General features: G+C 37.5%; 5 protein-coding genes and 1 long non-coding RNA gene across 9 annotated transcripts; 2 read left to right on the top strand and 4 right to left on the bottom strand.

Annotated features, from left to right (window-relative positions):
* The first annotated feature begins 18,470 nt into the window (after nucleotides 1-18,470).
* Nucleotides 18,471-36,340, top strand: RAB4A (RAB4A, member RAS oncogene family). The gene is made up of 8 exons (XM_039332871.1): nucleotides 18,471-18,683; nucleotides 23,090-23,170; nucleotides 24,551-24,665; nucleotides 25,168-25,230; nucleotides 26,242-26,396; nucleotides 28,310-28,405; nucleotides 29,426-29,582; nucleotides 34,233-36,340. The coding sequence occupies exons 1-7, from the start codon at nucleotides 18,653-18,655 to the stop codon at nucleotides 29,539-29,541; spliced, it is 657 nt and encodes a 218-aa protein (XP_039188805.1). The 5' UTR covers nucleotides 18,471-18,652; the 3' UTR covers nucleotides 29,542-29,582; nucleotides 34,233-36,340.
* A 3,872-nt stretch (nucleotides 36,341-40,212) lies between these two features.
* Nucleotides 40,213-54,453, bottom strand: LOC120303388 (centriole, cilia and spindle associated protein). Of its 4 annotated transcripts, none has more exons than XR_005555440.1 (4): nucleotides 53,929-54,453; nucleotides 50,003-50,292; nucleotides 48,064-48,264; nucleotides 43,677-43,816 (listed from the first exon to the last, which is right to left on the bottom strand). XR_005555440.1 is itself a non-coding variant. In XM_039332870.1 (3 exons), the coding sequence occupies exons 1-3, from the start codon at nucleotides 54,302-54,304 to the stop codon at nucleotides 43,623-43,625; spliced, it is 873 nt and encodes a 290-aa protein (XP_039188804.1). In that variant the 5' UTR covers nucleotides 54,305-54,453; the 3' UTR covers nucleotides 40,213-43,622. The 4 variants fall into 4 exon arrangements, 2 of the variants coding, with proteins under 2 accessions (XP_039188804.1, XP_039188802.1); XR_005555441.1 differs by having other exon boundaries at nucleotides 48,064-48,251; XM_039332870.1 differs by lacking the exon at nucleotides 48,064-48,264 and having other exon boundaries at nucleotides 40,213-43,816; nucleotides 49,990-50,292.
* A 17,791-nt stretch (nucleotides 54,454-72,244) lies between these two features.
* On the bottom strand, nucleotides 72,245-78,726 carry ACTA1 (actin alpha 1, skeletal muscle). The gene is made up of 7 exons (XM_039332876.1): nucleotides 78,569-78,726; nucleotides 76,620-76,760; nucleotides 75,650-75,974; nucleotides 74,747-74,908; nucleotides 73,706-73,897; nucleotides 73,411-73,592; nucleotides 72,245-72,693 (listed from the first exon to the last, which is right to left on the bottom strand). Exons 2-7 carry the CDS (start codon nucleotides 76,746-76,748, stop codon nucleotides 72,550-72,552), a joined length of 1,134 nt encoding a protein of 377 aa, XP_039188810.1. The 5' UTR covers nucleotides 76,749-76,760; nucleotides 78,569-78,726; the 3' UTR covers nucleotides 72,245-72,549.
* A 6,829-nt stretch (nucleotides 78,727-85,555) lies between these two features.
* On the bottom strand, nucleotides 85,556-114,292 carry NUP133 (nucleoporin 133). Its single transcript, XM_039332866.1, has 26 exons — nucleotides 113,601-114,292; nucleotides 110,188-110,306; nucleotides 109,180-109,283; nucleotides 108,062-108,169; nucleotides 106,716-106,847; nucleotides 106,382-106,552; nucleotides 104,895-105,050; nucleotides 104,744-104,814; nucleotides 103,894-104,041; nucleotides 103,109-103,253; nucleotides 101,805-101,962; nucleotides 101,544-101,635; nucleotides 99,425-99,588; nucleotides 97,334-97,428; nucleotides 97,030-97,254; nucleotides 96,634-96,756; nucleotides 95,644-95,743; nucleotides 94,480-94,722; nucleotides 93,369-93,502; nucleotides 93,025-93,183; nucleotides 92,014-92,149; nucleotides 91,766-91,884; nucleotides 90,176-90,256; nucleotides 88,655-88,719; nucleotides 86,071-86,159; nucleotides 85,556-85,773 (listed from the first exon to the last, which is right to left on the bottom strand). The coding sequence occupies exons 1-26, from the start codon at nucleotides 113,780-113,782 to the stop codon at nucleotides 85,637-85,639; spliced, it is 3,456 nt and encodes a 1,151-aa protein (XP_039188800.1). The 5' UTR covers nucleotides 113,783-114,292; the 3' UTR covers nucleotides 85,556-85,636.
* On the top strand, nucleotides 113,625-116,633 carry LOC120303387. Its single transcript, XR_005555439.1, has 2 exons — nucleotides 113,625-113,762; nucleotides 115,995-116,633. It is a non-coding gene; the product is annotated as an uncharacterized LOC120303387 (long non-coding RNA).
* Nucleotides 116,634-117,000: 367 nt separating this feature from the next.
* On the bottom strand, nucleotides 117,001-141,259 carry ABCB10 (ATP binding cassette subfamily B member 10). The gene is made up of 13 exons (XM_039332867.1): nucleotides 138,913-141,259; nucleotides 135,535-135,735; nucleotides 133,504-133,706; nucleotides 130,973-131,107; nucleotides 130,232-130,378; nucleotides 127,220-127,355; nucleotides 126,434-126,529; nucleotides 124,708-124,917; nucleotides 124,132-124,211; nucleotides 123,692-123,872; nucleotides 121,927-121,970; nucleotides 121,091-121,125; nucleotides 117,001-119,386 (listed from the first exon to the last, which is right to left on the bottom strand). The coding sequence occupies exons 1-13, from the start codon at nucleotides 139,259-139,261 to the stop codon at nucleotides 119,134-119,136; spliced, it is 2,070 nt and encodes a 689-aa protein (XP_039188801.1). The 5' UTR covers nucleotides 139,262-141,259; the 3' UTR covers nucleotides 117,001-119,133.
* Between the last annotated feature and the right edge of the window lie 2,920 nt (nucleotides 141,260-144,179).

Here is a 144,179-nt window from a genome sequence, read left to right as displayed (position 1 = left end):
TACAATGCCAGCAAACAATACACAGGGCAAACGAAGAAATATTCAATGAAAATCTGACTATCAGTTGACAGTTGGACTTCTTTTAGGCATTGGTTTAGCATTAAACTCTTGCTTAAAAGGAACCGATTGCAGGTTTAGTGTTATTTCAGAAAAAATTTTAAGCTTCCATTCAGACTGACAAGTGTAGGGCAAGTTTCTCTATACAGCAGCAGAGACCCACCTTTCTTCTGCTTCTTCACGTTGGTCAACTACTGTTCAAGATTCAGGCAGCTCAGAGTCCATATTGGAACAAGGGGAGAATCCAGTAAGAAAGAATCATAATTTCCTGCTGTCCAGAGTAGAAAGATTTTGGAAGATGGTACCCAAGGACTGGAAAGCTGGGATATGCCCATACCAACCTAAAGAGGCAAATGGATGCCAAGCTGATTGTGCATCATATTAAGCCATAATATGTTTGTATGTAATTGGTTTAACATGATGTAAACCCAGTCCAAGAAAAAAGATAGCTTACAACTGCAACAAATGGATTTGTATATCACATAAATCAAAACCCTAACCAATCAACTACATTGTGATTTCCAATTATATGTGAACCAGGCCTCTTGAAGCCCAGAGATGCGTTAGCTTTTAGCATTACCTCACTTGCAGTACTCACAGCACAAAGATGTCCCAGTTACATCTTTCTTTGCAATGTGCCCATAGCATTACCTTCATCTCATCCCCACCTGCAAAGCCATCTTAGCTATTTCAGTATCACAGTAGTATTTACTCGCTTGTTCCAACCCATCCAAAGATGGCTTCAAAGTGTAAAAAGGAGATTACTGGAGAATGTCCCTCCTTACTGGGTGCGTGCGTGCATTTATGTGTGTATATGCGTAAGTGTGTGTGTGTGTGTGTGTGTGTTTAAACATATTCAAACTGCAGTGGCAGTTAATTTTTTAATATAAATATTTATTATTTATATCCAATCTTCTTCCTGGATTTGCTGTCACAAAACCCACTCTACAATATTACTAAAATTCATAGATAACACAATGGTCAGCAGCTGTAAATTGAGCTAATTTTGTAGGTCTGATGTGGGACTCCAGATGGAATGTTTTTATGTGTCTGCTATACCAGTCCAGTTTAGGGAACACTGGCAAATCTTAGGGACGCTGTTCTTAATCTCCTTTATTTATACTATACTAAAGTCAAATGGTAGCATGTCAAATGGTAGGCGAGCAGTATATGGATATGGATGGGTACCTCAGAAAAGAACCTGATTTGTCTGCAGAAGATCTTAGTTTTCCTTTTCTTTAGAAAAACAGAAACCTGATGATGGGGAAGGATGTTACTTGCCTGAAACCCTGCAGAGCAAGGAGCAATTAGCTGGGTTGGTATGAGATAGCTTCGTATATGAATAAACTAATTTCCCTTAAGCAGGAAAATCTATAATCTCTAAAAGAAATTCCAGACATCTGTGAAGTTCATTCCCCCCACCCCTTTTAGAATACAGTTCAAACCTGAAGAACAATATCTGTGTGGTCACTGTTTTTATTTAACGTTCAGTGATTTCCCCTACTGGTTTCCTCCCTTCCTCATCCCCCTCTCTCCCCCACACACAGCCTTGTGTGATGAAGTCATCGCAAACCAGAGCTTTCCACTGCCTGATACCGGCTAAAACAGGATGATGTATCTGAGAAAAGAAACATCTAAATGCAGCAAATGTGGATAAAAAGTGCAAGCTGGCTACAAATAGATTATACTATCCCCATTCCACTGTCTTAAAATTAATTATATAAGTTTCACTTGAATTTGGGTTATTCTTATGTTGTTTGAGCACAACAAGGAAAATATTACAGCTGTTGCTTATAACTATGCTGAAGAATAGCAGGGTATTAAACTTACACCCATTCCCAGCACTAACCTTGTCCTCCTTCCCAACTCCGGAGGCTTTGCCCTCCACTCCCAAGTGAAGGCAGTATGGCACTTTGCCAACATATCCCACTCCCCTACCTGCCCACCCTCATTGCTTTCTGGGTGCTGCAGAAGTGACTTAGTTTACATTTCCATCTAGTGGCTGGTTGGTTTGCTGTTTAAGAATTTTTCTTTTCGGTCATCAGAAAAAAATAATTATTCATGATGAGAAAATAACAAAGAATGGATCAGGCTAGCTACCACTTCTACTACCCTCTCAAGCTGGATGGAGAACAGGGGAGCTCAGGGGCCTAAACATGAGAACATTCAAAAAGAAGGGCTCAGTGGCCCAAAAAGTTTTTCGAAAGCTGAGCCTGAAGTTTAATTTAGTTGGGAAGAAATTCCTATGGATACTTCCAGGCTCTAAGATATCACAGGCAGCAAGTAGAGGAACGACATTTGATGTGGATGTACCAGAACTAGTTTCAGGTAGTGGTTAAAGCATCAAATGAAAAAACCAAGAGGCTAAGACTTCTAGTCCTGCCTTAAGCACAAAATCAGTTGGGTGATCTTGACCCAGACCCTCTATCAGCTCTAGGAAAAAGGAATTGATAAGCCATTTTCAAAATAAGCCAGCAAGAAAAATGCAGGAGCTGTCACCAGGAGTTAAAACTGTTTGAAGACCACATTTTCATGGGACTTTATTCCAGATACACCACTCACTTTCCAAGAAACTTCATTCCCCCACTCTCAAAGAGCAGTAAGCTCATTATCTGCAGTTAGAATAATATTTTTAAAAATGTACAAATATGTTACATCACTATTAGGGCAAAAATAAACTGCAGAAATTACCTTAGAAACAATTTTTTTTAAAAATCCCATAAATAAAAAAAATCTAAACCCAGCAAAGTTCATAGCAGAAAACAGAGAAAACTTTGCCAAATAGCTTAAGTTATTCTTTAAGCCATTTTTTTAAAAAATCTCATCCTTCCTTTTGCAAATCAACCCAGAGCCACAACCAATTTATCTTTCATTTCAAGTTTCAGATCAATCTATAAGATGTAGTAATCCATTCAGTCTATACCCATTTTTGTCTTGAGGGAATGTAATTCATCTATCTTATCTTCAAAGGGGGAGGAGAGGACTAGACTTTCTACATGCAATCATGCCCTGTTAGATTTTGCCACTTAGTGGCAAGATAGAGGAACTTCCTTCCTACTTCCTCTATGTATGCTCATCTTTATATTCATACAACTACTTTAGCAGCTTGAGGAGAAACTAAGCACATCTGTTTTGCGATCCTTCAGTGGTTGTGACTGTTACAGAGGATCTAAGATGGTTAGGCTAAAATGCTAGGCTGTGTCAGACAATGCTTCTCTTGCTCTTAAGGAAACCAAAGACCTCAGCTGTCAACAGCAGATTCAGGCACTATCCTGAAAGCAGAGCTAGATATACCAATGTATATATATGATGATGGAGGAGGAGGAGGAGGAGGAGGAGGAGGAGGAGGAGGAGGAGGAGGAGGTGGAGGAGGAGGAGGGGGAGGAAAAAATATTAATGTAAGAGATACATTTTTACAAAACAATGCTTCCTGGGTTCTTATAACATTAAAACCATAACCATGTTGACAAGCAATTGTGACTGGATTCATAGAGATCGCTAAGCTAAAGCCAAACAAGCCACATTAAGGTTAAGTGCAATGTATCAATCAGTGCATGTCATATGTTAAATATATATAGCTCTACTCTTCGGCTTTCAGTGTAGGACAGTGGTGGTGAACCTATGGCACGGGTGCCAGAGGCGGCACACAGAGCCCTCTCTGTGGACATGCGCGACGTTGCCCCAGTCCTAGGCCTTCAGCTAGGTTTTATAAAACCTTTTTGCTTTAGTCCTCCACCGCCATGTGGAAAACAAAAAGGGTTATTTATTTATTTATTTTATGAGACTTATATACCGCTTTAAGTGCAAGCACTCTCTAAGCAGTGTACACCAGTAAGCAATGTATATATATATTTACATTGCCCCCAACAATCTGGGTCCTCATTTTACCTACCTCGGAAGGATGGAAGGCTGAGTCAACCTTGAGCCGGTGAGATTTGAACCGCTGACCTGCTGAACACAGTCAGCTAAAGTGGCCTGCAGTACTGCACTCTAACTGCTGTGGCACCTCGTCTCTTAATTAAGGTTCAATCAATTTCAACTTCTCGCGGGAAAAAAAAGATCTTGCAAAGTTGGAATTGATTAATTGAACTTTTTAGTCCCACCCAGTCTGCTGTTACCACCACAGCCATGCCCAGCCCACCTGGCACTCGACGATGCATCAGTGGGTTTTGGGTTGCAGTTTGGGCACTTAATCTCTAAAAGGTCCACCATCACTGGTGTAGGAAATGGAAAAACAAGCTCTTTCCTCAAATCCATGGTAATATTTCCATTGAGAGCATAATGGTCTATATCACTGAAACAAAATGATGTTAATCAGATGTGTGGTACTTTGATTGAAAAATATTTGAAATTTTGGAGAACAGAAATCATATAAGTTTTAACTATAGAAAAAGGCTATGTTGGAAACAAACTGCTGAGTAATGTGAAGGATATATACTGTACATAATTGTCAAGAGCCTTGGGGTTTAATACTCAGTCCCCACAACATTTTTCCAAACCAACAAGCTAAATGGATTTTTGTTCTCTTAAAACTGTTATATTGAGTCAGCTTAATTTAGAAGCTAGACTAGGAGTGCAGAAACCTGGGTTCTAGTCCTACCTTAAGCCCAGACATCACTCAGTGACCCTAGGCCAGCCACTCTCTCAACTGTACAAGATGGCAACAACAAACCACTTTCAAAAGCATTCCCAAGAAAGCTGCATGGAGTTGTCCAGGCAGTTACAAGGAGATATCTTGAAAAAAAAAACCAAGTTTGCTTGGATTTCCATTTGTGCTAAGGCACAGCAAATGAAACTCACATAGCAACTGTCTTCCCTTAAACCAGCAGAAAGCCAGAATGATAGACATTCGTGAATGAGTTAATATTTTAACTAACTTGATTATAGACAGTTTTCATTTAGCAACAGTTGGGTCTGGCTACTCAGTCATTAAATGAAGTGTCACTACGTGAAACCATGACTGTATTTACGATCTTCACCCTTCCTTTGCTTTACAGATCTGCAAAGGTCGTAAATGTAAGGATTGATTATAAAATTACTTTTTCATTATTTTTATAACTGTGAATGATCGCTAAGTGAGACAGTGAGTAAACAAGTACTGTCTGTATTTAAATACAGGATCTCTTGATTCATTTACTGAGATTTTGATTGGCAGCTTTAAGAAATCATAGAGGAAATTAAAAGCTGCCTAATATCATTAAGGGATGTAGACATTTTCTATGGCTTTTGTGAACCATCCTCTCATTATTTTGGTATCATATCTATATTAGGATATTTTATATCACAATTTGAAACTTATTTTAAAACAATCAGAATATTATTTCTTGAACCAAAAGCAATTTGTACAAGTAGCAATACTTCTGGAAATTGAGCTGATACTTGTTCAACATTCTCAAGAGCCTCTGATTACATCAGCATACAACTATCATAAAATGAGCATATAAATACTTTTAATTGGGTAGTTGCATGCAAAGATTCAGAGCATTCTTTTATGGCTAGGTTTAAAGCAAAGATTTAAACAGAAAGCCATATGCTTCACCTCAATGATAAAGCACCCAAAGCGGTACATATGTTTTCTGAAGAACTGCAGGGAATCTTGATAAATGATTACTCCCTAATTATTAAATGATGAAAAACAATGTCTGACATTATCTTGGAATTGTTACTATCTTGGGATTGCTATCCTAAATCAGTCTCCTCAAACATCCTATTCTACTTTCAAATCAATAGGCACATTTACCCTCCGAATATAAATCATGCTCATTTTCCAGGTTTCTCAAACAGAAGTTGGTTTATCATCCTGGCCTGTTCTATTTTTGTTTGTTCTTTGAAATAATTCATAAATGCTCCTTTTCCTCCCATCCTGACCATTACTTCAAAGCTTTGCCACAAATCAATCCACCTTGTTCATTATGTTCCTGCTTGAACACTTGAACATGGTCTTCATACTGAACCACACTGTAATTTAAGTCTTCACACATGCTCATCCCAAATGTTTGTCTGAGGGTTGATCCACACGACCAGTTTGGTTCCCCATAGGTACGGGCCTCTGATCATTTCTCAAAGGTAGGAATGCAAATCTTGGACCTCAGCTCACTGGGAAGGCAACCCACTTTTTCTGCTACCGTATGCTGTTGGGGTTACCTGATGCATTTCATTTTGCTTTACCCAAACATCTCCATTCTGTTTGATGATGGAACGCCCCAACTGCAGGAATGCCATCTTCTCATTCGTCGTTGCCCTTCTAGCACTTCTAAACCTTTCTCTCTCCTTTTTTTACGAATTCACCCAATGAATGCTTAAAAAAAACTTTTTTAAAAATTCACTGAGGAAATAATAGCGTGATGGGCTTGTATCTTGTGTTTTACATTCTCTAATGAAGCGATGGCAGCAAAACCCTATTTTTAATTTTTGTTCTTCTTTACCCGGGTTAAAGAGACTAGTTTTTTGTCGCTTTCCTCTTAATCTATTACAGAATAATCATTAAAACTGTGATGTCTTCTCCTCCTCCTTCTCCTCCTACCCCTTTCCCTCCCCCCTCCTCCTTCTTCTCCTCCCAAAAAATCAGAAGAATCCATTAATCAGGGTTCACAAATGCACTTGGGCAGAACATCAGGCCACTATGACCAAAGCAGAAGAAAGAGCTAAACTGGCCAAGCTATTTCTCAACTAGCTTCATTTCCAGCCAAATTATTCATTGAAATCCAGCAGTTTAAGGCTGCTGTGCAGAAAATCTAAAGACCTCTGCAATTTCTAATTTTTCTCCAGACATCTTTAACATTGCTCTAAGTGTAACATTGCTCTCTGTGATACTTCTGATAGCTAAAATTTGGTACTATATAGAATCCTCTAAATATATGATTTATTAATGTAAGATTATTATGACTAATTGGCAATCTTCATTTCCTTCTTAGAGGCCAGAAAGTACCCTTGGATATATATAGATAGATAGATCCTTTCCTCCTCCTCTTGGGTATTAAATTTGCCTAAACTTTTCCATTACTAAACTTAAAAAAAAATAGAAGCACTTAATGATTTCAACGAGCTCTACTTCTTCCAGCGTCCTAGCTTTTAGTCTGGCAGTTCCAGTGATTAGTTCCTATGGGTATTATTTGGCATAGATTTTCCAGCAGAATCAGGAAGACCATTAAAAGTAATTCTATGAATACACACTCAGTTATTAATCCCTTTGGATCAATGTCACTTATTGTTCTGCATGTGTATATAGTTTTCATCCTAAATAACTATCTGCTGACAACCAGTTCTTTCCAGACCATTTTGTTTTTAAATATACATTGTAAGAAACAAACATTAAAAATGTATGCTTTCTAGGCTCCATTAAGTCCAGAATATGCTACACTACAACATACTACTAAACTATTAACCCCTGTTTAAATAAGCCTTACTCTTAAGATGCATGCTTAGATTAGAAAGCTGACCAAAATGCAAATGTTGGATAATAACACACAGGTTAGCCAATTAGCACAAGAGATCATATAAAAATATTACACTGTGTATAGCAATAGCAATAGCACTTACTTATATACTGCCCCATAGTGCTTTACTTTGCAAGGAGGGAAGGCTGAGTCAACCTTGAGCCTCATCAGGATTGAACTCCTGGCTGTGGGCAGAGTTAGTCTGCAATACTGTATTCTAAGCATTACACCACCACGGCTCCTCAATTATACTACCGAAGTTTGGCGGGGGATGAGGGAATTGCGCTAAAATTCAGCTGAGACGCCTTTATACATTTTTCAACCTTCCTGTAAATAATAAATTAGCAGCTTTGCTTATGGTGTTTGATACAGGAAAAGATTTTTTACAATGTGCCATTTATTTTACAGTACAAAATCTAAAATAGCGCAGTTGCTGAAGTTGATCGTTTCCCATATTTTTTCTTAGGTGGTCACATGTGTTGGCAAAACCTGAAACGGTTGTCTTTCCTTCCGTTTCCAATTTGTTTGGCTTCACTGAAGGGAAGAAAAATAGCTGTGTATAGGAGGGTCTTGGAATTGAACCTTTGCTATATAGATGATGCCCCATTTCTTTCTAATGCAATTTCTATTCAGGGATTTATCTCATATTGGTTTTTGAAATGTACCTAAAGCCGCACTTTTAACAGAGCTGGTGAAAACATGTCATTCCTCTGCCTACTAGTACAAAAGAAAGAAAAGTCAGGAAAGTGTCTCTTGGTGCCACTGAACTTCCTTTGGCTGTCTACTTGTATTTGGATGTTGTACGTTGTTGAAATTTTGTGATATCTTTTGTTCATATTATACTAGTTAGTTCATTAGTAAACCACTGACTATGGATAAGTGTAAAATATAAGGTATTTTTTTCTTTTTTCTACTTAGTGTGTATTTTGTTTGTATTTTTACTTTATTTTATTTTATTGTTTTTTCTTTAACATTAATGATCGATTTGTTAATTGTGCATGTATAAACTAAATACACACACACACACACACACACACTCATACATAGAGTGCAGGTGCATCAGACATCCACTCTCATAAATTCCCTGTGTATCTATATTAAGAGGCTTTTCCTATACAATTGGAAGCTTGCAAAAAAAAACCAAAAACGTTCATATCCTGTTTGCTTGATTATAAAACCACTCAGTTACTCAAGCTGTTCAAATACATTTGAACATTCATTTGTTGCATTCTCCTTTTCAGATACTGAATGCCCACATTATAATTATTTTTTGGGGGAAAAAAAAGAACCTAAATGCATTACATAAAATAATGAAAGGGAAAAAAAGAGTTGCACCTAAGCTGTTTAGCAGTAATAACAGGCCTTAGTTTGAGCTATTAATTTTTGTTGTCTTGTTTTGTTTTGCACCAAAGACACATAGTCTTTTAGTTACGTGAAACACCTTCAATTTTCTAAAACCCTATTTGCATATCTAATAATAAAGCCATTTGCAGATAGATCCATATCAAAACAGGATTTAAAACGGTGTGAACATTTATTCATATACACACACACAGACAAAGAGACAAATCAAAACCAGACAAGCTATATTTTTTTATTGGGCCAGTGAGCACAGCAATGAAAGGCAATAGCTCCATCTGTATTTCAGCAACTACAGAAAATCTATGAATGGAGATTTACAAAGTGATAATCTTCCTTTAACTGGGATTCTTGGCAACCATTTATCACAGTACTGATCAAGGAAACATCACCCAGCTGTCCATTGTCATATTCCTCCCCTCTCCTGCATGCAAAAGCCATGTGTCCCTTGTTCTAGATTAAATTCTAAAGCTGAGATGTGCAAGCATAAACCCCAGAGGTATATTCAAAATTGCATTTGCCATCTCAAGAGGTACAACAATTATGAAACAGACTGTGGAGATCAAATACTGCAGGTCACTTTGCTCCAGAAATTCTACAAGCCATCTGTTATGGGCACTGCATATCAAAACATACTCAATTTGCAATTCTACACAGTCTATTTCACCAAAACAGATGCATAATCACAAATGTAAGAGTAATGACACAACTGAAGCATTTTGCAAAAAAAAAAAAAAAAAAGTGCCATTTCCAAAAGAGAAAAAGTTGACACTATTATGCCCAGGGGGGAGAGTGACCACCTCTGACCTGGGTGTTGTTCTTAAAACATTGATTTTATTTGGATCTCATTCCCAGAAGTGATCAGCTACTATCTTTCTCTGGCTTATTCATTATCCTACCACAATTATACGACAATTTCCTTCATTATCAAAGTTTCTTTGTCTCTCACTGCTACGCTAGACAAGATACATGTAAAAGATAAGAATTTTAAAAATACTTAGAATATATATTTTTGTTTCATAATAACTCCTTTTCAAAGAATTAATTAAGAATCATACAGTATTTAAAATAATTGCTTATTAAAACTTCAGAAAAATACCTTGTGGATTTATTGAAGGAGATATATGATACTTAATAATTTTAAAAATAAAAATAAATATTACTTTATATACTTTCATACAAGCCCATCTGCGAATAAGTTGACCTTTGAAATATCATGAAAAATGTGCCATCCATAAATAAGACAATCTGCATTTTTCCTGGTATTCTGATAAAAAAATTATGAGTATCTGCTGATGGGTTTCTATAAAAAATATAGATCCTTTTAAAAAGTATTACCATATATATTCATGCATAAGCCCATCTGCAAATAAACCAAACCTGATTTTTGGAGTGCAATATGTCAACTAAAATTCTCAGGTTATCTGTATATGGTAACAGCCAAGGTTCTGAATACCCACCTATACTTTCCCATCCCTGCCCCAAAACACATTAAGGAGACCAAATGGTAGCCATTTTTCTGGTTGGGAATAGGAAATAAAACCCACCAACTGAATCCGCAAGTTACTTTAACTGTTTAGCCAACAAGGCACCATTCACTGACTTTACAGGTGAGACAAAACAGGGAATAGCAGTAATGGCATCAGAACCTATTCCAGCATAGTTTCCAGCTACTCTATGATCTGAAGGAAAGGACTTTACTGCAGCCACCTGTCTGTGACCTACATCTATTTGCTTGAAAAAGTTTTCTAGACTGAAAGCTGTTCCAAAGTTGTGGCAGGGCCAAATACCTTATGCACCTCGAAAGAGTGAGATCAGTATCTTGGATTCCACATTAAACAAGCAGCCTATAAGGACCCTTACATAAAAGCAATATATTTCATGTTCAATCAGAACTCAAATATTACATAGAGTATGGCCTTTATCTGAAGAAAACAGTACAAATGAGAACTGCATATGTGGATCTGATTGGGTTAACCCAGGGGTCTTCAAACATGGCCCTTTTATGACTTGTGGACTTCAATTCCCAGAATTCCTCAGCCAGGAATTCTGGAAGTTGAAGTCCACAAGTCATAAAAGGGCCAAGTTTGAAGACCCTTGGGCTAAACTGTAGGAGTATAATGCTAGGGGGGAATGACCTTGGAAGACAGGGGACAGAGATGCTAACTAGGGAACAATCAGATAAGAGAGAGTGTAGCCCCCAGCTGCACAATGGGTGGAGAAAGAAACTCAGAAAGAAACCACCCTAACTCCTCTGGCTGTAAAAGAGACAGTGATTGTACTATCAGTCCTGGAAGATTGGATATCAGCCTTTTCAAGTAGACCAGACAGGAGACATAACCAGATGAGCTAATTCTACCTTATTATAAAGTTACATTAACAGAATATTTTAATAAAATGTATTGACTTAAATGCTATAGGAGTCCTTTGGGAGCTGCATCTGGCTCACCAGAAATAATCTGTGCCATAATTTGTATCACTGCCTCTCCCAGAAAGTCACTCCCTGTCATTGCCAGTTTGGGCAGGTTTTATAATCGAACCACTTTTATTTATTGCCCTCGCTGTCCTCTCTTTGTTCTATAGGGTAGATAATGATCTGGCCATTCATTCATACTTTAGGTTTAGAATATGTTATCAGTGCTCAGCTGTCAAACACACTCCTTAATGTAAATAAGCCATTAAGACAGAATTTGGCTCAAACTGAAGAAGATATATACATGCAATATGTATGAGGAAAAGAAAATAGATCATCCACCAAAGCATCCCCAAAGCCGAGACCTTCTCCTTCCTTCCCATAAAACAAAGCAGTGTTTGATGTTTACAAAACTGATAATAGCCTGAAGTCTGTCAAGGTTGAAATTTAGCCAACAACTTGCACTCTGTTTCTCTAGCCTGGATAAACAAGTTGATGTCAGTGTAAAGGTCAGTAGAATGTTTTATCTAAATCTACAAAAGAGTCTTGGGACACCTTAAAGACTAACACATTTATTACAGCAGAAGTTTGGATGGGCTACAGTCCACTTCATTTGATGCATGGAGTGTTATTCTGAAACAGCATGTTACTATATACAAGCATGATTGCTAGGAAAGGAAGGAAAAGGGAGAACAGTAAAAATAAAGATCAGGAAAAAAAATGACCATACCTTTTACATTTCATTTTCATCTTGCTTACTCTTTTACTATTTCCCTTTCCCCACCTACCTTCCAACTAGGGCATTTTTCCTTTTGTTATTCCCTTACAATATCCAATGCCTCTGCAGATTTTTCTAAAAGCACATCATCCAACAATGCAGATATTACTTAATAAAAGCCATATCTGTGATGGGTTCTCTTTACAAGAATCTGGATTGCCTCTGAAGGATTGTCCAGTCCATATTTAGTTTAGATAAAGAATCATTCATAGGGAGAGGGACATTTTAAACATGCTCCTTAGTAATTACGATTTGAAAAACATTTATTCATTCATTCATTCATTCAGTTAGTTAGTGTATGGCAACAGACTGATGAATAGGCATATCCATTACCTGATCACAATCTGATAGTTACAGAAAAATATAGTTTCTTTCTACTAAGATATTACAGTATTATTATTTATAACCTCATTCCTATGGAAATTTCATACAAATCTGTTTCCATTTAGTCTTTTTTTTCTCCTCAGCAATTCATTTATTCTTTTTTGATCATATAAAAGTGGTCACTCCAATCCCTGCTATGCACACTAGAGCTATGTAGTTCTAGTTGCACAAACCATTACTTTATGAATAGGGGAAACATAGGCTGAGGCAAACTGTATGGAAAACAGCCTCATTCTGTCAAAGTGTCATATCAGATATCCTTTAGGTCTACAAGCAGAATGGCCTACCTATCGATAATTTCCATACTATAAAAGATTTCCTGTGTATCTTCCTCTCCTCATATTTTCCAAATGATGAGCAGCTAGATTTTTCTTTTAAATTTATTTGGAAGTAGTCTTTGTATTATGGTAGGGATTGTTCACCAGTTCTTCTTCTCACCCTCTATCTCAGATTAAGGTGAAGAAGCACAGGTATAGAATAGGTGATACCTGGCTCAACAGTAGCAAATATGAGAGGGATCTACAGTAGGTGTCCTAGTGGACCACCACTTAAGCATGAGCCAGCAGTGTGCTGCAGCTGCCAAAAAAGCCAATGCAGTCCTGGGCTGCATCAACCAGAGGGATAGCATCAAAATCATGAGAAGTGCTAGTACTGCTTTATACTGCACTAGCAAGGCCACACTTGGAATACTGCATCCAATTCTGATCACCATGTAAGTAAGATGCTGAAACCTTAGAAAGAGTGCTCTTCTCTGCACTCTGCAAGATAAATCATAAGAAGTATGGTTAAAGGGACTAGGGATGTCTAGCCTAAAAACAGAAGAATTGGGGGGAACATAATAGCTGACTTCCAGCACCTGCTACAGAGAGGTGGGGGTCACTTCAATCCCTATAAGCATCTGTAGTCAATCTCCTCTTTCCCCTTTCCCTTCAAGAAATTTAGCATCTCTTTCATTCAAGAAGCGCTAGCCGAACGGCATATGCAATCCACCTCAGAACAGAGAGACACACATGTTATATATTATGTCATGGCCACATATATGACTTCCACCCTTTATTTTCAAACAATGTGAAATTTATTTCCTATCTCTTTTCAGTTACAATAACCACCAGGAGGTAACACATTACCAGTTTCATCTTTACTGGCAATTGTCAGCCAGACATTATTCTTTGGAGTTCAAATTCTCTAGTGGGAATTGAATTCATGGAATCTCACACTTTAGGTAAATATATATATACAGTACATTAGCTATGGAAGCTATCCAGCTTCTGGTCTCAGAAATTGTACTTCTCTTTGAAGGTTTCAACCTCAAAGAATAACATCTGGCTACCAAATCGACAATTACCAATAAAGATGCAATTGGTAGCATAAATGCAGCTAAAAATAATCATAATCTTAAAAGCAATTTCTGCATCATTGGCAGCCATATGCAATGAGAGGAGAAAATTAATTTTTGACATCAATAACACATTACATGTATTGAATAATTTTAGAGCATTTATAATCATCACCAAAATACTACACTATGTAAAACAGATCATTGTAAATTTTAAGAAGAGGAATTATGATCAAATGGTAGCAAAGAATAGTCAAAGGCTCAGATTTGAAACAGGGATTTTCCAGATCATGCACTTAATTTAAATCTATACCATTATTTTGTGTATTTAGAGAACACTTCATGAACAATAACAAGTAATAAGATAACAAGTTTAACAAGTCAGCAAATACACTATCCCGACAATAAAGCGTAGCTAAAGGAAAAATCAGTGAAAAATGAAGATGGGGTTGTTTCTTTTGACTTCAAGGATTCTTCTCAGCAAATGCAGAAAACAGCTCCTATTTAACAGATCTTTTTCCTTGCAAATAATGCCTCAGTATAAAGATAAATTAAAAAATAGTATTCACAATCTTCATTTACTTTTGTGACTTCTAGTTTACCCTGATACCTTATACAAATTTCATTTGAGCAACTTTCAGCAGAAGCCCTGTGGCGCCACCTGCAGGATAGTTCAAAATTTTGTTCTTAGTTGCGAAGTCGTGTCCAACCCATTGCGACCCCATGGACAACGTTCCTCCAGGTCTTCCTGTCCTCTACCATCTTCTGGAGTCCATTTAAGCTCATGCCTACTGCTTCAGTGACTTCATCCAGCCACTTCATTCTCTGTCGTCCCATTCTTCTATTACCCTCAATCTTTCCCAGCATTAGGCCCTTCTCCAGTGAGTCTTTCCTTCTCATTAGGTAGCCAAAGTATTTGAGTTTCAGGATCTGGCCTTCTAAAGAGCAGTTGGGGCTGATCTCTTCTAGGACTGACCGGTTTGAACGCCTTGCAGTCCAAGGGATTTGCAGGAGTCTTCTCCAGCACCATAGTTCAAAGGCCTCAATTCTTTGGCGCTCAGCCTTTCTTATGGTCCAACTTTCACATCCATACATTGCAACTGGGAAAACCATGACCTTGACTATATGCACTTTTGTTGGCAGAGTGATGTCTCTGCTTTTTAGTATGCTGTCTAGATTTGCCATAGCTTTCCTCCCCAGGAGCAAGAGTCTTTTAATTTCTTGGCTGCAGTCCCCATTTACGATGATCTTGGAGCCCAGGAAAATAAAATCTGTCACTACCTCCATTTCTTCCCCATCTATTTGCCAGGAATTGAGAGGGCTGGATGCCATGATTTTGGTTTTCTTAATGTTGAGTTTCAAGCCAACCTTGTACTAGTTCAAAATAGGGTTCTGTAAAGCAGAGGTCCCCAACCTTTTGGGCACCAGGGACTTAGAGAAAGGTTTTTTCATGGACCGGAGAGTGCATGGTTTTATGTGCTGCCTGCATGCCACGGATGGGGCTTTGCTTGTTTGTGTGGACCGGGTGCTGGCATGTTGTGGCCCAGTACCGGTGCACGGACCAGGGGTTGGGGACCCCTGCTATAAAGTACAGTATATGATTTTTCTTGAGAAATATTCTCCTACTGAGAAAATGTATAAAACATGTTAGAAATATGGAATCAAATGTAATTACACAATGTCTGAAACCATTATAACTCAGGCTAGAGATACTGTGTGTTGCAAGCAATTTTTGAGGAGGATTAAGTGTTGGAGTTGTTTGAAACTGTATTTTTCCTTCTAAAATAATATACAATCCTGTTTGGCCATTCACTAGCAGCAAAATTACTAAATGAGTTCTTACTATATGGGTAATATATTTCTTTCATACTCACTAAAATAATTTGACATAAACTATATATATATATATATATATATATATATATATATATATATATATATATATATATATATATATATATATATATATATATATGTAGGTCTTTGGTTGTTCGGGTTTTCTCCCGCGTAAAATTGGAAGTGTCTTGGCAACGTTTCGACGAAGTCACATTCGTCATCTTCAGGCTGGTGTTTTTAGCTTCTTGCTTTGAGCAGCAATGTGTGGTTTTAGCTGTTTCTTCCTTTTAACTGCCAGTGAGGGTATGAACTGATTGGATGGGAGCTTGGCTGTGTTCTGATTGGGTGGAGGTGTGTTCTGAATGGTTAGGGGCTTGGCTGTGCTCTGATTGGCTGGGGGAGTGTTCTGTTTGGTTGTGCTCAGGTTAGTCTGAGTTGCAGAGGGGTTTAAGATTTTGGGGTTAGGGAGTCGTTTGTCAATAAGGTCCAACACCTTAAAGCCACAGGACACGAAATTGACTTTAAAAATACCAGAACCATTGCCAAAAGTGAACATTTTAATAACAGAATAATCAGAGAAGCCATCAAGATAGAAAAACGCCCACACAACATGAACAAGCGAGATGATACCTCCCGCCTACCAGCCATTTGGAAACCCGCCCTTATTGACAAACGACTCCCTAACCCCAAAATCTTAAACCCCTCTGCAACTCAGACTTACTTGAGCACAACCAAACAGAACACTCCCCCAGCCAATCAGAGCACAGCCAAGCCCCTAACCATTCAGAACACACCTCCACCCAATCAGAACACAGCCAAGCTCCCATCCAATCAGTTCATACCCTCACTGGCAGTTAAAAGGAAGAAAAAGCTAAAACCACACATTGCTGCTCAAAGCAAGAAGCTAAAAACACCAGCCTGAAGATGACGAATGTGACTTCGTCGAAACGTTGCCAAGACACTTCCAATTTTACGCGGGAGAAAACCCGAACAACCAAAGACCTATAGACAAATACCCGCGAAAACCTCAGAAAACATATATATATATATATATATATATATATATATATATATATATATATATATATATATATATATATATTTATGGATATGGATATGAAGGCCCCATAACTTAAAATTACAATTGTTTTCAAATTATGATAAAAGTGCAACCAAACAATGCAATACTGGATAATTTTTTTTAACTTAGGAAAAAATAGCCTTTAGGCCTATCATTTTGGACTAGGGACATATTTGAAATTTTGAAATCATGTAATAAGCAGACTCACAGCATTACTACCTAAGACCTGCCTGCTTACAGAACAGCTGCCGTCATCCATAGTAAGCATTATCACTTACAAAACACCAGACTAAACTTCAGAATAGAAAAAAACAATAGAATGCTAAAAGATGCTAATAGAGCCATCACAATAATTTCTACTACCCTGATAACTCAAACCAATAAACTGATATATGCTACAGCTTTTGTAATCAGATGCAATATACAGATAATCCTTCACTCACAACCACAATTGAGCCCAGAATTTCCACTGCTAAGCAAGACAGTTGTTATGTTTTGCCCCAATTTACAACCTTTCTTGCCACAGTTGTTAAGTGAAAAACTGCAGTTGTTAAGTTAGTAACACAGTTGTTAAGTGAATTGGGCTTCCCCACTGGCTTTGTCAAAAGGTCGCAAAAGGTGATTATATGACCCCAGGACCTTGCAACTGTCATAAATATATTCTAGTTGCCAGGAGTCCAAATTTTGATCATGTGACCATGGGAATGTTGAAACAGTTGTAAATCTGAAAAGTCATAAGTCATTTTTTTCAATGCCATTGTAACTTTGAACATCACTAAACTACACTTAGTATCTAGTGTAGGTATATACATATATATAGCATGTTTATATGTGTGTTACGTATGTGCAGTGCTTTTTTTCTAAAAAAAAAAAGTGTCGGAACTCACACGTCATACAACCCGCTTTGCCTACCCTACAAGTTTCCATCCAAAAAAGGTGCCAGAACTCCGTTCTGGGCGTTCTATGAGAAAAAAAGCCTTGTGTATGTGTACACTTTTGAGAACAAGCAACAGAATTTCATTTTTAATGTGTGCCAGTGTGCCCACAGTTAAAAATGACAATAAAGATGATCTTATTTTACCTCCTCTCCATCCTTGTCCCATACAGTACATTTGTTCCTACAAGAAATTTGCCTGTCAGATTATATGGATGGGAAAAAGTTCACAAGTCAAACACCCCAGTGATCTTATTTAAGCAGTGTATTGTCCAACCTTGGCAATGCTGGGGGAATTGAGGGAACTGAAAAACCACACATCTTAAAAGTGCCAAGGTTGAAAACCGCCCTTCTAACTTATCAAAGAGCACTTCTGTTTTTCCAAAGACAAACTGACAAACTCAGCCGCTCCATCCTTTTCCCTCTAAGTGTTTCTCAACCTTGACAATTTTAAGGCATGTGGACTTCAATTCCCAGAATTCCACAGCCAGCAATTGAAGGAATTGTGGGAATTGAAGTCCACATGCCTTAAAATTGTCAAGGTTGAGAAACACTGCTAAGTCTAACTCCATTCCCGCCGCCAAAGAAGCAGATCGACATCTGCCGGTCGCAGTCCCAGAAAAGATGCGCGCGCAATCCTCCTGGGTCGAACTGCTCCTCCTTTCCAACAGCGGCGCTCTCCGATTTCAACGTCTCCGTGCACGTGCGCTTTGTTTTGATGACCGCAAGAGATCGAGAGACAGAGACCAAAAAAAAAAAAAAAAAAAACAGCCGTTCGTGAGGCAGCGCGACTGCGCATACGGGCAGGCCGCACCCCCTCCCCCCGATGAGTGGAGCGAAAAGAGGAGGAGCTACGTGCGCAGGCGTAGAGAGCACGTTTCCGTGCGGGAGTTGGAGGTCCTTTCCCCTGTCCTCTCTCCTGGGCGCTTAGGTAGTTAGAGGGGAGGGAAGGGCCAGAGGTGGAGCCTCGGGCTGGGAACTGACTGAGACGCGGGCGGCCTCTGTTTCCTGGGCGGTGGCGGCGGCGGCGCTCCCGAAATGTCGCAGACGGCCATGTCCGAGACCTACGGTAAGGAGCGGTGGCCTGGGGTTGAGCTGGGAGGGAGGGAGGGAAGGAGAGGGCTTTGCGGAGGGTCTTGCCTTCTTTGCTACCCAGAGAGCTGCGGCAAGAAAGCAGCCTGAGAAAAACGGGGCTCCAAGCACTACGTCCAGCGGAAGAAGCTTTCCATTGGCTTTGCCGGGGATGTTCTTTGCGTAATAAAGCCGCCCTTCTGTTTTCTAACGAGCGTAAGGAGCACTTCCTCCCCGTGATAGGATCGCGCTGGGAGACATGAAAGCCTCGCGCATCTCTTCCCGTGTTTCTCCCCTTTGGAGCAGGATGGGGAAGGGTGTCAGCTCTTCGCTGGTCAGCAAGCAAGGTGGGGGGGGGGGGTTGCGTTGCTGGTGGAGACCTTGACCGCTTACTTGAAGCTGGGTTTTACAAATACAGGTAGTCCTTGACTTAACGACCACAGTTGAGCCCAAAATTTCTGTTGTGAAGTGAGACATTTGTTAAGTGAATTTGCCCCGTTTTACGATCTTTCTTGCCACAGTGGATAAGTGAATCACTGCAGGTGATAAGTTAATAACATGGTTGTTAAGTGAATCCAGCCTCCCCATTGATTTTGCTTTGTCAAAAGGTGATCTCAGGACCCCTCAGACACAGCAATGGTCATAAGTATCAACCAGTTGCCAAGCATCTGAATTTTGATCACATGATCATGAGGATGCTACAAAGGTTGTAAGTGTGAAAAATGGTCATAAGTCACTTTTCAGGGTCGTCATAACTTTGAATGGTCACTAAATGAATTGCTGTAAGTTGAGAACTACCTGTGTGCTTCCTTACATTTTGACCTGTCAGATTTATTCTATCCCCATAGGTTAGTTGCTTTTCTAATAACCCATGATCCAGTTTCAACCAAGCATGCATTTCGAAATGAAGTTTACCTGTTGTGGTGTTTTGCTTGCAATCTATCTTGGGTTAGAGAAAAACTGTGAGCCAATAGTATATCTCACCCAGTAGTTGATACTATCACTACTACTTTAAATGAAAATTGCCACAGTATTGTGGTGGTTTGGGCTTTGCAAAAATTAAGATTGTGAAATATATTTTGTATTTCTGGATGAAGTAGAAGTTTCCAGCTAATATAATTTAGACTTCCTTTTGCATGTGGCTCCTTAAAAATGCTTAATCCTGTATGTACAGTAATTGTAGCAATGTAATAAGCTCTGTATTTATAAAGGAATTTAGAGCTGACCTTGTGGAAGATAAGAGAAAGCTATTAAGGGGGAAAGGAAAAAGCCGGCCATTAATGAAGCTTGAAGAAGAAATCAAACAGTTCTGAGGTCGAGGGAGGCTTGAAAAAGCAATTTAAAATAGTTTAGTATAAGATGGAGCACAACAAAATTGGGCAGACTTTCAAGGTATTGTTATGCTGTCTTGCTACAATAAAGAACATTCCTTGAAGCCCTGCCATATTTTTTGTTGACTCAAAGAACTGTCTCAAAGAATTCACAATATTGTAAACTTTTATTCAGTGTCAGTTTATCTATTCAAGGAAGCCAAAGTACCCCATCCCATCCCAAAGATTTACAGTTGTTTTGTGTTGTGATACGATACAGATCTGACCATTGTATAAGCCCAAATTGTTACATTTGTAAAGGAGTAATTTCTATACCTCATACAAATGGAAAAATGGTTAAATAATATAACAATAGTTTTTTTTAAAATGCAGTGTATGAGATGTACTCACAGCATAACAAGCTCAAAATGAAAGAATACTATGTATAATGAAGAGAATGTGAAAACAAGAATAGGAATTGAATATTGTTCAACTTTATCAGGATACAAAAGCCCAACTGTCTGCATAAAATAAATGCCACGTGTTTCAAGTTTACTTCATTCACTTTCCTGAACAAAGTAGTATTGTAGTTTCATTGCTAAGTGCCAGATATTGCCATAGCTCAATCCTCTTGGCAGTTAAAATAAATTGCTTCTTTTTCAATCTTCCAAATATTATGTAAAGGTTTGATGGCTATATTTTACTGACCGTGTTTCTAAAATATATTTATCATGAACATTTGAGCTCTTGGGAAATGAAAATACATTCAGCACACAAAATTGTTCTTGTGGATTTTTCCCCAAGTTAACAATGTCTTGAAACTCAAAGCGCATTGGTCACTGAGGAGAAAAAATGCCTTTTAGAGCTTTGCCCCCCATCTGGTTGAACCATTTAAGCAACTGAGGCAATAAGTTCTGTGAATTGTTTTCTTTGTCAAGAAACCTTATCTATTTTGAAAGGGTATTAGTGAATCCAGTAATTTGTGGAAAATAGTATTTGGTCGTGTAGGCCAAATGACATGCAAGAAGGCTTCTGGCAAGAGTGGCAACAAACATGACAGAAAGAAAGCACACATTCCTTTGCTTGATCTCTGGTGATTCCATGACAGTGAACCCAAGAAAGATCATAAATTATGGTGCCAAAGTAACTAACTCTGTTTGTTTTTAAGATAACTGAATAAAGTCATAAAAAGAATATAAAATAAAGCACAGACTTCAAAATTTAGGGCTGTTATTTTACCTATATTAATTTGCCTTTTTAAAAAAATGTGATATAGTCTTTCAGGATGATTCTGCATTAATAAGTAAAGCTAAATTAAGGATTCATTTTAAAAACAATGCACAGATGCATTCCATTAAATAGTCCAATAATAATTCATTTGAAATGTTCACACGTTCTGTAGGATGTTTCTTTTAATGCTGCCAGTTCTGTTTTTTACTTTTTTGAGCAAATTTTGTCAGAGAATTTTTCAAGCAGATCTAGTGATCAAATCTTACTAAATAAGTTTTCTAGTAAAAGTTATCTGAGTATTTCCATTGGTGAACATTTTCATTAAAAGCAGGAAACAATAGTTTTGTGTTTCATAACTTTATTCCTTCCATCAAATATATATATGTGTGTTGTATACCTAAACTTGGTGAGAATTTGATTAGTTATTGATTAGTTATTACTATCATGTTAATGACCTCCCTCTGAAATTTTGAAACTATCCCATACCTGCTAAAAATGGAAGAACATTCTAATTTGAGGAGAACCTTCCAGTACCTTGCAGACTATATAATATTTGTGAGATTCTTGTAAGGGCTAAATGCCAATGATCTAAAATAGATCTAAATTGATCTAAAGTTCTTGCGTTGATGCACATAAGAATTCTCCAGATTTCCAAAGGGAAATAGCATCATTCAATTGCCTGCTTTCATTCAGGCTTTCAGACTTCTTTCATTCCTGGTGTTGGATTAATTATAATTATATCTGACAAAACTGAATAAATTTTTAAGACTGTTCCTTTGAGATGCATGAAATAGTTGGTAATTTTTGTAAAAATTAGATAGCGAGCAGTTAAAAATTTCCAGCCCCTTCTTAATTCACAAAAATAAATTTGTTTGAGACCAGAATAACTATGGCAAGTCTTGATTTTTTTTTAAAAAAAGCTCTCATTCTGTATAAACCAAAAATGCAACAAATGAAAAACAACTTTCTCCATCTTTATACAATTCATATGAACCAATGACATGTTTCAACATTTCAGTGGTTTTAATAGAGGAAGTTCACTGTAGACAACATTGTTATCTAAATAAGGCAACAACTGATTTTTACAATAACTTAATATATTAGCTCTTTAAAATAAGAAATAGCCCAGTAAGTTTATAATCAGTATGGGAGAATATATTTTTTTTTTTAAAAAAAAAACCCTCTACCTCCATTAATTTTTAGACCCGTACAAATATAATTTTATACCAAGCTTTTGATTAATAAGAATAACAATAACAACAACGACAATAATAATAATAATAAAAAGTTGGAAGGGACCTTGGAGGTCATCTAGTCCAACCCCTTGCTCAGGCAGGAAACCCTATACCATTTTGGACAAATGGCTGTTCAGTCTCTTCTTAAAAACTTCCAGTGTTGGAGCATTCACCGCTTCTGGAGGCAGGTTGTTCCACTGGTTACTTGTTCTAACTGTCAGGAAGTTTCTCCTTAGTTCTAAGTTGCTTCTCTCCTTGATTAGTTTCCATCTGTTGCTTAATTGATTATATGCCATCAGCTGTCGACTCTTAGTGACTAGATAAATTTTATTCATGAGGATCTTTTCCTAACCTAGTCCTTAGGTCTTCCAACAATCCACTGAACACCTCTGTAATTGAGTCCATTTTGCTGCTGTTTGTCCTTTTGTTAAAATATGTACTTGAATGGTGTAATATCTGTTGAATATAAATATTAATTATTTCTGTTAACAATGTCTTGTGAATGAACTACTGAATTACAACTCAGCAGTTTTTTTATTCTTGTGATATTCTTTTAAGACAAAAGAAAGCAACAGTTATAGTATGTCTCTATAGTTAAAGATACTAATATGGATACTTCTTGTTTACAGATTTCCTGTTTAAGTTTTTGGTCATTGGAAATGCTGGAACTGGCAAATCCTGTTTGCTTCATCAGTTTATTGAGAAGAAATGTAAGTAAAATCGTACTTTTGCAGCCAAATCCTATCCACTTAGGAATGTGTAGGTGATAACATTTTATTAATCATCACATGATGATATTTCTTAAAAGTATTAATAAAGTATGCCAGGAATCTATGAGCATGGATGTAGGAGGGTATGATTTATTCCAGTTAGTTTCTTTTTTATTATGTGAGGTCATCCAGAACTGCTTTCCTGTATTCATTATGAGAGTACGATGAATGACCTTACAAGTCAACACAGTCTATGGATGTATATCCAGAGGAATGTAGGATAATACACACATTTCATTTGATATCATTGTGACTTGAATGAAAGCATGATAGAGGTGGTTTTTAGGTTGATTAAATTCAGAAACTTTAAAAACATCTTAAGACAGGAAAGCCTTAGGCAAGGAAAAGCAGGTGGCAGAAACATGAAGAAGATAGTTGTGTTTTGCTGGAGTTTGTGGTGATAAGAGAAACTAAAACAGTATGTAATGCTCATGACTTGGACTTGAAGAAAGAAAGTAGGTCAGGCAGAGAGAGACAATGCTTTTTTTCTAAAAAAAAAAAAAAAAGTGCTGGAATTCACATATGTCATACAACCCGCCTTGCCTACCCTACAAGGTTCCATCCCAAAAAGGTGTCGGAACTCTGTTCTGGGCGTTTTATGACAAAAAAAGCCCTAGAGAGAGATATCAACTACTAGTATGGATCTTTATGGCTAATGGCAAACTTGAATTTGGCCTGTTGGATCACATCTTAATACTACAAAATATCAGCTTATTTCTGTTTTCAAAACTTGTTAATCTAAGTAAGTTTTAAAAATTCAGCATGATTAAAAAAAGATAATAAATAGCAGAAATGATTGTTAGCAAATGTGATAGCTCAGAAAACTCATCAGTGTTTGTTTCTTGTAATAAAAACATTTTTCATTTAATAGCCCAAAATTAAAAACACTATTCTATTATGATTGATTACTCAGATTTATACTCTGTCCAGAATGCTTATAAATTTAATGTCTTAGTATTTATGTTTTCTTCTGATTTTTAGTTTTTAATATACTGGCAAAAAAAAGATGTTCTGTTTTTTTATAAATTAATAATGGCTTCTGGTTTAAGTTTAATTCTGTTTCCAAGCATCTAATTACTATATAAATCAACAATTTGTAATAGTGACTTTATTAGCATTCCAATCTTTATGTATTTTATATTCTGATAATAGCACAATTTTCATTCATATAGGTTTTTTTTCAATTTTCCATTTATTTCTTTTTCCTGGCTTCAAAAGTTCCATAATGTTTGCATCTGTATACTGACAGTGACATAATTTGTTATAACCCTTGCCTTTTAACCAGAGTTGAGTACTAATTAAGATTTTTTTCTGTTATAGTCAAAGATGACTCAAATCACACTATAGGAGTGGAGTTTGGTTCAAAGATAATAAATGTTGGAGGCAAATATGTAAAACTGCAGATATGGGATACAGCTGGACAAGAACGGTTCAGGTATAATTTCCTGTTAAATAAGGAAAAGCAATTCCAAGATATAGGTGTTTTCAGTATTTTTATTAAAGTGAAGGCTATTTTTTTCTTGTAACTTTATTATATTTTTATAGCCAACCAAGCATTAGTTGTATTGATAGAACAGTAATGAGCATAGCTTTATGTCACCTCAGCATGGCTGAATAACACTACAAGATGCTATAACTAGCAAATGGGGTTTGTAATTTTGTTGCTATTATCTGAGAAATTCTGACCCAGTCCAGCTAAAAGGAAACACATCTGGGAAGTTAATAATGTTCTCATTATCCAGAGGTCAGTATAAGATGGTTGGCCCTCTAAGTGTTTTAAATAAATACATAAATTTAAATGGTGGAGTCCATAAATGTTTAACTCTAGTTTTGTCTTGCAAGTGCAAACCTAAACAAGCACTGTAGTTTGTGTTTGTAATTTTAGCATTGCTAAAATTTCTCTCCTTTTAAATACTGTGGGGATTTTTTCTTTACAGATCAGTAACACGAAGCTATTACAGAGGTGCTGCGGGTGCCTTGCTTGTTTATGACATCACCAGGTAAAAGCAAAATAATAGAGAAATCTTTTTCCTTCTGTTCAATCATGTCTAATTCTCAGAGACTGCCTGGGCAAGTCCTTGCAGGTTTTTTTCACAAGGTTTTTCAGAAGTGGCTTGTCACTGCCTCCTTCCTAAGGCTGAAAGTGACTATCCCAAGGTCACCCAGTTGGCTTCATAACCAAGATGGGACTAGAATTCCCAGTTTCCCAGTTTCTAGCCTGATGCCTTAACCATTACACCAAACTGGTTGTTTTCAGAAAAATCTTAGTCACAGCTAAAATCTGCGTGATCCTTTCATATTCTTCAGGGGATATGGAATTTTTTTATAGCTAAAATGTATTCAGCACATAAACTGAAGGGAGCAGACACTGCCTCCCTACCTTCTCTCTAAGTTATTTTCACAAATTTCCATAAAATAACTTCACTCAAATCTTCTCCTTGCTCCAATGCTTATAACAATCAGTGATACAGGCCCTGGGGTCTATAATAAGGAAGACTGTTTAAAATCTCCTATGTATATGTATCGATTTGGACAGTTTAGTGAAATAGATAAAACTTCTATAGATTGTGTTTTATTTGTTTCTGAGAACTTTTATTTGATGTGACTTCTCATCAGAAACTTCTTCAGCTGGGTGATCCTAGTTTTACTACAGATGCATCTCAGGATGTTGACTTCCTCCTGGGAACTGAATAGAAAATATACAATCAGGAATCATAGCTGAAAGTATTGGATCAACATTCCGTTACTTGCTTTCTGATCTAGCTCTTCTGGCTATTTTGCTGTTGTCATAGTTTCACTTCCCATAGTGCATTATACCAGGTCTCAGTGTAAGAATGAATATTTTTCTGACACTGCAGTCTGTCCTCAGTCATAACTGGAAATACTTTTCAGATATATTGTTATTGTACAATAGCTTCTTTGCAGACTTCTAATCAAGTACAGCAAAATACTTCTGTAAGGGTGTTGTGGGTTATAAATATTAATACAAAGTACTTTATTGTTTGATTTAGTCGAGAAACCTACAACGCGCTTACCAACTGGCTGACAGATGCAAGGATGTTAGCAAGTCAGAATATTGTAATAATATTATGTGGGAACAAGAAAGATCTTGATGGAGATAGGGAAGTCACTTTCCTAGAAGCATCCAGATTTGCTCAAGAAAATGGTAAGTAGTTTTCATGACATCTTATGTTTTGCGAATAACTTGTAGTGAAAATTTCATCCCACAAAAATGTGCGGCGTGAAATGGAGGCTTTAGGAAAGAAATTTTATAAGCCTTTCTTGTTTACTTCTTCCACACCTTGCCTGTTTTCAATACTGTTTTCCAGTCTGCTTGAATGTCTTTTGTGTTTAAAACAACACGAGCAGTCTGAATCATCTTATAGGAACATGTTCTTATATGAATAATTAGATTTGATTACATTATGACATTGTAAGAATAGTCATTTTTGTCCTATTGTTGGATTCCCTTAATGATCAAAGTCAGGGAGGAGGGGATAAGAGAAAGATCTTAATAAACAACCCTGGATTTCGTCTGCATATACTATACTAACCGATTAGTCATATCCTGATTATATTATATGCTAGTTACCCTATAATTGGACTCTTGATTCAAAGCTATAGCTGAAAGTTCAGGATTAAGAATAGAAATTAAATCTAGTTAGCAGGAGGGTTCTGCAAAGAGAACCACATGACTTGAGAACATTTGTATTCATTGTACTGTTGCTCCCCAACTCTTCACATTGGAAATTTGGAATCAGAGTTGTTTCTGCTGTGCTCCAGTTGATGTTTAGCAAATTCAGTTCTATTTTGATTAGTCATGCCTTCCCAGGTACTAAAAAGAGCCATATTAAGCCAAAGCCACCCTTGAAAGGACTGTAGCTGCTTCATGCAATTTCTTCTCAGTGAGGAAGGAGGAAGCATAGCGTAGCATAATCTGACATTCTTAGAATTTTCATAACTATTAATTTTAGTACAATTAATCCTAAAACTTGAGATAATAATTGGGCCTGGAATTATAGTTATAAAGCATTGTAGTCATTAAGCTAGTCATCACAGGCTGGCACCCGATCTTCTGACCTTTTTTTGTGGTGGTCGTTAAGCAAGCACAGCGGTCATTAAGCAAATCTGTATTATTCAATGAACATTTTTTGCCAGAAACTGGAAGCAGTGCCAAAACCAGCAAAAAACACCGAAAAACTTCAAAACACAGGGTCATATGACCATGGAACACTGCAGACAGCCCTAAAGATGAGCTGGTTGCCAAGCACCCAACATGTAATCATGTGACTAGGGGTGGGTACAGCCAGCAGAACTTTAAAAATCAGGTCATTCAGTTCCTTTTGGGAAGGGGTCCTACACGGTCATTAAGTGAGGACTACCTGTTTATCAATCTATCAGTCAATTTGTTATGAAGCACATAGTCATGTCACATAAGATGAGTAATCTTACATAGCAAAGCAGAGCTGCATTTGAATGTTCTCCAGATAGAATGCAAACAAATGCAGCTATTGGCAATGTTGTTATATTTTCTCTGGGGGAAATGTTGTGCTTGCAAGCAGTCCATGCTGGGTATGTGTAAACATGGTTGTCTGTCCTCATGGCTCTATACTGTCTTCCTCATTTTGATACACAGTATTGTTTCACTTGAAGGTATATTATGTAGTTTAGAATATTGGAACTTCCAGTACATGTGAATCTTGCTGGAAGCAATAAAGAGACAATTTTGGATGGGAGGAGAGCTTTAGAGAGAGGTTCTTGCTCAAGATCTAGCAACTAAATTTTCCCAATCTGTGTTCTAGGATCCTCTTATTTGAGAGATGGGAGATATTTTACTTAGAATTTTCTCCTAATTGTTTTCTCCCATATAAGCTGCAGTATTGGATGCTCAATGGGGTTTACTGATAAGTAGATATAGACAGAATTGACTTAGGAATGTATAATAAGAGGAATTGGTAAATCTTCTATGGGAAGAATATGATGACATATATAAATGTGTTGCATTTAAAGCTGAAATATCTTTATTGGGTCATTTTGAACACTGATCAAACACTGATTATTTCATTTTTACTGTTACAGAGCTGATGTTTTTGGAGACAAGTGCATTGACAGGGGAGAATGTTGAAGAAGCCTTTGTACAGTGTGCAAGAAAGATACTTAATAAGATTGAGTCAGGTAATCATAATCTAAGTTTCAGTTATTAAAATATTTTTATCTAGGATTAAATGACATTTCTGAAATGATAAAGTACTCCTGGATTAAATATGTTTTTTCTTTGTTATAAAATTCTGTGTTTTATCAAAGAAGTTAAAGAAGATAAGTTTATCCAGCTAATACCTAAACTGTCAAATTTAATGCTTTCTGACCAAGCCATTTATTTATTTTCTAATGCAAAAAGTACAGTATATTTTTATTTATTAGCTTTGTTATTTTTACAAATAATTCAAGACAGCAAACATATTCAGCACACCTCCCTTCTCCTATTTTCCCCACAACAAACCTGTGAGATAGGTTGGGCTGAGAGAGGGTGTGACTAGCCCAAAGTCACTCAACTGGTTATCATGGCTAAGGCAGGACTTGAACTCACAGTCTCTTGCTTTCTAGCTTGCTGCCTTAACCACTAGACCAAATTAGCTTTCCTTATATATAGACTCATTATGTAATCTTGTATAAACGGATTTGTCATAAGAAAGAAAAATCCTTTAGTCAGGATAAATATATATTTTTTATATATTGCTGGCACGTTTTCTATGTTATATCTGAAAACATTTAAAACAAGTATTTCTGAATTAACTGTTGTAGAAAACATTAAAATCTCACAAACTAAGGCAAACAATCTCAGATTGTGATCTCCAGCTTTCATTATCATGTGCTATCTCTTTTGATATATCTCTGAACTAAGAGGAAGGAAATCGCTTTTGGTTTGTGTGACAGATCAGGCCAGTGAATATTATTAAAAAATAGTTAACCCCCCAAAAAAATCCCAATCTCACTAACATAAACTACAATTATAGAGAAAAATGTATAAGTTTTTGTTTTTAAAGTACAAGATTTGTGTGTCATTGCTATGGACATTCTCAATCCTCAAGTGTGTTGGATGTCTTCTTATAGTTTAAATTACATTCAAAATGTTTTCTAATATTGTGTGCAGTTTATGATCATATAAGAAAAATAAATTGTATTTTGTTTTATCAGGTGAACTGGATCCTGAAAGAATGGGATCAGGAATTCAATATGGAGATGCTGCTTTGAGACAGCTAAGATCTCCACGGAGAGCACAGGCCCAGAGTGTTCAAGAATGTGGCTGTTAAATGCAAGCAACAAAGACGCTTCTTGTTTTATGAAACAAAAGGTATGTATTACAAAAGTTAGTATGACCTTTGTTTCAGTTTAGTACAATAAAAATAGCTTTTCCAAGGTTTTTAGTATAAATTATAAGCATTCACATACATTTGTTTGCAATGTAGAAATTAATTTCAGTGACACTTTTGTAGTTGATACTTCATTGGCACTTTCATATTTCTCTGTATAATTAACTAAAAACAGAAAAGTCATCCTTAGCTTAAAAGAGTTGAGATTGAAGTTTTTATTTGGTATGAGTGTAGATTCCAAAGTTGAGAATAGTCAATTCATAAAAGCTTTGCGCTTACCATTTTAATCTGATTGAGATATAAAGTTGGTGATATTTCAAGTTTATTTTTAGTCTCTCTTACATATATATATATGTATGCCCTAGCTTGATTTTGGGTGGTGGGCCTAACATAAGCCCTACCCTGAAAATAAGCCCTAGTTTTGGGGCAAGGCATACCTAAAAGCTAGGAGGGGGTGTGGATCTGCCCTTTGCACCCCACACCCACTTACCGTGCAACCAGGCCTCCCCTCACTGGCCCACTTCTTCTGAGGCATCTTTTGCAGCCAGGCCTGCATTTCTCAGTCACAGCCCTTTCCTGAAGGCCTGTGCAACCAAGAACTGAGATATAGATTCAATCCATAGCTTGGTTCTGCAAGATATCTGCAGCCGAGGACCGAGCTAAATTCAATCCATAGCTCAGTACTCAGCTGCATAAGCCTTCCGGAAAGGCCTGACTACATAATGAAGGCTGATATGTAGCTGCTCCTTCAGCCCCAGAAGAGGTGGGCCTGCTGGGCTGGGCTGTTGGTGCCAGAGGTGAGTAAGACACTCTCCCCCCCCCCCAAAAAAATAAGACGTACCTCTTTTGGAGGCAAAAAAAAAAAAAAGACCCGGTCTTATTTTCAGAGAAACACAGATATGTATGTATGTAGGTAGGTATATATGTGTATGCATATATGTATGTGTATGCATATATGTATGTATTCAATTTCTATGACAGCTATCTTAAGTGATTTTGGGTGGCAAATAATCATAAATCCATTAAAACCATGCACACAAACATACATACATATATACATACGTGAATACATACATCTTCGGGCATGAAGAGCTGAGGAAGGATGCCACACGGGACAGGATGGTGGATATTTTTCTGTTTGTGCAGAATGCTGTTTTGATCAGAACACACCTCCACCCAAACAGAACACAGCCAAGCTCCCACCCAATCAGTTCATACCCCCACTGGCAGTTAAAAGGAAGAAACAGCTAAGACCACACATTGCTCCTCGAAGCACGAAGCTGAAAACACCAGCCTGAAGATGACGAATGGGACTTCGTCGAAACGTCGCCAAGACACTTTCAATTTTACGCGGGAGAAAACCCGAATAATCAAAGACCTACATACAAACATACATACATACATACATACATATATATTTTCTGAGATTTTCGCGGGTGTTTGTATGTAGGTCTTTGGTTATTTGGGTTTTCTCCTGCGTAAAATTGGAAGTGTCTTGGCGACGTTTCGACGAAGTCCCATTCGTCATCTTCAGGCTGGTGTTTTCAGCTTCGTGCTTCGAGGAGCAATGTGTGGTCTTAGCTGTTTCTTTCTTTTAGCTGCCAGTGGGGGTATGAACTGATTGGGAGCTTGGCTGTGTTCTGATTGGGTGGGGGTGTGTTCTGATTGGTTAGGGGCTTGGCTGTGCTCTGATTGGCTGGGGGGTTGGCTGTACTCTGATTGGCTGGAGGGTTGTCTGTGCTCTGATTGGCTGGGGGAGTTTTCTGTTTGGGTGGGGGCTTTGTTGTGCTCAGGTTAGTCTGAGTTGCAGGGGGGTTTAAGACGGTGGGCTGCCTTGCTATTTTTTGGCTTCCCGTTTGTGGTGGGTGTCAGTTTGCTTCATGTATGGATTGGAGGGGTTTAAAGTGGCTAATGATGCAGCTGAAGATCAAGGAGTATATGAAATCCCATGCACTGCTTGTCCCAACACATACATCGGACAAACCAACAGAAGAATAAGTGCACGCATTGAAGAACATAAGAACTCAGTCAAAAAAGAGGAACCAACATCTTCCCTGGTCCAACACCTTAAAGCCACAGCACATGAAATTGACTTTAAAAATACCAGAACTATCGCCAAAACTGAACATTTTAATAACAGAATAATCAGAGAAGCCATCGAGATACAAAAACGCCCACACAGCATGAACAAACGAGATGATACCTCCCGCCTACCAGCCATTTGGAAACCCGCCCTTATTGACAAACAACTCCCTAACAAAAAATGACACCAGACCCACAATTACAAAAACCACACAGGATGTCACAACCACACATCCACGCAAAAAGCAAACCCAAAGCCACACCGATGATGAGGCACGACCACAAACCAGAAGCCAGACCAAAGCTGCATCATTAGCCACTTTAAACCCCTCCAATCCATACATGAAGCAAACTGACACCCACCATGAAGATGAGTCACGACCACAAACACGAAGCCAAAAAATAGCAAGGCAGCCCACCATCTTAAACCCCCCTGCAACTCAGACTAACCTGAGCACAACAAAGCCCCCACCCAAACAGAAAACTCCCCCAGCCAATCAGAGCACAGCCAACCCCCCAGCCAGTCAGAGCACAGCCAAGCCCCTAACCAATCAGAACACACCTCCACCCAATCAGAACACAGCCAAGCTCCCACCCAATCAGTTCATACCCCCACTGGCAGCTAAAAGGAAGAAACAGCTAAGACCACACATTGCTCCTCGAAGCACGAAGCTGAAAACACCAGCCTGAAGATGACGAATGGGACTTCGTCGAAACGTCGCCAAGACACTTCCAATTTTACGCGGGAGAAAACCCGAATAACCAAAGACCTACATATACATATACATACATACATACATACATACATACATACATACATACATACATAGAGTAAGTATACATGTAGTGTGTCTTTATACAAACATACAACTACAAAATCTCTGTTATACTATTAATTAAAAATCCTGTAATTTTATTCAATTTACCTGACTGCTGGCCTACTCAATTTGGACATTCTGAATATAGTCTTAATATGAAAATAGAATGTAGTAAAAGTGCTTTGTTTTTGTGTTTAAAAAAAACTTCAGTATTGCAGTTATTATCTGCATTGAAGTATTACTATAGACTTCTTAATTGAGCAGCTTAGCTTTGTAAAATGTTTATTACCATTTTTCAAAGAATATATCCAAATGGTTGGAAACAATATAACAAATATTTACATAAAATACACTATAATTTAAAAACAGTGATTAATCAACATAAAAAATTTAGTAAGACCACAGTACACATTGTTTCACACAAGGAAGGGTACATGCTTTGTCCCTTGTAGTATTTATTAGATTTTGCTGTCACCTTTTCCTTATCATAATTTCTTCCTGAAAATCTATTTTGATGGGTTGGGTATTAAGTGAAGAAATAATGTCCAAAATCATTCAGTGAAATTCATTTACTGTCTTTTGAATTTTTCTTTTTTGATTAATGAGCTACACGGCTTATATAATTCAAACATATTTTCAGTAATGCTAAAAGATTATTACCTTGATTTAAAATGTGCTGTTCTTGAAATAATTATTCTTCTCAGAATATTTACATAATCACCTACAGTGATTTTAGGTACACCTACACATAATATATACATACACATATAAACATTTGACAGTGACTCACATGGAGAATGGCTTATTGTCAAAACAAAGCACATAGCACCACCTCCATTTTTTTCTAATTTTAAAGATAAATCTTATTGCAACAATAAGAGAGCGTCACACTTCTTAATATATTTTCAACTGCTGGAAGTGTGGGATAAGGAGAGGCAAGGCTCACATTTTTCAGGGTTTAAGCATAAATATTTGGTTTTATGAGCTCTGTTCCTTCTAGCCTCCTTCCCCAGCTGACCATTATCTTCACTGGCCTCCCCTCTGCTGAGCTCATCATCGCAGCCATGCAAAGGGAAGGGCTGCAACTCGGGGGCTTGTTGCACCTTTTTGAATCCTCCCCACCTAGCAGCAGCCACCCCCAGACCCACTGTACCTCACACACCCTCCCCCACGCAGCAGCAACTACTTACCTGACTGCCAGCCTGCTTGCAAGGTACCTGGGACTTGCATCTTCCTGTTAGCTTCCCCACCTACTGGTTATTGGAAGCTGGCAGGAAGTAGCAACCTGGCCAGCAATCTTTTCTCTAATAATGGCAAAGGGGACTGTAAGGATTGACATGATAAAGCAATGTGGTCATGTGACATTCAGCTTTACAATAACATTGCTTAGCAATGGAAATTCTGATCCCAATTTCATTGTTAACCGAGGACTATCTGTACTCGGATTTGTCCATGTAGTTACCAGGAGTTAAAGGGGAAAAAAAAGAAAAAGACCCCCCCCCCAAAAATGCAATTTACTGCTTAATTTTAGTAGTATAATTTATAGAATCTTTGGGCATTGCAAAAATATGGATTGGAGAATCACATGAGGCTCCAGCTTGCCCACTTAATTTTAATGGCAAATGCATACATTAAGATCTCTTAACCTTGATTGTACCTGCCAGCTTTCCCCCTTTTTTAAGTATATCTAAATTTAAATCTATTAACATGGAAATGCTATTTATTTTTCAGCTCTCCTTTCAAATAATTCATGGAAAAACTGCCGTTGGTGCAAGAATTTGCATTTTTAGAACTCCTTTTTGATTCAACAAAATGGAACATATGGCATTTTTTAAAAAAAAAAGTACAGTGGAATGGCAGAGCAACATCACAAAAAAGAACATTTGGTAATACAGTGGACAATATTCAGATATAAAATACTTGTACGTAAATACTTTCTGTTACATATTTGTGTTTCTTATTGTTACTTAAAAACACTGGTGTATCACATGTATATACAACATTGTCATTAAATTTCCAAAGCATGATATACTGACATGATATTGCACTAACACTGTTTTTTTTAATTAACTAAAATTTCAACTCTGGTAGACATTATCATGTTTCAGGGTTATTTTTGTTTTTTGTTTTTTTTACAAAGGCTTTTATTTATGAGTTGACATCGAAAGCTACTGGCATTGACTGCCAGTTTTTTATTTGCCACTTTCTACAGGGGCTTACATAAACTATTTTTTGAAAACTGTTAGGTCATATGTTTACTAATCTGCATACTGAAAATAACTTTTTTTTTTTACTGAAGCGTGATTGTTTTTGTTTCTTGAAATGCTTAAATGTATTCCAGTTTGTCAAATGTAAGCTATAAATACAGTTGTAAATTCAGAGTTTGCTGCTTGTCTGAAGTTGACCGGGGATTTATTTTATTTTTTTTTACATTTTAGACTGCAACTAAGAATTGTAGTTTCAGGTAAAAAGATAATGCCATCTTTTTTTCCCTCCAGAGAAGTGTTTGAAGTTGTCAATCACCATATCTGATTTTTTAAAAAAAAAATTAAAATAATTTCTACATATAAGTTTGTTTAGATTATACTCAGTTAAAAATAATTTTAATGAAAAGTAGGATAGTTCCATCTGAAAGAGAATTGCTTTAATATCTATTCCTCTTATAAACTGCAAGTTTGTGGAAGCTTAATCTAGAAATGCAACTGGACTAGACAAAGTTATATATTTCTATGGTAAACCTGCGCAAAGCTCCATCTTCTCATGAAAATATTTCTGTGCCGCTGAAAGAAAACCATTTTGCTTTCATAGTAGACTAATGGACATCACTTGGGAATATGAATTTTTGACTTTGCTGAAGAGAATATAAAAGTGACCTTTTTGAATATTCCTTTTGGTTTTGGAAACTGAGACAGCATATGAGAATTCTGGATAATTGAAAGCTTTTATGTGGACAAGCAAGGGGGGAAAAATCTATTGTTTCCATATCCATTAAAAAAGCAGCTTTTCAGCTGCTTTATACCTGAAAAAGTATAAATATTAGTATTAATATCAGTTAAACTTACTGCCTTAGAGCCAAAATAGATGAATCGACATGAACATTCTTTGTATATTTGAAGTGCAGCCACAATAAGGTGATGAGTGTAATTAAAGCTACAGGTCATTTTCAGTGGTCACTGGTTAGCCAACAAGGAAAGACTTAAGCACTTTTCTCTTATCAGCTGTTTTGTTTTAAATTTGTTTAATTGAAATACGGGCATGCCTCATCCTAATATCATCCAGGGCATTTTTGTAACAAAAAATAACTTTGGAGGAAAAAACCCTTAGTGAAAGTTCTAACAGCCCATGCAATATGAAATATTTCAAGAGTTGCAAACGAAGTCTAGTAGCCAGACGTTAAGACTAAAGTTCATATTAAATAGTTTACTAATCATTATTATTGTTACAAAACAGTACAGGAAAATTAAACCGAGTACCAAAAGGAATGTGTAGTCACATTTTGCCTGGTACCTAAAATAAAAGATAGCATAAATTGATCATTGTTAGGGATGCGTTCCATCATTCATATGCATAGATTACCCATTTGTAAAGAAATTTCTACCTGTCCACCAAATTTATAATCCCTTTGTGATAAAACATGGGTCACATTTTTTTAATGGACATCTGGGTGAAATTGGTTTTGGTCTTTCTTTATGGTCATGGTGAATTGATTATACGGGTTATACAAGTTAATGTTAAGAATATAAAATGATTTGAGATAAATGGGAATCTTCACTTGTAGCAATTTGTTTTTAAAAAGTTAAAGTCAACAAGAATAAAGTGTACTGATGTTGGCAAATAAATCACATTGCAAGAGTATGTTGCTCTAGAACAAAAACTGACTTCTGATACTTAACAATTGAAAGAAATGGAAAAAAAATTTTTACTAGCATGAATATCTATATTGATGTGTATTGAGTTTATAGCATGAGTATAAACAGCATGGATGTTTTGAATGGCTTTCGAGAAACACTTTTGCCTCTTTTATTGTGGATTTGCTAATGCTTTCTTAAGATGAAAAAGAATCCAAAGAAGCTTGGAGATACTTTCCACGTAAGTGGATCTCCTGGATCCATCTATTATGTATCATTGGCAGTCCTTTCTCTCCCCCCCCCCCCTTTAGAACTATTGTAAAGTAACCTTGGGTTTTAAATTTCAGGAAAGAGCAATACCAGGTCTTGGCCATTCTGAAGCTGTTATTGACATTCTTGTAGTCTTCCTACACATTGCTATTATAGTTTTTCCTCTGAACTTTCATGTACTTTCATATTTGCTTTAAAACATGTGGAATAAATACAATAAATGTTTTGCTTTGGTTTTAACACCTGGGTAGCCTAGGAAATGAAGAGTAGAGGAAGATAGTGAAAAAAGGACAAAAAAGCATTGAGGGTTCCTATCATTACTATGCAGAAATGAATGTCTTTCCTATTGCTAGCAGTGTTTGTCATGGAGACCTTGCAGCATCACAATTTGTGCTTATATGCAAGTATGCTATGGGAGGATTTCTCTTTCCTTTTGTTTCTCCCCTCACCCACTTGTGAATCTAAAAGGAGTCATAATTTATGATGGCATTTCACAAACTCTAACTTTGCTTGCTCAGATAAGAACTGTTTCTTTGGAGCTAAAGTTAGCTTCATACCATTAACTGGATACTCTAGCTGCAATTCTTAAAACACTGGGTTTTTTAGTATTGATATGCTACAGACCTGCTTATATCAAAATCAGCTGTGCACTGTGCGTTAATCTAAATGTAGAATTGAAAGGAATCTCTAGGGCAAGATAAGATGCGATCCATTCTTTTTCACATCCACAAATTTTCCCTAAATCTTTCTCATTTTTTTTTCTTATAGGTAGAATTTTTAGAGAAAAGTACTAGCTGGATAAGTATTAAAACTCTCAGGCACTGGCTTTCCATTGCATTTGTTTTTCTTTCTTCCTTTACAAAGTTTATATAGCTGCTTATCTTGAACCATTACAAAGCTAAACTTTGTAATGCAGCCCACAACAAATTCATTCCAACAATCTCTCCCTATCCCGGTGCTTGAGGGAAAACTCACATCTTAAGTGCTTTTCAGAAGGTTAAAAGGGTGGTGGCCTGCTGGACCTCACGGGGAAGGGTATTCCATTAAACAAGAGCTGACATGAAAAAGGTGCACTTCCTAGATCCTATGGCAATATTTAAAGGAAGGGACCGGGAATGTGCCTACCCTATCTGATCTAGTAAGACAGGAAGAGGTGGTCCTGGAAATAACCCTGGTTTCCTGCCGTATAGGGCTTTAAAGGGAATAATCAGCACCTTGAATTGAACCCAGAAGAAAACTGAGAGCCAACCAATAATACAAGGCATTGAAAATCCTGTGCTTTCCTTGTAATATGAAATTCGCCACTCAAAGAGTTTTAAAAAGGCAGTTTAATTCAGCATCAGCTTTCACATACAGATAGTCCTTGACTTATGACTGTCTATTCAATGATCATTCAAAATTACAACAGCACTAAACAAAGGGAATTATGTCCTGTAGTCAAAATTACAGTCAGCACAGCGCCTTTATGGTCACTGAACAAAATGTGGGTGTTTGGCTATCTGCTCACCCTTACGATTGACCGCAGGGATGCTGTAGCAGCCCCACACCACCGATCAACCTTGGGCCTTCCCCCTATCACTCTTCACTTTACTTATCTTTTCTGAAGATGGCCTTCAGAGAGGAGAACTGCCAAGCCACTACACAGCCTTCCTATGTAGAGGCCATGAGGTGCCATCCTGGAAGCCGGGGCCATTTTGGATCCCAGAATTTTGTCCTCTTCCAAATGGCACCCGCTTCTGGAACGGGAATACTGCAAGTTTTTATTGTGATTCAAGGATGGTGAATTGCTATCTCTGTTAGCTTAATTCTGGAAGTAAGAACTCCAGGCGTTTCAGCATTATTACATTTATGCTCAAGGCAGAATGTAATCGGCATTTGTGTCTAAAAACAAAAGCACATTTTATAGTATACATAAAAATACATGGTTTCTAAACTATGAAGATTTTACTGTTCTGCTTAATTTTACAGAAATGTACAGTAACATCTCCCTTGTGTGACATATGCATTCACTTCCTACAATTGTACACCCAATTCAATTTTTCTACATTTAATTCCTGTGAAGAATACATAATACATAAGGCTTTACTATATTTATTGAACAACCCCATGCTGCAAATGCAGATTTCAAACCACAATTTAAGTACAAGAGCTTTGGCAAACCTGTCAGGTTAAGAAGACAAGTGCAATATTGTACATAATATCTGTATGTCATTTGCTGTAATTACAGGCAGTCCTTGACTTAAAACGTGCATTTATTCAATGACCATTTAAAGTTACAACAGCACTGGAAAAAGTGACTTAACAACTGGTCCTCACGTTTACAACTGTTGCAGCATCCCATAGTCACGTAATCAAAATTCAGGCATTGGCAACCAACATAGATTTAGTGATTGTAGCATCCAGGAATTGAGTGATCACCATTTATAATTTTCCCAGACAGCTTCTGCAAGCAAAGTTAATAGGAGTAGCCAGATTTGCTTAACAGCCACATTGTTCATTTAACAACAGTGATTCAGTTAACCATATCAAAAAAAGGCGGTAAAATTGGGCAGAATTCACTGAACAAGTGCCTTGCTTAGCTACAGAAATTATGGCACCAATCATGGTTGTTGAGGACTACCTGTACACAGAATGGATCTGTTTTACCAAAGGTTGTCCTTACTAATGTAATTTCTATACTAATTTCAGCTTCTTCTTTGTTAATTCAGAATCTAATCTTGAAGAGTTTTTGTTTTCTTGGTAAAGTCACATCATTTCCCTTGGGCAATGCAAGAAAAAGTAAGTCTTTGGAACCATTGCATGTTCCTGAAAACTAAATAGGGCAGTTTTGTTTAAATACTTTCATATGACTGTATGACTTATGGGTCAACCCTACCATGAAAATCAGGTGACAATGAATAAATAGAGCTTTAAAGGACTTTTTTCTGTTATTTTAAGAAAAACAATGCTAAATAAAAATAGTACATTCCTGGTTTATTTTAGAAGTTAAAAAAGATGAGAAGAATGTGGTACAAACACTGAATTCTAACCAATATTTTCTCTTGGCAATTTTGATACATTGCGTATATTAAGCATAAACTTTCTGAATATTAGGTAACTATTAAACTCAGCATATGATGAAAACTCAATTTAATGGGCTTTGCATGCAATGGACCTCATTTCCTTGGCAATTTGTATAATGTCTTCATGAAAATGATGCAATATTCATCATTTGCATGTTATGCAAATGGTGTCATTTGCATTGTGACAGTTGATGCAATATAACAAATACTGCAGTGATATACTTTCTGGAACAAGCTAACATCTTGAATCTGCTAACATCTTGAATCATGCATGCAGCCTATTGTCATTTGGATGCGGATCATTGTTCCTAGTCTGGAAATAAACATGGAACCATTTGATGAAGGTTTATCTGGTCTATTTTATCTCTTAATAGTAGAATAACTTTTCTCATTAAAGTGAAATGAACCTACTAGTTAAAGGAGAACTGGGTGAAAAAAGAGAGCTGTCTAATCTCTAAAATTTCTGAAACTTCACATTTTTTTCTCAAACATAGTTGACTTCTTACATATAATTTAAATACAGCCATGTGATTTGTCTGAATTTTTCAAATCATTTTTATTCCCATGTTCAAAATCATGTGAGTACAGTTACATTTAAAGTCCACAAAAGTATGAGAAACACATACCATTTAGAAACATTCCAAGTCACATACTGCTCCAAGCTTTTAATTTTTTCAGGCTTTAAAGTGATTTCAGTGCTCCCAATAATTGAGAAAATATATATGGTACCTCTGATTTCTAACCTTTTTACCCCTTCATTCTTTTTAAATTGATTGTATATAGGAACAGTGACTGTCAAATTTATGGCTTTCGGTGAAAATGCCTTCCCTTTGATCAGCAAGTCCTAGGGCTCAGTAATCCCACCCAGCTACAAACTGTAGTTTGATTTTGAGCTATGCTTCTTGAAGAACTATGTTATTATCCCCGTTAACCCTGAAGTCATAAACTGATAAAGCCCCATATAAGATTCCTCCCAAAGTTGATGGGAAAGAAGTAATGCCAGTACAATGTATGCACTACTTCCACGAGCCAATACAGAACATTTTATCTCTAGCATGGTTACTCTAGGTGCACTTAAGAAAAAAAAAACGTACAGCTCATCTTTAATGCCATTCTGGAATAAAGATTTCAGTAGATGTCTATAGTTCACTTTAAATGCATTTACTGTTTAAGATTAGTGATTTCTATGTGAAACAGGCACCACGACTAGGGGTGGGGAGAATGCACCTAGCAAGGATTTTGTAGCAGTTTTTAGGGAAATGGCTATATTTCAAGCAGCAGGGATATTGTGATACATCCCGTTATTTTTCTGCTGGTATTAAAGTTGACACAAGAGGAAACTTCTCAACACCTAAAATCTACTTAATTTATACTGTATTTTAACCAATACTAATGTTGGCTTACCAGAGCATAAGTGATAAATATAGATTTCACATGAGAAGCTTGAGGGAAAAAGCCACTTTAATTTATTAAAGACATTCACTTGTTACTATAGTAAAGAGAGAGAAAGAAAAAGAAGCATTCATTAGTGATCATTTGTTCCAGTTAGGAAGACCTCTTTCTTCAAAAGTGAGTAAGAAATGCATTAAATAAAAGAATAATTGTTCAACTGAGATATGGGAAAATATTTGAACAAAGGTACATACAGAGGCAAATATCTACAGTGCACATTATGTTAAAGTACACATCAGTTGGAATAGTTGATCTATACACTAAAGTGCCATTTGCAAGTTCATGCATTTGTCAACTGAAAGCTGCACAGACCCACTGGAAGAACCACAATTGCATAAATCAGCATTTAGATAAAGAGACTTACACACTTTATTTTATGACTGTTCTCATACTGAAACTTATTAAACAAAAATAATCCATCTAATCAGCAGATTGAAACCGTGTTCAGCCAGGCGCTTGTTCTATTTCTCCAAATATTTTTTTCCCTTCTGTTCTAACTGCTTCCTAATCAGGAGTGTATCGTTACAGTACATATTCTATTCTCAAAAAGCTGGTATTGAAAGTGCCCTTTAGGGTGTGAGTTTTGTACATTTTTCAAGCCCTAGGATTTTCTTGACATTTTCTAGCCCCCCTCTGGTGCATACGAGTGATAGTCATTTTATGCTGAAGCCACGTATTGTTCAAATTCATTAATTTGATACACTGAAGATTGAGGAAACAAACCACCATTCAAAAAAAAGTTCAATTACATATATCTATAGATGGAAATAAAGCCACATGCAACTATAGAAGAGGTAAAATAACACTTGTAATACAGTAGTTGAATTGTTGGAGTGGAAATCAGTTTCGCTTTCCACAACACTGGAAGCTCACTAGATAACTTTGGATCTGTTAGGGGGGAGGCTCAGCCCCTCATCCATAGGATAATTTGCAGGAAAAATGGAAAGTCAATGCAATGAATACAGGATTTTCTTGGTTCCTGGAAAGATAGTATCTAAATGTAATGAATATATCCTATTCTTCAGAATGAACAGTTTGTTCTGCACAAAAATGAGTTGAAAAATGAGTTAGTTACGGTCTTACTGTTGGTAACTAATGACAGGTTTTACAAAGATCTGTACTTGATGTATCTTTAAATCCAATTTTTTTTCAAGATCTGAAGAAACAATTACTGAGACTGAAAAATCTTTTATTTCAAAGTTAAAAATCACAAGTAGTTTCATTCTGCGGTACAATCTTTCAAGTATGTTGCACTTTCATGATTGCCAATGGCTTCTTCCTGTATAGAAAAATCACTTTAAAAAAACCAGAAATGTGTGATACATTGGAGTACAGTAAAATTTGCAATGTCACCTGAGCCTTGACACAGAATATACCCCAGCTTGATTAAACAGGCAAATGAAACAAATCCAGAATTTTAATGTTATAAAAGTCACTGTGCAAAAGCCTTATCTAGCAAAACTGTTCACTGAATGTATTTAAGTCCACTCAAATTGAAATATTTTACTACAAAAAAAGTTTAAAACCATTTACTTTCTACCAACTACTCAGTAGCCCATCACAATTAATGATTGTCTTTATCTGTCATTTGGTACAATGGGTTCATGATAGCAAATGTTCAAAACCACAGTCACAGGATATTACTAATCTACTGCACCAAAATGTTCAATTTTGTATTGTCACAACATCTACAGCAGGAATGCAAACCTCAAAAGTCACTATACATTTATGAAAAGGAGTCATTTTTCTGTGTTCTAAAAACACTCCTAACATTTCCAGGTATAGGTTTTCCACAGATAGCTCTGCAAAAACTCATGTCTTTTAGTCCTCTTTGTGATTTTATTAAGCTGGATAAACGACAACCTCATTTTGGCAACTCCAGGGAGGAAACCAGTGAGTTGTCTAAGGAATCCAATGGTCAGCCTCCACAAAACATTCTTTACTTGCTAGTTTGTAAAGTGTGCAGTCCTTTTATAAATTATTGCCAATCAGCTCATATCATAATTTAATGGGACCTTCATTTGTTCAGAAAGAATCTTTACAAATCAGTTGCTGTCAAGTTTTCATGATTATTTTTACAATAAATTGCACTGAAAGTTGGATGCTTTCAATGTAACTCAGGTGCAACCACTTTTCTATTGGCACAGGATTGGTATATTCAATAACTATAGAGAAGAAAGACATTTCAAGAAAATATTGAGTTGCTTTATTTAAAAAATTATTACTCAATTTTAGTTTTTTTGGATGAAGGTCAATTCTTGACATTTTCCTTTAAAAATAAGTAAATAAATCTAGTAAGGGACCTATATTGGTAAACAGTTCTCATCAATATGGATCCCCTTCTGCTGCAAAGGTTAAGTAGTCAAAATATAAATAAATGTAACAAACTGCTGGAAAAAAAACCCGTTTGTAAAAAATGGAAAACCCTTGCATAATAGTCTGGAGTTTTCTACTGGTGTCCTGGTCATTTTCAAAGCACTCTGAATTTTTTAAAAAAGTAGAAGTCCCATCACCGAGCTCGTGCTGAGTAACACCTCATGTATTCTGTCATCCATGGATTGTCTGGACCTGAAGGCTTGGTTCTCCATGTTCTTTCTACTTCTGCTGTGTGTATCCGTCTTTGTGGTAGTTTCCTTTTTTCCACTTGTCTTCTGTTCTTTGCTCTTAATGCAGATTCGTGTATCTGCAGAGACAATTTAAAAGTTGGGGAGAATGGAGGGGGGGGGGTTGTAGAAAATACAGCTTTGAAATCACTTGATGAAAGTCACCCTAAAACAGCCTTCTAAATATACTAATTTGGAATTTCAATATATCTGTGTTTTTTAAACCTGACAATTTTAAAATGTGTGGAGTTCAGCTCCCAGAATTCCCAAGCCAGCAATTTCACACATCTTAAAGTTGCCATGTTTGAAAAATACTGCATTATATAGATTCCTTTTATTTTATTTATAACATTTCAGTCATAAGAGGTTGCTTATTAAATTCAACTGTTAGTCCAACCTCATATCATTTGCACAAAATTTGGAAAGTACAATGTATTCTGCTTTTGAATTTTGTGAATGATTATCCCTGGAGTTACCAATCAATAGATATTCTATGCTAGGATTTCTTTTAGTATTTACTAGTACTGCCTGGTTGCTTTATTTTTTATTCATTTTAAACATTTATATAGCCATCTATCTTTCAACCAACTTTGAATAGTTCCCATCAAAATAATATGCAAGTCTTAATAATATTAAGACTACAGTATCATAAATAATAATTTTAGCTACATTATAAGAGGACCTAAAGAGAAAAAAAAACTATTTATTCCAGAAGTCCAGAAATCACAGAAATAAACATGCTGAATAGATACATTCCTAAGATAAAGATAAAATTAAAAACCACGATATTAATAGGTGAACTGTGCCTATAAATTAGCATTGGACATACAGACATCTGGATAAAAGCACATAAAATTTAAATACATACTGTATATTATGAAATAATAGTATCATTCCATTAAAAAAATACTGTAGGCTAGGGTACTTGTTTTAGTGCCCTTTTCCTTAAGAAAAACAATGTTCCTTTACTTTAAAAAAAAAATAGTCTAGGAGGAGATCTTTGCTGCTAAACCCAGTATTAACTATTTCTATTTTAAAAAACTCTGCAGAAAATAATGCTGTATTCCAAAGTACTCAGAACTTCATCTCATTACTTTGTGCATGTTCCAACTACTCTTTTCATACACTAGATTCTATTTGTATTATACAATAAATTTTACTAGTTACAGTGAGGGAAAAAATTATTTGATCCCCTGCTGATTTTGTACATTTGCCCACTGACAAAGAAATTATCAATCTATAATTTTAATGATAGGTTTATTTTAACAGAGAGACAGAATAACAATAAAAAAATCCAAGAAAACCACATTTCAAAAAATTTATAAATTGGTTTGCATTTTAATGAGTGAAATAAGTATTTGATCCCCTGTCAATCAGCAAGATTTCTGGCTCCCAGATGTCTTTTATACAGGTAACGAGCTGAGATTAGGAGCATTCTATTAAAGGGAGTGCTCCTAATCTCAGCTTGTTACCTGTATAAAAGACACCTGTCCACAGAAGCTATCAATCAATCAGATCCCAAACTGTCCACCATGGCCAAGACCAAAGAGCTGTCCAAGGATGTCAGAGACAAGATTGTAGACCTATATAAGACTGGAATGGGTTACGAGACTATTACCAAGCAGCTTGGTGAGAAGGTGACAACAATTGGTACGATTATTCGCAAATGGAAGAAACACAAAATAACTGTCAATCTCCCCAACTGAAGTTTGCCAATGAACAGCTGAATGATTCAGAGGAGAACTGATGAAAGTGTTGTGGTCAGATAAGACCAAAATCAAACTCTTTGTCATAAACTCAACTCACTGTGTTTTGAGGAAGAGGAATGTTGCCTATGACCACAAGAACACTATCCTCACCGTCAAACATCGAGGTGGAAACATTATGCTTTGGGGGTGTTTTTCTGCTAAGGAGACAGGACAACTTCACCATATCAAAGCGGCAATGGAATTTAGTGCTTGGTGGCAAAACCCTTGTTGGCAATCACAGAGGTCAGACGTTTCTTATAGTTGGCCACCGTCAAATCTTGGGTGAGAATCTCCTTCCCTCAGCCAGGGCATTGGAAATGGGTTGTGGATGGATATTTCAGCATAACAATGACCCAAAACACATGGCCAAGGCAACAAAGGAGTGGCTCAAGAAAACGCACGTTAAGATCCTGGAGTGGCCTAGCCAATCTCCAGACCTTAATCTGATAGAAAATCTGTGGAAGAAGCTGAAGGTTCGAGCTGCCAAATGTCAGCTTCAAAACCTTAATGACTTGAAGAGGATCTGCAAAGAGGAATGGGACAAAATCCCTCCTGAGAAGTGTGTAAACCTGGTGGCCAACTACAAGAAAAATCTGACCTCTGTGATTGACAACAAGGGTTTTGCCACCAAGTACTAAGTCATGTTTTGTGAAGGGGTCAAATACTTACTTCATTAAAATGCAAATCAATTTATAACTATTTTGAAATGCGTTTTTCTGGATTTTTTTGCTATTCTGTCTCTTACTATTAAAATAAGCCTACCATTAAAATTATAGACTGATCATTTCTTTGTCAGTGGGCAAATGTACAAAATCAGCAGGGGATCAAATAATTTTTCCCCTCATTGTAGTCCCAAAGGTGCTTTTTCAAAAGGCAACTGGACTGTCCAGTTGCCTTTTGAAAAAGCACCTTTGGGACAACTCTGACCTGCATGACTGAGAATCTCCATAAACATATACTAATTAGTATCTTAACACGGAAGATGCTGAAGTACTTCACTAGAATTCCAGGGCTAATTCTGGGTCTACATAAAAGCAAGGAATATAATTTTCACAGTGATCAATACTTTTATATGGCCAAAACTGATTCCTAAATTCCCGATCTATCTAAAACTAGTAACAAATTTGCTGGATTCGTTTTATCAATATGAACTGACTTTTCACCAGTCTGGATTTCAGTCACCTGTTGATAAATTAAACCAAGAGTTGCAACATTCATGACAACAGAAAGCATGTAAGTCATCTAGGTGTAAAAAAGAAATAGGGGGAGCAGTGATCAACTGGGATCCATGTTCACAAATTGTCTATACATTTTAATCCTTAAAGTTGCAGAACTCTGCAGGAGAACAGCTTGCTGTCTGAATCCACCCTGAAGTTCAGATATTATTATCTAGGTGCTTGGCTTTCACAGATCAGGAATTGAGGAAGAGGCTTTCCTGCCTTGTATTCAACTTACAACTTCCTTGATAGACTAGTTCCCTTGTATAGTATTTACTCTTATTTAAGATTGTCCCTGGATCAAAAACACATACAATGCTTGTTTGTTAAGCTTTTCACATAGTTATGAACATATGGCATGGACATTACTTAAATAAGATCAACTGATATTTTAAGGGTGGGCAAAAGATCTTAGTTATGGATACCTCTGCTTTTATTCAGTCAGTAAGATATTTTAGGGAATATTGTGCATGCTTGGATAATCATATTTCAGCTTAATAAGTCAAAATATGAATTTCTTCATCCATGTATCTGCTTCTTGGTCTAAGCCAACTACAACCAAGAAGCTCTTCTGTTAAGAGCACTTATTGGCCTATTATTTTCCAAACCAGAAAGCTGTGGTTAATAGCTAAAGAACAAGATAATACAATCAACTCACTTCAATTTCATTTTACATTCCCTTTTCTTTCCAAGCTATTAAGTTTCCTAATTTGGATGAACATAAAAAAATATTAGAAGATGTCCTAGCTAGCAGGCTAACTCATAGGAAAGAGCAGAAACAATAAGCTACAGCAGAGGTCCTCAACCTTGGCAACTTTAAACTTGTGGACTTCAACTCCCAGAATTCCTTAGCCAGCAAACCTTTGCTGGCTAAGGAATTCTGGGAGTTGAAGTCCACAAGTCTTAAAGTTGCCAAGGTTGAGGACTCCTGACCTACAGTATTTAATAATTGAACCTATAAAGTTGAAATAGGTTGGCTGAATTCCCACTGTCTTTTACAAATATCTTCTTATCTGTTCAAAAATACTATATGAGAGTACTCCTCTGTCAAACTCCACAGTCTCTCACATTTTCAGAGCAAAAATAGATACCTTTTGATCAGTCCTTACTGTAGTACCACTAAATTTACTTCAGCAGAAATTGCCATTACATCACATGGATTTGGGGAAATTTGCTCAAGTTATACCTAATCTTTACCTAACATGCTGTTATTAATTTTAGTTGATTAAGCTAGCATAGAGGTTTAATTGATATATAGTTGTTAGGTGTATTTTTTTCTGTTTCCTTTTCTCCACAATGCTGTCAGAAGTACAGTAACAAACTTAACATTTCACAGATGAGCATTATTTTGCAAGAACTTACAGCTTCTCAATGGTACTCAAGTTCCTATCATGGAGGTGTCATCAGTACTTCAATGTTTTGTGCCATTCCTAAACTTGCGCTCATCCTGTCTCATCCTCATCCTGACTGCTGTTTTACATATATCTTACGCTGATTTTGATAGGGGCTAAGTCATAATTCTAGCATCGAGAGTTCCTTCCACAGCAGAACTGAAATTGCAGCCAAAAAATAAAAACAAAACAAACAAGTTTGCATTAAACCAGAATCAACAAGAAACAAGAATTTAGACCTATTTTGTAACCACAGTGTTATGATTAAGCCAGAAATGTTAACAGCCCAAGGAAACAGTCACATCTACAGTGTGACCCTTTTGGGGCAAGACAATGCCTCCCTTATCAAGCACATTAACAGGCTTCCAGATACTGCTTGCAAGTTTCCCATGGGGACTGGCTTGCCACCGGGGGAAGTGGAATTAGATAGGCTTGGACATGACCCAGAAAGGCTGTTATTTCCAAACTACCCTGGGGAAGCTCTTTTAAAAGGCATCATCATCTAAAAATAAATACAGATTTAGATGAAGAAAACCTTTTAGCTCCAAAAACATTGGAGGTATACCACCATCATATCATCCTCTTTAAAAATCTATCCTACCACTTTGAAGGAAAGCAAGCTTGGCACAGGAAATTCTTGCCCCATAACCAAGGCAACAGTTTCTCCGTCCTCTATACCCAATTCAGTACATTGCTAGGGGTCAGGGAAGCAAAGGACTTAATTTTAAGTTGTGGACACTTCAAAAATGGCAGCAGTCTTAACAACAAAAAATCCAGGCAATCTGATGTTACAAGAATTTCCAGGTCCCTTTTCTGAGCCTGGATATTGCAAGCAAACCGGACACAAGACACGCTGCTGGTGGAAAGGTGGTGATCCATTTATTCCAAAAGCCAAGAGAAAATAGGATACAGAGTGTTTGTTTTATAGGGGGACTGGTCCTTGGTGTGACCTTGGGGGGGGAGGTGTGTACATGTGCTGGTTCTAATGTGTGACTCTGTCAAAAGGTCAATTTTAATTGTCCTTCCTGGTGTCTGTTGGCTTGCCTTGTGTTGTGTAGACAGTGTCTGGATAGCCTGTTTGTGGGTGTGAGGAAGTGTGACTGATAAGTTCTTTGGTTAATTAGTCTTGTCCAGGTACCGTATTTGATTTTGGTATTTGGTTTTGCTATTGTCAGTTGATAGCTTAGCAGAGTTGCCATCTAGCAATCTACTGGTATAACTTCCCATAGTTTTAGTTACAGTGGATCATAGATTTGTGTCAATGAATAAGGGATAGCAGAGACAGTGAAAAATAAATTTGGAATGAAGAATCTCCTAGGATTATTATTGATTATTAAAATAAAATTATTTTCATACTGGAATAATGGGCCAGCAGAAAGGCAACATAGGCCTTGCTACACTAGACAAGTGCATAGGCAGCAAACAAGCAGCTGCATCTAGGTCAAAAGGGCAGGCAAAAACCACATCCCAAAGAGTTTTCCATATCCCATGAATATATTTGACAAAGGTGGCCCTGCTCTTATAAAACAGGTGTACAAAAGTAGTTTCGGACATAGAGACCTCAATATGAGGGGCACAATCCAAAATTGAGAGCACAGCATCCTAGATATCTTATCCAATAAGTAACACAACAAAAAATTAAAAAATTAAAAATAAAAGCCAACTTTACTTCCGACTTCAGCATCCCATAACACAAAGGCAGGGAAGCAGCAAAATGCTAGTTCATCTAGGACCGCAAATACTCTACCTAACACAGGGCTAGCATAATGCCAAATATCTAGACCAGTGTTTTTCAAACTTGACACCTTTAAGATGTGTGGACTTCAATTCCCAGAGTTCCCACAGCCAGTGTCTTAAAGTTTTAGATTTAGGCAAAACACTTCCTAAAAAGACATACTTCTTTCGCTTACTTCATTTACTGAAGCAGATGCCCGTACGTTGTGTGTCTTCTGACTGCCTGTGTCAGTCTGCTTTTCACCCCAGCCATATAAAGCAAATGGGTGTTTTATTTCCAATGTTGTTTCTGTCCTTTGTGGGCTTTTTGCTCCGCTTCGGTCACCTTGCCTGCCAGAAGCACTCTTCTGACTCAAAGGCTGCTTTTGCGGACAACTTATTGAACTGCCGATTCCTTTTCTTGCAGTTTTCCTTTCATCTTTCTTGACAACAGCCTTCTCTTTGGATTGTTTTTGATCATCAATCTCTGGGGAAAAAATGAGAAGTGAATTTTAGCCTGTTCAAACTGCACTCAAGAAATCCCATCTACTTTTGCAGCATAGCTCTTTTGATTGATTTGGAATTGAAGGAAACGACTCCCTCTTTATAATCATTGCGGACTTAGGATACAAGGTGGACCATTTTAACTCTCTCTTTTGCCACATTTGCACCTTGGGAGAACTAGCTGTTTGTATCCTATTTATTCATTTAATTTCCCTTTCCCAAGGAGACAACAACTTGGTCATCCCTCCCATTTTCTTTAATTCCCAACATCCCTGTGAGATAGGTTAGTCTGAGAGATATTACTGCCCCCAACCTCATGGGTGAATGGAGATGTGAACCAGAGCTAGATCTGATTCTAAATCAGCGGTTCTCAACCTATGGGTCGCGACCCCATTTGGGGTCGATCGACCATTTCTCGGGGGTCGCCAAACAAGGCAATCCGCCATTTTTCCCCCTCAGGGGGCGGCGCCACGCATGTGCGCCACGCATGGGGGCCACATCGCACATGCGCACCGCGCATGGGGGCCGCGTCGTGCATGCACGGCACGTTTGTGTGACGGGGGTCGCCGTCACACAAACGTTGAGAACCACTGTTCTAAATCAAACAGTAAGGCTGTAGCAGCAAAGAAAAGACATCCAGAAATGGCTATACAGTATTCCAGTACTTTCCCCAAGCAGGCAGAAGATCAGGTGGGGTCACAGATTGTCCTGTGTGAGAAAAAAAAAGTGTCTTCCATCTTGACTGCTGCCACTTGGAGCTGTTGCACAATTCCTACAAAAAAGTCTGCAAATCCTGCTTATTTTTGGCTGGCATCTAAAAGCTTATGCAATTTTTAGAATGCATGCTACCATGGCAATGACTTACATAAGCAGCAAGCTGTTTTTCAGTTCGAAAGTCACCAATCTTATCTGAGAACCCACTACACTTGTTGAGTATATGTTGTATAAATGATTCTTATTACTGAAAGACTATGAGGAAGGATACATTCTAAGCTAATATCATATAACATCATCCTTAAATAATTAGCACAACTATATTGAAATTTGCCCACTGATTAAGTTATTTTGTCTGTCATTTATAACCCTATATGTCATGCGGGTCACATGAAAAGAGAACTGTACTTCAGATCATTAGCATTTTAGTGCCTATTTGTAAAATTGATTTCTATCTGCCAGCAAAATTTGTGTTAGTCTCTCCAATATATTTCCCAAATGGACTGAAGCTAAACTTTATGTGGACCTATTGCAATAGCTGTAAGTCCGAGTGACTCCAAAAATATACCAAATCAGTGGGGTGGGATTTCTGTTTATAAGACCAATGAAAGATGTGTTTGAGAACATGGTGAACAATATTAAAGTAGCAGGAGGGAAAATTGAATTATTTTAGGGGAAAGAGCCAAGGCATGCATGACACAAAATTGGGATTTCTTAGGGTTTCTTTCCCCTGGGTTTTGAGAGGTTGGTTGAGGGATATTTATGTATCCAAATTATGTTAAACAAATTTAAGGGCTACAGTTCACTATGTTTCCCATCTTAAAAGTAGGAAATTGTGCTGCTAATTTTGCAAACCAAGAAAATGGTTTCAAAAGCAATGAATTCCTTAATCAAAGGCAGCCTGTCATAGTCTGGCATTGTCAGATGCATGAGGTACATAAATTAATGAATACTCAGCTTTTCTACTAACTTCCTTGAAGTTGTCTATTTCTGTATATGAAGTAGATCCTTGGATAGTCGTTTGGCCAAGTTTGAAAATAAGATACTTTATTACTATTACTAGTTATTACTATTATTTTCATGATACTAGTATGCTGTATCAGTTTCAAATAGCTGTTAGATGTTCTGATGAAGCATCTTAGGTTAAAATATATTTCAGGTTAATTGCAGGTGATTATGAAATATGTGGTTTCACATTATGATGTATAATTCCAACTATGGGTGTATTAATTGCATTTGTTGTAAGCTGCCCTGAGAAGATTTGTCCTGAAATGGCATTGTAAAACATATAAATGACAGTTCCATCTTCTTTTAAGATTGTCAAATTCTGGAGACTGGAAGTGAACCAAGCTAAGAGTTAGGCACAAGTAAGCCTATTGATCCCAGTACCAATTGCTTTCAAAACCTGCACCCAGCTTAGATCCAGAGCAGTCAATCGTTGTGTTAGTATGGTCAGTTTTGTGGCTTAGAGAAAGCAAGGGGCTTACCTTTTATTTTCCTTTAAAGGAAGCTTGTTTTACCACTCATATAAGGCCATTTGACAGTGTTTAATCTACAAAGCACAGAGTAGTTATGCTGAAGAAAGATCTTTAAATTCAGGGAGATGCTGAAATACATAGCAACAAATACAAGGAGAGAGAGAGAGAGGGAGGGAGGGAGGGAGAGGGAGGGGGGGTTGAAGCTCAAAAAATGAAAGGAGGGGGAAGGAAATAAAGTTTAGCAGTTCATCCTTTGGGTGATCAGATCTTTAAACCAGCCGGCTGCCACCTTGCAATAAGGTCACCCAAGTCATATGGATGAAGCTTTCCCACACAACCTGACTGGAAGGCAAGCAAGCGCAACTTTCTCTTTCTGCTCCTCCCAGCAGTCGGGTTTCTGCATGCAGGTGGGATGTTGAAGCAACATCCTGCGAAAAGAAAGGCAGATCCGCCTTCGCCTGTTCCCTGACAGATGGATTCATTGGGGACACTCGGCCATAATCCGTGCTCAGTGACAACGTCAAGTTCGCAGGAGCGCCCGCTGGGTCCTTACGCCTACCGGTTTCCTATCAACAGCCGTGCACGCAAGGGTTAAAGCAGTAAATCAAGGCCAAACCTCCGTGCTCCTCGCAATTCGGTTGATTTAAAAAGTCAACTCCCCCTTCAGAAACAGACGTCCAGTTCCGCTGCACGAAGGAGACCCCTAAAAGCGAGTCCTCGGGCCGTCTGGCTCCCAGCCCACCCATCCTCCCTCCCTCCCATTCACAGCCAAACCGATTGCTGCCGCCGCCGCCTGTCTTCCCGAAGCAAACGGCCTAGCGATCCGCTCAAGGTCATTTAATAGTCCTAAGGAAGACTCTCTCGCCCCCCCCCCCATCCCCACCCGTTACATCTGAGGAAGCGGAGCTGCTCTGGTGCCCGGTCTATGCACACACAAGCAGGTCTCAGGGAGGAGGGGTAACGGCGACGAATCGGATACTTTCCAGGGGCGCAGGAGGCGGCATCAGAGCTGTCAAATATCCGGACAAATTGCGTCCGGAAATGTATCTCTTTGCCTATCACATAGACTAGACTAGAGCATTGCACTTGTTTTCTATGTTAGCTCGCGCCCAGCCTGTCTGCAGCTCGCTTCCACCTGCCGCTGCGCTCGGATCCACCGCGTTGGTTGCCTAGGCAAGTGCCGAGTTCCTCCAGGGACACCGATCGATTCTGCCGCGGATCACGCTTTGTTTTTTCTGTTCTGCTTCAGTTAATGACTGAAGGCCTGGCAGAGAGCCCTGAGCTGCGGAGCCCAAGGTTCAGCCCCACCGCCTCGACTCTATTAACGCCACTGAGTCACTCCACGAAACTGTTAACTCTACCACCACCACCACCACCACCCCCCCATCCCGGCCCGCCCTTCATTCCCCAGGCACTGGAGCACATACCGGGTCCGCCGGGGGGCTCCGCCGGCGCCGGCCTGGAAGCCTCATCCTCTCCAGGCGCGCCGATCCTGTCGAGACCCAGATCTCCGCCGGGGACTTCGGTTTCTCCTGCAGGACGCGCCGCTTCCTCCTCTGGCTGGCGGACAACTGGAGGGCTGGAAGTGCCCTGGGACGATGGGGAACTGCCGCTGCCGCCGCTTCCGTTCAGGCTGCCGTCCTGTTCCCAATCATCCCAAAACCAAGGCCGATGCGCCTGTTCTAAGAGGCGTCGACTCAGGCGGTAGCGCAGTAACTCTTGGTAGCAGGGGCCGCACGCCTCCCATTTCGGTTCTTTAAAGCACTTCATGTACTCGCTTTTCACGCACCGCGACGGCACCATCGCGAATCGCTTTTCAATCCAAGCTGCTCCGCGGGGTCGCCCTCCAATCGGGGAATTGATCACCGCCGGGGGGAGAAAAAACACTCTTATTTCACGCTCTTCACCCCATCCTCCCGCTGGAACGTTTAAACACAAACAGCAACGTCCTGTATCCGCCTCCGCTCCCTTCAGCCAATCGACGTACGAGTTGGAGGTTCTCTGCTACGTCACAATCAGGCTTTTGGGGTCTTCGAAAACATCAAAGGTGGTAACATGCTGGCTGCTTCTTGGCAGTTTGATGGAGTGGGGTGGGGGCAGAGACGACCTATTTAAAGAGGAACAGCAGTTCTCTTCGACTTCGTTCCGGAAACAGAACATACTCTCTTCGTAATCCCCAGATTTGAACCACTTACCAGTGCAGCTGCTACTATAAAAAGTGTTTCTGGTATCTATCGCACGTGATCCAGGCTATAATGCAGTTTAGCTGTTAGGGCCATTTTCACACTACGTACAGTAGTGGCTTAAAGCGTCATCGTCGTAGTGTTAGCTCCAAAATATTGTTGTTATATGTGGTTGTCTAAGGTATTTGATCGCGCCCTAGTATTTTAGCGGGTTTGTGCTTAATTCTGAAATTTTTAATCTGGGATGCTAATATATATGTCTCTAGTAGAGTATTTCCCTCCCTCCCCCACTGTAAACAGGCACCTGCTGAGCAGTAACAAATCAGGGTGTCACAAGTAATAGTAGGGCTGCTGTTTACCTGGGCACCATTTCACCAGATTTGGTTTGTGCAAATATATTTTCTGTTCATAATGTACCCTAAAGTCAATCATTCTTTTGTCAGAAGAATTTCCCAGTTCCTTTCCAGCTCCGGAAAGCCTACGATGAAGAAATTTGAGGACAGCAGCTACCGCAAAGCAGGTCTTTTTTACAGGAAGGCAATAAAGTGACAGAAAAGTGACTTCAGCATTCCTGCCTTGCAAGGTGAACCCCTGGTCCCATGTGTGACTTTTTACATGCTTTTTCTATCTTGGGGCTGTGGCTGAGCTGGCTCTTTCTTTTGTGTTTTAATGGTTGCTTGATGTTCTTTTCTTCGTCCTAAGTGGTATCTCCTTTGTCCGGTTTCTATTTTTGGGGGCTTAATCCTGTCAGGGGCAGGGCAGGTAGTTCTCCTCAGGGATGTTCCCTTTGTCCCGATTCTATTTTGGGAGTTAATCCCATTGGGGCAGGGCAGGCAATTCTTGATGGCTTTGCTATCTGAGTTTTCCCATTGTTCTTGGTGGTATGCCCAGGATTTCAGAAAAGGGCTTTTCCAGAGAAAAAAAGTGTGTCTGCATGTTTTTCTAATGGGGATGAGCATATGGGAGTTTTGTCAGGGTAAATCTTCCAACAATTTAAATGCCTCTTCCTCATTATTATTGTTATTTTGCAGAAATGGGGGATATCAGGAGATTTTAAGTTGGGCCAGAAAATGAACAATCAGCTGGAAAGATAACTAAATCGCATTAAGGAAGGCTTTTGATACTGGCAAAGCATTTTTAGAGATTTGGAAATACAAAAGCTTCTGGGGGATTTCCCATTTCTAATAGAAGGAAGTGGACACCAGGAATTGGGAGAAGTGAAATCCTTTAATCCTGAATGAAAATCCTTCATCAGTCCTTCCTGAGAAAGGAGGGTTTAACCCAAAGGACTTTGCTGGAAAGATATTCTTCATAAAATAGCAACTATCCAACCTTGGCTAATCTTGAGAAAGTTAAGCAATACGAGCTTGTTTGCTACTTTGCACTAGACTAGGCTAAACTGGGAAGTCAGAAAATGTCCTGGAGGTGAGGAACAACAAATCATTTCCATATGCTTCTGAGGAAATTGCAAAACTGCCGTCACCAGGCATCCTACTGAGAGCATCCCTTGTTTTTTGTTTTTTTTTAGCTGGCAACTTTTGCTTTGCAGCAGAAGCATAAAAAAAATATCTCTGCTTTAGTGACCTTACATTTGAGATACCTCCATACATACCTCCACCCATTTAGGATGTCTTCTTAACTTATTCATGCAATGCTATGTCCTGTTATGTTTTCTTTGTCATCTTATTTCCTATGGATCTTCCTTTTCTGAGAATGCTGGATAGACATTCCAACTGAGTTCAGCACAAAAGTATAATGCAAAACTGCCAGGTATCTTTAGCATTATTATGTTGTCTTTGATAAGCATGATTGGGTACTCAGTCCAAGGAATATTGAATTTATAGAGTTGCTTTGATGTGGTTGTAGCATCAGGCTACAACCCAGCAGACTATGAGCTTTAGTCCTTCCATGGACACAAACACGGCTGTGTGACCTCAGGTAAGTCACTCTTTCTTTTAGCCTTAGGAAGGAGGCAATGGCAAAACCTTGCCAAAAAAACTTTAGGGTCTTATCTAGGAAGTCTCCAAGAATGAGACACAGTTAAACATAAGAAAAAAATGTCACATTTTAATTATACTATTATTTTTTTGCAAAAAAAGGTAACTGAGTCCCTGCGGATTTTTACTATGCTAGTCGTTGCCAACTATAGGGGGTGGTTCTCATCTCCGTTTCAAGGCCACTGAGCCAGTGCTGTACGAAGACATTTCCATGGTCATGTGGCCAGCATGACCTCATGGAGTACTGATACCTTCTCACTGAAGTGCTACCTATTTATCTACTTGCATTTGTATGATTTCAAACTGCTAGTTTGGCAGGAGCTGGGAGAAGGATTGGAGCTCACTCTGTCATGTGGTGCTCGGATTTTGAACCTGGGCTGCCGGCTTTCCAGCCGATACGCCCAACATCTTAACCGCTGAGCCACCACACCTCCCTCTAATTTTTGCAAGCCCTGTATCAAATGAAATGCAATTAAACATGTTCAGTCATCACAAAATAACACAAATTTAACTTGCTGGGTTGTATCTAAATAGTGTGCCCAAAGTTTCCCCTTCGGCAGTGTTTCTCAATATCAGTAACTTTAAGACAGGGGTGTCAAACTTGCAACATCATGTGACATGTCGTGACGTATCGCGACTTTTTTTCCATTGCCAGCAGTGGGGTGGGCGCAGTTTCGCCAGGAGGCATCCGGCCTGTGGGCCGGCAGCTTTGACACTCCTGCTTTAAGATGTATGGACTTAAAATGCATGGCATGCTAGCTGGAGAGTTCTAGGAGTTACTCCATCCATCTTCAAATTGCTGAGGTTGAGAGACACTGCCCTAAAAGATCCTTGACTCTATGGAGATAATTTGAAAACTGTGGAAGAGAGGGAGGGGAAATTCAGGCCACACAATACTGGATACAGCCCATTTTACTTTAAGATAAGTTGTATTCTTTTTATTTCAGTCTTTGGAATTAACAAATTCAGTAAGCAAACCCTGACAGATTTTTGTTATAGCATAACATTATTAATGCATACACAATAAACAAATTACAATTTATACTGACATTTCATTTGTTACCGGGTTAACTTTTTCCGTCAAGTGTTCACCTGTAGGAGATTATGACAATTTTCTTCAATGCAGCTATAAGTTGTTACTTTCTATAGGTAAATAGATCCTGGGACTTATTCAAAAACAACATATTTTCATCTCACCTAAGTTTTTTTTTCAAGTAGACAACAATATCCAAAGATTCGTCTAACTGGTATTTAATGAATTTTCTGTAGTAAGAAAAAGGATCTAGGCTTCAAGTGTAATTTTATTTAGATTTAGATTCTTTGTAATAGTCTCTGGATGAAGCAGCACAATTGTGCAATTCCAGACTGATCCATAAGCTTTTGAAATCTCCTAGATTGAATCAGATGGTCAAGATTGTCTACATGCCAAGATCATTCCTAAATTTGCCCACTGGAGGTCCTCTTGAGACTTCAGTTTTAATTTTCTTCCCCAAAGGATTTTTGCCTTAAAGACTGCATATTGTTTCATCAACAGCAGTCAACAGCATATGCAGAATATGGAATGACATATCTATTTTTTCTTCTACTGGTTTATAAAATGGTGCACTTAGCCTGAATCAACTGTTCTTTGTTTACTTCTTATAAAGCTTTAAGGCAATTTACCAGCTTTGGCCTGGTAAATGACAGCACTAGTGTTTATTTCTGTTATCATTACTTTTAAGATATTCAAATTGCTTTATGTGAATTTTTATATTCATGTAGAACTCGGCCCTCAGAAAGTTTTCTGGTTGAGGATGGGCAGATCATCTCTCTCTGCCTCAGTAATGATCAAGATTACTAGATATGGGCTGCAGAGATCCAGGTGACCAATAGATGGTGGAAAAGAGATAAGAGAAATTCTGAATATTTTGCAGTCACCTAATTGTTATCTGATAATGCTTGAGCGCTCAGAAAGATCTTATGGCACCAATATCGACCTATTTATTTGTTAGATTAGTAGTCATATTTAGTGTTTTGAGTGCTGCAATATCTTTCTTGTCTTCGCTTGTATCATATTAATACCTATGGAAATACTGCAACTTCATTTACCTCTAAGCCAGTGGTTCTCAACCTTTTTAATGCCGCGACTCCCAACTGGTCGTAAGTCAAGGACTACTCAACCGGTCGTAAGTCGAGGACTACTCAACTGGTGCAGCACCGTTTGCAGAATGGGACTTTTGGCGGGCTCAGCAGGGCAGAGACAGCCTGGACAATTCCTATTGGCTTTTGAAAGCCAATAGAATTATACTCTATTCAAGAGAGTCTATTCTATTGGCTTTCAAAAGCCAATAGAATAAAAGGGAGTAGCACAGCTAAGGAAAAGGGGGGGAAAATGGCGGACTGTGTTGTTTGATGACCCCCGTGAAATGGTCGTTCGACCCCAAATGGGGTCCCGACCCACAGGTTGAGAACCAATGGTCTAAGCTGTCAAAAGGATTAAAAAGATTTTTATGAAAAAAGAAAATTTGTACTTGACAATTATAAGGAAGATTTATGTATGTTTAACACAACATACATTCTACAACACTCAAATAGCTTAATAAATCTGATAGATGTTTAACTATTTAATCTTATATATTGAGACATCTGTCTTTTTAAACTCAGCAAAACAGATAGACAGTCAGACAGATAGAATCTGTATAGAATTTTACTTTAGATTGCTACTTCATTTATGCTTATTTTATGTACATCCAATTAAAATTATTCTGAAAAGATATGCATAATATTGTACAATTATCTGCATAGTTTCATTAATTTCACAAATTAATGAGACAAATAGTTGATAGATTTTCCTTGGAATCACACATTTCCTGGTCATGTGCAACCACAGCTGCATGCTAACTTTGGTCATGCTAGTGGGAGATTTTAGTTGATAGTTTCAGAAGGCATCACGTTTGGACAACCTATGCTAAATAAATGCCTGGAAAATTACAGTGCAAACTAGTGTTGTAAACCTTGAGAACCATTTGTCTATTAATTATGACAAATCCAAAGTATTGGTGTTCTCTAGAGCCCGGAAATTATACAGTTGGGCTATCAATGGTAATGTTGTTAGGCAGGTTTTCCATTTTAGGTATTTAGGTATTCAATTTCAGAATACTGGTACTTGGACTAAACATCGAACCCAGGTGCTGAATTCGGCCTCCTGTAGCCACCAGCAGATTATAAGATTCTTTTTTACCCAAGGGGGCCAGTTTATTCCTTCTGCTCTGCGTATATATAAAGCCAAAACCCTGGCCCAAACTCTTTATGGAATTCCCATATGGATACGAGGCTTCAAGGATTGTATTGAAAGAACCCAGGCTGTTTTTCTTAGGAAACTTCTGGTTCTTCCTCCTTGTGTTGGATTTGCTTCGATGTACCTGGAACTGGGCATTCGTTCAGTCGAATGCATGGCGTGGATTAACATCTTTAAATGGTGGTTTCAGGTGCTCTTTTCGGCAGTCCCTGGTAGCTACCTTTCCCTGGTGTTTGCTTACTCTCATACTTCTCGTTGGGAGAGGGAGCTGATGAAGAAACTCCACTTGGTAGGTTTTATGGGGGATGGTCTGGGAGATTATGGTCTCAAGGATGCCTAGTTTAGGGTAGTCCAACGGCTCGTGGACATAGATTTGCAATATTTAAGATCCAGAGCCAACAAAACCTGCTCCCCTTTGATCTTCAGCCATTCTAATAATTATGGATTGAGGATGGCTTCATATTTCTATACTCTAACCATCCCCAAGTATAGAAGAGTCTTTTCCCTAGCCCGTTTCAATGTTTTGCCCTCAGCACTACTCGACGGGCGATTCAAGAGGCTCCTGTTTAGTGAGCGACTATGCCCCTGTGATAGGGCTGAAGTTGAAACTGTGGAGCATGTCTTATCATACTGCCCTATGTGTAACACAGCCAGAATTAAATTACTGTCTCTCCTTGGAATTGATCCCTCTGGTTCTAATGTTAGTAATTTGGTCTTATATTGTCTAGGGGATGGCTCCCCCTATATTACTTCTCAGGTTTCTAAATTTCTTTTAAGAGCTGTAACTATTTAGAGGAGAACGTTGTAATTCCCTTTAGCCAAGGCTTCTGATGTTAACTGTTTGTGATTGTATTTTTCTTGTGTTTTCTTGTGTTGCACTTGCATTTTGGTCTGTGACTGTAAAATAAAAATTATTATTATTATTAGTGTTGTAAACCAAGTACAAAAAAGAGAAAGTAAGGGAATCATAAGAGCACCAAGAAAGAAAAGTTTCTTTCCACTCCTTATTATGATAGCCAGTGAGACAGTATGAAAGCCAAACTTAACACCTCTTAAAACAAAATCACATGGTAAGAGAAAAGCATGGAGATGTTTTTCTCCCAAGTCGTAAATTTCTAGGAAGGCTTACTGTCACCATAGAAAGATTATATTTGTGCCTACGATAATTTACTGTTGTGATCGAGTTGCAATGCAGTGTGATAAAGAGATGACAACAGCTGGACACTGTGTACACTAGAGAGGGAGGGGGAGTACAAAAGTCTGTGTCCATGTGGTTTTGCAAGCCGTAGGTTATCTCTATGTCAACATCGGAAAGGAATTTGTGCATGGCCTAAAATAGGGGAGAGGGGCTGCTGAATAGCTCTCTTGAAGTAAGTTCAAATGAGATATGAAAGTGCTCAGGTTCCACTAAGTTCAGGGTGATTTGTGAGTCTTCATTACACTCCAGACTATATCCAATATGGTATTACGGTGTTAGAAAAAGTAGATAAAACATCATGAAGATTTGTGAGCCATTGGCTAGATGCAGACAGTAGTTGTTGTTTTTTAGAACTGATGTGAAAGAGTCATAATAAGGATCTCCTATGAATATTTGGAGTGGGAAGCATAATAAAGAGCAGATCTAGGATCCCTAGTTTCTCATCATGGATTTCTAATCTCAGTATGTACAAATAGTGTATTTGATCAGATTAGGTCATATTTTCAAATAAAACCTACTGTATATAAATCAGTAGATAGTCTTCTAGAGTTCTACATCTGCACCCAGTTTGCTTCCAACCACATGCAAATGAATGCATTTTCCCAGTGAAGAAAAGTTAGATGTCTCCTGAGAGTATGTGTAAAGTTTCTGTAAAGTAGGAGTGTGGTGGTGATAAGGAGTTCTGATTTTCATTGAGAAAATAATACGAAGAGACAGTAAAACCCTTTCTACTTTAGTTTCATGATTACGATTGAAGATGCTCCCAGTATTTACTATCACTTCAAAAAAAGCTACATATGTAAGATTAAGATAACTTTTATTATCATTTTTTCCATATACACAATGCCACACATTAAAATGAAATTCTGATGCACTGCTCTCGAAAGAAGGAACAACACTAGTCAAAGAATCTCCTCTTTTATAATACCAAATTTTTTGAGACAATTAGAAGTAGTACAGGTAGTCCTCAACTTACAACAGTTTGCTTAGTGATTATTCAAAGTTATAACACCACTGAAAAAAGTGAATTATGACCATTTTTCACACTTATGACTATTGCAGCATTCCCATGGTCACGTTATTTTAATTTGAATGCTTGACACCTGACTCACATTTATGACGGTTGCAGCATCCCCGGGTCATGTGATCCCCTTTTGCAGTTAAAACAATTAACCAGCTGCCTCCAGAAGCAGTGAATGCTCCAACACTGGAAGTTTTTAAGAAGAAACTGGACAGCCATTTGTCCGAAATGGTATAGGGTTACCTGCCTGAGCAGGGGGTTGGACTTGATGACCTCCAAGGTCCCTTCCAACTTTATTGTTGTTGTTGTTGTTATTATTATTATTATCATCCTTATGACCAGCAAAGTCAAAGGGGGAAGCCAGATTCATGTAACAGCTGTGTTACTAATTTAACACTTGCAGTGATTCACTTAATAAATGTGGCAAGAAAAGTCGTACATTGGGGCAAAACTCATTTAACAAGTTTCTCACTTAGCAACATAAATTTGGGGCTCCATTGTGGTTCTAAGTTGAGGATGCGGCCATGAATTCCCAGACATAGATTTTTGTGCCTTCACAATCAAAGCTGCAGATTCTTGTAGCACTCCGCATTATATCTCTTGACATAGCTGTGTAGAGACAAGTGTGAGAAGAGCATGTGTACAAAGCAGCAGCAATGATTCCATCATATTCAACTCTTAAAACGTGTTTGTCTCAGTCTTCACGGAGTGCAATTTATATCAACCAACACTGTTTCTAATTCTGTCACTGGAGAAGCATCTGCTCTTTCCCTTGAGTAGAGTGCCAGCAATCCATTTCAATTCCAGCTTGCCACCTTTCTCCTGCTTTGGCAGCGTGATTTGCAGCAAATAAGTAGGTAAAATGTTTCCTAAGATGGCGATGTGCTGATGGGAATAACCTCTTATATAAAGATCTAGGAATGAGGCAAGCAGTCCTACTTTCATTCCCAAATGCTGAATTTTTACTGAAAGGCTGGAGAGATCATTCTAAAATAGTTCCTGCCAATGAAAAGAAGATTAGGGGGGGAAGTGCACAAGGAATTTTCTAGGAAACAATCTAGAACTAAGGAGAAATGTCCTAACAGTGAGATTAACCAGTCGAACGGCTTACTTTTAGAAGTTGTGGTTCTCCAATACTGGAGGCTTTTAAGAAGAGACTGGACAGCCACTTGTCTAGAATAGTACAGGTCTCCTGCATGTGCAGAGGGCTGGACTAGAAGACCTCCAAGGTCCCTTTCAACTCTGTTATTCTGTGAGTCATCACTTTAATTCAGAGCCCTCCCTAAAGAAGCTCTGGCAGATCTTCTGTATGAGCTAATCATTCCTGAGTATGGGGGTGTGTGTGGGGGGGAGAAAATTTCAATCTAGCTGTCTCATATACTGAACAAATGGTTCCTTTAATGAATCATCCTCCAGTATTTTTCAAATGTTATGTTTGGCAAATGAATGAATGCTACCTATATTCTTCAACACATCAAAAGTGTTGCAGTGTCCACTAGCTATCTGCACATGTAATACAACCCACAATCTGTCACCCAGGTGTAAAACTGAGTCTATGCTTCAGATTCTTTTGATGTAACTGAGAATATTGTTTGGCTCACTGTTGGCAGACAGAAATGTGCCATTAGCTAAACTAAGCCTAGTGAATTCTAAGAACAGCTACACACTCCTGCTTTCTCTTTGGTTCTGTTGAAGGCCACGAAATATGTTCAAACTCTTGAGCTTCTCTCTAATCTTCTATATGTGAACTAACTGAATGATACTGTTTTACACTTTATTTTCAATTTGTTGTCAATAATAACTGCTGTTGGAAGAGAAGGAAAAATAGAACAGTTCCTAGATCATAAAAAATGAAACCATGGTAAGACACTGGATAACTATAGGAAATCAGAAAATATTTCAAAGATCATTTGGTTTTACCGGTTTAGAAGTTATTCCTAAATACTATTGGTTTTGGTGTGTGTGCTAAATAGCATCAGGTGCTCTGTTCAGTCTCTTCATGGAGAGAGGCATTAAATAATAATACTTAAAATATATGTCTGCATATAGAAATTAGCACATGCAACATTGCACGTGTCCTTTTCTCCTGTTTTGCTTACAATGTGTGTGTGTGTGTGTGTGTGTGTGTGTGTGTGTGTTTCTTTAATAATCACAAGTTGCTACCCTATCAGGCTAGCAGTTGAAATAGTCAAATTCCTTGAAATTATGATTGTCCAGATGAAATCTTGCATTAATCAAACAAAGGATAGTCAGTAATTTCTACTAATCTAAAGGGAGGGCCTAGGAGATCACTGAAAGAGAAAGTTTGCAGTTGGTTAACCAACCTTACAGTTATCCTCTTGCAAATGTATTTCGCACCTGAGCAATTTCCCATTTGTTTTGCCTCAGAACTGGAAATGACATCTGCAGATGAGAATTGGGGGTACAAAATGGGGTATCTCTCTCTCTGAATTGGAGTCTGATTCTTCCCTACAATTATTTCCCTGCATTGTAATCCTGTCTTGTTTTAACTGGGTGTTATTTTTATAGGATTTAATTTTTAGACCTTTTATTTATTTATTTATTTATTTAGAAATTTTATATTGCTTACTTGCACATGGTGCCTCAAGGCAGCTTACAGGATATGAAAACACAATATAAAAAGAAATAAAAATAATAAAAGATGAAAATGAAATAATAACCCCCCTCACCCTCCCTACCCCAGTGACAACATGCACTCATACCAGCCATTTAATGGGCTCCATTCCACTCTGGATTCCCCAGGCCTGCTGGCAGAACCACGTCTTCAGGGTCTTCCAAAAGAGTGTCAGAGTGGGGGCCAATCTAATTTCCAGAGGGATGATGTTCCAAAGAGAGGGAGCCACCATGGAGAAGGCCTTTCTTCTGGGTCCTGCCAGATGTATCTCCTTAGGGGATGGGATCTGCAACGTTCCTTGTCTCCCTGTTCTAGTGGGTTGGGTAGACGTGACCGGCAAGAGACGGTCTCTCAGATAACCTGGTCCCAAGCCATAAAGGGCTTTAAAGGCGACAACCAGCACCTTGAATTGCACACAGAAGTTAAAAATATTGTTTATTTTAAAACATAAAATAAAGGTTAATTTAGCTATGCCTGGTTGAACTTCATAGAAAAAATCATTCACTTCGTTTATTAAATGTCACAATCCCAAAACCAAATGGGTAAAAGTTACTTTCTTTTTCAGGTACTTAGCCAAATTGTCACAGTAGCTACCTGTGGGTTTTATCTGTGATCCTTTCTGAGTCAGAACCTCTTCTTCAGCATCCCCCGAGGATATATTTATCCAATGCTTTTTTTGTTAAAAAAAAAAAAGGTGCCAGAATTCACACACGTCATACAACCTGCCTTGCCTACCCTAAAGGTTCCATCCAAAAAAGGTGCCAGAACTCTGTTCTAGGCGTTCTATGACAAAAAAAGCCCTGTATTTATCTAATCACATTGGTCAGATTTATATTGTGCCTTTTCTCCAAAGCAGCATACAGAACCTGAAGCAAAGTATATCCTTTTTGTCTCCTCCCTCCTCTGCCTTGTAGAAGCTACGAGGAGCCCATCTCTCCTGTATTCATTCTTGGTTTGTGATTAATAAAGGTTATGTAACTGCATTTCTAGCCAGAATTGGAGTCTGCCTGTTTGTTGTCCTAATTTCTACAGCTCCTGTTCAGTAGTTCCCAACTTTTTCTTAGGAATAATATTTTGGCTTTCGGTGATGTTCCTAGGATGAATTGTCACTATTTTGGAATTGTTCCATTCCATATGCCAAATGATGTCATAATCACCACAGAGCATAATCCTTGCTGCTCTTTCATTTACTAAATACAATATGAGCAAACATGTAACATAACATAGCATAACACAACACGTAACATAACACATAAAAATGCACAGTTTCTAAGTGCAGCAGCAAATATCTGAACATGTACATCCAAGAAACAAATCCCCCTTTCACTTGTTTATGTTGGCTCCTGGAAAAAATGCATGGAATACCTGTATATAGCAATAGGACTCTGCATTTCTGATGAGATTTTTTTTTTCTCTGCCTTTGGTGGACATCTGCCTTGATAGATACTATGAAATATCCAAGGTGCACATTTCATTTGCATCAGATTAATGAAGAAGATGCACTCCTAGGTCCAAAGAGAGAAGAAGAGAGTGCAAATGCAAGTGTCCCCTGCCCCCATTTTGTATGACTAATTTTCATTATTTCTAAGTCATAACAATACAGTCGTCGCAGAAGGATTTTTCTTCTCCTTTGGACAAAGCAACTACTACCCTTTATTTTAGAGTATATGTGAGATTGTCTTTCTATATGTGGCAAGGAAATTTGGGATGGAGATTCTAAGGTGATGGGATTAGACAAAACATTGTCAGCATCCATTCAGTCAGATCTGACCCTCAGCCATTCTATGGATCAGGTTTTTTTTTTTTTTAATGTGTATGTAAACTAAAAGGAGATAATCTCTCATCACTGTTCAGTCTAGACTTGTATTATTTACTTAGGAAGACTGGTTTTGGATTTCACAAATGCAGTTTTAGGATACTATCTTTTTCCAACAGAGAATTGATCTTTACCAGGAAATTGAACATCTGCTCCAAGGAGCAGCAGAAATAAAGAGGAACTCACTGATAAAGGATGACTGATTTGTTATAGATTATCAATGATTTTTTATTCCTAATTGTCTACTTCAGCAAGCATTATCTTTTTTAGTTCTCAATTTTGCTGTTGCAAAAGATCACACAGAAGAAAAACTAGGACTGGATTTTTGTGTGAAAGGACTTAAAAACTTTGAACTAGTGCTGCCCATACGTTTATGAGCTAAACATGTACAGCTTCATGTTTTTTTTTAATTCTTAGCAGATATCTGCCCATATGAGTTACAAAATACATATATCTCAGGTCTGCCTATGTCTGATGTTGCTGTCTCTTTAAGAAAAAATGTAGAGATATCACTACCTTGGCATGAAGTACAGTATAAAGTAATAATTTTGCCTCCTGAGCAAGATGTATAGTAAAACAGGTTCCTGGGGGTTGCCTAGAAACATTGGAGAGATAGTTATACATAAGCCATTTGTACAACATAACATTTGAGGATTACAATTTAAAAAAAGTGGTGCAATGACTAATGGCTTACAAATTGAGATGTGACAGTTCTCTATTTATATTAATGTATCAGTACTAAAAAGTAGAGTTGTCTACTGTGATAACGGGTGTCCATGGAGAGGGGGAGAAGAGAACGAGTACTATTAGGTATGTTATGATACCATCATGGCTTCTTCTGAAGGCTGATGGCTATCATACTGCAGTGTTTCCCAAACTTGACAATTTTAAGGCATGTGGACTTCAACTCCCAGAATTCCACAGCCAGCAACGCTGGCTGTGGAATTCTGGGAGTTGAAGTCCTCATGCCTTAAAATTGTCAAGTTTGGGAAACACTGTCATACTGGAACTACTTTGAAATGAAATGGATTTGATAATCCTGTTGATTTGAAGGAGAACTGTATTAAAAAAATATAACCTTGTGGTAATCCAGCATAAACTGCCACAGTGCTTGAGAAAGACATATAACAGAGAACATCTAATAATCCTCATATGTCCATGTCTGTGCTTTTGTGTATTCAGAAGCCTGATAAATACCAGATGGTCTGGATCACAGTTATTGTTCGGCAGTATCCCTGGTGAGAATGTTTTGCACATATATAATGTCATATAAATTTTAGACCTCCCATTAGAAGCAATTCAGCACCAAGTTCAAAAGCTTTGAGCCTCGGTATCCAGTAAATCCCCTTTATCCATGCTAATATTTCGGCACATCCTTTAGTTTTAAGTTAAGACTCTTGTGTTTCCATGGGAATATTTCTCTAATCAGTAGGCTGAGAGTGGGTGCTGATTTTGTTTCAAATGCATTCATGCGTTAACTAACTGGAGTCTCCCATCTCAGATATTACAGGCAGCAAGTTCTTGTTAATTAACTAAGCCTGCTTGGATGAAACTCAGGACTTTCTGACAATACTGTATGTGCTCTGCTGCCTGGATTGTGAGCTTCTTCTCAATGTGGGAGAGCAACAGAATTCAGAGCATCTTCCTTCAGTCAATAATTACAGGTAGTCCTCGACTTACGGCCACAATTGAGCTTGAAATTTCTTTTCTTTTTTTTTTACAAATTTTATTTATAATACAATTAAAAACAAACAAACATTGGATTTGATGTGACATTCCAGTATATACATTCTTATCAGATTATTCCACTTTTTACAATCAATTATTCATCTCTACATATACATCTAAGTTTTATATACAATACTTGTTATAAAATAACATATATTTCTATCTTAACATTCGTCTTTAATCCCTACTGTCCTCTTCAAATTCCTCCAGCGGTAAAATTTATCCCAGGTTTCATAATAAACTGATCCACATTTATCTTTTAATATCATTGTGAGCCTGTCCATTTCCGCACATGCTAATAGTTTATGTATTAACTCTTCCTCTGTGGGAATTTCCTTGCTCTTCCATTTTTGCGCTAAAGCAAGCCTAGCTGCAGTCAGGATGTGTAGCAGCAGGTAGATTGTTCCCTTGTCATATTTTTCTGTCGTTATTCCCAACAAGAAGAGTTCAGATTTTAACTCTAAGTCCAGTGTTAATATATCCCTCAATGAGCTTGAAATTTCTGTTGCTGAGACATTTGTCAAGTGAATTTTTACCCCATTTTATGACCTCTCTTGCCACAGTTGCTAAGTGAATCACTGCACTTGTTAAATTAGTAACACAGTTGTTGTTAATCTGGCTTCCCCATTGACTTTGCTTGTCAGAAGGTCACAAAAGGTGATCACGTGGGACACTGCAACCATCATAAATATGCCTCTGGATTTTGATCACATAACCATGGGGATGCTGTAATGCTTGTAAGGGACAACCATTAAGTATGTGCAATGGTTGCAACATCCTGAAGTCATGTGATGCCCAGTTGACTTCCAACAAGCAAAATTGTCAAGGTATTGATTTAACAGCTAACCAGCTTATGTAATGTAAGATGTAAGATGTAATGTAATGGTGGGAATGACTCAGAGGAGTCTGTGTCTCTTTAAGAGCATTTGTATAAAGGGAAGGCTCTGCTGATGTGTTTTCTCTCTTGTTTCCTGCTATAATTATGGTTTATTGGATCCTGCTGTATTAGCACATGTATGTATATTGTTCCTGGTGTATGATATTGTAGATAGTGTAAGATAAACCACCATTTAATACAAACCACTGTTTACTGTGTTTACTCCTGGGTTATCTCAGTGCAATAAGATTGTGCACGCTCTGAAGGGGGAAGTCAGATTTGCTTAATGACCATGTGCTTCACTTAACAATTGCAGGGATTGGCTTGACAACTGTGGCAAGAAAGGTCATAATATCAGACATGATTTAACAACCACCTTGCTTAACAACAGAAATTCTGGTCCCCATTGTGGTCCCATTTCGAGGACTATCTATATAAAAAACACCTTCTTAATGCTTTTTGCTTCCCACCTATGGAATGGTTATGGAGTGAACCAGTTACAGCTGGATAACAGCAGGGTTTTAAAAATAGAGAAGCTAAGCTTGGAGATAATGAAATGTGACTCACAAGGAAAGACGCCAGGGAATATTCAACTGTTCTACCACTATGGTTGTCATCACATTTTTTTAGACAAAATCGTTGAATAAACAGATCTAGCAATTAAAATAAAGGTGTTGCTACTGTGGCAATCCAGATACCAAGGGAACAAGGTATTAAGTCAAGGTACAGAAGGACAGTTGTATGGCCGCCCATCTAAGCATCATGCCTTTGAGTGGCTAACAACTAAAAAAACCCAAACATCAGAACAAAACCACAATACCAATAGTAAGAGTTGTAGCCCAGGGGTGAACTGTCTTGTTGCTCTCTGAGCTTGGTTGTTTGCTTACAGATATTTCATTACCTGACTAGGTAAGGTCTTCACTGCTAGAAGGGACTGGAGTTTGCTCTCTGTTTATGTACAGTAGCTTGCCCTGTCAGTTCTGAGGAAAAAAAATCAGAAATGTAGCTCACGTTTTATTTTCCTGGTTAGGCAGATAGGTGGGTAGATGGATTCTGAAAGCTTGTGACACATTAGTCTTTATTCATGCAGAAATCATTCTCAAGCTTTCTTTGCTCGAAACCATACAGCAGGGGTGTCAAACTGCCGGTCCGTGGGCCGGTTTCATCATACCGTAGCCACGCCCATCCTATTGCTGGCAGTGGCAAAAAAGCTCCGATACATTGCGCGATGTCACATGACGTTGTGAGTTTGACATGTCTGCCACACAAAAACATTGTAATAGGAAAAACAACCACCTGAAGCAACAGTAAGTATCCCAGAAAACAGTTCTGTTCCTTGGTAATATTTATGTTCCTTAATTAATTAAGACCATTACATGTTGTTGATTAAAATTAAAACTGTCATTTTGCTGTATGTTGCCTCCTGAGAATGAACAAAAGCTACCACTTGTGAGAAGTATCTCCTGCACAAATCCCTTTTTGTTGTCTCTGAATATTTCCTGCACAAGTGCCAGTAAATGCAACTTATTTCCATGGCATTGCTGTCGGTGGGGTTTACTCTGGAGGAGCTTCAACTGAATTAACTTATAGCTAATATAGCAGTTTTAACTGCTTCTCTAGTGCTGAAAAGCAGGTCACAGACTCGAAGTGTTTCCAAAGTATCACATTTCCCACTGGACATCTGTTGTGTGCAGCATTTGCAAGATGGCATTCCAGAGAGTGGGTTTGATTCATTATTATACATCATGACCTGGGCTTGTTTGACTGAATGTGGTGGCACAGACTGTTTGCACCTGTTGTCTGATGTTGACACACCATAGCTATGCAAGGAATAGTCTGTTTGCCCTGGAAGGAAAACAAATGTGCAGACTCAATCAGACCCAGATTTCAAAGGAGAGAAATGAGGGAATGTGTTCTGAGCATATAAATGATTCAGGGAGAGGGGACACAGGAAAAGGGTGACCAAGGGGTTAGTGTCCATTACAAAAATAAAGCATATTGGAGATGAAGCCTGTGGAGGGCTAGGTTGTAAGAAGGTCGAAAAGCAAATTTCTCTTTCCTGCAGGGTCAGTACAATAATACTTTGGGGTGAGAGGGTCTAAAGTGATCAGTGAGTCCTTGGCATATGACCTTCAGTTGCTACCCACTGGATGGACTATAGTAATTTGAAGAAGCTGATTTGTGGGCGAAATTGTGGGGGAAACACAATTCCTTCTGTGGGGGAAAAGCTAAAAAGAAAAGTGAAAGATGGCAACAGCTGATAGCCGAGAGTCTCTTTGCAGCACAAGACTGGCGCTAATCTCAGTTGACCTCTGTGGTATTTTAGATCCTTGGCTCAGCTAAGGTTGACAGTCAGTAATTGAAGAAGAGGCTGGAGCTGAGTGGCAGAGCACCTGTTTTTGATCTGTAATAATGCTGGTTAAGCACTAGCTAAAGGCTCTTACATAGCAGTGTTTGGCGAGACCTCGGGCTCAACCCCGGCACAACTCTGGACAATTGGCAGAGTCAGGATAAGGGGACATTGAACCGAATCCAAATCCTCCCGAGAACAGCATTATCAAGGAAATTTCACTGGTAAGGAAAATTTTGGGTCACTTGAGAATATCTATATATTATGCATGTTTGGTGATGATAAGTGCAGGGATTTTATAAAATAATGATTCTAGCCATACAAATCTTCTTGACGTTTGTCTTCAGATCTCACACTCCTGAGGATTTTCTTAACTGAAATCCCTGCTTAGTTATGAACTCACTTAGTGACCAGGGGACAAATAACTTCACCATCTTTCCCATCTGTCATAGGAATGATAAATGTATGTTACACCCACTGCATTTATGGAAATGTGTATGTACTAAGGATTGCCATCAAGGCCTATAGATGGTGCGCCATTGCCATGCACCGCCACCCTTTCTATTTCCTAATCCTTTCATGTGTTGTGATCTAATAACTTGAGCGGGGAATATTACAACCAAAAACATTCCAGAGTAATAAATCACACCAAAGCCAGCTGTGTTGGGGCATGACAGAATGACTGATGATTTAATGCTTCTTGAAAGATTTTTTTTTTTTGGTTTCCTTCCGCAGGGCATAATTTGAGAAATAACAAAATGAGGTAAAATAAGTTAATTTTATGTACACTTTACAAACACTCAGTGTCACATGGCGTCTGCAGCAACCGTCACATAGGCAGTGGTTATAAAATTGAACCTTAATGTGGCTTGGGCAGGTGTTCAACAGCCTGCGCTTCACAATGTCGTCATCCTGAGAGTAGTTACCAAGTAATAATAATAATAGTGATCTTTTGTGTAAACATGTTTAGAAGCATTTACGGTGGACAATGGATGGGCCGGCTTCATCGTATTCCTGTTTTGTGATCCACATCTGCTGGAAGGTGGACAGGGAAGCCAAGATGGACCCTCCGATCCAGACAGAGTACTTACGCTCTGGGGGGGCAATGATCTGAAAGAGGCAAATGGAATGATTTAGCCAACACGGGAAAACCGACAACGAAGCAAGAGATGCTTAATTCACAAGAGCAGAACCCCACAAGAACAATTCCAAATAGAAAATGGAGCAGCATTATATCCCATCACTGGGGCATGACGTAAGTGTAAACAAATCTAAGCTTAGATTTAAAACTATTAATGCAATCCTTTGCAAACACCCCCCCCCCCCGCTTTCTGAATCTCGTATCATGAATTCCTATCAGTTACTGTCCTTCTGTAGCCAGTATCATGATTTTCTGCCAATCACAGTAATTTGCATTAATTTCTTTTCAAACGGAGAAATAAGTGAAAAGCGAGGTAAGGCATTCAGCAGAACTTGTAAGTGACTTCATCAATTGCAAGAGTCAGTTACCTATTCTTTCTGAATACTAGAAGATTTCAGAAAGTGTCAGAAGGGAAATGTAAGGATGCAGTCCAGAAATGTTCATTCAAATGAAATTCCACTGAAAACAGTGATGTGGAATATATCTAAAGCTAATTCAGATCCAAAATCATTGGTAATAATTCTGCATGATTACGTCCGTTTGTAAACTTTGGGCTGATTCCAGATTTATCTCACGTTTCAGAGTGGACTCACTGCAATCGGGGGAATAAAAATGACTAATTCGTGGTGCTATTATCCTCTGCCGTATTCCATTACATAGTTGTGATTTGCGTAATTAAAACCCACCTTGATCTTCATTGTGCTGGGAGCCAGAGCAGTGATTTCCTTCTGCATGCGGTCAGCAATACCGGGGTACATGGTGGTGCCACCAGACATGACATTGTTGGCATACAGGTCCTTCCTGATGTCAATATCACACTTCATGATGCTGTTGTAGGTTGTCTCATGAATACCAGCAGATTCCATACCTGGTGGCATTGACAAAATAAAGTAATGGGAAGAGGAATATAGCAATTCCAAGCAAGTGAACTCTCCATAGGTAAAGGATCACAAGATGGGAAATGCTAAGTAGGAAACATACCAATGAAGGAAGGCTGGAAAAGGGTCTCTGGGCAACGGAAACGTTCATTGCCAATGGTGATGACCTGCCCATCAGGCAATTCATAGCTCTTCTCCAGAGAGGAAGAAGAGGCAGCAGTTGCCATCTCGTTCTCAAAGTCCAGAGCCACATAGCACAACTTTTCCTTGATGTCACGGACAATCTCACGTTCAGCTGTGGGGAGAGGAGAAGAATTTAGCAGTTAGCCAAACAAAAAGTCCTCCCAAAATGGCAGAAAGTGGTAGAGGGAGGGGAGGGACAGATGAGCATAGTAAAGAGGGAAGACTGCAGGCAGCTGGTGCATAACTCTGAAACTCAGTTCTAAAAAGCACATACACATCTGGCAGTAGCAAGAAACCAACATTCACACCCTGTTTAATGGTTGTGATGGAAAAAATATGAAACTCACAACCTTCTGGGTCTGATCAACTGTGCAGCGCAGAAAAGCTTGGAAGCATCAGCTACTTTCTTCTGCATTTCTGTCCATGTCATACTCTGTGTTTTAGTGAGTGCCACCCTATGCCCATGAAACCTTTCCCCATATCCATATAACTAAGCCAGAAATGTGCACTGATTATTTCCCCCCCATCTTGATGATATTACTTTAATCTCATTCCTATGAGTGAGACAAGCTTAAGTGACATCCATCTTATCAATATCACATTTTTAAAAATTTATTTGTAACCTGAAGCTTGGGGTGTCATACCTTGTACGCCTTCTTCCATTCCCCCCCCCCATAACAACTATCTTGTGATACCCCCATGGATGGAAAGAAGAAACTAACTGGTCCAAAGTTATCCAGAGAGCTTCCATTGTTAGGGGTGGTCTAGAAACCTGGATGGTATTTTCCTTTGTTCTGACAAAAAAAAAAAAAACTTCTCCAAGGTTGTGTCCCAAAGAACTAAGGGGCAATTAGTGGGCAGAGCTGCTGGTGTGGTCTTTCCAATTCTAAATATGGTCAAGCTATTTAGGATTAGCCAAGAACTAGAGCAACAGCAGAGGGTTGGGAAGTTCCATCATTACCAGTGGTGACAAAAGAGTAGCCTCTCTCAGTCAGGATCTTCATCAGATAGTCAGTGAGATCCCGACCAGCCAAGTCCAAACGCATGATGGCGTGGGGCAGGGCATAACCCTCATAGATGGGCACATTGTGGGTGACACCATCGCCAGAATCCAGCACAATACCTGCAGAAAAAAGGAAGAGATACAATTTTTAACACTGGAGGCTACTTGTTTCACCAACTTGCAGATCTATGTTGATATAGGACACATACCGGTAGCAACAAGGAGGAAAGAAGGGACAACACAACTACATGAGTCGTGAGGGATTTCCAATACTCTCACAGCCAACGTTAGCCAGTTTAACATTCCCTTTAATTAAGGAGCATTCTAAAGTAGGCTAGACATGTACATTTTGCTGGATTTTAGTTATGTCTATAGTTGGAAATTTCATTCTTTTACTGGACTGACAAAGTGTTACTGCCTAGAATGGACCAGGAATGTAGAGAGCCAGTGAAGGCATGAAGGGAACATATTGTGCAAGAGTTAAATAATCCATTCTATAAAGGAGTAAAGAAGATCAGAAAACTTCTATCTGAAAACTGGAAAGCCATTGCTAGTAAATGTAAATTAGCCTTTCCCAACCAGGATCTTTTCAGAACTACTGGAATCCAGTCTCCATATGTCTAGTCAGACAATACTGTATAATCCAAAGTATCAGGAGTAAATGAGGCTGAGAAACATTACTTAGCTAGAAGGACAATATAAGACAATTCAATTTGTCTATGTTCCTAAATCCATGTCAATGACTGAATATCTCCTAGACTAGTTGGATTATGACTATCTTATTCTTAGAAAAAAAGAAGTTGGTGGGGTTCCCTTGGAACGCAGACTTCTGCTTCTCTATTTCTAGCAACCAGCACTCACCAGTAGTACGGCCAGAGGCATAGAGGGACAGCACAGCCTGGATGGCCACATACATGGCAGGGACGTTGAAGGTCTCAAACATGATCTGGGTCATCTTTTCACGATTGGCCTTAGGGTTAAGAGGGGCTTCAGTGAGCAGGGTGGGGTGCTCCTCAGGGGCAACACGGAGCTCATTGTAGAAGGTATGATGCCAGATCTTCTCCATGTCATCCCAGTTGGTGATGATGCCATGTTCAATGGGGTACTTCAGGGTCAGGATACCTCTTTTGCTCTGGGCTTCATCCCCTACGTAGGAGTCTTTTTGACCCATACCCACCATGACACCCTAGAAAGAAAGAGGGAAAAAACACTTAGCAATTTCTAATGACTATTTTCTATCTTACAGACTACAAATTAATCAGACACAATTGGGCTCTGCTTATTAAGGTTTTGAGTCCTTCACAAAACAGAGACCAAATTTTAAGACAAACAAAGGAAGTGCCAAGCAGCAGTTACACTGGGAGATCAGTTAACTCAGAAATTATATAGACAACATTACAATGGTCTCTACAGAGTGGCCAATTCATTATCTTTTATTCTTTATCTGAAACAGTGTTGATTCTTGGATATGATGGACACTCCCCTTTTCAAAATAATGGTGGTCTAGGAAGTACCAGAAAATGGACCTCACAACTATCTCAGAATGTAACTCACTTCAGTGCATGATCCCCAAATAGTAGGTCTTACAAAGTTAAGGGGACTTATATTGTCATGGTAATTTTAGTAGCTTCAGATGGAGCCACTTGAATCTTATAAAGATGAACAAGAATAAGAAAAAGAAAGAAATATGGGTCATCAGACCTACTAATTTCTCACCCTTAGTCACAGTCCAGGCCTTCCCAATAAAGTAAGATTTAAACCAATGTATGCTGCATCTTTCAATATGCCTATTGTTGAAGAGAAGCACAACTGATGAAAAGGGAAAACATACCTGATGACGTGGGCGGCCAACAATGGAGGGAAACACAGCCCTAGGGGCATCATCCCCAGCAAAGCCGGCCTTCACCAAGCCGGAGCCGTTGTCGCACACAAGTGCGGTGGTCTCATCCTCATCACACATGGTGTTGGCTTTCTAAGAATGGAAGAAAAAACAAAAAAGATTACAGGAGGCCCCAGGAATCTATGCAAAACAGAAACTACAGAAAGATTTTCAACTCAATAAATTCAATAATTTTACCTACTGGGGGAAAGGACATGGTGAAATAGTTCACCCTTACAACTCACTAATAAGTGAGAAAACTGAGGAGAAATAATCTATATTAAAAACACATAAGCTCCTTCTCTGTTCATCTATTGATGATTCTATTGATCATTAAAAGCTGCAAACTAAAATATCAAGTAACAAATCAAATCAAATCAATCTTTACTGTCAAAGTACAACGTGTACAATGAGATTGGCTGAGCCAATTGGTTGAGGGAAATTAAAGTGCTACTAAATAAACTTGGTTAAGTTGAGCTTAACCCAAGTTTATTTAGTATTAAGACCTGTTTGTTTCAACAGGACTTACTTCTGAAAGTGAATAGGGGTGCAACTACAGTTTGATAGTGGGATCAAAAGGATATCTATTTAAAATAATATATGTTTAGGGTTGTAATTTTAGCCTCTATAAAAACTAATTAAATCTAAAATCAATTGTCTCCTAAAGGAATTACACACTAACCAATAACTAGTTTACCATATTACATTGTTCATGTGTAAACATCACACATGTACAGTGCAACGAAACCACTTCAGTGGTGCTACTGTCAAGTAAGTTTGTTTGAGAAGAATACTGAATTTTGATGTACAACTGAAGCAATCAGGATGTCAGATGTTGGCAAAGAGAGACTGAAGTTGGTCCTTTTTGTTTTTCTGATATTAATTCACTAGGGATGATTTTCTTTTTTCATCCTCCAAGTGTGATGGACCAAACAAATTGTTGGTTGAGGAATACAGAAAAGGTTGTCGAACACATCCAAGCAAGAGTCAAAACATGGAGTATTTCTCCAGGCAAAATATATGATTTTCAAGAAAAAAAAATGAAGACTTGATTTCTTAAAATGCCGAGAAAAGTCAGTTTTGAAGGGTGGCCCATGAATTTTGAAACAAAATAAACATGAATATGAAGCCACATTTCCCTGCACACTAGACACATTGATTTGCAGAGGTGAAACAAGTAGCTTGTACTGAGGCTACGTTTTCTTTCTTCAAACTGTCAGGTACCCAGTCCAACTCTGAATGACAACATCTGACAGATAGTTAGACTGTTGTTTAGGAACTAAAGAGATAGGACCCAAGAATAACCCCAATCAGGTCTCATCTGACAAATACTTAAGATTTGAATGTTTCCAGCAACAAATTGATCAGTTCATTCTGTCACTTATACTTTTTCCAGTAATTAGTTTTAGCCCATTTGGTTACTTTCCATTTCCAATTCCTCCTAAACTGCTAATGGTGATTTGCCTAAAACTACCTTGTTTCCAGAGCTGATCTGAGCCTACATTTCTTGGACCATCGTTTGGTCTCCACTGACTCCAGCTTTGGGTGATTCAATGTCACCAAATATTACTTGCTTCACTTTAAAAGCTTGCTCCCGATTGTTGCAGCAAAAGGCAAGACCTTCCCTCTTGCCATAAAACAGTAGTAAAATCAGGAGAAGAGGCTTGGAGGCATCCGTTTCCACCTATCCAGGAAAAGCAGCAAAGCTGCTTCAGGATTTGGCCGCTTGTTGAGCTTAAAGCTGAAGAGGCTGAGCTTCTTCCCCACCCCACTACTCCCCAGTCTCCTCCTCCAGTCCCAAGAGCTGCTGCGCCGAGAAGCTGGTCCACCTTCTCCAAGTCCTGCCTGTTGAAGCAGCCAACCGGCCAGGCACCCGCCCTCTGGCTGCCGGTCTCACTCACCTTGGGGTTGGTTCCTGGCTCTCAGCTCCGGTTGCCGCTTCTTCCCAGCTCTGCTGGTCGGTGGCCTTGCGAAAGCCCGGCGGGTTTTATATAGGCCCTTGCTGGCTTCTCCCCTCCCCTGTCGCCGACCCACAGGACTGTCTCCATATTTGGGTGCTGGGCATCGAGACTGGCCAGGCGGCCGGACCGGAGCCCCCCAGGCCCCTTGCTCGGCCGCGGGGCTGCCCAAAGAAGGAGCGCCTGGCCCAGACCCAGGTAGCACGGGCCGGGCCGTATAAGGACTGTCTGCCAGCGCCCCCCGCCCGGCCAGGAGGGCTCCCTTCCCAAATAATCTTCCGAGCCATCATGCCCGGAAAGGAGACAGAAGCCCCGGGAACAACCGCGGAAGGAAGGAAAGAGGAAGCTGGGGGGCAGAGGGCGGGCAGAAGGACGCAGCGGAGCTGGCCAGGCCGCGGTCCGCCCTCTCAATCGGCGCTCAGAGCGCGGCGCCGTTGCACTCGCCGCGGCTTTCTGCTCCTCCTCGCCATGCGCCGCGGGGTGGAAAAGGCAAGCGGGTCACCGCGGCTGATCAACCGCTTTGAGGGGCTTTCAGCAGACTTCGCCTCGGTTGCAAAGCGCGCCATCCTTCGAGCATCTGTTTAGGAGAATTGGGACACACGTCTTCCTAGGCGGTTACATCTCCTTAGTGAGGACAAAAGCGCCGTTTCTTAAAGCCCCCCCCCCCAAAAGTCTGGTCTCTTGAATTGACCATGTTTTCCGGGATCTTCGGCAGGACTGCTGACCAAAAAGTCTGTTTGGAGAGGGGCTTCGGGAATTTTCAATGGTCCGCTTACTGCCTTAGACAAATACAGGACTTGCACACACCGCCCGTTTTGCCTCTTGAAAAACCACAACAATTAGCAAAAATTCCCTAAAACTTTTTTACCCTATATATTCTTTTAAAGTTACTAAAAGGATGCCTGTGAGGTGCGATGATCCCAAAAGTTTACTTTTACATCTCTGCTCTGAGGTTCGACCATGGACACTCATCTCCTTGCCTTAATTTAAGGGAAAACCATACACAATTTTTTTCTAGGATGCAACCCAAAGTGGCAACGTGTGTGAGTTGGATTTCGGTACATAATATGTGCTTTTTTAATCTTCTCAAGCAACCTCAAAATAATTGTGATGCTTATAAAAATATTTTCAGTAAAAAGTATTCTTGTAAAGCAATGCAATTTGCTATGGAGCATTAAGGATCAGGTTGACAACACTGGCCAACATTTTACAAGATTCATAACCCAGGTGATTCAAACGGGCCAAAAGCGGATTAAGTATGTTACAGTTAGATTACCATCACAGTTCTGAACATTCTATTGTGCCCTATTTACAAAGTGTTTTTTAAATAAAACATTACTTTTATTATGTACAATATTTTTATAACATGAACGTGCTTGCCCTGGGCAATCATGGTTGAGGAGGAATATTCATCGAGGTCTGTGGCTTCTGGCCAAAAACACCAGTTCTCAGAACAGTTGTCTGTTAAAGGAGCGGTCAAGATCGGAGTACATGGAGCAGCATTTATGAAGTATTATTTGTATGAGTAGAAGTGTAGGATTTTGGCTGGGCTGCCAACCACTATAAAGGAACATGTTAAATGTGCTTTAAAATGCTGTGCAAAATCAGTTTTATATATAGAGGATGATAAATACCGAAAGCCCTGGCTGGCTGCCAACCACATCAAGAGTTACCATACACCATGAGTTCGCCGTACTTCATGCTATTTATACCACATGGGTAAGCTGACTTTAAAAGAAAAAAAAATCTAAAGCAATTCACGTCTAGTTATGGTCATGGAGGAGGTTAGTGGCAGTTTTGGGATTGGAGGAAAGGTGGAAGTAAAAGTCCCCTTTTGGATGGGCAATGACAACAGCCAATTATGGAGAAGATGAGATGAAAACAAAACCCTTGGAAAACCTCTACCTTGGTACTTGCCGGAAATATTTGGACTGCAATTCCCAGGATTCCCAATCATGTTGACTGGGAATTCTGGGAGCTGTAGTCTTGGCATTCTCGGCAACATGCACCGTCTGTGTACTGGACAGGAGATCGGACACTAGATGATGTCTCAGAGAGACCTAAGAGAGCTAATTTGGTGTGGTGGTTAAGGCACCAAGCTAGAAAGCAAATATGAATACAAGTCCTGTTTTATCATGAAAGCCAGCTAGGTGACTTAGAGTCAGTTATTCTCTTAGCCCAATTCACCTCACAGGGTTGTTCTGGGGAAAATAGGAGGAGGACAGTATGTTGGATATGTTCACCACCTTGAGTTATTTATAAAAATAATAAAGGCAGGATAATAAATAAATATTCCTTTTAATCCTTCATCCTATGACTCTAGTTGGAAAAAAACAATGCATTTCTAAAAGAAAATTAACATATTTGCAGAAAATGTAACAAACATTTTCAGCAATCTTATAGGCTGGTCTAAACAAAATTCTGTATTAATTTATGCAGACACATATGCATACCCAGCATTAGCTAGAAATGAACAAGCTGTAATTTGTAATTTAGCTCTTACTGAACACTTCTGCTTTGAGGTGTCATGAAATGTTGTCCCAGCACGTTCATGCTATTTTCAAAAACATGGAATACTGTACTGGTTATGTACTCCATGCTATTGAAGAGGCTGCAACATAATAGCAGTATTACAATCTGTCTTTGAGTAACATAATCTCAAACTAAAAAGTTCTTTCAAGTATGATGCAGTAGAATTAGAAGTCTGTGTTTATTGATTGATACTAGCAAAGGTGTAATAAATCTATCTGTTTGCATTATGTAGCATGGATTCTATTGGAAAAGGTGCTTTAGTATGTCAAAGGGCACAAACATAGCACCAGTCTACAATTCCTTAAAGCAGCTGCATACAATCCCAGGAAATGATTCAGTTGCCCAAAGACACTGTAATGTCCTGTATTTGTGTGTTCTGGGACATCTTTTGGAGAGCGAATCACCCTGAAGCCCTTTTTGTTTTAATGGATTAATTCTCGCTGTGGATAAAAAAAAAATTATACAGGACTTTGAGGTAACCCAAACTAAAATGTACATAAAGGACTAGTGATGTAATGGATTGTCTGATTAAATATATATTATCTATTTAAATGCTTTAAAACAGTGGTTCTCAACCTGTGGGTCGGGACCCCATTTGGAGTCGAACGACCATTTCACGGGTCGCCAAACAATGCAGTCCACCATTTCCCCCCCTTTTCCTTAGCTGTGCTACTCCCTATTATTCTATTGGCTTTTGAAAGCCAACAGAATAGACTCTCTTGAATAGAGTCTAATTCTATTGGCTTTCAAAAGCCAATAGGAATTGTCCAGGCTGTCTCTGCCCTGCTGAGCCCGCCAAAAGTCCCATTCTGCAAACGGTGCTGCACCAGTTGGGTAGTCCTCGACTTACGACCGGTTGGGGGTCGGGGCATTAAAAAGGTTGAGAACCACTGCTCTAAAAGCTCAGCAAACCAAAGGACCTCCATTCCAACATTTTTAGAATGGGAACAAGCATCTAGATATGAACAGGTAATGCTAAAGTGAAAGGAAAGCTGGTTCTCAACAATAAGTTATCACATTCATATTAAAATAAGTTTAAGTGGATGGAAAACCAAACATTGAGCGTATAATGTCATATTCCTCTTGAAAGGCATCCTGTGAAACCTAGCATTTTAAGCATATCGAATTAGTACTACTGCAAAACTAAAGAGTAAATGTACATCAAATTAATTTGTAAAATTAAACTCCTTATTGCTAATGATAGACAATTTACACCTTATAATTTACATTCTCATTAAGGACTATGTGGATGGTAAATTGTATAAAATAAATCACTAACATCTATAATTTCCTGAAGTTAAGCAGACATGTAATTGTATTGTACTTATTGTATAGTATTGTGCTTATTGCAAATTATTTTATAACCATCCATGTCATTGGTATAAACTTTTACATTAACTTTTTTCCTGATTACTGCAAGCAACAGTTATTTGCTCTATAAACATAGTTGGGAATTATGGCTGAAGGACTTACGACTGCAAAACAGATTTAGCCAGTATTAACAGAGGCGAATCCAATGAGGTTCAAGCAATTAGAGAAGGGTAAGTGCAAAGCTCATCCCCATAGGAGAAATTGCTGTAATTTCTCAAGTCTCTGCCAACAGAAGTAACAACTTTACACCTTTGTCTATTCAAAACCATACTATGGCTTTATAGGTGTCACATAGATACTGAAACACTCCCTTTTAAATTAATGAATGTGCTTATTAAATTAGGAGTGAAATGAGTCTTGCCACCCAGAGTTTTCATTAATTGAAAAATACAGTAGAAATTCTCTTTCTCATTGCAGTGGAGCTGAATAGTGACAGAAGTGTTAACAACACACTGTGATTTGTTACAAATGCTGCCTCTTTTGTAAGTTTAAAAAACTGCTGAGGAATTAATATGCATATATTTTATTTATTTATATGCCACCTTTCATTTGGGAACTTAATGTGATGCTTACTAGTGCTGATTCCTCCTGTTTTTCCTAACAATCATGTGAGGCAGTGTTTCCCAAACTTGACAATTTTAAGGCATGAGGACTTCAACTCCCAGAATTCCACAGCCAGCAACGCTGGCTGTGGAATTCTGGGAGTTGAAGTCCACATGCCTTAAAATTGTCAAGTTTGGGAAACACTGATGTGAGGCAACAACTTTCCAATGAAAGGCATTGACAGCAATTATTGCAAGATATTCCATGAATGCATTCAATTGACCCATTTTTTCCCATTAAACCAATCCAGTGCTTCCAGCAAAACTAATACATCTACTGAAACCAAAACGCATTTGTATTTTTTTTTATATATAAGATCATCTGGCTACTCATTTCTGTACTTTGTAGTTCTATTAGTAGACAGAGAGGCTTAACTTGAACTGAGAAATATGGTGTGTGGCTGAAAACACTGAATTCCATTGCATGCAGATATACCAACACAAAATAGAACCACGAGTGTTAACCATATATATAGAAGAATGTATAAATTAAAACTTCATTATTCAGAGTCACTCAACAGTGAAATGGGTGACATATAAATTTAATAAATAAATGAATAATTCCATTTATATTGTGTGATCAATTTAACATCTAATACTAATCCCCAGTTCAATACACTCCATTGTTTAATATTAGAAATACGTGACAACTATGCAATTTAATATATAATTTTTAAGTATAAAAATAAGACTATTTTGGAATGAAATTGCCAGTTGTAGACATCTGTACATATACCTGTATCTCTATCACTCTAGAACAGTGGTTCTCAACCTTTTTAATGCCGCGACCCCCAACCGGTCTTAAGTCGAAGACTACTCAACCGGTGTAAGTCGAGGACTACTCAATTGGTGCAGCACCGTTTGCAGAATGGGACTTTTGGTGGGCTCAGTAGGGCAGAGACAGCTTGGACAATTCCTACTGGTTTTTGAAAGCCAATAGAATTAGACTCTATTCAAGAGAGTCTATTCTATTGGCTTTCAAAAGCCAATAGAATAAAAGGGAGTAGCACAGCTAAGGAAAAGGGGGAAAAAATGGCGGACTGTGTTGTTTGGCGACCCCCGTGAAATGGTCGTTCGACCCCAAATGGGGTCCCGACCCACAGGTTGAGAACCACTGCTCTAGAAGCTACTCATTAAGTGAAATAATTTCCCAGAGTCTGCATTAATAACAATGTTGGAAGGGACATTGGAGGTCATCTAGTCCAACCCTCTGCTCAGGTAGGAAACCCTATACCATTTCAGACAAATGGCTGTCCAGTCTCTTCTTAAAAATATATCATCACAAATACATTCCATAAATACATCATCCCCTATTCCTCTTCCTGTTTTATCTTTTGGGGAAATGTTAACGTCGAGAGTTTCTAGAAAATTCAGATTACGTAGCACTTTATATATCAAAACAGTTTGGACTGAAATGAAAAGCTCCAGGTGGACTTTAATCAGACCAGAGCACTTTCCACTGCTTTTTAATCGAGAAAGCAGAATAAAAATTTGATCTTTTGTCAGCTTTATTTCATTAAATAGGTTTCAATGGTTTAACTTTGTATTAGTAACTTGAGGTTGCATGTTCCTTTTGCAATTGCATATTTTGAAAATCCCAACATACTTTGGACATTCTGTTTAATCTTCCAGTAGGGATAATATACTGTACAGTATCTATATTGGTTTGAACATTTCGAGGTAAGTATATTCTTTCATATGTATTCAGCTCTTCCTTTCTTAGAGCTCTATTAGGACAGCAAGAAAAGAAGCCATGGAATGATAGCTGTACTTTTAAAACTGGACATAGGATTCTCCTCAACTGAGTTAACTTATGACCTTCTCAGCTGTTGGATCAAATTCTAGAGGCATTTAGCCAAGACATAAAAAAGTAAGTCGATGCAAATTGGTTTTGCAGTTACTCTGTACATGTTGAGCAGGCTGTAGGGACAATTCCGTGATATTTGTCAGATTAAAGAACAAAGTTGATTTATATTACTCCCTCTGTTCTTTATGCATTAGCATGGTAAAATGTTGTGGATTGTAAGCTACCAAAACCAAGCTAATATCAAGTAGAGAAGAGAGATTTCCAGGAGAAGCACTTGCAGAACAACTTTCTAGCCTTCGTGTCATTACTTAGATTGTAATAGAACTTCATTACATGGTGAGCACTTGAATTCAGTCATTTATATATTTAAGAATTTGAGTGTATATTATACGATGAAAAGTCAACATTTCTCACATTGCATGAACAATTATATTCACTACAAAACAGCAGCACAGGTAAGAAGTTGGATTATTGTTTAGAAACATACTGTTTATAGAATTTGTTATAAACTTACTGTTTATAGACTTTTTAATGTTTTGTTCAACTTTCTTTTTTGTATAATGAGAACTTAACCTTTTTTGACTGGGCTTCAGTTTTTAATCATTGTGATTAGACATATTATTGGTTAGAATTGAGACTTTATTGCAAAAACAATGCACAATATAAAAAAGAAGCTGGCTTACTAACATTTAAAATTTCTCATGCCTGATCTCTAACATACAATTCATAATTTGCTTTCAGAACAAATTCAAAGTAAGGATTGTACTTTAAATGTCCAAGTTCATCTGACTGCATCAAATCTTTCACATCAGGCAAATAGTCGGCAAGTTGAACTCCTACAATAGAAATAGCTGTTAGATATTATAGATGTTTGGGCAATATGGAACTCTATACTTAATTTCAGCATAACTTATTTAAACAGGAATAATGATTTTTCCCTCTTAACATTATAGTTACATTGCATATTAAAGCTATATATCTCATTTCTGTTGCCTTTAATTTGGCCAGCGATATACTGTACTAAATTCATGGCTGTCATATTCTATAACTTTGATATATAACTAATATTTGCATGACAATGCTTAAGCAAGAGATTGAAATTATGTTTCTGAATATATTTCAATAAAATATACCTTCTTTTATCAGCTTTTGTAGTATTTTCACAAATATACTGTCTTTAGATGCTTCAATTGGATCATCTTTGCCTTCTGAACTGGACCAGCTATAATGTTAAAATGTAAAAGAACCCAAACAAATATATTTTAAAGACTAATAACATGCAATGTATTAATCTAAATTTCCACTGAACTGTTTTTTCCTACGTTTATATTTCTCATTTTCATTTGCATCCTTTATTATTTTCTTCAAATTCCAGCAACCATTACATTTCTGTTTTTCAATGCAGTATTAAAATATAAAAAGATTAAACTGAATAATTTAAGGAAAAAAGTTTAAAAAGTTTTTAAAAAGATTTGGAACTATGCAACTTGATTCTTCTACAAGAACTGCTTGTAGAAAACTTCTACCGAGTTTTCTTAGCCTTAGTGAAGCCTCCCCCCAATTTGTACAGAAGGCTGGAGCAGACTACAAAGGCAGGTGGAAAACTACTTAGGCAATATGAATTCACCATTCATATATTTCATTAGAAATAATGACTTAGCGAAACATATGGATGGAAAAGTTAGAACAGGACCAATCTCTCTAATATAGAGTTGGCAGGAAAAAAAGCAATACTCTTTTCTTCTTCATCATCATCATCATCATCATCATTGATCTACAATTGAAATAATCAGCTTTTTAATGCCAAATTATTTAGTATGTCTGTGTTGCTGCATTATACTATTGTGACTAGGAAGTTTAGTTCATGCTCCAGGTATACATTCTGTCACTGACAGTTTAACTGGTCCTATTGCCTAGACTTTCCCTATGAGAAGGTAGCTTTGCTGGATGCTAAAGCAAAAGAATGCTGAAATTCTGAATTTGAATCCAGAATCAATTAAAGTCTCTAGCAAGAAAGAGGCCTCTATTTCAGTAATATATTTTAATGCATTTTTTAAAAAAGTTTTTTTCCTTGTTAATTCATTTATTATAATGTTTAATGTGGCTGACTTTACTCTGCATTAAACTAGGAATTCTGGGCAAAGGGAAACACATTCTTCCATAATATCCTCCTACATAGCTATTTACTTCTCCTGAAAGTGAAATAGTGAACAGAATGAATGAGGAACAAAAAATCTTTACCTTGTTAGGAAATCACTGTGTGTTTCCCACAAGCCTTGGGTACTATCCAACAATTATATTGCCATATATAGTTATAGAGTAGAGTGGCATTAAAAATGTACACACATCCCTACAGGGCAGGTAGTTTGAGGTATCTGATTCAGAAATTTGAAGATGCCTTGATAATGAGGAGGACATCTCAATAAAGATAATTTTGTATAGCTATTTATTTTAAAAGATCAACAACTGAATAAACGGAAATGGTGGCATCTAATTGAGGATCAATACCTAACATGGTTAGAGATTAAGTCTGGACATAAATATGAATTTATTTAAAATAAGTTCTAATGAATGAAAGGATTCTTTAAACAACCTCCCCAAATTGTTCCTGAACCACAAACCATGGAATTCTGTCAATATATTTGTTTGGAATAAGTATTTTACACAATCCCTCAAAATTTTGAGGGCAGTCATTGTTATTGCTTTTTATTCAGTCTGAAGCACAGTGCTGAGTCTTTTTATCATCCATTCATCTACTCCTTCAAAACTTGGAAACTAAACATGAGTAGTTCAGAAAGGTGAGTAGCTTTTCAGAAGGGGAAGGGAGCAGATTTTATTATCTGGATTGATGGATCTTCAGATAGAAAGGCAAATTTTAAGTAAACATTTAGCTGTATGAATGTACAAAGAATGTATACAAAGGACACAATGGTATAATGCAGTGTTTCCCAAACTTGACAATTTTAAGGCATGAGGACTTCAACTCCCAGAATTCCACAGCCAGCAACGCTGGCTGTGGAATTCTGGGAGTTGAAGTCCACATGCCTTAAAATTGTCAAGTTTGGGAAACACTGGTATAATGGTTAAGAGCTAGGTTGAGAAGCTAGGCATACCCTCATTGAAACTGCTACACTTTTAGTGAATCCCCCGTTTCTAATGAGATAATTCTAGCCCTTCCAATAGTTTAAGGATTATCAAACATATAATCTTGCATAGCCTTTCACTTGTCCAAAGAACACCTACTATTCTATCAACTTGCCCTTTCCATAAAGGAAATCTCTTCTTGACAGTGGTGCCCTGATTTTGGAATGTTCTACCTAAGTATTCAGTTTGATGTTAGAAACTGGAAGAGATTGAAAGGCTACTCCCCAAAAAATATTAACTGAAATCAATGATGCCCTCAAAAGTGGAAGGAGAGATGGAAAGCAGAGCCAATTCATGAATTCTTCTGGAAAACTTAAACCTAATTTGTCTCCATCCTTTCAGGAACTGCTTGCATTCAGCACTTTGTATTATACTTGTAAGAACTGATGTCCAGATCTATCTGTTTTCCATTGCTCCTTATCTCCAAATCTTTTGAAAATGAAGTCCAGAAAACAGAGATTATTGCATTTGCTGTTGATTTTGTGGAAGCTACTCTAGAAACTGTTTTGCCTGTATCATGGATACAAATGTTGTAAACAATACATTAAACACATTAAAACTGCTTTTACCTACCCATCTCTGAGGAGAGCTTTACAAAGTATTTTAAGTTTAAGATAATTTATGTCCACTTGCTCGGCCTCGATTTAAAAAAAAAGAAATAATGTTAAATTACATTTTTAATTTCAGGAAGGAAATTATATATTATAAGCATATTTGGTTGAATACTTATGCTAGCAAAATAAGGTAACAAAATAATGATGTGTTTTAAAGAATGTATTTCAGAAAATTGTAGGCTTAAGAAACTATGAAGCAATATAAGAAAAGCAAGGGATAGCTACACAACAGCATTATGGGTGTCACCCAGGGTAGGGGCAATGCTATCTTTATAAATCTGAATAATATGGCAGGTAGACAGTGAAATGGCAAGTTAGCCAGGGACTGGAAGCACAGAAGCTTGTGCAATATGTAGCTACTCTTAGTGTTCTACAGGAACCAGAATGGTAAAGAATAGTTGGATTTTAAGAAAAGACTTTTTTCTCAGAGATGAACAGACTTGATTAAATTCTTGACTTTAGGTTGTGGGTGAAATGCAATACTATCCCTTGCCATGCTTCATACAGTTAATTCAGCAATGGCCATTTACAATGCATCCTCTCACATACAGGCAGGATACGGCATCCCGATTCTCTGTATGGCTCTGCAGAACTTGTCTGTACAGTGCAGTTTGATTACTTGAGCAGTTATGTATGTATGTGTTTATCACGTGAGATTAAGCCTTTTTTCTGGTACATCAGTGTGAGAGCATGATGTGCTGATTAAGTATCAGATCAGGACACAACACACTCTGATTCTAGTCTACCTTAGCCCCAGTAGCAAAACTGGTGATTTGGGGTCACTCTTGGGTTAATCCAATCTACCTCAAAGGAAGTTGTTGCAAAGAAAAATTGTAGGAGGGCTAATTTGAACATGTGAAGAAAAGGTGGAATATACGTCTAATACATGAAAAAACAATGTCATCTTCCTGAGTTGAGCAGTGAAAATAGAGTTCCTTATGCAGAGGAAAGATTGCATTCTATTTTTTTTTCTCCATGGACAATGCACATTTTTATCAGTATTTGGGAATAAAATATGCATATGTATTGAGGCAAATAGAGACAATATGTTTAGAGCCAGTACAGTCATCAATATATCTTTAATGAGATGGCAACTATCCTGTGAAATAATTTACCCTCCGGAATAAATCATATCCTAAATTGGTGTGTTCAGTATCTTTTATATTAATCTTTCTTAATCTTTTATCATCATTATTTTACAAAAGTTTATTTTGTATTTTTAAAAATATCTCTGTAAACCACTGTGGAAATTTTACAAAGAAGAACTGTCTCAAATACTTTAAATAAATAAATGGCTGGAACAGAAATTCATAATGTTGTGGATAATGCTAATACTGCTACTAACAATACCTTCCCAAGCTGGGTCCTTAGAATAACACTTAGTAGTATTCTATCAGCTGTCATAAAGAATTTGTATAATTGTGTATACACATTCACTGAAAATCAGTATCACACAACAAACTCTCATTAAATTTCATACCTGATCAATATATTCCAGCAGATCCAGTGCCTTCTTGAAGTCATACTCATTAGCTTTCCTGTTCTCATCACATATGTATAGCTATTGTTGAAAGAATGAACACAAAAATTAGAACTTGCTGTGGGAGGGGGGATCTCCCTGTATTTTAACTACTTTTCACTGAAATATGCCTCAATTCCATGGGATAAACCTTTAGATATACTTTCCATGTTACAGCCATTGTGTGTAAGATTGATAAATGATAACTTATTCAATTCATATGGATGCCTATTTCACCAAGGTAAATCTGGGCACCTGGTTATGAGTCTTATAAATATTAACATGACACTCAAGTTCAATTAAATCATCAATTGTTTGCATGTAAGTGAATGGAACAAACACAGAAAAGCACAGCTATCTATCTCAGAAAAATTGCCAGTACAGATAGTCCTTGATTTACAACAGTTCATTTAGTGACCGCTTGAAATTACAACAACACTGAAAAAAGTGATTTATGACTGTTTTCACACTTACAACTTTTGCAGCAACTCCATGGGCATGTGATCAAAATTCAGACACTTGGCTACTGACTCATATTTCTGACGGTTGTAGTGTCCTGTGGTCATGTGGTCAATTTTTGTGACCTTCTGACAAGCAAAGTCAATGGGGAAGCCAGATTCACTTAACAACTGTGTTACTACCTAATCAACTGCAGTGTTTCACTTATCAACTGTGGCAAGAAAGCTCATAAAATTAATAAACGTCTCACTTAACAATAGAAATTTTGGGCTCAATTGTGGCTGTAATTCGAAGACTATCTGTACTTGAATCTTCAAATCATCATTTAATGATACTGATAAACAGCTTTCTTCTGTTGTAACTTGCAATTATAAAATTACTTGCAATTTTGGATAACTTGAAGATATTATATATAATACTGTGGAAGTAGTAGCGACACAGAATTTTTTGTGATAAACCTGGAGAGTAACAAGATTTATCCACCCACAAGATGCTTTATATTTTGAATCACACGCTATAGATAGCACCAAGTTTTTGTGTGCATGTGCATGTGATGGGGAAAGAAACATTCAAATGTTCATACAGTCTTGGGCTATTACTCTAAATACATTGATGGTTTTATGAACGTGCTGTGTACTGCAGCTACACAACTTATGGGTCATTCTGACTAATGAAAATTTGAGGTTTTCATATTTAAGACATAGTGGAACCTTACTAAGCTGAACTGCTTTGATACAAGGCAAGCAGACACAACTGCAAGTAAGTAAGTAACAACGTGGCATGGCCAATTTCCAAACAAGTGCACAATATTCAAGTCAATGATACTATTCATCATGCACTATACATAAGACACTGATACATTACGTTACTATTTGGGCTTTGAAGTCACAATTTCAGAGCAAGTTTCATACTAGCTTCAACACAAATTCTTTTTAAATGGATTTCAGTTCTCAGCATTTTAGAATAATATATAATTCTTTAGAAAAATATATTACAATGTTAACACGGGTTAATGTTGATGCTTTCTTTCAAAAAATGGAATTCTCTTTGGATAAATACAAAAATCCCCTTAATTAAAAATACAGTAAATACCTCAATGAGCTGTGGAGCACTTAAAACCGGCATTTCATTGAGAGTCATCTTTTTCTCTGCCAACAACTGTTCAGGAAGGGTTTCTTGATGTAGTAAAAAACATTCTTGTTCAACAATTTCTTGCATATATGGAAGAAGAAAGGATCATTACTGATGATAGTGGCAACAGAACCATTTCAATGAGGATCAGCATAAAGGGTTTCTCTATGTAAGTGTGGCATAGTTTTAAAGTTTAGCTTAAAAAATACCTTCAATTTTCTCATTAAGCATCACAGCAGAGATATCGGAAGTGAGCAGAGATAGTTTACTTAATCCAAGAAGAGTTTTCTTCTTTGCAAAGTATCTTGTTTCTGTATTTGCTAAATTCTGGAGTGTTCTGTAAGCCTAGACCAAAATAGTTCCAATTAGATAAAGCTTTGAAAACGTAAAGTCATGGAAGAACCAAAAAGGTAAGGGGGAAAAATTTCCACTGTCCAGTTGTGTCTGACTTTAGGGGCCAGTGCTCATCTCCGCTTCAAGAATGTTTATAGATACAGAGACCTAAATTGCAAAGTTATTTAAAAATATTGATGCAGATTTCCCAAACCAGTTGTACTTGAAATTACTAGTACATAACTATATATTCAAATTCTGAGATCATGAGGAAAATCCTCATCCTGTCCTGTAATTATTTGGGAACAACATAAAAAAAGTAAGGATAAGAATATAAGGATTTTTAAAATTAAAATAGTCACTGAAAATGGAAAAACCATCAAGACAAGAACTACTATAAAATATATTATTGACATACTAAACTTCTGCACAAATGAGAAGAGACATCATAATATTTAAAATACCAGTTTCATAATAAGAATGAAGAACACATTAAAAGAGAGCCAGTTTGATTTAGTAGTTAAAACAAGTTAACCAAGTAAATTCAAGGGAAAAATAGTTGTATAAAAGTGCTCTGTTAAGTACTTTTGTTTGGAAAACTTATTTATTACTTTTGGGTTATAATTTGAGTTATATAATTCAAACCAAAACTTCTTCTACACCATGGTACTATTACTGAAGAAAAGTTTTGAACTGAATTTTGGTGCTCTGATTTGTAATAAATTTTGGCAACAAAGAATATTGTAAAAATTGAAGCTGTATGTAAAGATCCAGTGAATCTACGCAAGCAGAGCTCTGGACTTTTTTTTCTTCTCATGAAAGAAACTTTCTCCTCCTAAATGCAACCTCTCCCCCCAATTTACAGAAACATCATTAAATAAAGATACCTTATCCATGTCATTACTATTGATGTCATGTAGCCAACTGAGATGTTCATGAGCTTGTAAGAAGCTAGCCAACTGGCCATGCTGAGCGACTGGCTGTGACAACAGTTTTCCTCTTTTTCCTTTTTCCAAATACCAACGAAACAGAAAATCTGAAAAATTCTAAAAAATAAAATTACATATGCAAAACGATTGGGCTTTGCAAAGTATGGTCTTCTTATGAAACAGGAATATAGATCTTTAAAAGTGTAAAACACTAATTTCTTTTTTTTTTACAGCTTAGCTCCTAATAAGCACCACTGACTTAAATGACAAAACTTCACTATGGTAAAATTTTAATACCTCACCTGATCAGCAAACTGGGTCATATAGCGTTGTAATCTGCTTTGATTATCAGTCTGTTCACATAGTTGTACCAAAATATCAAAGTCACAATATTTCTCTGCAAGAGCAGCAGCTTGCTGATATTGTTTGAGAACAACTGCACAAAAATCAACAAAAACACAAAACACAACAAATCATACATGTCTATCCTGTAATCACTTGTAGATAAGACAGTATTAATTGTCAAATTAAAAAAAAGATTTTCTTCATAATACAGTTTATGCATGAGGCATCTATCAGATATGTGGACATTACATTGCCTCTAAGTAGACAGATAGTATCTTTTCTTTCTATAGCCAGTTTTGGCTTTTATCTCTCTTTACTTATTTAACAAATTTATATGGTTGATCTTTTAATATAATATGATTCTGGCAGTTGTATAAGCATAGCAACAACTAAAACTGTAACCAGTCTCAAAATACTGAACCTGAATCAAAATAAGACATGAAAAAGCCAAGATTGCTATTATTATAATATTCTATCCATATACAACAGATTGACAGTAAGCAAAGTGGGTAATTAATAAATATTCAAATTTAAATGATTAAGCAGATCTTAGGCTGCATAGCTTTTTGAGATAGGCCAAAGTCAAATACATACTGCCATCTGCTGGGCTTCATAAAGTCACATCTGATTAAATTTAAATCAAATCAAATGCAGTTTTTGCCTATTTTGCATAAAGCAGTTCCTGATATATCACTGTAAATAACCATCTATCTGAAAAAAGTTATGCTCCTCTGCCCTAACTAAAAAATTAGACCATCTGATAATTGTGACTGAATGCAAAATTATAATAGATAATAATTCTTGTAAATATTTTTGCCCATTATCTCTTTTTTTAAAGAAAAAAACAACTTCAACTTTAGAATAAACATACAATAACTGAAAAGAGAGTAACACCTTGGGAGTATTTGCTTTAGTTTCCTATGCCAGATTTTCATATGGCACTATAAACGTAAAGAGATTCTGTTCTTCTTATCACTCTGTCTTTTATGCCTTACCATTTTTTATTTCATATTGCAAACTATTATTAGGGATTTAAACATCAGCTTGTACAAAAACATCAGCACTTACGTAATGGTAACAATAATTCCGTTCTTTTCTGTTCGTATTCTACAAGCAGACTGTTATAACGTTCCTGATGCTCAGGCCGATCCACAGATTTAAGCTGCGAAACATAGCCATCCAGAAAGCAATCCAGCAGTGCCACCAGCTGTTCTGTCACTGTGCTACGAAGCTTACTATTAGCTTGTGGATAAACCTTCTTCAGAATGATTTCATGTTGCTGCACTATTGTTGTTCGCACACCGATAGATGCTTAAGAAGACCACAAAACATTTTATTGACATTTCTGCTAGTTGAAATTTTACCACCGATGTACATAGATAAGTTGCAAGTAAAATGGAAATAAATACGTGAATGAATTCATTGCTTGTAAAGCAAAGCAGCATTTTTCAGTAGAACAACAGACAGACAAGGAGAAGAAGAATGGGCATAAAACAACCAGAAAAAGCTGTACTCATAAAAGAAAAGAAAAATTTCTAGAACTCAAAATGATCCACTTATGCTCCTGTACCCATTCAAACAAGGTTTGTTTATTTAGATTTTTATCCTGCCTTTATTATTTTGTAAGTAACTCAAGGCAGTAAACATAATACTCCTTCCTCTTCTTCTTTTCCCCACAGCAACTATCCTGTGAGGTGGGTTAGGCTGAGAGAGTGAGTGACTCAAGGTCACCCATTTGGTTCTCAGGCCTAAGGTAGGACTAGAATTCACAATTTTCTGATTTCTATCCTGACCACTAGACCAAATTGGCTCTTCTAGGTTTCTTCCCTTAGGTTTCTTGTACAAATGACTGCATGACAGTACAAATATTAGCATCATAGTATACCTTTGCTCCACCAAATAAGTGCTTAAGTTAGAGTATATGAATAACTGCATTATTCCCAACTCATGAATCAGACTGCTGCTACGTAAATTAATATGTCAACCTTAAACTTCAAGAGGTGGAATTAAGAAATGAAAACAATTCACATTTTTTATAAACTGTTAGTTTTATCCATAGGAAAACTGTCAGGTATCAGAAACACACAGCTCCCTCTATCAGATTAAATACACAAAATGGCGGGAATTGTTAAAAGGTTAATATAACACCAGGTATGTATAAGACTGATAAAACTAATACCACATTATAAACTAGCAGCAGAACATCACAAATGTCTTTTTAATTTTTCTCACCTGTCCAAGGTACATTCTCAGGTTCAACTTTAGTAGGATCTCTTATTTTATATAAAGGAATTTTTGATAGGCGATCTTGGATAGCAGCTTTTAGCATATCCTTCACAAAAAACGGGAAAGAAAATAAATATTGTCAAAATTATTTTATGGAATATGCCAGGTTTTTAAAATGGATAATGTGTGTGTGTGTGTGTGTGTGTGTGTGTGTGTGTGTGTAAATAAAATCAGATAGTTTAGGGAAAAAAAATAAAGATTTGTGTTCATATCATCTTTGGCCCAAAATCATTTGGTCCAATCATTATGTTAATTTCCCATAAATTAAACAATTTGGAAACTTGACATAAGAGATTCTTGGTGATAACTTTCCAACTATGAAATTATCTCCAGGCACATCATGTGATTGCAAGGTTTCTGGTAGAAACTATGTATTCTCTTCATCAAGATGCTTGGTGTGTAAAATACATTGCTCTTTGAACTAATACTATGACTTTTATGATATACCTGTATAACAAAAAAACAACAACAAAGCAAATCACAGTTCAATTGACTTTTAATGGACTGATCAAATTCCTGCTTTTAATTATTTAACCACATTTAAATTCAATAGTGGATTAAGCAGTTTAAAATTCCTCCAATGTCAGTTCAAGAAATTTCATCATACAGTTATTTGTTCTACTCAAATCACAAGATCTAAAATATTTTTTCTGACTTTAGTAAATCTAAAATGTGCTTGATTTCTGGGTAATATAAACAAGTGGACATCAGGATGCTACTGGTGAGAGTCCGCCCAACTTCACTCCACTTTACTATCTTGCACGTTCCATAAATGTGCTCCACAGAAACATAGAGTCCTTCAGAACATATGTACAGAAATACAGAGAGATGTAAAAAAATGTTAAGTCACACTGATGGGTAGAAATCTGCTTATGCAACATTAGTTATAATCAACTTTGCAGATTTCTGTCACAATTATTAACATAGATATCATACCTTTATGATATTGTTTACATCAACAACTATTTCACCCCATTCCTCAGACTGAACCGACGTATCCTTCAAGACTTGTTTTTCCTTTTCCAGTAAGCATTCAAAAATAGTGTCTACTTGAGAAACCTGAAAACAAAAGAGAGTCACACTGGTACTCCATTTATTGAAGATATTGGGTTGTATTTTTTTTAAATCACACCGGAGTAGGCAGTCTTGCAGATATAGCATATTTTATCTCTGCATTCAATTTTCATTATCAAGGCATGACTGCCTTCTATTAACTTTTTGTCTTTGTTTCAAGCCATTTGGATTATAACTAAGATGCTTTTAGACTCCTCATATATTTGAGGTCTATTCATGCAGAAAATCATGTATTTCTAGATATCAGATAATTCTTACCTCTCTGAAAAAAACATCAGCAGGTGTTAGACCTGAAGGAATGTCATCGTCCCTTTTGTTCAAAGCAATCTGTATTGCAGAAGTCACGAGATCTGGCAATCTGTAATGATAATTCTTGAGAACAATAGCTGCTGCTAATTTTTCTGCATGTTCACGAAGTAATAATCGAGTTGCCATTGGCATGCCTCTTACTTGAACACAATCCAGTCGTCCAAAGAGATCAACCTTAGAGAGAGATAACTGTAAATAAAAATGTCTGCCACACTGTTATCCATATTTTTATCCAATAGCATTAGGAACTTACTTGGCGAAGAAAATCAATGTACATAGAATGTGCTTGTGATTTATTATCCAGCTGGTGAAGAATAATGATGGATGAGTTGGTAAAATTTGCTGCATCTGGACAAAAACATGATCAAGAACAGTTAAATTTTGAAAATGTAATTTTACTTTGCAGTTAACATAAATATTTGATGTACACATTCCCCCCCCCCAAACTATTTATCCCCTATTGCAGGCATGTCAAACTGCCAGCCTGCGGGCCAGATGTGTCACGCCAAAACCGTGCCCACCCCACTCCCGGCAATGGAGAAAAAGTCGCGATAGATTGTGCAACGTTACATGACGTTGTGAGTTTGACATACCTGCCCTATTGGATTTTTGCATATTTTTACCAGTATTATATAAAGGGAATCTAACAACACCACATTTCTTTCCTTTGGATTAAGCTCAGCTGCAGTTTCATATCAAGATCAATAAAGATGTCTACTCCAGGAAGTTGAAAAAAATCTGTCATTTTGAATATACTGTATTTGTGTTCAAACTATATTGGATGATATAACAATTTTTTTAAATAGAGGAATTCACAGGATGCAGATTTTCTGAGTTTAGCTCTATTTTAGAGGTCTTTGCCTATTTCTTCCCATCATGTATTATGTCTGAAAAATACATGTTTGGTCAGGGTGAGTATGCAACTAAACAACTACAGTTTTGAACGTGGAACAAACCATCAGGTTTCAGAAATTTCATTACACTCATTGGATCAGTCAATGCTTGGCCGAAAATAAACTAGGTACATTTGGATGATTTAGAAGATACAAAAATATGTACAGGGTGAGTAAACAACCCAGATATGTCCTCTCATCTTCTTTCTTCAATATGGCATATCTATAGGCCTGTTCGCTCCCAAATTTCCCAACACCTTCCTTATTTCACTAGCCACCAGCATTCCCCCCATAACATATCCTGCCAACAATCTTCCCAATGCTTTCCCTCCCTTTCTCCTACATGGCTCGTCCTTGTACCTTCCCAATGTCCTTTCCTTCATCCCTCCCTCTTGAACAGGTACAAGAGAATGTTGGTCATGCTTCACAATGCACTCTACATTCATTTCAGACAAAAATAAATAAACAGGATTGGCTATACTTTTGGATTTATATTTAAATACACCAAAACGGTCCCAGTGGGAGAATAGTGTTGTAGAAGAATTCCTTGGCATCTTCTGCAATACAAAGGAATTCCCAATCATCCAAGGCAAAAATAAAAGAGGCTACCTAAAATTCTAGTACTCAGTATTCTCTGCTGTAGATTCAAAATGGGGAAAAGAAATATAAAACCTTCCACAGAATGTGACCGTATGTACATAACTGACGTAGGAAGAAAACATTTCTTTTTCTTCCCAATACTCTTATTTTTTGCCTGTGAAGTTTCCATTCTGGTCCTCAACATAAAGGAATATTCCAAAGCTTTCTGATGCATATAGACAACACTAGGTTATGTGGGATGCAGGGCAAGCCTGCTGCATTTTCCTGTGGCCTGAAGTGAATTCCAGAATGTGGCCAATACTCTCCAGCACCAATTCCAGAAGAAAGAAGGGACAGGAAAGATATGAAATGGGAGAGTCGAAGACCTGCAATGGCATATACCATGGTGGGACAACAATAGTGGAAGCTAAAGAAAGAAAAGATGCAAGGAAGATCAGAAAGTGGGCAGGCTGGTTGGATATCCTGCACTGGAACATTGGGCTAGCTGAAGAGTTAAAGAAGCTGGGAAAATTGGGGATAGCTGGGCTGCCATCGTAGGACATACAGCATGGAGAGTGGGATTGCTAGTTGTGCACTCCACCCCACCCTGGTATTAATTTCAATGGCTGCCCTAGTCTTCTTTTCATCCCAAACCATTTCTGCGTGCAACATCCTTATTCTAGTTCATCCATAGACCAAAATATTTACCACATGTGCTTCAATTCAGACGCAGACTATCAGCAAACAGCTGTTCCATGCATATCCACAATAACATTGCAATGCACCTTGTGAAGGGCTACCCTTGAAGTATACTTAATCCAATATAAACAAAAACATGGATTGTTCTGCTTTTTATATGCAAGAATCCATACCTTCAGGTACAGATTCAGCCCACCGTGGATCAGATGTGGGATAATCATCTATTAATTCTTCACTGACTTGTGTTACGGCTCTATCAAGATCAGCATCAGGACCTAAATCTGCTTGCTGGGGAAAAAGCTCAGCAATTGTGGCATTTGCACCCTTCACATCCTTCCTGCAATGAACAAAAAGGCACTGTAAGCCAATCACTAAAATGAAATATTAACTAGGGTAACATAATGGTGATAATATTGAGCTTCCCATTTTATATACTGCATTAATGAAAAGCAATGGGATATTTTGAAGCCCTCAGTTGAAATTGTTGGTAATGTCATCTAAAGGACTACTACATTTGCTGCACAAGAAAATTCTACATCCCAAATATCATATTGCTATCAAACCACAAGAAACTGTTGTGCAAACTATCTTTGTTGTTTATGAATTCTTTCACATGTAGAACGCTTGTTGAGAGCTTTATAAAGACCACATTCAAAATGTAATCCAGAATGACAAATACAAATGCATGAATAGAAAACTTCTCGGTGATGTGATCTTCCCCATTTTATTCATCAAGATCAGAATAGGTGCCTATTCCTATTAGAACATGTCCATGTTCAGTTTAAGACGGGTAGAAGGCAGACTCCAAACTGATGACTAAGCCAAAAGTAAGTCAAAATGTATAGCAATAGTTTAAAAATAAACTTTTAAAAACTACAGAAAGGAAAAATTAGTGGCTACACTGAAAGCAAGGGGCTGCTACAAAAATGCAAATGTCTTTTGTCTATTCTGCAAGTGGGAGCCCCTGAGAATTGGAATAGCTATATGTCCTCACCTGCCTCACCTGCTTCTCAGCAGTTTAACCCTGACTATGGAACATATCTTGTAAATATATGGAATAACATTAAATTATTCTGTAAAATAAAGCTCTAAAGCGTCATCCTCAATGCTCAGACATATCTTGTTTATATGAGGCTAAACTTGGGCTAGGAGGAAAGAATGTGATAATTGACTCATGGAGTTGCCAATAAAAGCCTAACAAGGCAGAATATCTCCCTGAATAGTCAAGAAAGAAAAGAAATTGAAGAGAGAATTTGGATGGTGTGAGTGGAAGGAGGAATCTGAAGGATGCTCAAGAGTCCTACCTTAGGAAAATCTCTACCTGTGAAGAACAAGTGTTATGAACATAAGTAGTAACAGGAAAGGAAAAAATTGACAGACTACAGATAGTTTGTAATGTCAAGTGAACCTAGTTACCATCCATTTTAAGTTATTTAATAAAAGTTCATTTGTTTCTTTGAATGTTACGAAAGTGATTGGGTCATCCTATACTGTACTTTCCTCATGTTCTACTTAGTCATGTTCATTCAAAGGCATGAAGAAATAAGAAAAGGGTTTGATGGTGGTAGCAAGACTAAGAAATCCTATACAGATGCAGGCTATCTCCCCAAAATGGAATTTTGCCTTTATTACTTTATATGTAATACATTAAGGTTTTGAGAATGCAATCAATCTATGTACTACTAAAACTCTTTTGTCTGTAACCTTTAACTGGATGAAACAATGTATCATAGAGCAACAATTTTTCAATCAAGGTACTACAAATGGGCTAATTTACAGAATGTGTCCAAAATCCAGGAATAGTCCCATGGGACTGAAATTTGACAAATTTGTAGTTGTTTTAGTGCTGCCATCCAAAGGTTCAATAAACTAGCGCCATTCTAGTCCTCTAGAGATTGGGTAGACTGGCCCTCCTTTGGCTGATGGAGATCTGGTAGACTGATCCTGTCCTAGCCCTCCAGAGGCTGGGTAGATAGATCCCACCATGGGCTGCTGGAGATTGGTCAGCTGTGATCAAGCTGGAAGTCAGAAGCTGCTCCTGCTTCCACTGATATTTGGCCTTGATTGTTCTGTTTCTCTATTTAGTAAGGAAATATTTTTGAAACAATAACTCAAAGGGTCACCGGTTTTCTAGTTAGAACATAAATCTTGTTTTTTTTTCTTTCACCACTCATAAACAATAAATTTCCTGATTAACTTTTTAAGTTTACAGAAAATTAAATAAAAGGTAATATTAAAACTCTTCTTATACCACTGATGATTTAATTATTTAATATAGTGTTTGTTCAGTACCTGCAAAACTGTAAGAAGGAAGATTTTAGCATTTTAGTTTTATCTTCTTGAGCTACAATATCCATTCTAGAAGAGCTGTCAAAACCAATGCCCTAGAAGAGAAAAACAGGAAAAAAAAGTAAGTTGAAGGATTGTTCAGCTACAAAAAAAAAAAAAAAAAAAAATTCAATAAAACAATAAAGATTCTAATAGGAAATAAATGCCAGGCAATACTTTTTCTTATTTCCCATCTTCTCTTTCAGGATTCCAACTGGTTATTACCTCATCATTGGTTTCAGCTACAGAACAGGCTAAAGAATCCTCAATGTCTTCAGGAAGTAAAGAAGTGATTTCCTTGGAACATATAGTTACAAGTCCGCTTTTCTGAACAAAAAAAATGGGAAGCTGAGCAGAACAACCTGCTCCTAAAATTTTATCTCCTAAAATAGAAAAACAAAAAGGATAGACATCATCAACATCATTTTGACCAAGGTTCAATATGTTTTGTATGGCAATTTATTCTACTTGAATGAAAGTAGAAAGTAGTACTTGAGAGAGCAAGACCTCAGCATTTGAGGGCTCCTTGATCTTCAACTGTCACTGGATTTTCAAACAATGATTGTGACAAAGAACAAGTCTCCAGAATTATGGTTAGTATGGGAGTTACAACCCTTGCTAAATTAGTCAGAGTTTATCCTTGCCTTATCTACATCCCAAATTGATACTGTAATGTACAGATGGTCCTCCTTTAACAATCACTTGAAGTTATGGCAACATTGAACAAATGGCAGTTATGAGTAGTCCGTGAAAGGCAGGGCTGGCGAAATGTGAGACTTCACTTAATAACAAGACTACCACAATTACCACAATTGGTGCAGCTATGTCATGTTTCACCTAATGACTGCTCCCCTTAGCAATGGAAATTAGGGTTATTAAATGAGGACTACTTGTACTATTCATATGGCCATCTTTGAAAACTGCCTGCAAGTTGCAATTGGTGCAAAATGCAGCAGCTAAACTGCTAACTGTTGCAAATACTGGAATCACATGATGGTTGCACTGAAAAGCTTGCATTGCAACTCACATTTTAAAGTTCTGGTACTAACCTTTAAAGGCCTAGATCAGGGGTAGGCAACCTTGGCTCAGGAATTCTGGGAGTTGAAGTCCACAAGTCATAAAAGAGCCAAGGTTGCCTACTCCTGGCCTAGATGGCTTAAGAGTGACTGAAGAACTGCTTCTTCTACAATATTCCCTAAAACATCAACATCTGTAGCTGAACGTTTCTGAAGATGCCCCCGCACAAGACAAAGCTTCTCTTGTTTGTTCATAGCCTAGAAGCAGTAAATGGCTGTCTCCCTCTCCACTGTTTTTGATTTTGAATCATGGAAGTTACATATTTACGAAAAGAAAAATCTACACCCATAAGAATCACTCAGTAACGCAACGTTTTATTTTTAAATTTCATATTTACCCCCCAAATTTAATCACTAGTCAATGGTAAGTGGAATCTTTGCTGCAGTTTTGGAGAAAGACTAAATAGTTTCATTAGCTTGTATTAAACAGTTTACATTTGTTAAGATTCTCACCCTGAGCACTGAAAATAATCTTCTCCTGTGGCAAAGAGGTTCTTCCTGTTCCAGTTGAACAAGCAAATACCTCATTTTCAGTATAAAGACAGGCAAAATGGCTGGTAAAATCTGGGACTATTAAATGACACATCGGTTCTTCAGGCTGAAAAATATAGCATTAAATATTACAAAGAATAACTATGATATTTAGGAATGAAGCATTACTAAGAACAGCAATGCTATCTTCTAGATAGGCCTGACATATATACAAAATATTGACAAACTCGATGCAGGGAAAGGAAGAGGTTATAAATTACAATCCTATAGTTTCTCATAATGATACACCATTCTTATATTCTTTATTGTTCTACAATCTTATTGTTACACATATATACGTTTTGCTAATGTGTATAGAATACAGACTAATGATAAATCCTTTTCTAGATCACATGTAATCCAAACTGATACATGAGTCATTTTATATATATATCAGTACATATCTAATCAGGATTTTCAATTTCCAAAATTGAACTATCCAGAGTTCAATTTCCAAAGACTTGTAGCATCAATTTCTTTTTTTATAGAGTAAATTAAAATATTTACTAATCTTTAGTTATGTTATTTTTTAAAAAATCAGGTATTATTGAAATAACATTACAACCCAGGAAGTGAAATAGCTTGTTTCTATGGATATAGTTCAATCAGTTTTTTCACCCTCACAACCAATCACTTCAAATGATATTCTATAAGCATGCTTAAAATCAGAAGCATCAAAAAAAGCATTTAAACATAATGCTAATTACCTGAAAAAGTGGGTTATATTGAGTGACTTCTACAATCACGTTATCAGATGTGGGATAACCATTATCTTCTACAGTTATCAAAGTATAGTAAACAAGGCAGGGACTGTCACCAAGATGCCAGGCTGCAGCCAAAATAACTAGTCCATCACTACTCATTGGAAAAAACAATTATCGTAATTACAAGTTGTTCAGAAATATCAGGTAATGATATTTTTCAAATATACATATTAAGATCTTTGCTCGACTTTAAAAACATTATCTTATGATTTTTACATGGTGTATAAGCCCACTTTACTATATTTAAAATTGTATTTTATTTATTTAAGATAGAATCTGCTTCTTGGCTTTGCTGATGGTTATTTTACGAAGCTCAGATAATATGCCTTTTTATTTTTTGTTACATATTTTGTGGGGTTTTTTGTAAGCCTCCTAGAGTCCCATGTGAGATGGGCGGCTATATAAATAAAATATTTTATTTAGATTTTTTTTATGCTGATTGTATTACTTTATAAATAACTTAAGGCAGTGAGTTATACATATATAATATTTCTTCCTCCTCCTATTTTTCCCATAACAACCCTGTGAGGTGGATGGGCTGAGAAAGAACGACTGGCCCAAAGTCCCCCAGCAGCTTAAATAAATTTAAATAAATAAATATCACATGAACACTGGGTTTTTTTTCACTCTTGCTTAACGATATAAACGGTCTTTATTCCTATGTGTTTTAATTACTTTTTTGATTATCTTTTCCTGATTGTGTGGATTAGGAGATTAAGTTTAATATATATATATATATATATATATATATATATATATATATATATATATATATATATATATATGAACTTACCAATTTTGCTGCAAATCCAAATATTGTACATTAATGTCTTCTTTAATATCCCCGTAATTGCTTTCTGATCCCTGTACAAAAAACAAATTGTTAAAAGTGCCAGAAATAAAGCAAATATATAATTTTATATATTACATATACTGCTTCTTACCCATATTGATTCCATGATATTTTCTTTAAGTACTTTGTTTATATCCCAGTTTAGAAATTGACGTTCTGCATTGTCTTCTATTTCCCATTTATAAAGATTTGAGTTGGTTACAGCATAAAATCTTGAACCATCTTCATCCCAAAGAACACTAGAAAGCTGAGTTAAATATAAATTAGGGATAAAATATCAGTGTTTAATATATTGCAGTTCTCTGTTGGAAATTCAAGTTAAGGAAACAGAAAAGCTTAAACTCCAGTTCAAAAAAATGACAAATGCAGCACAGAATTATAAAAGAATAGAATTAAAAAATAGCACAAATATAAGAGTACCACAAAATTATTCTATCAATCTTGCAATATATTCTAGACAGCAATCAAAACTGTATTAAAATACTGTGCAAATACTGGGAAAATATGGTATCAAAAATCAGAAGTACTCTCTCTACAATAAACTTTCTTACATCAAATATTATTATTGCTACCTCTGAAGAAATCTGCAAGTATATGCGATTCTATTAGATTAAATAAGAGCTCACTATGAGCAAATCCAAAGTTTAATTCATGACATTCATATACATTAATGTTATCAGCATATTGTTGGGATGCTTTTAAAGCTAGTATTTAAATAAAACTATAAAACCACTGAACTTAGAGACTGATTTCAAAAACACCAACAAGTGACCAGTTCAGATTCTGACAGCTGTCTACCTCCCAATATCTCATAGAAGAGAGAAGAACAGACAGTTGAAGGTGGACTGTTGAACCTGGAATTTTGGTAAATCATTGCAATCATTAAGGAAGACACCCATGTGACCGCCTTGCTCAATGATCACAATCTGAATCTCCTAAATACTCTAGAGCAGAAATAGAGGACACGCAAATTTGTGAAGCATTCCATATTTCTGTAAGAGCTATGGTAGCGCAGGAGTTACAATACAGTATTGTAGGCTAATTCTGCTGACTGCCAGAAGTTCGATCCTGATCGGCTCAAGGTTGACTCAACCTTCCATCCTTCTGAAGTCAGCAAGATGAGGACCCTGACTGTTGGGGGCAATATGCTATAAAGCACTTATGAAGTGGTATATGTGTCTAAGTGCTATTGCTATATCATTTGAAAAATTAGGCTCACAACTCAGCTTCTCAACCGATAATACTGTGACATCACCAGAATTAGTAGAAGTAGGCATCTTTGTACCTTTTTTCTGATTCTAGCCTTAGCTCCTGGACTTTTTAAATTGGAATTAGAAGTGAGAGGTCTTTCGGAGAAAAAATGTTACATTCCCATCCTTAAGCTTCCTAATCTGAAAAACTATCCCTTATTATTGCCCTGGTGCCTTCAAGAAGAGGGAGAAGGGATGAGGATTGTTCATGGAAGGTTTGCTTCCCAAGATTTCCCACTTCCCACCTCTCACATCTGTAAACAAACCCATACAACTTGGATTAGTCCAAAAAAAGCAAACTTTAATTTTACTTATTTTTAAAACTTACTTCTTCATCATTACTAGGTGAGAGAATCCCAAACAGTGAAGAAACTTTTCTACCTATTCCAGAAAACATGCCTTGTCCTTGAGATAAACCATGTTGATAAATCTTGCCATTATTATCAGGTGTAAGTCGGATAAACTGACTCCTTGCTGAGGATAAAATAAAGCTTCCGCCCTAAAAGAAAGTTCAGTTCAGCTTTTTGGAAAAACTGTATTAACACTTTTTTTTAAAAAAATAGACTTGCTAAAACCAACTTCAAAATTATAATTCTATTTCATTTTATATATAATGGAAAAAATAGCATTTACTAAATTGCCACGAAGCATCCTTAATGTACCTTTACAGCTGTAAGATAATTATAAAGAGCACCACCGAAATCCATATTCGTCTCAGTATAAGAACTTTCGTGCGCAAGGCTGGGCCAGTAACGAATTGTTCCTTCGCGAGTGGCAGCCATTACCACAAGGGACTTGCAAATATAAAAATATATATATACATACATGTTAATTCTATTAATTATTTAGGGTTCACATTAGTCTAGAGTCTAAAGATCTAGGTCTGTTGTAGCATAATGTAAGAAGAAATAAATTTCTGTCTGCTGAGAATTATAAACTTGTCAGTATAAATTTATATCTGTGTTGTGGTGTCTCCTAAGAGAGATTTTACAGTATATTATCCTCCACTGAGCCTAAATGTTTTTTCTAAATGTAGAAATAGAGATTTTAGATGCATTACAAACTACAACTACTTTACAGAGACAATAAATCAACTGAGTTTTTCTCTATGAAAAAAGTCAGTGAAAATGAGCAAAACTGATTTCAGTAATTAGCTAGAATGCCCCCTGCCTTCCTAGGAGATCAGATAGATTTTTTTTTTATTTAGTGATTTAACCAGTCAAAGTGGAATAATATTTTTAGTTTTTATTAAATATTTTTATAGAATAAAAACAAGACAAATTTAAAGAAAAAAGGAAAGTAGAATGATTGTTGAAGCAGAAGATTAGTATGGACTGAATTTTTTCTTAAGCTTTTTCTTAATATCTCATTTGCATCTTAGAATAAAAATGTTTTAATATTCATCCTAGGACATAGTTTTTAGAGCACCACAAATAACGTAACAGAATGACTGTTTTAATTCTCAAAAATAGTGCTCTGAATCGCTGACATTTTTTATTTATATATAGCAAGATAGACAGCATCTAAGTTTAATAAATATATTTGATTTCCATAGCTGTCATCTCAACCAAGTGACACTGGGTAGTGAACACTTCTAAAACAATTAAAATTATATCGAAGTGACTTCAGCACTTATAATTAGCAAATTGCCTTAATTCAGTGAATATATATTAGACAAACATTCCTGCCCTGCAAACAATTGCCTCAGATTTCAGTAAATGTGTATTGATACAATTATCTGTTTTCAATTACAACATTACCATACAAGGAAGAATGTTGAACAGTACTTAATGCAATAAATCAACAGTCATTAAAGCTTATTTTTTATATTTAGGTTGTTATATTGAACACAGAAATTTCCCAGCCTTTTATTTAAAATCATGTCTAAAGACCAAACAATTGTGTGGTATACTGACTGTACAGCAAGTATAATTTCCAACTGGATCATGAAAATGTCATAAATTGAATGTATAATGATGTCCTCAAAAGATATTTAAATGTTTCTAACCTGTAGAGAAGATGCTTCACTAGAAACATTAAGACAGCATACTGCTACTAGATATGCAGTCCAAATATAATCACTGGGTGGCAATTGAAGTTCTTTGCACATAGAACACTGTAACACAAAAAGTATTAATATACTTTAATTTAGTATTCTGCATTTATATTAGTCAGCTATAATGTTTCATGCTTTGAATAAAATAAAAGTTTGGATTTGGATTTCTATGGCTAACTCTTAAGTTATTTTTTCCTTAAAAAGCTGACAAATATGTTCTCATGCATCTTAAAAAAAAGATAATGTATTCTAAACTGAGTTCAATGTTTAAAAAACATGTATTAAGTGTCAAAGAACTGCAGCATTAAAACTTAATTTTTTAAATCATGTGAACCATATGCAACCCCCCCCCAACAACAATGGATAGAGAATAATTTGATGTATCATCTGCCTAGCACTACAAATAAATCTATAAATACAGAAATTTTTTGGATGAGAAATGTTTATTTGTTGTCAGTGGATGCTAACAACTAAATATGGATCTTTCTTGTTTGACTTTTTCAAGACTTTTTTTTAATTATTTCCCTTTTTAAAAAAATATTACAAGCAGAATGTTTTTTCCAAACTCAGTGATGCTGATTGCAATCTAAGCATACTTATTTGGAAACCTACTAGAATCAAAAAAGCTTTTTTTTCAACAAAAATAGTTAAACTTGTATAATTTCTTTTATAATGCACAAGTTAATGAAAATTTACTACCTCAAATATCAACTTATTGGAAGAGTTATGATCAAATATCCAATATAAAATTATTATTTGTAGAATGATGTAGTTTGTTTCCATTCCATCCCTAAATGTGCCAATTGTATGATACACTCTTAAAATTTTCATATTGCCTTATTCTAGGAGGGAAAAACAGAACACTGAGGAACAAAGGAACCTGAGGAACTTTCCTTATTAATATAAAGGCTAAATGTTACAGAAAGGATGTAGTATAAATGTATTCCAAGTTCAGAAGAGTCCAGAAAAATGCTGCTGATTTGAGGCAGTTTATTTGCCTACATTTTTATTTTGAACATGTACATCATTATAAACCTGCTTAAATACATTTAATTTTGCTATTACTTTACCTTAGCAACTGATGATTGACCAATCTTCCAAATAATTAGTCTGTCTTTATGGACTAGCCAAGCCCATCCACTTTCATCTAGCAGCACACTCAAATCGTCCTCAGCTATAATAAATAATAGTTTCCAAAATAAATTACATATACATATACATACACACACACACACACACACACACACACACACACACACACATATATATAAATAAAATCCAGGCTTGGTTTCCTTCTCTGAGGAAGGCCCAAATTAGTAAACAAATTAATAGGGAAAAAAGAATTTCATTAGACACCCAAGTCATATAGGTTTTTGATAATGAGTAATGTTAAGAGCAGGGAAAAACTGACAACCAGTAACACTCTCGTAAAACTAATATATGTGGTCAACTTCACAAAATAACTTCATTCTATTTCATACAGTTAGTCCTCAGGTTATGACCACTTATTCAGTGACCCTTCAAAATTACAATGGCAGTGAACGAGGGGGATTTACAAGCAGTCCGCGAAGTTGCAGCTACAGGTTACAGGGTAACCATTGGGTTGCTTGGATGCCTGGCTCACGATTACAACACTGGGACTACCAGGATGGCCATCGCCATATGACTGAAATTCCAGTCCCAATTGCTGTTGTAAATGATTCTGACTACATCCCTTAGCAATGGAAATTTCAATTGCTGTTGTAACCCGAGTCCTAACTGTAACTGTTGAAACGTCTCAGTTGCTAGAAATAATTAAGCACAGCTGATGAAAGATACTTCCAAATACAGAATTATCTGAGCCTCAGATAATAATAATGAGTTATGGTTTCCAAGCCAAGTATTTTTGCTTCAAGAGGAAATGCAAACCACTCAGGACAGTGTGAATAATTTTGATTTTATAAATCCTTAAACAGCAACATTGCTGTCTTGCTAATTTACAGATACTAGCAAAAATCATGCTATTTAATATTCTAAATTCTATTTTTCCATTACAGAATTATCATTTATTTGTATGATCAAATTAAAAAAAAACTTACCATCAGCCATTCTCAAAGCCTCTACAACTTTTACTGGCAAAGGTGAACCAAACTTTTTTACATCATAATTGATGGTTTCACTTCCTGTTGGATGATGTACAACTTTTGTAGGTGTACACCTAAGCAGAAAAAAATGAATGATTTAATAATGAAATTAATAGCATTGATTTAAGTTTTGTTACTTTCATCATTGCATGAATTCTTCAGCTATCCAACAGTTGAAGTCAAAACAAATTGAATACAGTGTGGGAAGTCAGCCTTCCCCTCCCAGAGAAACAAATAATTTTGGAAATATTTAAAAGGCAGAATATATTTTCCTAAAGGATTTTAAAAGCAGAAACCAACCCAGGCCCCAAGTCTCTCTGTCCCAAACAGAAACCAAGTCTGCAGAATTGCAGATGTGATAATCTTGTCAGAAAGACTGAAATCAGGAAACTGGGATTAGGAAGAAAGATTCCTAGAATCAACAATCCCTCACACCAAAAATCTAAGAGTCATCAGCCACAGCCCCAGGGAAGCAGGCTTGACCTTTGGGACATAATAGGATTAACCCACCACCATCAGAATACCAGAAAGTCACACTCAGACTCAGGTCAAAGTTCATGCCACAGAAACAACTCCAAACAAAAGGCTCAAGAAGGTGCTCACTCTCTTTTCTTCCAGAGCCATCTTTCTGTCTGGCTCTCCTCTTAATAAACTGCAACCTTCTTTCTAAAGCAGTCGCCATGTTGTTTATTCCCGGCTTGGACTGAACCATGATGAAGACTTTTCCTTCAACAACAGGTAGTCCTCGACTTATAACCATTTATTCACTGGCCATTCAAAATTACAATGATACTGAATGGAATTGACATCATGGCTGCTGCAGGTCACGTGATCAAAATCTGGGAGCTTGGCATTCTTCAGAAGCCACATTCCCCAAACTTCGCATGAGTTGGAAAACGAGGCTTCTGAAGCACTGTGAGAATGCAGTCTGTTCTCATACTCCTTCGGAAGCCTCATTCTACAAACTGTGCAGTCCTTCATTAGTCCATTTTCCCAGTTATGAGAGGCTTGGGGAAATGGCATGAAGTGGCTTCGGAAAAAAAGTTCTGGCATGACCAGGAGCTGTCTTCAATAGGCTGCCTCTCAGTTGAAGGTGAGTGGTGCATAGCAAATCCTAGGGTGTGCTGGATGGCAGGTGCAATCACACCATTCTTCAAGGCTCATGCCTTGGAGAACAATGTGAGGTGGCATTTCTCAATGGCAACAGCAGCGCCAAGACTGAAGCTGAGGCCTGGGAGCAATGGCAGTTGGTTGGGACTGCTGAAGGCCCCAAGCCCCTACTTCAGACTCAGCCTTAGTACTGCCTCCAATTGTTGCATTGCAGGGCTTGGCTGGGACAGAGGCTGAAGCCTTACACCACCTCATGTACAGCCTGTGCTGAACCTCCCAAGGCTCCTCACCTCCCTGAGGTACCCCTGCGCTCCTACCTATGGCTCCGTCCACTTAACATCCTGCAAGATCGCTTACAACTGCCACCAGAAGTGCTGGGATTGCAGCTATTGAGCAAATCAGTCACACGGTGTCTTGCTTAATGACCGCTTTGCTCAGTAACTAAGATTCCGGTCCTCATTGTGGTCATAAATTGAGGACTGCCTATAGATTGTGCTTTTATCAAGTCATACAAAGACACTTGCTTTTAATATTTTATTTCATTTCTATTAATTTTCCTTCACCTTTCTTATAGTTAACAAAAACATTTCTCTTTGGTGCTTTTTCAAAAGCAATTTGACTTTGTTTTTCCTTGTTTTTCTCTTAGAAACTGAGTATTACTCTTGTCTATTCACATTCCCAAGCTGTTGATAAACACTGAAATATTTATAATCAAGTTGAGAAGAAAGATTAGGCAAAGCTTAAAGTCAGGGAGTGTTGTTAATCACAAACAAAGCAAGGGTCACATATACTTGAAAATGTAACTGGCTTGATCACTGCCAAAGCATACTTCCCCACTTCATTGTTGAAAAATCAGCATGGTTAATAATCAAGATTAATATGAGTGCAATGTTGGAAAATTTGCAAGTGATTATGTAGGAAGAAAGGAAGTTAAGTCAGAAAGTATCATTATAACTCTTTTTTTTACTTCCAATTACTTTTTGTTTTTCACTATAGAATTTTCTATCTATATTCTATTAAATAAAATAACCTAAATGCAAAATTAAGCATAGTATTTCAACATTAACAAACACTACTATAATTTGCTCTGTGTAAAACAGATTTCACTTCTGAATCTTTTTCAATGTCATTGAGCCTAAGCTCAACACCAATTCAAATTAAACAATTTTTAAATTGTTTTACCTCAAGTCAAACCATGGGCTTATCTAATCCTGATCTAACTGGGAATATTAATTCAAGGCTTTAAATGTTTTTTAACCAATGCAGTAGAACAGGAAATGGGACACAGAAACACACAATATCTATTAGCTTTTCAACACATTTATTGTATTCAGAAGCTGTCATACAATAAACTAAAAATGAAAATAAATAAAATCATAGGTATACTCAGTATAAAGAAAATCTGAAAAAAGGGTCAGCCGGACCAAAAGTATTCTGAAATAAAAAGTATTTTGGTTTTAGCACATAAAAATAGTGGTCTTTATACTGAATGCTTTATTTAATAATATTAAATAATTGGTCGCAGTGTTTCTCAACCTTGACAATTTTAAGGCATGTGGACTTCAACTCCCAGAATTCCACAGCCAGCATTGAGAAACATTTAATGTATCATTGTAGAAGCTTGAAAATCAGAACTTGACAGAAGTTGTGTTTCACTATGGACTAGAAATACAAATATGAGAATTGTTCACATGATCAAAACTGATCAACAGAATAACTTTAACTCTTATCCCCTCTCTTGGGTACGTTTTCTTTACAGTGCTTTTTAAATACAAGAAATAAAAGGTATATTTTTATTAACCATTTGACAAGGAGTATCCAGCATTGGAGAAATAAAAATGCGACTAATTTTTTTTTTTTTTTTTGGTTACGTGAGTGGCAGCTTAAAGAGTGCCACCCAACTCATGAATAACAGATTGCAGCATAGAAGAAAATCTTCAATCCTTCCTTTATTCTGAAAGCAGCAGTGCATTTGAAGGGGCCATACATAATTTTCAGGGGAGCGAACTTCCTTGAAAACGCCTTCGTATTCCCGCCTCAACTGGGACGACCCCAGTAATTGCGATTACCCCCCCCCACACACACACACACCGCAATACATATTATTTGCTCTTTTGCTATTAAAGCAGCACTTGTTGTGCCCGAAAACAAGCACCCCACCTTCCTCTCCGGACTCCCTTTGCAAATCTTTGCATCAATCGCGTGGAGGGGGGGGGCAGTTAGGCTCCACCCACCGATAGGCGGGGCAGAGTACTCACCGCGCAGAGAGGGAACCGAGGTGTCTCCTCGTTGCTGGCGAGAAGAAGGCTGGGGAAGAGACGGACGGGGTTACCGGCATTTGGCTCTTCTTACCTCCGGGGCGGAGGTTTCTTCGGGCCGAGCCACCGCCGCCGCCGCCGCCGCCTGGAGTGTGAGGCGAGGTAGGAGTGGAAAGAAACATTGTCGCCTCGGTACGAAAACCGAGGGGCCGTTATAAAAAAAAAAATTCCCAACCCTTTCAAGTCTCGTTGCTCTTTTCTCGTAAAGCAAAACTAGCGCATTTAAATGACGTCATATTTCCTCCAAGAGCGGGATTGGCTGAAGTTTTTCCGTCCTCCCTGGCTTGGTCCAATCGACCCAGAAAAGCGGGAAGTTCTCTTTTTTTTTTTGTATGTGTGTGTATAGTTTCCAGGTGACGAGCTCTCCCTGGCGTTATGATAATGTATCTCTGTATTTCCTCCGTTCTTCATTGGACCCACGGACGATTGCTAGAAGCCCAACTTGAACCTCCCAATAAGATAGTCCTCGGTTTACAACAGTTCATTTAGTGACTGTTCAAACTTACAACAGCACTGAAAAAAGTGACATGACCTTTTTCCACATTTAATAACGTTGCAGCATCCCCGTGGTCACAGGATGAAAATCCAGATACTTGACAACTCACTTGTATTTATGAGGGTTGCAGGGTCTCCCAGAGTCATGCGATCACCTTTTGCGAACTTCTGACAAGCAAAGTCAATGGAGGAAGCCAGATTCACTTAACTGTGCAAGTAAAAGCTGCAGTGATTCACTTAACAACTGTAGCAATAAAGGTCATAAAATGGGGCAAAATTCACGTAACAAATGTCACACTTAGCAACAGGAATTTTGGGCTCCATTGTGGTCATAAATTGAGGACAACCTGTATGTATTCTTTTATTTGACCCATTTCTACAGTCACGCAGACAGTTGTTTGGGAAAGCCAAAGGTGTGTTGCTGCTGATGTAGATAATGGCATAAAGTCTTATGTCCTGGTTGGATCCTTATTACTTCGTTTCCCAGCCACTTTCTCTTATGATTACCAGCTAGACAAAAGTTCAAAAAGACATTAGATACTTCATCAGCAATCTACAGCTAATGGATCTTATATCAAAATGATGAAATCTATCCTGATATTCCTGCTGTAAATTCCACCCCTTAAGTATCTGCATGCAAGCATCATGACGTAAGTTTGAAGAGAGATGAAGAATATTTTGTCATTCATCCTTCAGTTGCCCAAGACTTTGATTCCTGCTTTTAAATAAATGCTGGAATAAGTAAGCTACTTTACTACAGGTAGTCCATAGTTAACAATAGTAATAGGGACCAGAATTAAGCAATGCAGTTGTAAAGCATGATGTGACAGTGAGCAACGGCAATTCCAGCAATCCCTGGTTAATAGACTGCCTAATTACAACCTCTGACTTCCTGACAGCTTCCCCATTGACTCCGCTTGTGGGAAATTGGCAGGAAAAGTTGCAAATAACAATTATATGCTTGTGGGATGCTGCTATAGTTGGAAATGTAGGCTGGTTGCCAGATACCTGGATCACAATCGTATGATGGGGAATGCTATGTTGGTGAGAAGGACGACCAGTTGTAACTACTACTTATTCAATGCTGTCAAGTGAACAAGTGGCAGTTAACTGAAAACAACTTAAAACTTGCCCAAGATGAAGGCATAGTTATTGATTGGTTTGACTTGTATCCTACTGTGATTGACTCTTGGCAGCTTACAAAGAATGACGGTTAAAGCATTCACATAAAACAATTACATAAATAACAATAAAATTAAAAGAAAATTGTAATAACTTAAAATATTCAATAAATAAAATTAAGGAAATGCTATCACTTTTCAGTAACTTCCTAAAGGACTATAAGGAGGGTGTGTGCCTGAGCTCCAAAAAGGTTACTCCAGAATAAAATATGGGATTATGATAGGAAAAGAATGTTTCCACAATATAAGAGGTGCCTGTGGAGATAATTGGCAAGAACAGCATCATGCTGCAAGCTCTAGCTCTTTTTACTGTGTTCACATATAAAGAGGGTGGAGCTTATGGTTTGATGCATCTAAATCCTGCAGATACTTTTGCACAGCATGTTTACACTGTGTAGATGCAAGAAACTGACTTGTAAATCAAAATTATAATTTTAAAATGTGTGGGCTGAGATTGTGAGTCAAACATTTTTTTAAAAATCTGGAGATGTTTTCAACATTTCCAAAATTATGGTATGGCCTACAATGCGAGTTTTCAACCATGATGCAAACTCTTAATTGTTTAATGTAACATTTAGTTGAAGAGTGCTCTAAAACTTGTTGACTGCCTTATTAATTTGGCTGGAAGATAACTGCTCTGTAAATTATTTTTTAATAGACCAAATAACCTCACTACATCAGAAGTGGGCACTGCAGGGGTCCTCAACCCCTGGTCCGTGAATCGACACTGGCCTGCAGCATGCCAGCAACCAGTCCGCACAAATAAGCAAAGCTCCATCCACAGGATACAGGCCATATGCAAAACCACACCCCCTCTGGTCTGCGGAAAAACCTTTCTCCATGGCACCGGTCCCTGGTGCCCAAAAGATTGGGAACCTCTGCTGTAATGCACTTTTTTTTGGGGGGGGGGGGCTATGTCCACATGCTCCACAGAATTAGGAAATAAAGAACAGCAACATATTATGATCAAGTATATTGTACAAATCCAGCTCATATGGCTAGTTAGGCTAAGGGGGGGGGGAATGTGAGTGTAATAAACTGTGTGAATACTTAATTAACAATTGGAATGTTTTGTACATGCACTCTGAAACCTCAGTTTTCTTGATCATCATTCAACAGTCTTTGGATGTAAAGGGCAAAACTGAACTTTGGATTTCATTCCCAAACATTGGACAACCCTCACCATTTCTGAAACATTGGAAAATCAATATAATTCATATTATCTGTCTCAATAACAGTTGTATAATAACATGATATAACTTGACGTATAGCATAATAAAATATCAATTACATCAACGGAATATGTGTATTTAAGAGATATGCTTTTGCTCCAAATGATCTATTTTTTATTTTTGAACATCTTCAAATCGGATCTGTTGGATAGAAAGACAGGTTATTGGAAAGTTTGAGAAAAATTTATATTCCCAGGAAAATGGGAAGATAGACCAGAGAATAAGTGCCAAGGGAACACTGTCTTTCTTGAAAAATGTTAAGCCTACATATGCCACAACATGCATATGTCATTGTGTTTACATGATGACGTTGCATGTACTACACTTTTCATATCAATGTGCTACTGGTACCCTATATACTATTACTCATTTTAATAATGAGAAAACTTAAGGATAAACAGGATAAAAATAAGAATGGAAAAATGTCATATATAGTTTATTAATACATTTTATTGTTATACAAAATATTACTGACAAGAACTAGGGAACAAAGAGTACAAAAATGTTCTTTATATCAAAATTAGATAAGCTTGCTTTTAGACTGCATTACTAAATATTTCCATTATCCCACTGTGTATCCCCTGGGAACCAGGAATTAAGAATGATAAATAACTACTTCTTTGTAGGACTAAAAAACTATTTTTGTTCTGATCAGTTAAATAACATTAAGACAACTGAGATTTAAAAAAACTACAGAGCCATAAGCATGATGCCAATTATAGCCCTCATGGCCAATTGAATGGAACATAAATCATTACAATTTCAACTTTATGTGTCACTAAATTGGAGGGACCAATGATAATGAAGTCTGTTAGTGAAGAAAAAATCCAGGAGTTTTTCTACAGTATTTGAAATTAATGTGAAAATAACTGAATTTCTTCAAAATAATTTATCATTATAATCAGCATCATAATTTGTGAAAATTGTGAAAAGTTTCATTTATTAACAACATTCCAACAATGGAAATGTCATGGAAAGAAAGTTCCGTGAAATTTCCATTTTGTTCTAATCAATAGTATTATATTTATGCGGTCCTTGGTGCTGTCTGAGCTTGGTTGTTTGCTTGCACAAAATTTTTTGGAAAAGCTTGGGGACAGCTTTTGGGCATCCAATAGATAAGTGTTCTAATTTCTAATCTAATCTGACTTCAACCCATAGTATATGTGCATTTAGAGCTACATCATTTTTTCCCCTTCTCTCAGTATGATTCGTGACTTCAACTTACTTAGAAAATGTAACTATGGCATTTTGGAATCAACCTTTGATAAGTCAATTTAGAGAGAAGTCATTACATAAGACAGTACTGTATACCATCATATCAACCAAATATAAAGTGAAATTATGGGAATACGTTTCTTGCAGTTAATATTCTTTGAACATTTATCATATCTTTGGTTTATCTACAGTACTTCCATTTTATACATTAGATCATTCAGTGAATTCTAAGTTCAACGCATTGTGTGTTACTGGTGGCACATTAAGTAATACTATCACTTCCCACTTTCTTACCCATGTTTAGCTGAATACTATTGAAAATATAATATTGATGATCCTTTCCCTCCATCTGTGCATATGGTACAAAGCAGTATGGGTTTCTGTATGAGTAAACTAACTATTTATATACTGTATATCAGTAGATTGGCTAGATAGCAACAGACTGACCAGTAATTTGCCAGTAATTAAAATTAATTTTTAAAGTATTATTGCTGTTTTCCCTTAAAGGGGAGAATCCTCAAAGAGAACAGGTCTTATGTTTTCTGGCTACAAAATACTGATCATTTTAAAAAGGGAAAGGGAAAATGGAATAGAGTGGTTTGAAAGACAAAAGACAAACATACATCAAGATACCATCAGCAAAACATAATATGCTGGATAAGTTATTTCTTGATACACAGTCAGGAACCTAAAGAAATCAAATATTTTAACAGCAGGTATGTGGTAGAATTTACTTGACTAATAATATTCTTCTTTGTCTTAATGTTGACCAAAACATGAGGGTTTTTGTTTTTGTGAATCCAGTTTATCTTCATAGTAATTATAAAATTATTAAAATCATAATAATTTAATAGGAAGAAAAGTATGAAAAGATATTTGGGGTGAAAATAAACTAGCTGAAAATTCAAAGTAGGCTGCCAAATCATAAAATTAAATTCTGCAAGCACTCGTGATATATCCATTAATCTAGGGATTAGCAGTATGGTACTTAACTGTACTCCCATGTAGATCCTTTACAAAAACTTGTCAAACTTCTTAAATTTCTTTGATTTGGGAAGGAAGTAACCAGGTTATACAATGGCACCTGGGTCTGGAAAGTATATCTATCCCTGCATTAATCACATAGCAACTATAGAATCTTAAAAACAATTCACTCTTGGATTGCACCACAATATAATTACTTAAATGCTTTGAATAAAAAGCTTAAGATAATAAATTTTTGCAAATATCTGAAGTACATTGAAAAATATATACAACACATTTATTGAAACATAATTTAAATTCTTGGAAATATTACATTTTTCTTCCCTAGTTACACCTTTTCATTCCTTTTTTTAAAAAGGATATTTTTCAATTAGATGCAAAATGTTCAATATTTTGGATAAAAGACTGTTTTTTCATTAATTTGCTGAAAAGTCCATTTGGGTTTGCAAGCAGTGTTTCATGCTTTCCACACTCAACTATTCTGCCTTGGTCCAGAACTGCAACAGAATTAGCATTCTGAATGGTGGAGAGTCGATGTGCAATAATAAGAACAGTTCTGCCTTCCATCAGTCGATCCAACGCTTCTTGGACAAGATACTCATTTTCAGCATCCAAAGCACTAATTAATGAATCGAATAAAAAAAGGTTATTCTTCCCATTATGAATCTAAATGCAGAGACTTTACTAGAGCATAATTGCCTGTATAACTTTTTTTCATTTCATTTTCATTTAAAATTTGGATTTTTAAAAAAATATTTAATGGTGTTGGGATTTTTAAACAAAAGCAATTATTTTAATTTTTGAGAGATTTGATTTCAACAAAGAGAGCCCAATATTTCACAGATGATGTCCCCAAAACTGAGTTAAGACATTCTCTTTTTTAAATCTGCAATTTAAATACCTCATTAGAGCGTAAAGAAGTACTGTATATGCTGACGTATTAGGCGACCCGGCGTATAAGACGACCCCCATCTTTGGCGCCGAGTTTAGCGCTTCCGGAAGTCGTCTTATACGCCGGCATATACGGTATTATAGATTCATGAAATAGAAATGACTTAGGGAATCACGACTGTGCTAGCATAGGGGTCCCCAACCCCTGGTCCACGGACCAGTACCGGGCCACGGCATGCCAACAACCAATCCGCACAAAGAAGCAAAGTGCCATCTGTGAGATGCAGGCAGCACACAAAACCACACAATCACTGATCCATGGAAAAACCTTTCTCCATGGAATTGGTCCCTGGTACCCAAAAGGTTGGAGACCTCTGTACTAGCATACTGTGCTGTACAGATACTACTCGTCTTACAACCATTTATTTAGTGAGCGTTCAAAGTTACATTGGCACTGAAAAAAGTGACTTATGACCATGTTTCACTATTAGAGTATCCCAATGGTCACATGACCAAAATTCGGACACTTGGCAACTGGCTTGTATTAATCACAGCTGCAGTGTTCCAGGATAATGTGATTATGTTTTGCCACTTCTGATAAAATCAGTGGGGAAGCCAGATTCACTTAACAACTATGTTACTAACTTAATAACTGCAGTGATTCACTTAACAGATGTGGCAAGAAAGTTCGTAAAATGGGGCAAAACTTAAAACTGTGTTGCTTAGCAAATGGAAATTTTGGGCTCAATTGTGGTTGTAAGTGGAAGACTACCTGTACTACATATGCAGTCTTCCAGAAAGCAGGGAAGTCTGTATACTTGTACAAATCCAGCTATAAAGTCTGTTCAATTTACATCTATCCTGAGAATTGTATACTTTGGTTTGGGTCAGATGAAGTAGTTCATCAGCCTGGCCTGCAAGTATCCAAATATATTAGAGCACGCTCTTACAAACACCTTCTATGGAGTTGGCTAGAAGCATTATATGTATGCACGACTTGAAATTCATGAAAAGACATCTGGAATAGCATTATGTGTGCTTAGGCAGGCACATCTGGAATTCTGGCAGGCTGTTATGACATGGAACAAAATAGCTGCTGTGGGACAGATTCCTATTAATAAAATGGTTGCCCCAGAAGGCATGGCTGGTCACAAAATACCAATTACTGCACAATAACTGTATGAAGTTGTTTACATTTCTTTTGGTATCTAGGATGCTGAAAAGAAGAGAGGTATATGAATAACGGGAGAAAAAAATCGAAGCTATAAAAGAATATTTCACAATGAGGAAAATATGAGCAATGTTTTGTCACAAATTCAGTAGTAAAGATACCAAAAAGCCTCAAGAGGGTGGGAGTTGGATATTAATTTAATAAGGAACAATTTCAACATTGTCCAAGCTACCCATAATTTTCCTAATTTTTATTATTTACCTTGTTGCTTCATCAAGAAGAAGAATTTTGGGATTCTAAAAACAGAATGAGTACAAAAATGTTGAGATTAGAATTTACTTCATGCAGATTTTTTTTTTAAAAAAGGAACACCACTTTTATTAGAGGTTTTGCTAGACATCAAGAGGTGTTTTCTCTAAAGCAATACTAACAAATTACTGAACTATTTTGTCACAAAATATAAGAAAGGGAAGAGGGAGGGAGGCAGAGAGAGAAAGAAGAAAAAGAAAAAAGAAAAAAAGAAAAGAGAAAGAAAAAAAGAAAGAAAGAAAGAAAGAGAAAGAAAGAAAGAAAGAAAGAAAGAAAGAAAGAAAGAAAGAAAGAAAGAAAGAAAGAAAGAAAATCAAGCTAGAAAAGACTTATCTTTTCAAAGCCTTTTTCTTTTATGTAAAAGCTTGGTCAAACTTTAGTATCTATAAGACATTCAAGACACTGCATCTTTAAAATAACCTGCAAACTCTACTACTATTATATAGCCAACCATCCCACTTAAAGAACAAGAATCTTTTTAAAACCATAATTAAAATTATTGCCTTCTTAGGTTAATGAGTGTGGGTTTCCACACCTGATTATCCTAGAAAAAACTAGAATAAGATTCAATAATTATAAGATGTTTTACTACTGTTCAAAAAAAATATATGACAAAATGACAAAAAAGTAACACTCTTAAAATATACATAATAAACTGTACACTGAAAGAATAATGTATGAGAACTATCCTAAAATGCAATGAATGTTTGAGAGTTCTTATTTCTCTTAATTCAGCTAATTAAATCATTTTTGTCACATATTTTCCTTTTATCTTTTTAAAGGCTTACCTTCAGAAGAGCTCGAGCAATTGCAATTCGCTGCTTCTGCCCACCTATAATAAAAAAATATATTGTATGCATTTTATGTATAATTATTTATGGTTGTTTTTTTTTAAAAAAGTACTCTGCCATTCAAAACAAATGACTTATATCTTACTTTTTTATTTTCTCCCACCTATGGGAAAATCGGACTTTTAATAGAGAAAATAATTACTGCACTGCAGTTTGACAACAAGATTATTTAAAGTATTTTAATAAAGTTCAAGAGATGACACTGAAATCAGTACAATAAAGCACATGCAGTTCTAAGAAAAGGGGTCTAGACCAAAGTTTCTCAACCGTGTCAACTTTAAGACGTGTAGACTCTTAGAATGCTGGCTAGGGGATTTTGGGGAGCTGAAGTCCACACATCTTAAAGTTGCTGAGATTGGGAAATATGGCTCTAAATCAGCGGTTCTCAACCTGTGGGTCGCGACCCCTTTGGGGGTCGAACGACCCTTTCACAGGGCTCGCCTAAGACCATCGGAAAACACATGTCGCCCTCTTGGCTCTCTCTCTCTTTTTCCCCGCCTGGGTGCTTCTCCAACCAGACTTGGCGGAGCGGCCTTCCTGCCCCCCCTTCCTGGCCAGCTGGAGCCGGGCAGGGTGGCAACCTTCGGAAGTGAGGTGAGGACAGGTGAGGCGCACTGGGCCCCGGGCGCGGCGGGTTAGTGGGTGGCATTGGTGCTTAAGGTTGGGGTCACCACAACATGAGGAACTGTATTAAAGGGTGCGGCATTAGGAAGGTTGAGAACCACTGCTCTAGATGCTGACAGAATAGTATTTGTCAGTAGAACAGAATTCTTTCTTCCTCCTTCTGAATCTCCCATAACTAGCCTGACCACATTTTCTTGGGGGAAAACAAAGTAAGACAAAGTTGAAAAGAGGGCAAATCTGAAATAGGCTGATAAGGATAAAAAAAATCGTTTATGTTTATAACTATGCTTTACAAAGGAAAATTCAGGAGTAAAATCAAGGAAAACTTTGCCAGAAAGCCTATTGTAATAAAAATATCTAAAATCAAAGAGTATCTTATTTTAAAAAGACAACTCAATTTCCACATTTTTCAACTAAATGTGAAAAACTTCAGTTTGCACAGTAAAAATTAAATGAGCAAAATAAAAGACTTAAGTTTTTGAAAAATAAATCTAAAGGACACTTTTCTGAAATACAGGTAATCCTTGCCTTGTGAGCATAAATGAATTTTGCCCCATTTTAGGATCTTTATTGCTACTTATTGTTAAGTGAATCACTGCAGTTGTTAAGTTAGTAACAAGGTTGTTAAGTGAATCTGGCTTCCTCATTGATTTTACTTGTCAGAAGATTGCAAAAGATGATCATGTGACCTCGGGACATTGCAACCATCATGAGTCAGTTGCCAAACATCCGAATTTTGATCATATGACCATAGAGATGCTGCAATGGTCGTAAGTGTGAAAAATAGTCATAAGTCATGTTTTTCAGTGCCACTGTAACTTTGTACAGTCACTAAATGAACTGTTGTAAATTGAGGACTACTTGTAAAGGACTGCCCTTTATTGTAAAGGACATATGGTCACTATATCCCTATCCCTGAAATCCCTTGGGAAGGTCAGAAGAAGGTCAAAAGGTCTGTTTAGAGCAGATTTGTCTTATAGCAAAATGAAATGTGCAGCAGAATGAGACAGGAAAATGTAATTCCTTCTATAACAGCCATGAATTACAAAAATTAGATGTCTAAATGATGTAGTCTTACCAGAAAGAAGAATACCTTTTTCTCCAACTAAGGTATGGAATCCTTGTGGAAATTTTTGGATAAAATTAGAAGCATTTGCAATTTTGGCAACTCTCTCAATTTCTGCAGGAGTTACTGTGGATGGATCCTCTGCACCATAGGCTATGTTTTCAGCAATAGAGCATGAGAACAGAGTGGGTTCCTAATGTATGAAAAAGCATAAGAAATACGGCAACACAGATACACATATGCCCAGATAAGATCATAAATGAAATAAGTAACATGTGACCATAGAGATTAAAGGAAACACTTTTTGTCATAAACAGTGATCAGTACAATTGCTTTAAAGAGGCATGAAGCAAATTCAAAAGTAGAGGGGCAAAAAAAAAAAAAAAAATCCTGACATCTTTAAAGAAATTAGGATCAGCAAATATTGTAAGAAAACTTTGCTTCTCTTTTACCTGACTTACTGTTCCGATATTAGTCCTGAACCATAGTGGGTTTAGCTGACAGATATCAACCCCATCAACAGTAATATTTCCTTCAATAAATTAAGAGAATGTTAGATAATATATTAGACAATGAGGACAAAGAGAGTAAAAGTATACATAATGACACTCTTATCAAATTAGAATTTTTTTAAAAAAAAATATTCTAGGCAAGAACTGATTTTGCATAGAATAAGTGATTTCTAGAGACACTTGTTTCTAATATAAGAAATTATGATTCTAGCACATTCATGTCAAATCCTATCAATTTAGAAAAGCGCCTGAAATATTGCCTTAACTGTAAAAATACAAGATGAGTGAAACATAAATATGAATTTGTTTTATATATTACTCCCTTTTCAGGAATGGAAAAGCTCAAGTTATAAAATGACAATGATGCATTTTTATTTCAACACTCTTGTAAATAATCTTCCAACTGATTCTACAATGGTCATACTTTTCCATGGAGCAAACTGTGTTTTGATCTCTAATCAGAAGTATACCTAGCAACAGATGTTCAAAGATATACATACAAAGTCATATAAATACCTGAGAGGGGATCATAAAGCCTCAGAAGAAGAGATACAACTGTCGATTTGCCAGATCCACTGGGGCCTACTAGGGCCATGACAGAGCCTGCAGGCATGCTGAGAGAAAAGTCTTGAAAAATCAATGTTTCTGGACGTGTTGGATATGCAAACTTGACATTTTTAAACTCAAGAGCACCTCTGAAAGCATCCTGGCTTAATACTGTTCCCTCTAAATAGACAAACAATCCAAAAATGAAAGTAACATCAATAACATATTCAAACACATTTTAGTAAACACAAATCCAACTATTTACACTAAAAAATTACTAAAAGAAAACAAATATGGTCAATATGACACTTGACTAAGATTCTGTAAACTAGAGGTACATGAATCTGGGCATTCTTAAAGATGAGTCTCCAGCAATTTGGGCTTGTCTGCTTATAGAACAAAACATGAATCCCAACTATTGGTACATTCAGAAAATGAAACAGCTCCTTTCCTGGTGCCCCATAGCATAACATTTCTAAGATCTGCCAGTTATGGTCAAATTGGATCCAAAGGCATTTAATCTTACTTCACCCCAGAATTGATAATGTACAGGTAGTCCTTGATTTATGGCAATTGGGCCCAAAATTTCTGTTGCTAAGCGAGACATTTAAGTGAGTTTTGCCCCATTTTATGATCTTTTTTGCCACAGTTTTTAAGTGAATCACTGCAGTTGTTAAGTTAGTGACATCGTTTTAAGTGAATTTGGCTTCCCCGTTGACTTTGCCTGTCAGAAGGTCACAAAAAGTGGTCACATGATTCCAGGACATTGTACCTGTCATAAATATGAGTCAGTTGCCAAGCGTTTGAATTTTGATCACATGACAATGGGGATGCTGCAACAATGTTAAGTGTGAAAAAGAGTCATAAATTACTTTTTCAGTGCTGTTGTAACTTCGAACAGTCACTAAATAAACTGTTGAAAGTCGAGGACTACCTGTAACTAGATCAGGTTTTCAATAACAGCAACAAAGTGATCATGATGGAGAATAGGAAACAAAAGGTTCATGATTTATGAAAAAAGGTAGAATGGCACAGCCTATATGTCACAGCTAGAATAGAAATCACTCCTATTCCTGACAAGGGATTATCAAGTCTTAAATCATCTCTTTATGGTATGTATGATGTTACTGATCAGAGTGCTAACTTCACTTCAATTTCTATTCAAATTGTCATAAGTGTGGTTCTTTTATTGTGCTTTATTGCATTCTGTATTCTGCTTTATTGAAGCCAGACTAGTTATTGGAGGGTGGTGTTTGTATGTGTGTGTGTATGCGCGCACGTGTGTGTGCGTGCATGCGTGTATGTTCCCACTCCACCCTCCAATAACAATAAAATAGCCTTAGAGAGCTGCTGAGGCTATAGCCAGTAACATAATGACATTATAGTTATTTTCATCTTGGGAAATTTAGTTTGGACTTTAAACTGTCACAAGATGTGAAAACTAATTTGTGGAGGTTACATAAATGTTAACTGTTTAAAAGGTTGGTACTCACAAAGCCTGCACCATAACCAATTTACGTATTCTGTTGTATCAAATGAATATTCTTTGGAATCATTACATTTATGTGTAATTTGCTTACATTCTTTATTAAAATTACTACTAATTTATGAGAAAGTTAGTTTTTGTTTTACAGTATATTGCATGATGTATGGATATTTTACCAACTTAAACAACTGCAAAATATAAGAACATTACCATTAAAAGGTAGTTGTGGCTTTCGATCAATAAGTTCCCACAGACGCCCTCCTGCTCCCAAACCTTTCATTAAGTCAGTATAAAAAGAGCTTAATCCTAGGAAAGAAAAAAAAAAGTATCCCTATTGTTATACATGTTCAAAAACAGGTATTGCATGTTTGTTAAATAAGCTGTGCCAATCAATGTTCAAACAGCCAGCCAGTACAGCTAAATGAAGCATAACCTAAGATTAGGTTGTCTAAGGCAGCAACAGAAATTGGGCATGGGTTCTGCTTTCCCCCCTTCGTTTTCACCCCTAGAAGCAGAGAAAGTAAGCACATAGCCTGGAACTATTTATCTGCTTCCTTTTCCTTTTAATAAAGAAGATCCATAAAATGGCTGGCAGAACGTCTCTGAGTAGGTTATCTCTCACATTCATCAGAGCTGGAATTTGTTAACCATTCTCAACTGTGATAACTTTAAGATTCCCCAGCATCTAGCTAGGGAATTGTGGGAGTTGAAGTCCACACACCTTAAAATTGCCAAGGTTGAGAAACATTGGGTTGGATGAATGCTCTTGCTGATCCCTGAGCCCTTTAGCATCTGAAGAACTGTTTAGTTAGTTTGGTGCATCAAGAGCTGTTCTGTAAGGAGAGGTTAACATAGGGCAGACAAGCTAGCAATTTTGGGAAATGTACTTGATGTATCTACAGAAAGAGAAATTGGAGAAGGCTGATGTTTAGGCCTTCTGATCCGACATCTTGTTTATCTAATTTTTTAAAAAAATTATTTTTAAGAATGTATTACCTCTAATGCTTATGCCAACCCAGAAAGCGTACATTAAGAAAGAAGACAGTTCACCAACAGTCAAATGGGCACCACCCATCAGTAATCCTCCTTTGTAGAGAACAAAAAGCACAATCAAATTGCCTGATAACCCCGTCTGTAAAGAAAGAAAAGGGAAAAGTGCTGATTTCAGAATGTAATGTAATTCTTTAGATTTATGGATGATTATTGCGAGAGAGGGAAAGAACAGGCAATCCTTGATCTTTGCCTAAAAGAAGATCAAGAAATCTATCATAATAGTACTCTTAGAATTCCATAATTGGAGTAAACACCAATCCTTTAATACAGATTATTTTAGAGATTTGGGGGCACTTTTATATGACTAGCATTTTCAACATCTGATCCAGAATCCAGTTTCAAATGCACCTAGGAATGCTTTGATTATTTTTTAGTTCTACTCAGATTTTAAAGGCTACCATCATACGTGTATTTTACATGGTTGTAAGCTTACAGAATTCTAGAAGCACCAGCCAACCAGTATTTTTAACTTTCTGGCCAATAGCTGAGCCCAGAAAATATCAGCCAATTAATGATCACTAGCTAGCTAGTAATGAAGTGCTTCATCCCACCACCACCACCCTCAGATTCATAGCTAAACACATGCAGCATCTTGTTTGTCTTTTCACAATAAAACAGGAAGAACTGCTTGTGTGTGTCTGTGCTTCTGGGCTCACCTGGATGGTAAATTTCACTGCCTTTAAAACTTAATGAAGAGTTCAAGGGCGATAAGAACATTGCATGTGAGAAAGACCCTTTTTTGGTAATCTCAAAAATAGATCTTGGGGCAAAATAAGGGACATGGAAGGAACGAGGTAGAAAAAAAACCCCAGCACAGTAGTTCAGGTAGACTGATTACAGGAAGAACAAATGGAAATACTATATGAAAAAGAATTTGAATAAAATAGGAGAATAAATGGAATGTGCATATAAGAACTCAAGGTGTAGAAGCTGTTTAAAACAATCTGGAAATAATTTAAAAGTATAGTAGAAATATATGGAGTATATTAATGTGGCATATGAAAAAGGATGCTTAGCACAATGATAGTAAAAGAAACTGGATGAGGAAAAATGCAAATAGGAAAATTCCTGCAAAGAATGATGAGAGAAACACATTTTGTAATGCGTACAGAGAGAAAAAAAGATAGTTGCAAAGAGAGCAAGGAGTGATTAACATTAAATAAGACAAATAAATCGCACAGCAATTTTAATGGATATTTCAGAAGTGGATGAAGAGGGCTAAACAAAGAATCTCTACCAGAGTGATAGATAAAATGATCTGGGATGTTACTGAAACGAGGAAATGCTAGTATTTGAGAGATCTCTTATGAGAATGACAATGGTATGAGGGATGGAATTGAAACTTCCAATATTATTGTCGAAGAAAAAAAATGATGAAAAATGCTATGAGAAAGTTGAAAATGGTTAAAATTGCAGGAATATACGATGTAATGGAATAAATGTTAAAATATGTGGTTTGCTCATAGAATGGCTGTGCAACATTTTAATTTCTCTGTGAAGATTAAATCAGTACCCAATGTTTGGAAAAAAATGTTCCTTTATACAAAGGGAAAAACCCACAAGGCAATTAATTTGGTGGGAAAGTGGCAAGATTCTGACTCAAAGGTGTCAACAGATGACAATGACAATTTGGGGGAGTAGTGTGAGGCTTCATGCAAGGCAAGGGGTATACAGATGAGACTGTTTTCTGCTTTCCAGGCCATGTTAAAAAAAAATATTTGTTTTGCATCTGTTGATTTAGAGAAAATATATGAGAAACTCTACAGCAGTGGTTCTCAACCTGTGGGTCGGGACACCATTTGGGGTCAAACGATCATTTCACCGGGGTCGCCAAACAATGCAGTCCACCATTTTTTCCCCTTTTCCTTAGCTGTGCTACTCCCTTTTATTCTATTGGCTTTTGAAAGCCAATAGAATAGACTCTCTTGAATAGAGTCTAATTCTATTGGCTTTCAAAAGCCGATAGGAATTGTCCAGGCTGTCTCTGCCATGCTGAGCCCGCCAAAAGTCCCACTCTGCAAACGGTGCTGCACCAGTTGAGTAGCCCTCGACTTACGACCGGTTGAGTAGTCCTCAACTTACGACCAGTTGGGGGTCGCGGCATTAAAAAGGTTGAGAACCACTGCTCTATAGGCTTAGGTTCTGAAATGCTAGGTAAATATGGAGATGAAGGTTGGAATGCGATAAAAGTGATGGTTAAGGCTCCAGACAAGACTCTGGGAGGCTGTGAGTTCTAGTCCTACTTTAGGCATGAATCCAGCTGTGATGTCTCTTTGCTTGTTCAATGCATCGATAGCTCAAAACATAAGGAAGGCCTGTGGTGATGGAAAAAGTATGCTTCTCAAGAGCATGAACATACGTATATTTTTGTGCACAGACAATGCTGGTTGATTAAAAAAAAATAACATGAGGAATAATAAGTAGGTTAGGAGGAAGGGGAAGACTAAAAAAGTTATGGTTAAAAAGAGAGAGGTTAGAACTTTAGAGGACAAAAGGCAACATCTGAAACAGTATACAGATGTGGTAAAAGGCAGATGTTTTGCAAAGGTAGAAAGTTATGGAGAGGTACAGTGAAAAACAGTAAATTGTAAATTCATTTCAGTTCTATTTACTTTTCTGCGTAATTTTTTTCTTAACATTTGATTCACTTGGCTTAGCACTTCTTGTCTTTTGCCTGCTCTCTGCATAACTGAGGGAGATGGATGCTTCAAAAATGTGATAAATAAAACAATAAAATAAATAATGCTGTTACCTAAAAATGGAGTAGCTTCATAAAATATATTTATGAGTGGTTACTTATAAATATTTCTGTAAACCTACTTAGTACATTAAGTTTATTGATGGTTGTGATAAAATAATATGCAACTACAGATATATCAAAGTGACAATTTAATTGTCCAAGGAAACATTCATCAGAAAAACACAGATGATTCCTCACCTTCTTCATATACTTACTGCTCCAAAGAATCCTGCTCGAGCTATTGCTTCCTTTTTGGCCAATTGTAGCACATACTGAATCTTGTTCTCATATTTTTCCATTTCAGTTAACTCATGCCCAAAAGCTCGAACTGTTCTTAAATTTCCAATCCGTTCTTCTGCTAACTGCAGTAAACAAAATGTAAAAATTAAGGGATTTCCCATAAACCTTCCTGGATTGCCCTCCTTGCACATTTTATTAGACTAATAGTGGATGCATTTATCACCCTATAATACCCTACAAGGCTAGGGAAGAATGTCAATTTTTTATGTCCATTCACAAACCTGTATTAAAACTGTTTCCGTAATGAGCTATTTCTTTTTAAACCAGCCACAATTAAAACATACTTTCAAAGCATCTTTTATCTAAGAATGTGCATTTCTAAATATGTTTGGCAGCACATTATAAACAAAAAGAAAGGCAAAATCCTTTTAAAAGGGCAGCTTAATTTGTATTATCATGTTAAACAGATACGGTCAATTCACCTTGGAATTCCCAAAGAACACATTCTTCAAGCATCTTGAGCTATAAGATACTTTGGAGATGTGATTGTATGAAAAAGAGTACTTCAAATTGGAGAATTACAAGGATGGTTATGCAGGAATGACTTCAATCAGAACCTAGTGGGAACTTGTTGGGGGATGTATATGAAAAGAGAAAAGCTCAGAGCAGTTCAGCACTGTATTTCAGCATTCTCATTGGAGCAACCGAGAACCTACCTGTGTGGCTGCTGCAAGAGAATCCTGTGTCATTCTAGCCAGTTTTCGTAAATATGTTCCATAAATCACAGCTATGACAGCCAGAGATGGTACTACAGTCAGGACGAATGTAGCAAGTTTGGGAGACACAAAAAACTAGAAGTAAAAAAAAAAAGCAGTGATTAATTTTTAAATGCAGTTTACAGAGGCTTTGCTAGATTTATAAATCAAATATTTCAAATACAGGTAGTCCTCTGTTAACAATGGCAATTGGGACCAGAATTTTGGTTGCTTCTAGATGCTGTCGCTAAGCAAACCCGCACCGTTGTTAAGCGAGGATGTCACCTTTTGAGACCTCCTGCCAGCTTCCCCATGGACTTTGCCTATAGGAATCCAGCAAAGAAGGTTGCAAGTAGTGACCCTATGACAATGAAATGTTGTAATTGTGAGCCCGGTGGCAAATGCCCAGATTGTAATCACGTGACTAAGGGGGAGCTGCCATGACTGAGGATCAATTGTAGATACCATTTAGCACAGTGGTTCTCAACCTGTGGGTCGGGACCCCATTTGGGGTCGAACGACCATTTCATGGGGGTCGCCAAACAAGGCTGTCTGCCATTTTTTCCCCTTTTTCTTTGGCCACGCCCCTGGCACCCGGTGATGTATAAGTGGTTGGGGGTCACCACAACATGAGGAACTGTATTATGGGGTCGCGGCATTAGAAAGGTTGAGAACCACTGATTTAGCATTAAGTTCAAATGGTCGCTCAATGATTGGTTGGCAAGCAAGGGTCATCCTTACAGGTAGTCCTCCCTTAACTACCAGTGACTTAAAGCATGGATCCCCAACCCCCGGTCCGTGGACTGGCACCATGCCAGAAACCGGTCCGAGTAAACAAGCAAACCCCATCCGTGGGATGCAGACAGTAAATGAAACCATGCCCCCTCCGGTCCACGGAAAAACCTCTCTCCACGGAACCGGCCCCTGGTGCTCAAAAGGTTGGGGACCTCTGACTTAAAGACTGTTGGAAGTTATGACAGATTTAAAAACAGTTACTTACGAACTGCCCTCGAAGCTACGACTGCTGCACACATACCCTTCAAACCACAATTTGCAGCGTTTTTGTCAGTTTCTGGAAGGGTTTTTTTTTTTGCCAAGTATGCAGCAAAAAATACCCATTCAGGAGAATGGATTTGCTTAATGACCATGTAGTTCACTTAATGACATGATTTGCTTAACAACCACAGTGAAATTGCTTTACAACTGTCATAAAAATGGTCGTAAAATTGAGTCGGGTCAAAGTTGGGCTATTTTCTTTCAATTTGTTTTTTTGCATTTTGTTTTAAAGTTCTCATTTCTTAGTCACTGAATTCAATAGTTGTGTTTGATAATTGCTGAATTATTTATTTGAAGTTATGCCATAACTATTATGAGCAATAACAGCTATTGTGTAGGATACAGATATCAACATTAGTTCCACTCACTTTTATCATCCAATCTACAAGATGCAACTCAAAATAAAAGATAGACTAACATGATACAATGATTTTTTTTTTTAGCTTTTCTCTCCACCATCATTCATACAAAGCAAAGCCCTTTAGAGTTTTTTATTGCTAAATATATAAAGCATCTTTAGGGAAAGCAGAGTGGTCAAGTACCAGGCTAAAAACCAAGAACTGTGAGTTCTAGTCCTGCCTTAGGCATGAAAACTGGCTGGATGACTTTGGGCCAGTCCCCCTCTCTCTCTCAGCTCACAACATTAAACTTGGGTGACAAGCTAGTCAGTCAATTCTTCTTGCAACTAATTGGTTGATCTTAAAAAAAAAATCACTTGTGGGAAAACCATAAGAAAAAAAAAAAGAACATTTGGAGTTATATGTAATGTAATATTTTTGTTTATTATAGTGCTACTGATGGGAAGCTGCAACGGTATGTTTTTTCTTTTATTATGGAAACTATTAATCTGTAGTATAAATTGAATGCAGTAACTTCTGTCCTTTGAGTTACTTTCTGTTTCCCAACATGTAATTAGATATAGTTCTAATATTTGTATTATATAAAAACCTAGTTCAAGGTATGCACTTAAACCAGGTTGTCTTTGGTTGAAGAATGTCATTACAGCTGGTAAATCATGGTTTATGGCTTAGTGATATTTAGTTATGGTATTTATGTCTCTTTTTTTCTGTGAATTCATAGTATGAATGAGAGATGCATTTCCTAATTCCCTAGGAATATCATGCAAGGTAGATGCAACTGAAAAAGAAAAACTGGCCTACAGTCATCTAGTAAGCTCAAAACAGGGTCTTCCCTGATCCAAATCCAACTTCTTAACCACCACACCAGTAGATTAGATATTTTTCAACAAAGCATTGTTAAAATAGCTCCTCAGGCACGCTGGCTGAGGAATTCTGGGAGTTGAAGTCCACAAGTCATAAAAGGGCTAAGTTTGAAGGCCCCTGCAGTAAAGGTATGAGGATGGATGATGGCGGTGGGGAAACAGTGTTATACCAAAGGATCTGCAGAAATGGAAGGAGAACAATGCGAACACATACCATCATCCCGATAGCAGCTGAGGCCTGTCCTGCAGCTCTTAACCCATCCGAAAGGTTTTCAGTGACTGAACGGCCCAAGAGAGCTGTGTCTGAAGACAAGCGATTAATCAGCTCTCCAGTGCTGGTTTTGTCAAAAAAAGCTACTTCTTGTTTCAAAAGAGAAGAAAATATTGTCGCTCTTAGACGGTTCACAATTCTTTGCCCTAAAACAGTCAAGAAGTATGGCAATTAATAGACAGGATTTTAATATGTTTTAAAAAAATCTTAGCCTGAGCATTCACCAAAGTTATTTGCAACAATCCAAGCTTATACTCTGATGTCCTTCAGATCTATTCAGCTGTCCCAACTGTGGGTGATACTATGGGAGCATCTTTTTCCAACTGCCTAAGCAGGATTTCACATTGGATGTGCTCCAACTGTCTGAAACCAAAGGTGGATAAGATTATTGCATTCTTCCCTCATCATCATATTCCTCCACCCTTCCTGTTGCTTATTCTGAATTTCAGGACTACAGTACTAGCAGCAGGTCTCTCCAGCCGTGAGGAACCTAGGAATCACAATTCAATGAGCCTGCATATGGGCAGAGCCAATTATTTCAAATATCTGCTGATAGATCACGTCCATTTGTGTTTAACCAATTCTCCAGCTAGGGAAATTTGACTCTACTACTATTAGAACAGCCATCTCTTGGTGAAGAGATTTTCTTCATCAGTTTCAGTTCTATGGAGCAGATTATCACTAGACTTATGTTTGGAATCAGATCTGTTAAAGTTTAAAAAGCAATAAAAATGCTTCTTTTTCATGGGCTCCTGTGAAACAGATTTAAAATTAATCGAATTCTAACCTATTACCTATATTGAAATGGTTATTATATACCACATACTATTAGTACGAAAGCTCCTTATTTTATATTATGATGTATTGTATTGTAATGTATTATGTTCCAACTATAATTTTATGTCCTTATTACGCTCAGTTATAAGCTCACAATCAATAAAACTAGCTATTATAGGTAGTCCTGACTTATGACAACTGAGCCCAAAATTTAAGTTAAGTGAGAATTTGTGAGTTTTGCTCCATTTTACAACATTTTTTGTCACAGTTGTTAAGTGAATCACTGCAGTTGGTAACCAGGTTGTTAAGTGAATCTGGCTTCCCCATTGACTTTGCTTGTCAGAAACTTGCAAAAAGTGATCACATCACTGGGATGCTTCAACGGTCGTTAAGTATGAACTGGTTGCCAAGCATCTGAATTTTGATCACATGATCATGGGGCTGCTGCAAAGGTTGTCACTGAAAAACGATCACTTTTTTCAGTGCTGTTGTAACTTTGAATAGTCACTAAATGAACTGTTATAAGTCAAGGACTACCTGTATACTGTTACTAGATCCTATTTATTAGCATCAAAAAAGAAATGTGTTATATTTATCAGCATCAAGAAAGAAATGAGGGTCCTTGGTGCTCTCTGACTTGGTGGTTTTCTTGTAGATATTTCATTACCAAACTAGGTAACATCATCAGTGCTAGTTTGGTAACGAAATGTCTGCAAGAAAACAACCAAGCTCAGAGAGCACCAAGGATGCCACAGTTCAAATGTGTTGTACAGAAAGGCAGGAAGAGTGAGAGAGAGCTGTATGCATATATGAAATACTGGATCAAAAAGAAATTTTGATTAAAAAACAAAACAAAAATTGTTTTGTGCATCTTGGTAACAATTTATGGGACATGATTTTGTGGCAGAAAAGGACATTTCAAGCCCTTTCAGTTTGCTCTTGTTTTTTTCTGGTTGTTCCATAGAAATTATGCTGTAATTTATTTTGGTTTCAATAGCACAATTTCTAAGGTTGGAAAAAAATTCAGGTCATGTGTGGATGGCAGGTTACAAATGGCTCCCCCTTGTTCTGATAAAAGGAGCAGCCTGTCCATTCATTGGCAGGAAATTTGCTCTGTATCTGGCTCTGTATTTTGAATATCTTATTTATCACTGGCTTATATAACTCACTAAACTATTTATTTTTACACCCAATTACCTGAAATCTGCATGAGGTAGACACGTATTCCATTGGCAGCGGCACCAAGCATAAATATTCCAGTTAATAAGGCACAGAGTGTAGATAGGTTCTCTGCAAGTTCACCGGTTGGATTTGTGTAAACGACATCAATAACTTTCCCCAAGAAAAAAGGGGCAGACATAGTGATGACACTGGAAACAGCCAAAAATCCAATAGCAGCTGTGTATGGTTAAAGGGAACAAACATACCGTCTTTTTAGTTATTAATGTAGTTTTATATTAGCATTTTATGAAACGCTTAAGCTCTTTATAGAAACAATTCAAAGAAATATTTTGAATGTTAACATTATTCTGGTGGATTAAATTGAAAATTGTGAATGGTAGCCTTACTGTTTTTTTGTATTAAATGCAAGATATTTCATACTCTCCTGCCTGTCAATTTAGCATAATCCCAGTTAAGTGTGGTTGTGCGAAGGACTGCATCTTAAAAATTAACAAATATGGCATATTATCAAAATTCAATGCATCAGATACATAGAACAAAACTCTAATTTAATGATCTAGTTCCCATTAACCTAGTTTACACAATAAGCCACATGGATTTATATTGATCAAAGTCGGAAACCACAATTTATAAAGCTTAATGATTCAGCTGACACTATGCTAAATAAAAATCAAATAAGCCATTATTTGTAACCCAGGTCACTATTTTAAACAACCTAGCATAACAATTTGAAAGGGCTTCAAACCAAACCCCACTTTTGTAAAACTTCCAGTATTTTACCTGTAAATATATAAGGGATCATTTTACAATCCCATACATTATGAATACTACTTACTTTCTATTTACATTTAAATACATTTAAATTATTCACATTAAACTTTGATTATTTTCAATGTACCCTGCCCCAGTACTGCTGCAAAAACGAAATACTCCATGAACTAAATCCCTATTCGTTCTTTTTTATGCAGCTCTTGGACTATATATGGATTCAAGTTTCATCGCATTCTTAATGCAGCAATTTAATAGAACAATTTCATCACAACCTCAAAAGAATTTTTTTTTTTGCAGTGGGTGGAGCTGTGGATATTATGTAATTTGATTTTGCAATATGGCATAGTATCTAGCACAAAGTATCTTTAGTAATACACCTAAGAAAACCAAATAGTATTATTGTAATGATTGATGCACAGGCATTCTATCCAATCAGCAAGAGATTTTGTCAGAAGTCCCAAGAAATACAAGGCAAGACTGGCAATTTGGACATCCAATGGCTTGTGGGTACTAATTTGTGCCAACATAGATCACAGTGGGAAAATGGTTTGAGCTTTAGTTTACTTCAAAACTCCCAACTCTCTGGATTTGCACAAATTAGAATCAAAACCTATTTTTCTGGTGTACCATGTGAATATAGCCTGAATGAGGAGGAGAGTTAGCAATTCATATGGATATTACTTATTGTTATTAATAGTACTATTCAGATAGTATTTATTAAATCATTTTCATATAAATGTTTGGGGGTCAATAAACAATCTGAAATTTCATGTGCTGATAAGCTGAAGAGTTTGGGGATCCTTAGTTTAGATCAAGCCCCTCATATCTAGGATTGCCAAGAGTTAGCAGCCAACAAAGTTTCCTTTATTCACAGCATTTGCTGTCACCTAGAGACTGTCCAGATTTTTTCAGCCTATATTTGATTGTCCTAGCACTCCTTAAATGGCCTCCCAAAATCTTCCTATTATTCAGAGGTATAGAAGAAAAATAAGCAGCAGAGCTTTCTCTAGAAAGTAAGCGATGCTGAGAAGTCTGGATGAAAGGCTTATCCATGCTGGTGAGAAATGCTGACAGTTGTAACTCAAGACTTTCAGAAGCTACTACAGGTAGTCCTCAACTCACGACCACAATTGAGCCCAATTTTTTTGTTGCTAAGCAAGACAGTTGTTAAGTGAATTTGTACAACTTTTCTTGCCACAGCTGTTAAGTGAATCACTGTAGTTAAGTTAGAAACACAGTTGTTAAGTGAATCTGGCTTCCCCATTGACTTTGCTTATCAGAAGGTCGCAAAAGGTGATCACATGACTCTGGGGCACTGTAGCTGCCATAAATACATGCCAGTTGCTAAGTGTTTGAATTTTGATCACCTGACCATGGGGATGCTGCAATGGTCGTAAATCTGAAAAATGGTCATGTGTCCTTTTTCAGTGCTGTTGTAACTTCAAACGGTCAGTAAACGAATGGTTGTAAGTAGAAGCCTACCTGTAAATTGGAGTACTGAATACTATATATACAGTGCTGCAGTGTGCAAATGAAAGGGAATTGCAAATCTGATCCAGATACGGTGGGAGCAGGAATAACAGAATACAGATAGAAGGGACTTGGGGGTTTTCTAGTCCAATAGGCCAGGATTATGCGAGGAGGTCACAGAAAAGGGCTTGAAATCCATGTAGATGTTGAGTAGCCAAAAAAGCTAACACAATCCTTGGTTGAATAAACAGAAGCATAGAATCAAAATCATGTGAACTATTAATACCACTTTATAAAGCCTTAGTAAGGCAACACCTGGAATATTGCACATTACAGTATTGGTCACATTACAAAAAAAAATGTTGAGACTTTGGAAAAAGTGCAAAGAAGAGCAACTAAGATGATTAAAGGCCTGGAGTCTAAAATATATGAAAAACGATTGCAGGCTTTGGGAATGGCCTGTCTAGAGAAAAGAAGGACTGGGAGGACATGACAGCAGTATTCCAGTATTTGAGAGGTTGCCACAAGAAGGAGGGGGTCAATTTATTTTCTAAAGCACCAGAAGGCAAGACAAGAAACAATGGAGAGAAGCAACCTGGAATTAAGGAGAAACTTTTTAACAGCGAAAAATATTAACCAGTGGAACAGCCTGCCGTCAGACACTGAGGGTGCTTGTTACTGGAGGTTTTTAAGAATAGATCGAACAGTTACTTGTCTGAAATGGAATGGGGTCTCCTGCTTGAGCAGGGGGTAGGACCTCCAAGGTCCCTTCCAGCTCTTTTCTGATTGATTGATTGATTGAGTAGAACCCCATTAGGATCAAATAACGTGGAGCTGAAATGAACCAGCCTTGCGGAGAAAAAGGCGACAGCGAGCAAAGGAGACGAGCAGCGCGAGGGCATCTCCCACGGTGGGTATTTGTTTGAGCCCACGCTGGAGTGGAGTGAAGGGGAGGGAGATGACCGGAAGGGAACAGGAACAGCAGCTAGCAGCGTTTCCTTGCTACCTGCGGGAACCGGTTACGAGTTCTCGGAGAGGGGACAGGTACATGGCAGGAGTAAAAGCAATCCACCAACCGGCCCGCGCGAGAGGGCAGCGCGCTTTGCAACCCGAGAGCTGCAGCCGAGGAGGCGAGACCCGGGGAGGAGATACCTGACAGTTTCCAGCGCTCCGGATACGCCAGCGCCAAAAGCCTCTTAGCGTCCGAGACTTCGCGCTCGTCGGGCCCTGCCGCCGGGGGCCGCTCGGTTCCTTGAGGGTCGCCCGGCTCCTTCCGCGAGGAGTCGGCCGCGGCTGCCCAGGAGGAGGCGGAGCGGGCAAGGAGCGGCACGTGGCGAAGAGTGCCGGGGTGCAAAGCAGCGACCCCGCGCTTCTCCGCGGTCCATGCTGCGCCGCCGGGGGCCGCTGGGTGAAAGAGAAGCCGAGGCCAGGAGCAGCTCCGCAGGCTCTGCCTTCGCCACAGCCGCACCACCAAGGGAAGGCGGAGAGCCAAGCCCGCCATTAAGCCCGCGGCGATTCCTTCTCTCTGGCCAAGCAGGCAGAGGGCGGCACCTCACGGGCTGGGTCGGCGCGGTCCCATGAAGCGCGGCCCAGCCCTCGCTGCTGCCGGCTGATTAGGCTCCCTTCTCCTTTTCCAGTCGACCGCCAGCGACCCCGGGCAGGGCTCGGAAGCCGGCGGCGCCCTCTACTGTTCCGGGTTTCGCCGAGCGTTCAGCCAGGACAGCAAGCCGTAAACCGCGGTTTCTACATCACAGTGGCCGAGTTGGCGCGGCGTGTTGACTGCAAGCTGACCGACCTTATTTAATTGGCTTTATTCCATAGTAAGAATCGAAGCCAACTCGGATTCTTGAGGCCTCTCCGCTCAACTGGCTTGGCACAAGCATAGAACTGGTGTTCGCTTTCTTTTTGGAAGTTTGATTTCACGGGCTAAGCCGCGTGCCTATCCCTCTCAAGATCCTGCTTAGCTTTTGACCTCAACCTCTTCAATAAGAATAAAATGAAATATCGCTTTCGTATTTGAAAGTCTTTCTTCCTAGCCTGCAAAGTGCTAAATTGAATTGTTAACAGCGCCACCTTCCAACGAGTAAGAGAATGGCAGTCCATCTTCCGGCCATTCTTTTGACGCTTCCCCAAAAGTGTTCCTATAACAGTGTCACCCACACAAGAGATGGGGCGTCCAAATGAAGCAGATTCCTTTTTTTTTTTTTTACTTGTGAATGAAATAGAAATTATCAACGGCAGGGCTTTCAATCGGAAATGTTTGGACTTTTGGACCACTTATCCAGGCCACGTGATGTCAGGTTCCAGCAACAAGCCTGTCGGTCAGTTCCTATCGTAACCAATGGATCAACACCCGGTTAATGGGGGGGGGGGGGAATCTGAACCTGCACTTGCAGGAAAACGTTAGAAAGAAAGGAAGGTTTGTATGTAAAACTCTTAAGGAAGTTTGTAGAACAAATTTTGTATCTCAAAAACCACATTCCCTTACATATTGTAGTAATTGCATTAGTAATAAAATGTGCTCAAATATTTACAGACTCTTCAGTTCTGAGTATTTGAAGCCAGTCTAAGAATTAGCTGGTACAAACCAATTATAAAGAATTCAACTATCTCAACAGCCTTTGAAGTAATGTTATTAATAGTTCTACAATTTAGATATGCCAGGCTTACAAGTATCCATAACTGAGCTGGGTTTTTTTGCCTGTGGTCCTGCAAGATGTAGCAATTACGCCAAAGAACATTTCTGAAATAAAGCTTACAATGGTATTTAGAGGATTTGCAAGTTACTGTATAAATGTAAAAAAAGTGTAAATGTTAGGATAGGAAATGTATCATTCATTTACAAAGATAATGGAGAGACTGCTTATTGGAGGCTGAATGTCTTTCCCAGTGAGAAATGCAGACCACAGTACCAGGAAACCCTTTCTTATTCTCTAAATGTCTTTATATGTATATTTTATCTATTAAACTTTAAATGTATTGTTGCATTTTACCTGGCTTCTTGTGGCTATCTCTTGCTTATATTCCGTATAAATGCATGCTTATATTTATATAGACTACAAACAAATGATTTTCTTTCTACTTTCCCAAAAAATATTTATATTGTGATGTTAAGGAGGTATAAGCTACTTGGGAAACTTTTGTCTTTAAAGTTGGCGGTTGAAAAATAAATATATATTATGGTAGAGAACAGCAGAAACACTGGTGCTGCCTTTGTTGGAGTGAGAAATTCCGGAACCCAGAATTATTTGCAAGCAGATAATAAATGCCTTTACAAATAAATGCCTTTACAAATGCCTTTACAAATCTTTGTTTGTTTAATGGTGGTTTTTAAGCATAGTTGTTTTGAGTTTAAAAAACAAGTTATGACTAGACAGGTAAACAGGATCAGAGTCTGAATATACTCCAGCACTAGTAAGCATGTTACAGGTAGTTTTTGACTTAAACCCACAATTGAGCCCAATTGTTTCTAAGTGAGACATTTGTTAAGTGAGTTTTGCTCCATTTTATGACCTTGTCACACTTGTTTAATGAATCAGTGCAGTTATTAAATTAATAACATGATTGTTAAGTAAATCTGGCTTCCCCGTTGACCTTGCTTGTCAGGAGGTCGCAAAAAGTGGTTACATGACCCCAGGACACTGCAGCCATCATAAATATGAGTCAGTTATGAAACATCTAAATTTTGCTCACCAAGAGAATGATTGTTAAGTTGAGGACTATCTGTGTTTTGGCATTGAGAAATCCCACTAACCTGCCCAGAAAGGAAAATTTGTATTACTTTTTTAAAGAACTAGAGCAGAATGTGAGAAAACAGAGAAGTTGCTGGACTGAAGAGCAAGTTGGATTGAAAATCTTCACACGGTCTCAGAATTAATTTATTGGGATTTCCAGAAGAAATACCTATAGTATTTCAAGAGCCTTCTGCTCTTATGTAGAAATATGCAGGATCCTGCAGCAAGCATTTGAATGTCGTGCTACTTAAACTTTTATGATTATTTGTTATTATTTCTCTGTATAATCTCATGATTGCAGTCTGACCTTGTGCGTATTCTCAAATTGTAGATACAATAAGGATATTTCCTTTTGTTCAAATATTTTGTGATCTCTAATAAAATTTCTATCCCATCTCTTTTTTTATAAAGGTCTTGAGACAGTAACTAAGCAATTCCAACTGGAAAATTATGTTTTCCTGTAAGTTTTTTGTTAAGCATAACATTACATCACAGTTTGTAGAAAATGACCATTTTTGGATAGAAATGGGTTAGAAATAACCAATATAGACTCAAAGAAAGACCACTGCATTTATATGTATTTAAAAAGCTGTTGACTTAGAAAAGATGGCCAACAAGTTGCATATGCAAACCGCTGCAATGCCTTTTACATTTGTTTATAGGCCAACCAGAAGCAAACATTAGGGAGACAATTTTAATTCTGAAGTGGAAAGATAATGCAATTTAGACCCTTATTACATGTTATATAGTTTCATAGAATAATAATATAGAACTGTAAGAGTTCATGTAAGCCACTCAATCCAATGCACTGTTTAGGACATATATCCAAAGAAAGCATCCACAATGATGGCTTTATATTATTTGAACATATCCAACCAAAGGGAGTTCTCCACTTATCCTGGTAATTAGTTCACTGTCAAATTGCCCTTAGTAGTTGTATACTATTTTAAATAACATTCAATCAGAATCTACCTTTATGTAAGTTAAATCCATTAGTGTCAATTGTGGTGGAATTATAAATATTCTTGACTTTGCACTTCAACATGCTATCATGTCCTCTGTCATCTTTTTTTCATGGCTAAACATACGTACCTCACGCAATCTCTTTTATAGATTTTAGCTAGGAACATCTAGTTAAATATCTAGTTAGGTACATCTAGGCAGTGTGCTGCAGCTGCCAAAAAAGCCAACACAGTGCTAGGCTGCATTAACAGAAGGATAGAATCAAGATCACGTGAAGTGTTAATACCACTTTACAATGCCTTGGTAAAGCCACACTTGGAATACTGCATCCAGTTTTGGTCACCATGATGTAAAAAAGATGTTGATACTCTAGAAAGAGTACAGAGAAGAGCTACAAAGATGATTAGGGGACTGGAGGCTAAAACATATAAGGAACGGTTTCTGGAATTGGGTATGTCTAGTTTAATGAAGAGAAGGACAAGGGGTGACATGATAGCAGTGTTCCAATGTCTCAGGAGTTGCCACAAGGAAGAGGGAGTCAAGCTATTCTCCAAAGCACCTGAAGGCAAGACAAGAAGCAACGGATGGAAACTAACCAAAGAGAGAAGCAACCTAGAACTAAGGAGAAATTTCTTGACAGTTAGAACAATTAATCAGTGGAACAACCTACCTCCAATATGAATGCTCCAATACTGGAAGTTTTAAGAAGAGACTGAACAGCCATTTGTCTGAAATGGTATAGGGTTTCCTGCTTGAGCACGGGGTTGGACTAGAAGACCTCCAAGGTCCCTTCCAACATCATCATCATCATTATTATCTTCCTTGCTCTTCTATGAACCTGTTCTATTTTTAAAAAAGTTTTTGTAGTATAGTATCCAGAATTCAATAGTTTTTGAGGTAGGATCTGATCAATGCAGAATGTTAATTAATTAAACTGATATGCCACCCATTTCCCCAATAGGGCAACTGTTAATATTTCCTGATATTTATAAATGATTGAAGGAAGTCTTCTTGGATGCCAGCTGTGATCTTATTGTATTAGATAATACCTGTATTAGCCAGTTCCAAAACACAAAAGGTACAAGGCTTTCTTGTATTTATTACGATTCAGCTCAGCCTCTGTAACAACATAAGCCTATGCATTTAAACAATTGTGCTATTTTAGATCAATGCAGCTTTTCTTGCTGTCTGTGGCATACTCTTCCTGTTGTGGGTGTCTATAGGGTTTTTTTTGTTTGGTTTTTTTTTTTTTTGAGCCTAATCTCAATAATCAATAATAAGGAGATCTCTAAGAATTTTGCTGCCATTCTGATTTGGAAATTCTGTTTTTCCCCTTCTATTTGTGTGTGCCCAACCTGTTGGGACAGCTAGAAGCAATCAGCTCAGAGTCTCATCCCTGCAAGAGCTAAGAGGGGCATCTTAATCAGAATGGAGGCTTTTTAAAATGGTAGCCCCCACACTATGGAACACACTTCCCCAAGAAAAGGTCCTGGCACCATCATATCTGGCATTTAGAAGATGTTTTTTCAACAGGCTTTGGCACATAACAAGATCTGTTGTCTTTTTCTTTTGATCTGTATTTCTTTAATGTTGAGTTAAGGAACATGTTGTGGTGACAATTTTTAGATGTGTTATTCATGCTTCTTCAAAAATTGCTATTGAACTGAATTTTAAAGTGATAGAAGTAGAAAATAATTAAATGCAGAGTACTTGTCTTTAATT

The sequence above is a fragment of the Crotalus tigris genome, unplaced genomic scaffold (assembly GCF_016545835.1).
Source record: "Crotalus tigris isolate CLP2741 ecotype Arizona unplaced genomic scaffold, ASM1654583v1 scf7180000024467.898045, whole genome shotgun sequence".
Taxonomy (NCBI): Eukaryota; Metazoa; Chordata; class Lepidosauria; order Squamata; family Viperidae; genus Crotalus; species Crotalus tigris.
Note: the sequence above shows the minus strand (reverse complement) of the source record. Positions and strands in the feature narration are given on the sequence as shown.

Bases quoted from the DNA above. Each gene is read 5' to 3' on its own strand.
- RAB4A (XM_039332871.1), top strand. From the start codon at position 18,653: ATGTCGCAGACGGCCATGTCCGAGACCTACG. The intron at 23,171-24,550 runs GTAAGTAAAATC...TTTCTGTTATAG, and splicing joins TCAGTTTATTGAGAAGAAAT to TCAAAGATGACTCAAATCAC. The intron at 28,406-29,425 runs GTAATCATAATC...TTGTTTTATCAG, and splicing joins ACTTAATAAGATTGAGTCAG to GTGAACTGGATCCTGAAAGA.
- NUP133 (XM_039332866.1), bottom strand. From the start codon at position 113,782: ATGTTTCTTTCCACTCCTACCTCGCCTCACACTCCAGGCGGCGGCGGC. The intron at 93,184-93,368 runs GTGAGGTATTAA...TTTATTTTTTAG, and splicing joins TGACCCAGTTTGCTGATCAG to AATTTTTCAGATTTTCTGTT. The intron at 85,774-86,070 runs GTATATTTTATT...TTTCTATTGTAG, and splicing joins ACAAAAGCTGATAAAAGAAG to GAGTTCAACTTGCCGACTAT.
- LOC120303388 (XM_039332870.1), bottom strand. From the start codon at position 54,304: ATGGTGCCGTCGCGGTGCGTGAAAAGCGAGTACATGAAGTGCTTTAAA. The intron at 50,293-53,928 runs GTATGTGCTCCA...TTTTTTCCCCAG, and splicing joins GGAGCCCCCCGGCGGACCCG to AGATTGATGATCAAAAACAA. The intron at 43,817-49,989 runs GTATGTCTTTTT...TTGTCTCTGCAG, and splicing joins AAATGAAGTAAGCGAAAGAA to ATACACGAATCTGCATTAAG.
- ACTA1 (XM_039332876.1), bottom strand. From the start codon at position 76,748: ATGTGTGATGAGGATGAGACCACCGCACTTGTGTGCGACAACGGCTCC. The intron at 74,909-75,649 runs GTGAGTGCTGGT...TTTTTTCTGCAG, and splicing joins TGCCTCTGGCCGTACTACTG to GTATTGTGCTGGATTCTGGC. The intron at 73,898-74,746 runs GTAATGATGGAA...CTCTCCCCACAG, and splicing joins CTACTCTTTTGTCACCACTG to CTGAACGTGAGATTGTCCGT.
- ABCB10 (XM_039332867.1), bottom strand. From the start codon at position 139,261: ATGGCGGGCTTGGCTCTCCGCCTTCCCTTGGTGGTGCGGCTGTGGCGA. The intron at 135,736-138,912 runs GTATCTCCTCCC...AACCATACACAG, and splicing joins GGAGCGCTGGAAACTGTCAG to CTGCTATTGGATTTTTGGCT. The intron at 123,873-124,131 runs GTAAAAGAGAAG...TTCATACATTAG, and splicing joins ATATCGGAACAGTAAGTCAG to GAACCCACTCTGTTCTCATG.